A 107,500-nucleotide genomic window follows, 5' to 3' on the forward strand; every position below is an offset into this window, starting at 1 on the left:
TACCTGCCTCTAACCACCAGGCTACCTGCCTCTAACCACTAGGCTATTTAACCACAGGCTCCCTCACTAACCATAGGAACCTCCTCTAACCACTAGGCTACCTGTAACCACCAGGCCACCTGCCTTAACCACTAGGCTACCTGCCTCTAACCACCAGGCTACCTTCTAACCACTAGGCTACCTGCCTCTAACCATAGGCACCTCACTAACCACCATAGCCTCTAACCACATACCTTTTAGGCTACCTGTCAACCACTGGCTTATTAACCAGTAGGACCTGTAACCAAGGCTCCCTATTTAGGCTCCCTTTAACCCAGGCATCCCTAACCACTGGCTACCTGCCTCTAACCACTAGGCTAGACTGCCTCTAACCACTAGGCTCCCTGCCTCTAACCACTAGGCTACCTGCCTTAACCAGGTAAGGCTACCTTTACCTTTAACCACATCAGGCTCACTGAATAGAACATCCCTAAGAAATGTATTGTGGTGAACAGATGATTGTTTCTCAGGTAAAACAGTTGTGTTGCTTCCTTTCTATCTGTAATGTTGTGAACATATCTTTCTATTTATTTAACCACATCACCTCACTGAATAGAACATCCCTTTTAGAGTCAGGCCACTGACTTATTAGTGAGGTAAGGTATTTATTTAACCACATCACCTCACTGAATAGAACATCCCTTTTAGAGTCAGGCCACTGACTTATTAGTGAGGTAAGGTATTTATTTAACCACATCACCTCACTGAATAGAACATACCTTTTAGAGTCAGGCCACTGACTTATTAGTGAGGTAAGGTATTTATTTAACCACATCACCTCACTGAATAGAACATACCTTTTAGAGTCAGGCCACTGACTTATTAGTGAGGTAAGGTATTTATTTAACCACATCACCTCACTGAATAGAACATCCCTTTTAGAGTCAGGCCACTGACTTATTAGTGAGGTAAGGTATTTATTTAACCACATCACCTCACTGAATAGAACATCCCTTTTAGAGTCAGGCCACTGACTTATTAGTGAGGTAAGGTATTTATTTGGTAAGTAGAAATGTGAACTCGGACAGGATGAAGTATTGATGAAGCTCAATACTTCAATAGATAGTAACACCTTACCTGAAGGAGAAATATAGGCTTTACATTGAAAACGACTGGGATTGAGTCAGAAATTGGCACCCTATATAGTGCAGGATATTTGGCCAGAGCCCTGAGGGCCCGACTCAAAAATCTAATCAAATTGTGTTGGTCACGTACACATATCTAGCAGATGTTATTGTGGGTGTAGCGAAATGCTTGAGTTCCTAGCTCCAACAGTGCAATAATATCTAACAATTCACAATACACACAAATTTAAAGTAAAAGAATGGAGTTAAGAAAAATATAAATATTAGGACGAGCAATGTCGGAGTGGCATTAACTAGAATACAGTAAATACATATGAAATGAGTAAATCACTATGTAAACATTATTAAAGTGACTAGTGTTCCATTATTAAAGTGGCCATTGATTCCATGTCTATGTATATAGGGCAGCAGCTTCTAAGGCTCTCAATTGTGCATCTGTAAGTTTGTGTCTTAGGGGCCAAACTGAATTTCTTCAGCATCCTGAGGTTGAAGAGGTGCTGTTGCAGCCTTCTTCACCACACTGTCTGTGTGGGTGGACCATTTCAGATCGTCGGTGATGTGTACGCTGAGGAACTTGAAGCTTTTCACCTTCTCCACTGCGGTCGATGTGGATAGGGGCGTGCTCCCTCTGCCGTTTCCTGTAGTGCTCTATAAGTTATACGGTTCTATTTTGGACACACCCTGTATGCCTGATTCCCTCTGGACACACCCTGTATGCCTGATTCCGTCTGGACACACCCTGTATGACTGATTCCCTCTGGACACACCCTGTATGCCTGATTCCCTCTGAACACACCCTGTATGCCTGATTCCGTCTGGACACACCCTGTATGCCTGATTCCGTCTGGACACACCCTGTATGCCTGATTCCCTCTGAACACACCCTGTATGCCTGATTCCCTCTGGACAAACCCTGTATGCCTGATTCCCTCTGGACACACCCTGTATGCCTGATTCCCTCTGAACACACCCTGTATGCCTGATTCCCTCTGGACAAACCCTGTATGCCTGATTCCGTCTGGACACACCCTGTATGCCTGATTCCGTCTGGACACACCCTGTATGCCTGATTCCGTCTGGACACACCCTGTATGCCTGATTCCGTCTGGACACACCCTGTATGCCTGATTCCGTCTGAACACACCCTGTATGCCTGATTCCGTCTGGACACACCCTGTATGCCTGATTCCGTCTGGACACACCCTGTATGCCTGATTCCGTCTGGACACACCCTGTATGCCTGATTCCGTCTGGACACACCCTGTATGCCTGATTCCGTCTGGACACACCCTGTATGCCTGATTCCGTCTGGACACACCCTGTATGCCTGATTCCGTCTGGACACACCCTGTATGCCTGATTCCGTCTGGACACACTATGGAAGACACTAAATAAATCAAGGGACCCCAGTGAAGTGGAATATAGATTGTTTTATTTGTTCGTTTTAGATCGAATTTGAAAGAAGTCTGATTTGTTTTTATAGAATATGCAACATATAATCCATTCCATATTTACAGAAGTCATGTACACTTTGTGTTTGATAGGGTGTAATATACAAAGGTCAAATGAACAGCTATAGGCACCTCTTTGTCTGTGTCTATAGAGTATGAATAATGTGTAATTCAGAAGAATTATGTCTTATTTTGACATATTGTGTAATGTACTACTTACTACATTTTGCTGAAACTATGAAAGAGAAAATAATGGTAAACTGAAAAGTAAAAGAGAAAAACAACAATCTGAGATGCACATTCAGGATCAAACCCCAGCTTGAGATCAGGGGATCCAACGTAATCAATGGCATAGATTCTGGTGACTGTCGGTGAAGGGAAGGATAGTGAACAATACAGAATGATATTCAGTTTGGATTCCAGGCTAGTGACTAGCAGCGCAAATGAAGAGTATGTGTGGGATCCAGGGGAGACCAACTGCCACCTCTCATTGAAGCCAGGCTGTTTTTTTCCAGAAAGCAGGATCCCCCGTTAAAGCAAATGGTTGCCATATAGTAAATAGCAACCTTCAGGTCAATATTCAAAGAAAGAAAACAACAAAAACATTAGAAGACAATCATGTTCCAGATAATTGCTTCTATTACAACAGATGTATGTCCTTGAACCAACTTTTTTTATTATAAATCACACGAAGTTATATGGATAATTTAGTTGCTATGGCAGCCTGCAGTACCCGGGTCGGCTATCATTTCAACTTGAGAAACTCAATGAGAGGGGCAGCACTGAGCTAGCCTGCAACATCACTTCCTGGAGTAGCTCAAACCGTGCATGTGATGTCTACATAAATCTCCCTCATGAGATGCCATCTTAGCATGCTAAAATCGACTTGATATGATGTCATCGATGGCTTTGTGTCTAATTATGTACAGTAAATGGTTGGGTGTCTAACAAGGTTATAGTTATAGTTTTGACCTCCAAGGTGTTTTGTGATATATTGAACCAGGGTTAAGTTTACCCCCACCTCGCAGGGAAAACATTTCACTGGTACCCCTCTTGACGGCAAAAAAAAAGAAATGTTTTTAAGTACATTTTCTGCAATTCTGCACATTTTGACATGGAGCGGAGAGAAAATGTTGTGGTTTTAAAGCACATGTTCTGTAATTCTACAAATGTTGCCATGAGGCAGAGAGAAAATGCTGCAGTTTTAAAACACATTTCATGCTATTCTACTCATTTTGCAATGGGGTGGAGAGAAAATCTTGCTGTTTTAAAGCCAATTTTCTACAATTCTACACATTTTGCCAGGACTTATGAGTTCATATGATATCTGAGTGAGAGAGACTGACAAAATCAATGGGGGACCCTGGGTTGAATGTCTAGCAGATTGTTTTGTTATTGTCTGTCCCTCTTTTAGGATGAATTGTAAAGGGATGACCCTCTAGCAAGGTGCATTGTGAAAGAGGATTGGCTGAACCATGCCTGTGAGAATCTTGGGCACGTGAACGCTGACGATTTCAGAGATCATCTCTGGATAGCTGACTCTGGTGGGCAGAGACTGGGCCTGGATAAACAGATCATAGGTGAACTGGTGCAGCTTCCTTACAATCTGAGAGAAAGAAAAAGAGAGAGGGAGAGAAAGAGGGTGGGTGGGTAGAGAGCGAACAGGGGGAGAGATGTTAACTTTCAATACCACCAAAGCAGGGGGGGTTGATCAGGTCAGGGGTCAGAAGTTAGGGATAGTAGATCTATATTACCGGGTGTAGGTAGTTCAGTAGCTGTGTTAGCTGGAACTGGTGTTGTGTACAGGTTAGAGGTTAGGGGTCAGAGGTCAGGGTTAGTGTATATTACCGGGTGTAGATAGTCCAGTCTCAGTATTAGCTGGAACTGGTGTTGTGTACGGGTTAGAGGTTAGGGGTCAGAGGTCAGGGTTAGTGTATATTACCGGGTGTAGGAAGTCCAGTAGCTGTGTTAGCTGGAACAGGCGTTGGTTAGGGGTCAGAGGTCAGGGTTAGTGTATATTACCGGGTGTAGGAAGTCCAGTAGCTGTGTTAGCTGGAACAGACGTTGTGTGTGGTGTTTTTCTCCATGGTGGCTGGCCAGACGATCCAGCTCCTTGATGTAAGAGATCCTCAGCTCGTCAAAACACTTCTGATTCCTCAGACCCTCCACAGGGACTAACAGACACAAATAAACAAGAAGATATTGAACCAGATAATGATACAGTCACTTGGTGTCAGTGTGTCAGTGATGTGACTCACTGATGCTGAAGAGGAGCAGAGCCTTCATACAGAGGAACTCGTCCTGGGTGACTCTGAGCACACAGAACCTCTGGGACAGCAGACGGAACCGGACACAGTGTTCATACATACTGGACACACGCATTCTCTGACTGGGGTGGGGGGGGTAGAGAGAGACAGACAGAGAGAAAGCGAAGCAGATAGGTAAGAAGGTGAGAGGGAAAGAGAGAGAGAGAGGGTGAGAAGGTGTGAGAGAGGGTGAGGGAGATAGAGGGTGAGAAAGTGAGAAAAAGAGAGAGGGTCAGAGAGAGAGAGGGAGAGAGCGAGAGAGAGGGAGAGAGAGAAGGTGATTGAGAGAGAGAGAGAGGGTCAGAATTTGAGAGCGCCAGAAGTTGCGAGAGAGGATCAGAAGTTGAGAGAGAGAGAGAGAGAGGGTCGGAAGTTGAGAGAGACAGGGAGAGGGGGGGTTCAGAAGTTGAGAGAAAGAGAGGGCCAGAAGTTGAGAGCGAGAGAGGGTCAGAAGTTGAAAGAGGGTCGGCAGTTGAGAGAGAGGGTCAGAAGTTGAGAGCAGAGAGGGTCAGAAGTTGAGAGAAAGAGAGGGTCAGAAGTTGAGAGAGCGAGAGAGGGGGGTCAGAAGTTGAGAGAGAGGCTCAGTATAATGTTTATTGTTTATTGTTTAGGATTGTTTATTTCCCTTTTATTTATTGTCTAGAGAAAGAGAGCGATTTATCAATATTGTATTCAGCAAGACAATAGCTGTACTGACTCGTTGAAGATGAGGTCAGGAGCGAAGTAGAGCTCTCCAGCGTCTGTGTTAGTGTAAGACCTCCAGCCCAGAGCGAACACCATCAACCCCAGCCATGAAGACTGGATCACTGACATCTGGTCTTCTACATGCAGCTGTCTGAAACCTACACAGAGAACATCATCAACCCCAGCCATGAAGACTGAATCACTGACATCTGGTCTTCTACATGCAGCTGTCTGAAACCTACACAGAGAACATCATCAACCCCAGCCATGAAGACTGGATCACAGACATCTGGTCTTCTACATGCAGCTGTCTGAAACCTACACAGAGAACATCATCAACCCCAGACTGGATCACAGACATCTGGTCTTCTACATGCAGCTGTCTGAAACCTACACAGAGAACATCATCAACCCCAGACTGGATCACAGACATCTGGTCTTCTACATGCAGCTGTCTGAAACCTACACAGAGAACATCATCAACCCCAGACTGGATCACTGACATCTGGTCTTCTACATGCAGCTGTCTGAAACCTACACAGAGAACATCATCAACCCCAGCCATGAAGACTGGATCACAGACATCTGGTCTTCTACATGCAGCTGTCTGAAACCTACACAGAGAACATCATCAACCCCAGACTGGATCACAGACATCTGGTCTTCTACATGCAGCTGTCTGAAACCTACACAGAGAACATCATCAACCCCAGACTGGATCACAGACATCTGGTCTTCTACATGCAGCTGTCTGAAACCTACACAGAGAACATCATCAACCCCAGCCATGAAGACTGGATCACTGACATCTGGTTTTCTACATGCAGCTCTTTGAAACACACAGTGCAGGGAGAATAAAATACATGATGAGTAGAGCCTCCTCTGGTGGGAAGGACATAGAAAACTAGAACCGAGGCTACAGCACTGATATCAGTCATACACAGACCAGCTCTCTGTCCCCCAGCTCTCTCTATCACACCTGGGTTAGTGGGTTGGTACCATGTAGTGGTTAGGTAACAGTAAGATAGAGGGTTGGTACCATGTAGTGGCTAGGTAACAGTAAGATAGAGGGTTGGTACCATGTAGTGGTTAGGATACAGGGTTAGAGGGTTGGTAACATGTAGTGGTTAGGATACAGGGTTAGAGGGTTGGTAACATGTAGTGGTTAGGTAACAGTAAGATAGAGGGTTGGTAACATGTAGTGGTTAGGATACAGGGTTAGAGGGTTGGTAACATGTAGTGGTTAGGTAACAGTAAGATAGAGGGTTAGAGGGTTGGTACCATGTAGTGGTTAGGTAACAGTAGGATACAGGGTTAGAGGGTTGGTAACATGTAGTGGTTAGGATACAGGGTTAGAGGGTTGGTAACATGTAGTGGTTAGGTAACAGTAAGATAGAGGGTTGGTAACATGTAGTGGTTAGGATACAGGGTTAGAGGGTTGGTAACATGTAGTGGTTAGGTAACAGTAAGATAGAGGGTTAGAGGGTTGGTACCATGTAGTGGTTAGGTAACAGTAGGATACAGGGTTAGAGGGTTGGTAACATGTAGTGGTTAGGATACAGGGTTAGAGGGTTGGTAACATGTAGTGGTTAGGTAACAGTAGAATACAAGAAGAATGGTTTACCTGGCATGGCTTTAGCCCAGTTCACCACAGACACCAGTTGCCTCTCTCCCAGCTCGTTGAGGCTGGACAGTAGGGAGGTGAAACAGTCTGGCTGGGAGGTGTCATGGCCTGCGTTGACCATTCCTGGCTCGATGGAACTCAGGACGTTGAGGAGGGAGGGGCGTAGACTAGGGGAGGGGCCAAGAGTGGGAGCCTGCGAAGCACCACAGCCTGCAGAGAGGGATATGAGATGAGATGAGTTGAGGCAAGAGATATGTGACAAAATTAGACAAGTTGAGACTGAATATGTGCTGCCTTTCATCCAGGGTTGGTCGTAAATTCTGAATTAAGTTGTAACTGCTTTCTTTGTTAGGGATCATTTGAAAAAATTACATTCTGGTTAAGAAAAATATTTCACATACGGGCGGCAGGGTAGCCTAGTGGTTAGAGCGGTAACCGGAAGGTTGCAAGTTCAAACCCCCGAGCTGACAAGGTACAAATCTGTAGTTCTGCCCCTGAACAGGCAGTTAACCCACTGTTCCTAGGCCGTCATTGAAAATAAGAATTTGTTCTTAACTGACTTGCCTAGTTAAATAAAGGTAAAATAAAATATTGATCCTCACATTGAGCCTGTGGGGAAATGGTGGCTAACTGTAGTCCCCCAGTCCTCTCTCCAGTCCTCTCTCCAGTCCTCTCTCCTTCCCTCTCTCCAGTCCTCTCTCCAGGCCTCTCTCCTTCCCTCTCTCCAGTCCTCTCTCCAGGCCTCTCTCCTTCCCTCTCTCCAGGCCTCTCTCTGCCAGGTGCCTGTGTTCCCCCCTCCACTCCTCCTTTCAGTGGGCCAGCTCCCCTCAGCTTCCGGCCTGAAATGCACCACACACAGAAGTAGGACAGAGAGAAATGCCCCATTACCACTAGGAGATATGAAGGAGTCTGAGGAGTGGGGTGAAGAAAGAGAATGCTAGGTTTCCATTCACATGACATCCTTGCCTTAACCTTTCGTTGTGGCTGCTGGTCATGTGACATTCCTGGTCTGCAGCTCAAATTGACCGTAAATATCACAGTAGCCACTAGCCAGTAAGCACAAACTATTTAACAATGACAAACTTTTATTTTAAAACATTTTACACTCTTGAATAATACAACCAAACCATATTACACTCTTGAATAAGGCAAAAATTCACAAGCATGTACATGCAGACAATTAAAAGGTTGATTTTCTCATCTGTAGGCTACACTTACATTTTTGCTTCAAGAAAAAAGTGCAGAGTTGCTTTTGTAACAGCATGTCTTCATCACTAATGTTAGCCTATCAAAAATGAATGATTAATGCTCTCATTCTAATATAAAATTACAAAAGGACTACCTTACAACAAACCTGGCTTCATTTTTATCAATATCATGCAAATCAGTAGATGTGGTAAAAGCTAATTGTGACTGAAAACATGGTTACAAGTGAATTCACTGCAATACGTTTTATATGGAAGTCCATACCTGCCACCATTAAATGAAATAAACATAAACATGCCTCGTGATTTGTCAACGTGCACAATTAGTCTGTGCTTCAATCTGAACAACTGTAGCCTACAGATAACACCCACAGCTGCAGATGGGTGATTGTCATGAAACCATTTTTAAACATGTCTATAGCAAATTGAGTTGGAAAAAAAACATGATGCATCTGTAAAATCAGCTATCATTTTTGGGACTAAGTTAATGTCTAGTTTTTGGCAAAGTGTATTATTTTAAATACATTTGAAATTTATGCTTGAATTTTGCACATTTTCACCCCAGATTTTCATTGCCGAAATGAGTCCGGATTCAATTTCTCGGGTCATTTTATAAAATGTTATTTGAGAAAAACCTAACTGATTTGAATTAAACACAAAATATGTTGCTGCAGTTTGACCATAAAAATTGTATACTAGTTGAATTTTACATGAAACTATAATATTTATCACGTACAAATAGTGCCTCATTACCATAACAAATATGTGTCTCATTACCATAACAAATATGTGTCTCATTACCATAACACTTGTTAATGTTCCTGTAAAAAACGACATCTCATTACCATAACACTTGTTAAAGTTCCTATAAAAACGACATCTCATTACCATAACACTTGTTAAAGTTCCTATAAAAACGACATCTCATTACCATAACACTTGTTAAAGTTCCTATAAAAACGACATCTCATTACCATAACACTTGTTAAAGTTCCTATAAAAACGACATCTCATTACCATAACACTTGTTAATGTTCCTGTAAAAAACGACATCTCATTACCATAACACTTGTTAAAGTTCCTATAAAAACGACATCTCATTACCATAACACTTGTTAAAGTTCCTATAAAAAAACGACATCTCATTACCATAACACTTGTTAAAGTTCCTATAAAAACTCCAATCAGTTTACAAATAAAGTTATATTCACCCATGATGCATCATCTAGAGGAGTAGAAGCTAATGTATTTGTGTGTGTGCCTTCAGAATGAGGTTCTTATCCTTCTCATTACTAAAATGTAGAGGAAAAGACTGATTAAATGTTATCATAATTTTATAATTAAATGTTTTATTTTTATTTTCAGTGTTGTTTTTAACTAAGGCATTTTCATTAGGAGATAATGTAAAAAAAAATATATATTAGCAATTGATTTGTTTATTACTTTTTTGGATTGTTGCGGTAATGAGAATTTTGTGGAAATTGTGGTAAAATACATAATATCTGATTTTTAAAAACAATAATAATTATGAAATAGATAAATACAGATCCAGATAGCCTAGAGAAGCATATTGTCTCTGAGCCCATCTGGGGAAACTGGCCTAAACAATGTATTTATAGCCTAAAATTGGCCAAATTATTTGTGTTCTGACAAAATGTGACTGTGATCAAATTTGGTTTATATTCACACTTCGGGTGGCTAGGCTACCTAGGCCTTTTTAATCGAAAATGATTGGCTGAAATTAATCGATCAACACAATAGTGATGACATACAGTATGAGTATCTTTTTAATTACAGATGCAAAGCCCTAAACCATGCAATCCTGCATACAGCCAGCTCAGCCCTGTTAGTTTCTGTCCATTCTGTAACGGTTTTCTTGAGTTGAAGGAGAGGCAGACCAAAACGCAGCGTGGTTGAAGTTCATGTTTTTTAATAAGACAACTAAACATGAACATAATACAAAACAACAAACGTGGAAAACCGAAACAGCCCTATCTGGTGCAACAAACACAGAGACAGGAACAATCACCCACAAACACATAGTGAAACCCAGGCTACCTAAGTATGATTCTCAATCAGAGACAACTAATGACACCTGCCTCTGATTGAGAACCATACTAGGCCGGAACATAGAAATACCCAAATCATAGAAAAACAAACATAGACTGCCCACCCCAACTCACGCCCTGACCATACTAAATAATGACAAAACAAAGGAAATAAAGGTCAGAACGTGACAGTACCCCCCCCCCAAAGGTGCGGACTCCGGCCGCAAAACCTTAACCTATAGGGGAGGGTCTGGGTGGGCGTCTGTCCGCGGTGGCGGCTCTGGCGCAGGACCCGGACCCCACTTCACCATCGTCTTAGTCCGCCTTCTTGTCCGCTTCCGTGGCCTCCTAACCACGGTGACCCTACTAGATGACCCCACTCGACTGAGGGGCAGCTCGGGACAAAGGGGCAGCTCGGGACAGAGGGGCAGCTCGGGACAGAGGGGCGGAAGCTCTGGACAGAGGGGCGGAAGCTCTGGACAGAGGGGCGGAGGTTCTGGACAGAAGGGCGGAGGCTCTGGACAGAAGGGCGGAGGCTCTGGACAGAAGGGCAGGGGCTCTGGGCTGAGGGGCTCTGGCGCCTCTGGGCTGAGGGGCTCTGGCGGCCCCTAGCTGACTGGCGGCACTGACGGCCCCTGGCTGACTGGCGGCACTGGCGGCCCCTGGCTGACTGGCGGTACTGGCGGCCCCTGGCTGACTGGCGGCACTGGTGGCGCCTGGCTGACTGGCGGCACTGGCGGCCCCTGGCTGAGAATCCCCCTGGCTGACTGGCGGCACTGGTGGCCCCGGGCTGACTGGCGGCACTGGCGGCCCCTGGCTGACTGGCGGCCCCTTGCAGACTGGCGGCACTGGCGGCTCCTTGCAGACTGGCGGCTCCTTGCAGACTGGCGGCACTGGCGGCTCCTTGCAGACTGGCAGCACTGGCGGCACTGGGCAGACTGGCAGCACTGGCGGCGCTGGGCAGACTGACGGCACTGGCGGCGCTGGGCAGACTGGCGACTCTGATGGCGCTGGGCAGATGGGTAGCTCAGATGGCGCTGGGCAGACTGGCGACTCTTGATGGCGCTGGGCAGACGGGAAGCTCCGGCAACGCTGGAGAGGAAAGCTCTGGCAGCGCTGGACTGAGGAGCTCTGGCGCCTCTGGAATGAGGGGCTCTGGCGCCTCTGGAATGAGGGGCTCTGGCGCCTCTGGAATGAGGGGCTGGAGCTCTGGCAGCGCCGAACAGCCGGGAGACTCCGGCTGCGCTGGAGAGGAGGAAGGTTCTAGCAGCGCCGGAGAGGCGGGAGATTCCGGCAGCGCTGGACAGGCGAGGCGCACTGTAGGCCTGATGCGTGGTGCTGGCACTGGTGGTACTGGGCCGAGGACACGCCCAGGAAGCCTGGTGCGGGGAGCTGCCACCGGAGGGCTGGTGCGTGGAGGTGGTACCGGATAGACCGGACCGTGCAGGCGCACTGGAGCTATTGAGCACCGAGCCTGCCAACCTTACCCGGTTGAATGGTCCCGGTCGCCCTGCCAGTGCGGCGAGGTGGAATAGCCCGCACTGGGCTATGCAGGCGAACCGGGGAAACCGTGCGCAAGGCTGGTGCCATGTAAGCCGGCCCAAGGAGACGCACTGGAGACCAGATGCGTAGAGCCGGCTTCATGGCACTTGGCTCGATGCCCACTCTAGCCCGGCCGATACGCGGAGCTGAAATGTACCGCACCGGGCTATGCACCCGCACTGGGGACACTGTGCGCTCCACCGCATAACACGGTGCCTGCCCGGTCTCTCTCGCCCTCCGGTAAGCACAGGAAGTTGGCTCAGGTCTCCTACCTGGCTTCGCCACACCTCCTGTGTGCCCCCCTCCAATAAATTTTTGGGGGTGCCTCTCGGGTTTCCTTGCCAGCCGTGTTCCCTCATATCGCCGGCTCCTCTCTCCTGCTGCCTCTGCTCTCCTAGCTGCCTCCACCTGTTCCCATGGAAGGCGATCCTTTCCCGCCAGGATCTCCTCCCAGGTGTAGCAACCCTTGCCGTCCAATACCTCGTCCCATGTCCATTCCTCTTTGCGCCGCTGTTGCTGTTGCCCGTTACCATGCCGCTTGGTCCTGTTGTGGTGGGTGATTCTGTAACGGTTTTCTTGAGTTGAAGGAGAGGCAGACCAAAACGCAGCGTGGTTGAAGTTCATGTTTTTTAATAAGACAACTAAACATGAACATAATACAAAACAACAAACGTGGAAAACCGAAACAGCCCTATCTGGTGCAACAAACACAGAGACAGGAACAATCACCCACAAACACACAGTGAAACCCAGGCTACCTAAGTATGATTCTCAATCAGAGACAACTAATGACACCTGCCTCTGATTGAGAACCATACTAGGCCGGAACATAGAAATACCCAAATCATAGAAAAACAAACATAGACTGCCCACCCCAACTCACGCCCTGACCATACTAAATAATGACAAAACAAAGGAAATAAAGGTCAGAACGTGACACATTCGCAGTTGTTGTCTCTGCCTGTGTAAAGTGTTTTAATGTTGCCACCCTCCCTAGGGCCAGGAGTTTTTCCAGGATCTTAGAAAAAACCTTATGACCTGATATTTAAAAAAATGTTTACTGGTAATTTATGACTATGTCATACGCTAGAACTACGCTGTCACTGGGGTCAGGAGTTGGTTAAGGTTTCTACAAGCTCCATTCTGTTGATCTACATGCGTGCACGTGGGTGGAGTGGGATTTAAAAAAAAATCTGGTTAATAATAAAAATATATACCGTGCAAATATTCTTAATCTTGCCGTTGTAACCTAAAACAGTATCCCAGTTTGATATGCTGCTTGTGTATTCATTCCCCTATCAGCTAAAAATAGAAGTTAGTTGGCTACAGCAGTTTCTACCATTTCGTAATAGCCTGTAATCACTAGTTATTACAGGCTATAACCCTAACCCTAACAAAATGCAATTTTGTGTGGATTCTATTAAGGTTAAATGTTGTTTGGTTTATTGTTTGAACAGTAGTGGAGATTATATTTGCTTGTCAGTGCAAAATAGGCTTCTTTGATGCATAGCCTATACTGTTGATCAGATGAAGGAACCAAGCAACCGTCGTTGCCTACACAACACTGCCCAACCGCTACGGAAGAGATGATGCAGCGCGTTACAGTTCTCTTGTGGCACAGCTGCGGAGTCACCGAAATAACGTTTTCTCCCCCTCTCCCGCCGCACACGCCATCCCCAGTGCGTGTGCCATTGCTGTGACTTCTGTTGCACAGACACCTTCTCCAACTCTCGTTTTTGGCATAATTGAGTGGGTTAAAGGCGCTAAATGCCACCTAAACCATATAAACCCTCTGTGTCAAAACTCCCCAAAGGCAGCCTGAAAAGCAACTGAATTTATCGCTAGAATCTTTTCAGTCGCTGGAGGAGTTTTCAGTCGCTGGAAGAGTCTGAAAACTTGCTATATATAGCGAAAAAGTTGCTAAATCGGCAACACTGGTTATAAATCAAACAAAAATATCCTATTTGTATAATCTACATTTGACATGTTTTTGTGGTGGAGCTTTACATGGCTCAGTGCAGCCTGCAGTTACTGCAACAATTTCAGAATGTAACAGCATGTTACTTCAATTTAAGTTAAAAACACAATAAAACAAGTCTCAACTATTAGGAAAATGTCTGTACATTTCAGCTGTTTCAAAAACATTGTTCTGCTATTACCATTTATACTGTAGGAGTGTTGACTCAACAAGACAATTCTGTTTACACTGCCCTGCTTCAAGCCGGACAACTGTCGGGCGAGTGTCTTACAATACCTTCGGAGGTAGCGGTCGAGACACAGCAAGTACGTGAGTTTACATTTGAGTAATGTGTAGCCGATGGTATTTTTTATGAAAAGTAAAGTGTGAGTAAATTGTGAAGAGGCTCTTTCTTATTATCAATGAATGGCATTATCGGTCTGAAATGTCAATTGACATCATATGAACATACACTTTTCAATTAACTTTAGCAAAGGGAATGTCACGAGCCGAGAGGGTTCGATTCACGTTCTTGCTTCGCAGCTTAAAAGTACTGTGAATGTCACAGTAGCCACTAGCCAGGAGGCTAGGCATTACAAACTACACCGAGGGCACAAAACATTGGGGACACCTGTTCTTTCCATGACATAGAGTGACCAGGTGAATCCAGGCTGTGTTCGAATACTCATACTAACCACACTAATGGTACTATTTGTGACAATAAACAGAGCATGCCTTTTTCCGACTTTTTGAAATCCTAGTCGCTCAGCTCATGTAGCCTAGCCCATAGGGCTATATGCAGACGAAGTCCGATACAAATTCATTGCTTTATCTAATTATGACAAATGTTAAGAAAATGTTGGCCAATGTAATAGGTAATTACTTTTCGAATAAATTAATTTACGCTGGCTGACAATTTGAAAACTACGCTACTTACAAACCGCATAGCATTTAATTACAGCAGTATGTACCTGTATGTTAGCTAGCTACCTAATGTTAGTTGGCTTCTAAGGGTGTGTTCATAAATTCAATCTTGAGTGCCAGATTTCGCTCTGGGTGACCGTAAATTCAGAGCGTTGTCAGATTGTCCATTTTAAATTAGGAGCATCAGAGCGCACTGTACTCAGGAGGAGGAGTAGGGTTGATCTGAGCGTTCTGACCTCAGTTAAGAGTTACTTCCAGACACAAATGAGAGAACACCTCCCTCTGACCATTTTATTCGCCCTAGCAGAGCTGGTTAGGCTGTTTTTATGTCATCCAGAGCGTTGTTGACTGTAACTGTGCTGCAAGCAACAATTTAATTATGCTTTTTTGATGACTTTAAAAAAAAACATGTTTTATTTAACTAGGCAAGTCAGTTTAAAAACAAATTCTTATTTACAATGACGGCCTACTCCGGCCAAACCCGGACGATGCTGGCCCAGTTGTTTACTGACACCGGACATATTAAACGGATGTTTTGTTCATAAATGTGTCAGATATTCCGCGCTCTGGCACTCAGACGAGAGTGCTCTGAAATCGGAGTAGATAACCACAGTGGCTTTATAAACACAATCTATTGACTTGATTATTCAGGTAATTAGCTTAGCTAAGTGGTATAGTGGTTGTGTTCTTAATGGGCATTGTTAATGAAGTCATATGCAGTGGTGTAAAGTACTTAAGCAAAAATACTTTAAAGTACTACTTAAGTAGTTTTTTGGGAGTATCTGTACTTTACTTAACTATTTATATTTTGACAACTTTTACTTCATTACATTCCTAAAAACAATGATGTACTTTTTACTCCACACACTTTCCCTGGCACCCAAAAGTACTAGTTACATTTTGAATGCTTAGCAGGACAGAAAATGGTCCAATTTGCACAAGAGAACATCCCTGGTCATCCCTACTGCCTCTGATCTGGCGGATTCACTAAACAGAGAACATCCCTGGTCATCCCTACTGCCTCTGATCTGGCGGATTCACTAAACAGAGAACATCCCTGGTCATCCCTACTGCCTCTGATCTGGCGGATTCACTAAACAGAGAACATCCCTGGTCATCCCTACTGCCTCTGATCTGGTGGCCTCACTAAACAGAGAACATCCCTGGTCATCCCTACTGCCTCTGATCTGGCGGACTCACTAAACACAAATGCTTTGTGTTTAAATTATGTCTGAGTGTTGGAGTGTGACTCTGGCAATCCGTAATAAAAAAATATATAATAGTAATAATTGTGCCGTTTAGTTTGCTTAATATAAGGAATGATTTTATTATTCATACTTTTTACTTTTGAATCTTAAGTATATTTAAAACCAAATACTTTTAGACTTTTACTCAAGTAGTATTTTACTGGGTGACTTTCACTTTTACATGAGTCATTTTCTATTAAGGTATCTTTACTTTTACTCCAGTAGGAGATTTGAGTACTTTTTCCACCACTGGTTATAAGATGTCTAGCTAGTAATTTGTTATGCTAACAAGCTTGCAAAGAGTTGCAGAGCAACAGCATACACTTCCGGTAGACAGGCAAAGGGCTTGTTCGCTCAACTGAAAGGATACCATTAGTTTACGGTGTACTAAAATGAACTAATAGTATATAGTATGTAGTATACAATGGCAAGAAAAAGTATGTGAACCTTTTGGAATTACCTGGATTTCTACATAAGACAATAGACAAACATAGTGTGCTTAAACTAATAACACACAAATTACTGTATTTTTCTTGTCTATATTGAGTGTAGGTTGGGAAAAGCATGTGAACCCCTAGGCGAATGACTTCTCCAAAAGCTAATTTGAGTCAGGAGTCAGCTAACCTGGAGTCCAATCAATGAGACGAGATTGGAGATGTTGGTTAGAGCTGCCTTGCCCTATAAAAAACACTCACAAAATTTGAGTTGGCTAGTCACAAGAAGCATTGCCTGGTGTGAACCATGCCTCGAACAAAAGAGATCTCAGAAGACCTAAGATTAAGAATTGTTGACTTGCATAAAGCTGGAAAGGGTTACAAAAGTATCTCTAAAAGCCTTGATGTTCAGCCTTGATGTTCATTCTACACCTGCATTGCTTGCTGTTTGGGGTTTTAAGGCTGGGTTTCTGTACAGCACTTTGAGATATCAGCTGGTGTAAGAAGGGCTTTATAAATAAATTAGATTTTTGATGTTTTTTTATCAGTCCACAGTAAGACAAATTGTCTATAAATGGAGAAAGTTCAGCACTGTTGCTACTCTCCATAGGAGTGGCCATCCTGCAAAGATGAGTGCAAGAGCACAGCGCAGAATGCTCAATGAGGTTAAGACGAATCCTAGAGTGTCAGCTAAAAACTTACAGAAATCTCTGGGAACATGCCAACATCTCTGTTGACGAGTCTACGATACCTGAAACACTAAACAAGAATGGTGTTCATGGGAGGACACCATGGAAGAAGCCACTGCTGTCCAAAAAAACCCCATTGCTGCGTGTCTGAAGTTTTCAAAAGTGCACCTGGATGTTCCACAGCACTACTGGAAAAATATTCTGTGGACAGATGAAACTACAGTTGAGTTGTTTGGAAGGAACACACAACACTATGTGTGGAGAAAAAAAGGCACAGCACATGAACATCAAAACCTCATCCCAACTGTAAAGTATTGTGGAGGTAGCATCATGGTTTGGGGCTGCTTTACTGCCCCAGGGCCTGGACAGCTCGCTATCATTGACGGAAACATGAATTCCCAAGTTTATCAAGACATTTTGCAGGAGAATGTTAGGCTGTCCGCCAATTGAAACGCAACAGCTGTTGGGTGGTGCAACAGGACAAAGAGCACAGATGTAAATCAACAACAGAATGGCTTCAACAGAAGAAAACATGCCTTCTGGAGTGGCTCAGTTAGAGTCCTGACCTCAACCCAATTGAGATGCTGTGGCATGACCTCAAGAGAGCAGTTCACACCAGACATCCCAAGAATATTGCTGAACTGAAGCAGTTTTGCAAAGAGGAATGGTCCAAAATTCCTCCTGACCATTGTGTAGGTCTGATCCGCAACTACAGAAAACGTTTGGTTGAAGTTATTGCTGCCAAAGGAGGGTCAACCAGATATTAAATCCAAGGGTTCACATACTTTTTCTTGCCACTGTATCATTAAGTATGCAGTATACAGTATGTTAGTATGGGTATTTAATTACAGCTCATGTGGAAGCTATGATCACTTATTGATGTCACCTGTTAAATCCACTTCAATCCGGAAGGAGAAGGATTTTTACACCTGGAGATTTTTTTATTATGCTAATTAGATGTTCACGGGGGCACGGACATCGACTCAAGGGTTTTTAAAATCCACTTCAAATCTGTGTAGATGAAGGGGAGGAGACAGTTTAAAGAAGGTTTTCAAAGCCCTGAGACAATTGGGACATGGATTGTGTGTGTGTGCCATTCAGAGGGAGAAAGATTTAAGTGCCCTTGGACGGGTTATGGTAGTAGGTGCCTGGTACACTGGTTTGAGTGTGTCAAGAACTGCAACGCTGCTTGGTTTTTCATGCTCAACAGTTTCCTGTGTGTATCAAGAATGGTATTTCACCTGTAGAGGAAATTATTTAATTACCCATTATGTTGTTTAATTAGAGAATTGTCCATTGTTCATTTGTTAGTTTTGATACACACTTGTCTTGTGTGGGTGCGACTGCAGTGTGTGACATCCTGTTTTCTGAATCTGCAAGAACTTAGATGTGTGGAAACATGCAGGAAGGAACAGACAATTGTGGTATCTTAAATCTGCATAGAAAAACTAAATCAGCTTTTTGAACCCTTATTTAACTAGGCAATTCAGTTAAGAACAAATTCTTATTTACAATGACGGCCTACCCCGGCTCTCCTAACAAAAAGTTGATGAGTGTTGAGTGGATGTTATTGATTGCTTCATTTTTTGCAAATCTTATAATAAAGTTGTTTTGAAGAATACTGTCTCTCCTTTCGGTTAGAATTACCACAACACACCCAAAGGATATTCAGACACAATGTAATCAAAATGGAAGAAGTTTGAGAGCTGGCCACCTGGCCAAACTGAGCAATCTAGAGTTCCTCTGTGGCGATGGGAGAACCTTCCAGAAGGACAACCATCTCTGCAGCCCTACCCCAATCAGGCATTTATGGTACAGTGGCCAGACAGAAGCCACTCCTCTATAGTTTGCCAAAAGGCACCCAAAGACTCTCAGACCATGAGAAACAAGATCCTCTGGTCTGATGAAACCAAGACTGAATTCTTTGGCCTGAATGCCAAGTGTTACGTCTGGAGGAAACCTGGCACCGTCCCTACAGTGAAGCACGGTGGTGGAGGCATCATGCTGTGGGGATGTTTTTCAGCGGCAGGGACTGGGAGACGAGTCAGGATCGAGCGAAATATGAACAATGTAAAGTACAGAGAGATCCTTGATGAAAACCTGCTCCAGAGCGCTCAGGACCTCAGACTGGAGCGAAGGTTCACCTTTCAACAGGACAATGACCCTAAGCACACAGCCAAGACAACGCAGGAGTGGCTTTGGGACAAGTCTCTGAATGTCCTTGAGTGGTGTTGTGTCTTTGGCTATGCCGGATTAAATGATATGACATGCTATTCTATAAAATCCTTTCTCTGTAATTAATATTACCTGATTGAGCTAATCATGTAAATGTAATTAACTAGAAAGTCGGGGCACCACAAAATATTATTTACAGAGCTGTTATTTTCCCGAATAAATGCTTAAAGACCTAGTAATATTTTACATCAATAGCAGTCAATATTGTCAATAATTGTCACCTTATTTCAGTCTCATTTGAAAGTTGTAAATTCTTGGTTATATTCACGAACCCTGGCTAACAAGTTGAATCAGCAATACAAAATTGGGTTTCATTATTTATTTACTAAATACCTAACTAATCACACAGAATTACATATACATAGAATGAATCATACCTTGATTACAAATTATGTCAAAGGAAAACGTCCCTAGCGGAAGGAACAGATGAAAAGGGGGCTGGGTTTGAGTGAAAGAGCGGGAAGACTGAAGAACAAAGGGAGAAGCGATGTCTCTATCGGGCCGTAGGCAGCTACTCTATCGTATATACAGAATCTTATGCATTCTAAATGACCGGCCATTTGGAAAAGGAAAATGCAATAAATATTTACTCTGAGCTGCGTAGATGGAAGGCCGTGTTGCCCAACAGAGTCCTTTGAAGAGTGTCTCTGGTGGTGAACGGGAAACGTTGTAGTGTCGTCGTTGTGTGGTAGACGGAATACTCTGCCCGTCCTTTCCTAGCCCATGTTTACAGCGCCCACTGCTAACTCAACGGCTAGGAGGTATCACTTCTGTAGCGAATAAGAGTTCAAAGTTCATTCCATTCGCAACCAAAGCTCACGCTGAGGTTGGCTTCGTTCTGTAGTTATTATCTGAATCCTTCTGACATCGGATCGTCATCCTAATGTACCCGGAACAGGAGGTTACATTTTCGTCAAGGGCTTATATAGTGGATGGAGAAGGGTGTGTTTCATAGTTTATAGCCCATGTCTCTTCACAGGGGCGGGCCACTGATTGAGCAGAGCCCTAACCTTATGAAAACCCAAATCTCTCATTTGGAAGCTAAAATTACATTGAATCTTTTCACCAATAATTTTATATTTAAACATTTGAATTGCCCACAATTCCATGTGAATCTGATAACTATAATGTGTAGACTTTCCCAGATACAGTTTAGGTCGTCATGTCATCAGTCATAATGTCTCAGATGACAACCGAACATCATATTCATTAAATACCAACGCATATTTTCAACTGGTTCTATTACCGAAATATGGTTATTTTCCCTCCACTTGTTTGATGTTCCCAGACTCTCTGTTTAACAAAGGCTATTCAAGAGTCCCTATGTAGGGTCAAGAGAGAGGGAAGGGAGAAAAGTATTTATGGGGGGGTGTCATAAACCTTACCCACAGGCCAACGTCATGACAGTGGTCCAGCCAGAGCCCGGACTTGAACCCGATCGAACATCTCTGGAGAGACATGAAAATAGCTGTGCAGCAACGCTCCCCATCCAACCTGACAGAACTTGAGAGGATCTTCAGAGAAGAATGGGAGAAACTCCCCAAATACAGGTGTGCCAAGATTGTATTGTCATACCCAAGAAGACTCGAGGCTGCAATCGCTGTTAAAGGTGCTTCAACAAAGTACTGAGTAAAGGGTCTGAATACTTATGTAAATGGGTATTACCTGTTTTTGCTTTGTCATTATGTGAGTAGTTTGATGAGGGGAAAAAAACAAGAATAAGAATTTTAAAAACAAGAATCCATTTTAGAATAAGACTGTAAGCTAACAAAATGAGGAAAAAGTCATGGGGTCTGAATACTTTCCAAAGGTACTTGTATATTATTAGTATAGGCTATGTAAAGAAATATGAAATTAAGAATAGTCTGATGGGTGACAATATTAGCCTATCACTTGTGAGTGATGTATTATCACTTGAATGATGCCAGCGTGTGCAGTAATGTAATAAACAGAGCATGCCTTTTTCCCCCGACTTTTTGAAATCCTAGTCGCTCAGCTCATGCAGCCTAGCCCATAGGCCTATATGTTTTTAAATGTGGCCGCTAATCCGCTTTACAACCAGTGGCCAAAAGTTTTGAGAATGACACAAATATTAATTTTCACAAAGTCTGATGCTTCAGTTTGTATGATGGCAATTTGCATATACTCCAGAATGTTATGAAGAGTGGTCAGATGAATTGTAACAAATTGTAAAGGCCCTCTTTGCCATGAAAATGAACTGAATCCCCCAAAAACATTTCCACTGCATTTCAGCCCTGCCACAAAAGGACCAGCTGACATCATGTCAGTGATTCTCTCGTTAACACAGGTGTGAGTTTTGACGAGCACAAGGCTGGAGATCACTCTGTCATGCTGATTGAGTTCGAATAACAGACTGGAAGCTTCAAAAGGAGGGCGGTGCTTGGAATCATTGTTCTTCCTCTGTCAACCATGGTTATCTGCAAGGAAACACGTGCCATCATCATTGCTTTGCACAAAAAAAGGCTTCACAGGCAAGGATATTAATGCCAGTAAGATTGCACCTAAATCAACTATTTATCGGATCATCAAGAACTTCAAGGAAAGCGGTTCAATTTTTGTGAAGAAGGCTTCAGGGTGCCCAAGAAAGTCCAGCAACCTCCAGGACCATCTCCTAAAGTTGATTCAGCTGTGGGATCAGGGCACCTCCAGTACAGAGCTTACTCAGGAATGGCAGCAGGCAGGTGTGAGTGCATCTGCACACACAGTGAGGCAAAGACTTTTGGAGGATGTCCTGGTGTCAAGAAGGGCAGCAAAGAAGCCACGTCTCTCCAGGAAAAACATCAGGGACAGACTCATATTCTGCAAAAGGTACAGGGATTGGACTGCTGAGGACTGGGGTAAAGTCATTTTCTCTGATGAATCCCCTTACTGATTGCTTGGGGCATCCGGAAAACAGCTTGTCCGGCGAAGACAAGGTGAGCGCTACCATCAGTCCTGTGTCATGCCAACAGTAAAGCATCCTGAGACCATTCATGTGTGGGGTTGCTTCTCAGCCAAGGGAGTGGGCTCACTCACAATTCTGACTCAGAACACAGCCATGAATAAAGAACGGTACCAACACATCCTCCGAGAGCAACTTCTCCCAACCATCCAGGAACAGTTTGGTGACGAACAATGCCTTTTCCAGCATGATGGAGCACCTTGCCATAAGGCAAAAGTGATAACTAAGTGGCTCGGGGAACAAAACATCGATATTTTGGGTCCATGGCCAGGAAACTCCACAGACCTTAATCCCATTGAGAACTTGTGGTCAATCCTCAAGAGGTGAGTGGACAAACAAAACCCCACAAATTCTGACAAACTCCAAGCCTTGATTATGCAAGAATGGGCTGCCATCAGTCAGGATGTGGCCCAGAAGTTAATTGACAGCATGCCAGGGCAGATTGTAGAGGTCTTGAAAAAGAAGGGTCGACACCGCAAATATTGACTCGTTGCATCAACTTCATGTAATTGTCAATAGAAGCCTTTGACACTTATGAAATGCTTGTAATTATACTTCAGTATTCCATAGTAACATCTTACAAAACTACCTAAAGACACTGAAGCAGAAAGCTTTGTGGAAATTAATATTTATGTCATTCTCAAAACTTTTGGCCATGACTGTAGATCCTAACTGGCATACATAGGCGGCGCGTCAGTTTCAAGTTTGGGGAAGATCATTTTCACCTTAAAAACGCACCTTTATAATAAAATCATTACATGCATAATCGCATTTACGGTCACTTTTGAGAATAGTGTTTTCCTGCTAATTGATTGCATTTTGAAACATTTGCGCTTACAGCCTACTGCCGTATGTGCATTGCTGCGCTTATAATGTGAAGAAATAGCCTAATAGTTTATCAATCTTAAAAGCTAAACGTTCTGATCTGTTGCATCAGCCTCATTGCTTTTAAAAATTGAAGTTGACCGACACAATAGGTCAACTTTTGTACTATGGGGATAGTAGACTGACATAGACTAGTGCTTTTGCCGTTCGTTCCTACTCATCTTGTTGGCTGACGAAAAGTAAATGTGGACAGTTCTAAAATCTTCAATATTTTTTACATCGGAATTCGATAAGAGGGATGAGCGCAGTTGCATGCCCGACGTCTTCACTTGTAGCCTACTTCAGAGCTCAGATGCCTGAGAGAAGAACCCAATCGTGTGACAGGGATTGGCTAATAAGAATTGCGATAACTGAGAGAGTCATGTGAGTTAGAGGTGCTTTTGAGTACTGCTGCCGGGAGAAGGGAATTATAATTATTATATTCAGCCCAAGGGCACAATGGCAACTTTGGCCGCAAAATACATGTATGTTTTATGGGGCGTTACAGCCACACAAAGGGGATGCCGCCGGGAAAAAAAATCGAGGCCTGGTGAAAATATTATCAGGTTTTTATCACATTGTGATTGAGAGACTGATGGAGTGTGTGCAGCCTTCACAAGGCACAAATCAAAGCTCATGCCTTTCATGTGACATTTTTCATGTGACATTTTTCAAATCATCATTAGAGTGGCATCTTGCAGCTTTAGAATGTATTTAAAATCAAAACATACAGCCCAACGTTTGTAGAACAGGTAAAGTTTGCATAAATACCTCTAAATTAAGCATATAGGAGGACCTGTTTCTTTGTTAACCGCTCAACACAGAACAGCTGCATGTGTTCACTCCCTCAAATCGTTTGGAGAAAACATCCTTTATATATTATTCAGCTTTGTTCAATTGTATTCTTCATACTATAAAATAATATAAAATAATGCCACGGAATTCTAAGCAAATATTGTCTGCTAAATGAACTAGAGTAGCCCACAGCCATATACATAGCCAGATCATGGCCTAACACAAGGGCAACTACATTTCTTTTATATCATGTTTCTTTAGACCTGTCTAGAATAAATAATGGATTTAATGTGATAGTGTAGGCTATTTAACATAGATGTATTAAACTTTAAAAATGTAGATGTTCCATAGGTCTGCATCAGTGGCTTGTAGGCTATGCATGGAAGCCAGGAGATGCTAAACATGTTTACGTTAATTAACAGTCAATTACCGTGAGACCGGCAGTTATTTGTTTGACAGTCACTAGCTGACAAAATGTCATGACCGCCACAGCCCTATCCACATTTGTGTCAAGTTGGCTGGATGTCCCTTGGGTGGTAGAACATTCTTGATACCCAACAGGAAACTGTTGAGCAGCATTGCAGTTATTGACACAAACTGGTGCACCTGGCACCTACTACCATACCCCGTTCAAAAGTACATACAATCTGTCTCTTGCCCATTCACCCTCTGAATGACGCACATACTGTACACAATCCATGTCTCAATTGTCTCAAGCCTTAAAAAGAGATAAGGGATCATAGCTTTCACCTGGATTCATCTGGTCAGTGTATGTAATTGAAAGAGCAGGTGTTCTAAATGTTTGGACACTCAGTGTAGATCATACATATACAGGAAATTCACAAAGTATTCACACCCCTTGAATTTTTCAAATTTTGTTGAGTTACAGCCTGAATTCAAAATGTATTACATTGAGATGTTATGTCACTGGCCTACACACAATACCTCATAATTTCAAAGTGGAATTCTGTTTTTCGCAAAAATGTTACAAATTATAAAAAATATACAAACTGAAATGTCTTGAGTCAATAAATATTCAACCCCATTGTTATGGTAAACCTAAATAAGTTCAGAAGTAAACATTTGCTAAGCAAGTCACATAAGTTGCATGGACTCACTCTGTCTGCAATAATAGTGTTAATCTATGTACCCCACACATACAAATATCTGTAAAGTTCCTCAGTCAAGCAGAGAATTTCAAACACAGATTCAACCACAAAGACCACAAAGGTTTTAAAATGTCTCGCAAAGAAGGGCACCTATTGGTAAATGTGTAGAAATGTAAATTACAATTTTTTTCTAAGAGTATATCAATACACCCAGTGACTACAAATATGCAGGCGTCCTTCCTAACTCAGTTGCCGTAGAGGAAGAAAACTGCCCAGGGATTTTACCATGAAGCCAATGGTGACTTTAAAACAGTTACAGAGTTTAATGGCTGTTTTATTTATTTATTTTACCTTTATTTAACAGACTTGTACCTTGTCAGCTCAGGGGTTTTGAACTTGCAACGCTCTAACCACTAGGCTACACTGCCGCTGTGATAAGATAAAAACTGAGGATGTATCAACAACATTGTAAACTCAGAAAAAAAAGAAACGTCCTCTCACTGTCAGCTGCATTTATTTTCAGTAAACTTAACATGTGTAAATATTTGTATGAACATAACAAGATTCAACAACTGAGACATGAACTGAACAAGTTCAACAGACATGTGACGAACAGAAATGGAACAATGTGTCCCTGAACAAAGGGGGGTCAAAATCAAAAGTAACAGTCAGTATCTGGTGTGGCCACCAGCTGCATTAAGTACTGCAGTGCATCTCCTCCTCATGGACTGCACCAGATTTGCCAGTTCTTATTGTGAGATGTTACCCCACTCTTCCACCAAGGCACCTGCAAGTTCCTGGACATTTCTGGGGGGAATGGCCCTAGCCCTCACCCTCCGATCCAACAGGTCCCAGACGTGCTCAATGGGATTGAGATCCAGGCTCTTCGATGGCCGTGGCAGAACACTGACATTCCTGTCTTGCAGGAAATCACGCACAGAACGAGCAGTATGGCTGGTGGCATTGTCATGTCAGGATGAGCCTGCAGGAAGGGTACCACATGAGGGAGGATGATGTCTTCCCTGTAAAGCACAGCGTTGAGATTGCCTGGAATGACAACAAGCTCAATCTGATAATGCTGTGACACACCGCCACACACCATGACGGACCCTCCACCTCCAAATCGATCCCGCTCCAGAGTACAGGTGTAATGCTTATTCCTTCTACGATAAACACAAATCCGACCATCACCCCTGGTGAGACAAAACCTTGACTCATCAATGAAGAGCACTTTTTGCCAGTCCTGTCTGGTCCAGCGACGGTGGGTTGTGCCCATAGGCAACGTTGTTGTCGGTAATGTCTGGTGAGGACCTGCCTACAACAGGCCTACAAGCCCTCAGTCCAGCCTCTCTCAGCCTATTGCTGACAGTCTGAGCACTGTTGGAGGGATAGTGTGTTTCCATCCTGTACCTGTCCCGCAGGTGTGATGTTCGGATGTACCGATCCTGTACAGGTGTTGTTACACGTGGTCTGCCACTGCGGGGATGATCAGCTGTCAATTTAAAGTTTTCATACCAATCGGTAATCGGCCTTTTCGGACGCCGTTTATGGCCGATTACATTGCACTCCACGAGGGAACTACGTGGCAGGCTGACCACCTGTTACGTGAGTGCAGCATCAAAAAGACCTGTGGCTGCAAGGAGCCAAGGTAAGTTGCTCGCTAGCATTAAACTTATCTTATAAAAAACAATCAATCTTAACATAATCACTAGTTAACTACACATGGTTGATGATATTACTAGGTTAACTAGCTTGTCCTACGTTGCATATAATCAATGTGGTGCATGTTAATTTATCATCGAATCACAGCCTACTTCAACTTCGCCAAACGCGTGATGATTTAACAAAAGCACATTTGTGAAAAAAGCACAATCGTTGCACAAATGTACCTAACCATAAACATCAATGCCTTCCATAAAATGAATACACAGAAGTATATATTTGTAAACCTGCATATTTAGTTAAAAGAAATGTATGTTAGCAGGCAATATTAACTATAGAAATTGTCACTTCTCTTGCGTTCAGTGCAAGCAGAGTCAGGGTATATGCAGCAGTTTGGGCCGCCTGGCTCGTTGCGAACTGTGTGAAGACCATTTCTTCCTAACAAAGACCGTAATTAATTTGCAAGAATTTTACATAATTCTGACATAACATTGAAGGTTGTGCAATGTAACAGCAATATTTAGACTTAGGGTTGCCACCCGTTCGATAAAATATGGTACTGTTCCGTATTTTGCTGGAAGAAGAAATGTTTTGTTTTCGAAATGATAGTTTCCGAATTTTACCGTATTAATGACCAAAGGCTCGTATTTCTGTGTCTTTATTATATTATAATTAAGTCTATGATTTGATATTTGATAGAGCAGTCTGACTGAGCTGTGGTAGGCAGCAGCAGGCTCATAAGCATTCATTCAAACAGCACTTTACTGCATTTGCGAGCAGCTCTTAGCAATGCTTGATGCACAGCACTGTTTATAAGTCTATCAACTCCCGAGATTAAGCTGGGAATACTAAAGTGCCTATAAGAACATCCAATAGTCAAAGGTATATGAAATACAAATGGTATAGAGAGAAATAGTTGATATGTCATAATTCCTATAACAATGACAACCTAAAACCTCTTACCTGGGAATATTGAAGACTCATGTTAAAAGGAACCACCAGCTTTCATATGTTCTCATGTTCTGAGCAAGGAACTTAAATGTTAACTTTTTTACATGGCACATATTACACTTCTACAACACTGTGTTTTTGCATTAAACCAAATTGAACATGTTTCATTATTTATTTGAGACTAAATAAGGGGGCCCATAAGGGGTGTGTGCTTAGTCCTCTCCTGTACTCCCTGTTCACCCACAACTGCGTGGCCAAGCACGACTCCAACACCATCATTAAGTTTGCTGACGACACAACAGTGGTAGGCTGATCACCGACAACGATGAGACAGCCTATAGGGAGGAGGTCAGAGACCTGACAGTGTGTTGCCAGGACAACAACCTCTCCCTCAATGTGAGCTAGACAAAGGAGCTGATCATGGACTACAGGAAAACGCGGGCCGAACAGACCCTCAATAACATCGACGGGGCTGTAGCGGAGCGGGTCGAGAGTTTCAAGGTACTTGGTGTCCACATCACCAACAAACTATCATGGTCCAAACAGACCAAGACAGTCGTGAAGAGGGCACGACAACACCTTTTCCCCTTCAGGAGACCGAAAAGATTTGGCATGGGCCACAGATCCTCAAAAATTTCTACTAGCTGCGCCATCGAGAGCATCCTGACCGGTTGCATCACCACCTGGTATGGTAACTGCTCGGCATCTGACCATAAAGACCCACAGAGGGTAGTGCGTAAGGCACAGTACATCACTGGGGCCAAGCTTCCTGCCATCCAGGACCAATATATTAGGCGATTTCCGAGGAAGGCCCCCAAATTTAAAAAAAAACTCCAGTCACCCAAGTCATAGACTGTTCTCTCTGCTACCGCACTGCGAGCGATACAGGAGCGCCAAGTCTAGGTCCAAAAAGCTCCTTAACAGTATGAGAGCAAAATTGTAAGATTATGTAATAATACTGTAATTGCATCAACTGGTAGTTTTATGCAACAGAATAGAGGGTTCTTATAACTCTATCGTGTCTGTGTGAACTGAACGTGGGCCTCTAGGAGATTTAACACTGACAGGAGATTTACGATGTCTTTGGGTGATACCGCATTCCAGAGTAGGAGTTAATGTTTCTCTTCTATAAGGTACCAGGGAGAGATGGCTCGGGGCCAGACCCTGGTTTCTACACGAGAATAGTTTTTACAGTTTTTTTGTCTGCTGTGAATTATAAGTATTTTTTTATACAAATCTTATTATTTATTGTTATTTTTACTTCATTTTTTACATTTAAAAAAAAAACTTTACTTTAGTTTATTTAGTAAATATTTTTTTAAACTCTATTTCTTGAACTGCATTGTTGGTTAAGGGCTTGTAAGTAAGCATTTCAGAGTAAGGTCTACACTTGTTGTATTCGGCGCATGTGACAAATAAATTTGATTTGATTTTGAAATCTACACTGGAGTTGCTTACCAAGGAGACAGTGAATGTTCCTGAGTGGCAGAGTTGCAGTTTGACAGACTTCAATCTGCTTGAAAATCTATGTCAAGACCTGAAAATAGCTGTCTATCTATGATCAACAACCAATTTGACAGAATTTTCAAAATACCTTTGCTATGTTAAAACTGTCAAAGAAAGAGAGACAGACAGAGAAAATCCCACTATTTTACCATGCCTGCTTCTGTATACAGCTGTTGGTATAGCTGAAAGAGGGTAGGTAGGGGGTAAACAACATGGTCAATTAAATCCTAAAGACCTAGTCATGATTCCTGCTTTTTCATAGACCCTGTAACCAAAATACAGGCGTGTCTAGGCTTCCTGCCCTCCCATCTTTATCTCTGCTCCCCTCTTCACCCCTTCTTTTTCGTTATGTCTTTCACTCCCTCTCTCCATTTAACAGTCATGTATGTTATGGTAAAAGTTGTTACCTTTGAGGCTCATTCCAGACCGGAAGCATCTGCTGAGACGACAGGAAGGACAGTTCTTCCTCCTCAGCTTGTCGATGGTGCAGTCGTTACGGCTGGCGCACAGGTGATTCTGCTTACCTGGGGACACAATAACAAACAAGGCTGCTTCAGGGGAATTGGGTATCCCATTTCCTGTGTGGGTGCGCGTGCAAGGGTGTTTTTGTTTTTGTCTATCCTTGTGGGGACCAGACGCGCTCACAAGGATAGTAAAACAAGGAGTGGGGACATTTCTCCAGTCCCCACAGGGGAAAAGGCCATTTTAGGCTTAGGGGTTAGGTTTATGAGTTAGGGTTAGGGGTTAGGGAAAATAGGATTTTGAATGGGAATCAATTGTTTGTTCCCCAAGAGGATAGTAAGACAAACTTACAGTATGTGTGCGAGTGTATGTGTATGGTATGTGTGCGAGTGTATGTGTATGGTATGTGTGCGAGTGTATGTGTATGGTATGTGTGCGAGTGTATGTGTATGGTATGTGTGTGTATGTGTATGTATGTGTATGTGGTGGTATGTGTGCGAGTGTATGTGTATGGTATGTGTGTGTATGTGTATGTATGTGTGTGTGTATGTGTATGGTATGTGTGCGAGTGTATGTGTATGGTATGTGTGCGAGTGTATGTGTATGGTATGTGTGTGTGTATGTGTATGGTATGTGTGCGAGTGTATGTGTATGGTGTGTATGAGTGTATGTGTATGGTATGTGTGTGTGTATGTGTATGGTATGTGTGCGAGTGTATGTGTATGGTATGTGTGCGAGTGTATGTGTATGGTATGTGTGCGAGTGTATGTGTATGGTATGTGTGCGAGTGTATGTGTATGGTATGTGTGTGTGTATGTGTATGGTATGTGTGTGTGTATGTGTATGGTATGTGTGTGTGTATGTGTATGGTATGTGTGTCGTGTTTGATATGTGTGTGTGTGTGTGTGCGTGCATGAGTGTGTGTGGCTCACTCTCTGCGGCCCTCTTGAAGAACACCTTGCAGCTCCCACAGGTAACAGCTCCATAGTGACAGCCTGACGCCTCGTCTCCACATACCTTACACACCCTCCGGTCTGAGAAATACACCCTCACTGGCAACATATCCTCACATCTGAAACACACACGCACATCTGTAAACACACAACACACACCTAACACTCCTTCAGATCTTATATATACACCTCATAACCACACACAAACACACACACGCCTGAAAACACACAACACACCTAACGCTCGTTTAGATCTTACAGATACACCCTCACTTCTGAAAAGCACCTACCTGACTAGCTGCCTATACCTGCCTATCTGCACATACCTGCCTATTGATGATTGGGATTGAGTCATTATGATTCTTTTTCATTCATTTAGCAGCAGAAACTGTTTACCAGATATGGTGTGGAATACGGTCTCAGGTCAACTTTACACTACATTTGAGGTATGACAAGTCTGACAAATGTTACATTTTAAGTTAGCCAGCTATCCTTTTAAAGGGCGACTGGACTTTCTGGTTTGGCCGTGTTTTAGATTTGGTTAATAAAAAAATGCTAGTGGATTCAAACAAGTTGGTTTCGGGGTGTGGTTTGATGTGGGTGTTTTGTGTGTTCACAGGTGGAAAAGTTAGCCAAATAATTTAGCAAATTTGCTTCAGCCAGCTGGTGTACGACCGTGACAAAGTTGGTTTGACATTAGGTAGCATATCTACAGTGCATTTTGAAAGTTTTCAGACCCCTTCATTTTTCCCACATTTTATTACATTACAGCCTTATTCTAAAATTGATTTGATTTGTTGTTTTCTCTCATCAACCTACACACAATACCCCATAATAAGAAAGCAAAAACAGGTTTTTTATTTTTTTTGCAAATGTATAAAAAAGGGAAAAACAGAAATATCACATTAACATAAGTATTCAGACCCTTTACTCAGTAGTATTCAGACCCTTTACTCAGTAGTATTCAGACCCTTTACTCAGTAGTATTCAGACCCTTTACTCAGGACTTTGTTGAAGCACCTTTGGCAGCGATTGCAGCCTTGAGTCTTCTTGGGTATGACGCTACAAGCTTGGCACACTTGTATTTGGGACATTCAAAGACCTGTCCCGAAGCCACTCCTGCGTTTTCTTGCCTGTGTGCTTAGAGTCATTGTCCTGTTGGAAGGTGAACCTTCAGTCCCAGTCTGAGGTCCTGAGTGCTCTGGAGAAGGTTTTCATCAAAGATCTCTCTGTACTTTGCTAAGTCCATCTTTCCCTCAATTTGACTAGTCTCCCAGTCCCTGCCACTTAAAAACGTCCCCATAGAATGATGCTGTCACAATCTTGCTTCACCGTTGGGATGTTATTGGCCAGGTGATGAGTGGTGCCTGGTTTCCTCCAGACGTGACGCTTGGCATTCAGGCCAAAGAGTTCAATATTGTCTTTCATCAGATCAGAGAACCAGCGGGCTGTCATGTGCCTTTTACTGAGGAGTGGCTTCCGTCGGCCACTCTCCCATAAACACCTGATTGGTGGAGTGCTGCAGAGATGGTTGTCTTTCTGGAAGGAATCTCCACAGAAGAAATCTGGAGCTCTGTCAGAGTGACCATCGGGTTCTGGGTCACCTACCTGACCAAGTCCCTTCCTCCCTAATTGCTCAGTTTGGCCGGGTGGCCAGCTCTAGGAAGAGTCTTGGTGGTTCCAAATGACTTCCATTTAAGAATGATGGAGGCCACTGTGTTCTTGGGGACCTTTAATGCTGCAGACATTTTTTGGTACCCTTGCTCAGATCTGTGCCTGGACACAATTATGTCTCGGACCTCTACGGACAATTCCTTCGGCCTCATGGCTTGGTTTTTGCTCTGACATGCTATGTCAACTGTGGGAGCTTATTTAGACAGGTGTGTGCCTTTCCTATCATGTCCAATCAATTGAACCTGAGCTCAAATTTGAGTCTCATAGCAAAGGGTCTGAATACTTATGTAATAAGGTGTAATAAGGTATTTTTTGTAATAAATTTGCTAAAATTGATTAAAAAAACAGTCATTGCTTTTTCATTATGGGGTATGGTGTGTACATTGATGAGGAAAAATGTTGGTCAATCAATTTTAGAATAAGGCTGTAACGTAACAAAATGTGGAAAAGGTGATGTGGTCTGAATAATTTCCGAATGCACTGTCTAAATTAAATGGTCCTTGAATGTGAATTAATTCAACTTGATTAATATCCACTACTAGACATTTGACTGACCCATTACCCCACAGCCTTGGCATTAAGTGTGATATTATTATTAACAGGGGCGCAACTTACACTGGGGGCGGGGGAATGCCCCCCCCCCCATTCAGAAATAGCATTTTCGTGTTTTATAATGGAAATGTGATACTAAACGGGGCAACAGTGTGCTTTAGGACCAGTTGGACGCCACCGAGCGGTCGGGTAGGCTGTTTGGAGTGCTTATCAGACTGAAGAAAATACAAATACAGTACCATTCAAAAGTTTGGGGTCACTTAGAAATGTCTTTGAAAGAAAAGCACATTTTTTTTGTCCATTGATAACATAAAATTGATCAGAAATACAGTGTAGACATTGTTAATGTTGTAAATGACTATTGTAGCTGGAAATGGCTGATTTTTAATGGAATATCTATATAGGCGTACAGAGGCCCATTATCAGCAACCATCACTCTTGTGTTCCAATGGCACGGTGTGTTAGCTAATCCAAGTTTAGCATTTTAAAAGGCTAATTGATCATTAGAAAACCCTTTTGCAATTATGTTAGCACAGCTGAAAACTGTTGTCCTGATTAAAGAAGCAATAAAACTGTCCATCTTTAAACTAGTTCTGGAGCATCAGCATTTGTTGGTTCGATTACAGGCTCAAAATTGCCAGAAACAAAGACTTTCCTTCTGAAACTTGTCAGTCTATTCTTGTTCTGAGAAATTAAGGCTATTCCATGCAAGAAATTGCCAAGAAACTGCAAATCGCATACATCGCTGTGTACTACTCCCTTCACAGAACAGCGCAAACTGGCGCTAACCACAATAGAAAGAGGAGTGGGAGGCCCCGGGGCACAACTGAGCAAGAGGACAAGTACATTAGAGTTGCTGGTCTTCTAGGAGAGTTGCAAAGAAAAAGCCATATCTCAGACTGGCCAATAAAAATGTAATTTTAAGATGCCAATAAAAATGTAATATTAAGATGGGCAAAAGAACACAGACAATGGACAGAGGAACTCTGCCGAGAAGGCCAGCATCTCGGAGTCGCCTCTTCACTGTTGACGTTCAGTCTGGTGTTTTGCAGGTACTAAATGGTACTAAATGAAGCTACCAGTTGAGGACTTGTGAGGTGTCTGTTTCTCAAACTAGACACTCTAATGTAATAAACTTATTGTCAAAAGGCGTCGTAAGAAGTGGACCAAGGTGCGGCGTGGTGAGCTTACATATTCCTTTTATTAGATAAATGTCGCCAACAAAAACAATAAACAAGACAAAACGACCGTGAAGCTTAACAGGGCTATGATGCCTCTAACAAAGTTAACTACCCACCCTGAAAGGAGGGAGAAAGGGCAATCTAAGTATGATTCCCAATCAGAGACAACGATAGACACCTGTCCCTGATTGAGAACCATACCCAGCCAAAACATAGAAATAAAGAAACATAGAATGCCCACCCCACATCACAACCTGACCTAACCAAATAGATAAATAAAACGGCTCTCTTAAGTCAGATTGTGACACTTATCCTCTGCAGCAGAGGTAACTCTGGGTAATCCTTTCCTGTGACGGTCCTCTTGAGATCCAGTTTCATCATAGGGCTTGATGGTTTTCGCGACTGCACTTGAAGAAACTTTCAAAGTTCTTGAAATGTTCCGTATTGACTGACCATTATGTCTTATAGCAATGATGGATTGTCGTTTCTCTTTGCTTATTTGAGCTGTTCTTGCCATAATATGGACTTGGTCTTTTACCAAATAGGGCTATCTTCTGTATACCACCTAGGGTTGCAAAGGGTCGGAAACGTTCCGGTAAATTTCCAGAAATTTTCCATGGGAAGTTAAGCCCTGGAATTTGGGGAATTTTGCTTAATTTCATCAAAAAATGTTAGCTTAATAACAGTGAACCTTTTTTGTGGGATACACACAAGGCAATTCTAGGTCTTGCGGCATATTTTGGTTAACTATGCCCAATTCTCCCAATTCAATGGAATTGCAACCCTCTGCATGCACAGTGCACTCTTCCATCACATGTACAGGTGATTCTCAAGATCTTGCATACTAATGTGATGCTTTTCGAGCCTACACTGCTACACTGTCTGAGCCAAGGACTACATGCTTTCCGGTATATTTTGATTACAATACTGGGTGGGGTGAATATATTTTATACGACATACATGATTTTTTGTTAACTAGCAAATAGTAGCCTACAGCAAAGTGTATGTAAATCATTTATAACTTGTTAACAATTTATAATATTTACAAGAAACTGCCACGGGCACTATCTAATATGTGGAGACATTTCACTGCAGCTAAAGTAGAAGGAAAAGCAGTGTACATTTGCAAATACTGTGCCAAATCATATGTGAAGAACGCAACAAAGATCCAGAATCATCTGGCCAAGTGCATAAAGTTCCCTCAGCGCTCACAGCATGCAACCTGGTTCACCTCTGATGCTCACAGGCAATGTGTGTTGAAAGAGATTTTTGAATGTTCTTTGCCCAGCATACACCCCTCCAACCAGACATGCTATATCTACTAATTTGCTGGATGCAGAGTTCAAACAGAGTTCAAGTGAAGGCCAAGAAAATCATAGAGAAAACAGACTGTATTGCAATCAGGAATAATTAACTACATAATCTCCACCCCTCAACCAGTATTCTACAAGAGCACAAGCACAAGCGATAACAGACACACCAGTCTCTACATTGCAGATGAGCTGGCAGTTATCATGACCTTGGACCACAGATGGTATCTGCACTGGTGACAGACAATGCTGCGAACATGAAGGCTGCTTGTTCTAAAGTGGAGGAGTCCAACCCTCACATCACACCCATTGGCTGTGCTGCTCATGCATTGAATCTGCTCCTCAAGGACATCGTGGCACTGAAAACAATGGATACACTCTGCAAGAGAGCCAAGGAAATGGTTAGGTATGTGAATGGTCATCAAGTTATAGCAGCAATCTACCTCACCAAGTAAAGTGAGAAAGAATAAGAGCACCACATTGAAGCTGCCAAATAACACCCATTGGGAGTCTCCTGGAGGCGAAGGAGTCTCCAAGAAATGGCCATGTCAAAGTCTGCCAATATGGACAGCCGCATCAAGAGGATCCTCCTGGATAATGTATATTGGGAGAGAGTGGTAAGCAGCCTGAAACCTATAGCAGTAGCCATTGCACGGATTGAGGGAGACAATGCCATCCTGTCTGATGTTCAGACTCTGCTTGCAGATGTAAGAGAATAAATCTGTACTGCCCTGCCCACTTCACTGTTGCTCCAAGCAGAGGAAACTGCAGTTCTGAAATACATCAAAAAGCGTGAAGACTTCTGCCTGAAGCCCATACATGCCGCAGCGTACATGTTGGACTGCTAGCAGGAGCACGCTGTCTGGTGCAGCGATCCACAAGGCCTATGGTGTCATCAATACCATGTCTTGCCACCTTGGCCTGGATGAGGACAAGGTTCTTGGCAGTCTGGCGAAGTACACTTCCAAGCAAGGGCTTTGGGATGGAGATGCAATATGGCAGTTGTGCCAACATATCTCATCAGCCACCGGCGATGAGGAAGGGACTTTGTGGATTTGAGGCTCTTTCCCCTGTTGCTTCCATCATCCTCCAAATCCCACCAACATCAGCTGCCTCAGAGCGCAACTGGTCCTTGTTTGGGAACACACACACACACCAAAGCACGCAACAGGCTGACCAATACAAGGGTTGAAAAATTGGTGGCCATCCGGGCAAATTTGAGGCTTTTTGAGCCTGACCACGAGCCATCCTCAACAAAGTTGGAAAGTGACAGTGAAGATCAGGCCTCAGAGTCAGATGTTCAAGAGGTGGACATTGAGGAGGTCCAGAGCGAAGACATGGAAGCCTGAGAGGAAAACAACCAAAGCTTTAGTTTCTAGACTATAATTTTACAGATGCAGGTTGAAAACATTTTTGGAAGATGCGATGGATCATTGGGGATCATTGAATATTCCCATTCTTTTGTTGAAAATCATCCCATGTGAAGAGTCAACTCATTTAATAAAAGTTCAATTCGTAACGAAATTGTTTTTTCTTTCTATTGGACAGATTTAATCATTTTCAATTATGTCTATTTATGATAAGGTTAAAGGTTCATGTTTCTGTCTCCATATGATATCGTAAATATTTCCAATGCAAAAAACATCTACATTTAAATGGTATTAATATTAATTTGCATTTCCGTTAATTCCCCTATATTCTGGTTAATTCCCACGGAAAGTTTCCACCTCAGAATATTCCCCAAAATGTGCAACCCTAATACCACCCATACCTTGTCACAGCACAACTGATTGCCTCAAACGCATTTAAGAGTAAAGAAATTCCACAAATTAACTTTAACAAGGCACACCTGTTAATTGAAATGCATTTCAGGTGACTACCTCATGAAGCTGGTTAAGAGACTGCCAAGAGTGTGCAAAGCTGTCATCAAGGCAAAGGGTGGCTACTTTGAAGAATCTCAAATATATTTTGTTTTGTATAACACTTTTTTGGTTACTACATGATTCCATATGTGTTATTTCATAGTTTTGATTTGTTGTGTGGAATTGTTATATTACTTGTTAGATATTGCTGCACAGTCAGAACTAGAAGCACAAGCATTTCGCTACACTCACAATAACATCTGCTAAAAATGTGTAATACAATTTGATTCCAAACTTTTGACTGGTACTGTATATTATGTCCTAAAGCTGTGCCCCTGATTATTAAAGCTGCAATATGTCACTTCTGGGGCAGCCTGACCAAATTCACATAGAAATGTGAGTAATAGATCTGTCATTCTCATTGAAAGCATGTCTAAGAAGCAGTATATCTGTTCTATATGCGCTGTTTCTATACTTCCCATGCTTAAGTTTGTTTTTTTGCGTCTTTTACTTTCGGCTTGTACACCAGCTTCAAATAGCAGAAAATACAATATGTTTGCTTATGGAAAATATATTTCACAGATCTTTAAATGGAACAATGATTTTCTACATTATACTTGCTTGTTTTGGTCACATTAACTGAAATTAGGCAAACTATTAGAATTTCAGCAACCAGGAAATGGCTTAGTGATTTCTGCATAGTGCATTTTTAAGTGGTGAGTGTTGCCAAATGTCCTACTGGGCCGGCGGATTGAGACTAAATACATTACACCTGGTTAGTTGAAGGCCAGCGGATAGTTGACTGGAAGCCTATTACTCTAATACCCCTTAAATAAACAGTGGTTAGGAAGTAAACAGTTGTGTCAGGGGCAGACCCACTGGTGGGTAGTAGTCACTAGACGGCCATGCTGGAAAAGACAGCTGCAGTCTGTCCTCTCCAGCAAGGGGATATTGTAGTGAGTCTCTGAGGCAGCTGGTGAAGGGAATTAGGTCACATGTTAAAATGGATATTCACTAACATGCTTACCACACCAATCCCATCGCGTGCACGAGCGTTGCAAAATATATTTACGCACACGTTATTCAATCATTGCACCCACACTGCTCGCGCTCGTCAACGAGCGTCTGCATAGCCAGGCGCTAAAATAGAACTTGGTTCTATTTGTGACGCTTGACGTGCTTTAAGTCCCACCTCTCCCATCTCCTCATTGGTTTTTAGGAGCATATACCCATGTGTCATCTCCTCATTGGTTTTTAGGTACATATACCCACGTGGGTGATTGAAAGATGAACTGAGGTCCACACTCTCGTCCAGTTGGTGGTGGTAATGCACCTTAAAGTTGGTTGCCAACTGCCATATAAAGTCCAAAGAAGAAGAAGAAGAAGTCTGAAGTAGGATAGATTACTAGAAGGATAGTAGGATAGATTACTAGAAACTGACTGGGTTTATCCTTTTATTGTTGGATTAGTTGTCGGAGTGGAGGACCTTGTGCATTCCAGATAAAATAACAACCCAATGTTTATATCCCAGGACAAATTAGCTAGCAACAGCAAGCTAGCTAGCTATTGCCAGAAATGTTTAATTATTTTCCAAATGAGTATAGTTGGTTCAGAGTTTGTTTTGATATTTCAACTTGTGTGTCCTGATCGTGCCTGGTGTGTGGTGGACAAAATCAACATGTGCGAGATAGGGCATGTGGACACACATGTGCTTGTGGTTTGGTCAGAATGTTTTTTTTTTTTTTACCCTTATTTTACCAGGTGGCAGGACACATAGCAGGACACATGGCAGGACACATAGTGAACATGGTGCCATCCAGAAGCATCACAACACTTAACTCTACATAATACTGTCATAACAATATAACAGATGGCATTACAACTATTATTGAATTTGACAGATTATAAAAACTGTTGTTTTGTTATGATGACACAAACATAGTTAGAGAAGCTACATTGATGTTCCTCTGGCCCGCTTGGTATTATGGGAAACAAACAAACAATTTAAATAAAATGTCTTATAAAGAGTATATCTACCTCAAACTGGGGTCAGCACCCATCCATCCAGAACTATCCTTCTTGATAGCGGAATGATACACTTGGAGACCCCTTTCACCCATCATCACACTTTGGTAACTTTGCGCCTGGACATGAAACTCCTGTGGCATCCCAGAGTCATAGTCCGTATAGTTAACCCCAGGGAACGAGGTACAGGGAAAGGGGTTACGTGCTCCACGAGACATGCAATTTCCGTTGTCACAATATTTACAGAACCAAGATCCATCCGCCACGGGACAGGGTCCCTCATGCCCTGGTTCGATTTTGATGTTACGGCTGCTGGTTTGGTAATTGACTGCCGATGTGTCCGGAAAGTCCCTACCAAACACCAGGGCTGGGGGGTCTTTACGTAATGGAGAACTTAAAGGTAACAGTTCGTCAAACTGAGAGGGCACTGCGTTACCGTTATCCAGATTCACGAACATGTCCGAGTTTTTACGGAGACCTTGGGCCATCTCCAAATCGTGCGTAGGCCTTGTCACGTTCCATTCGCAGTCCCTTTCGCGCTCCAGAGTTTGTAAAAAACCCAAGTCATTTTGTCCACAAATGTCTTGATTTACTTCGAATGGTGGCCCATTTGATATAATTATCGTTTTCCTCGACATCTGGGTGGTTAATGAGGTCAAACTGGCGCCAGCTCCAAAATCCTCCGAGACGGAGAAACGGTTTCCGTAATTTGGGCCGCTGTCTGCAGAGAACGGAATGTCGCCCCGTCCATTATCCACTATCTCGTTAAACTGCGAACTCAAACCTAAAAACACAGGCACCGCGTCACTTAATTCATTGGCTGTATGTGATTTATTTGTGCCACTCTGCATTGTTGTTTTGATTCCGTCACAGACGCGCACGGTTCTAAACAAATACGTGATATCTAGGTCTCAGTTGTGCACAGTAGAACCTAAAACTCGAGGAGCTACAAAAAAAATGTCCCGTAATGTGAGAGTAGAAGCAACTACGTCAAATCCAAACGCAACCGTGTCACCGGAGACTCCTGCTATGTCGTTATGTCTGGCCACCACCTATAACCACATCGAACTACGGGATCTACATTAACAACAAGTCACTTCGACGCCTCCGCGCTTTGCTCATTCGGGTGTGACCTCCGCAGCTCAGTGAAGGGAATGGCTGGCGCGTGTCCAAGTTGAGACTTGTGTGGGGTAAAGTGCATTCTCTAACGTATTATTATTGTCTGTTTATAACACATGGTTCTAAATGTATATGGTTCTAAATCTATGTTGATCTAAATCTGTCTGTTACTTATTTGACTTGCTATTCTCACTGTAACGTATATTTAAAATATAGTTTTAATAAAGTTGAAGAGACAAGAGTGCCTCTGTTGCTGGTTCCTCTTATCTCCCAGTCAAAACACAGTGTGTGCTCTCCTCCTCCTTCAGTGTAATAACACAACAACAGTGACTTGTTAGTGTTTTTCTGACCCACAGACTCTCCGGTAATGTATTTAAAAAAAGTGATCGAAAGCTATGTTCACCGTGTTACAGTACCTTAAGATGAATGCACTAACTGTAAGTCTATCTGGATAAGAGCTGCTGCTAATTGACTCAATTTAATGTAATTGAGCTGCTCAATAGCCTACTTCCCAAAGAACATAACTGTATTTTCCCTAGGGAGGGATTTTGTCTTCCAGAATAGTAGACCTCAGATTTTATAACACTGTATAAAAAAAATAAAGATGTTGATTCAACTGAAAGCAACCAGCTGCAATATGATTGTGAGTTGGCTCAACAACATTTTTGCTCCAGCTGGTTATCTTACAATTGTATGTGGAATCAATATATATTTTATAAAACAGTCCTTACTATATGTTTTCAGTCATAACATGCCTACTGAAAAACACACACACTCCATACAAACATATGTCAGACCTGCACGCGCACACACACACACACACATAAAACAACAAACACACACACTCCGTACAAACATATGTCATATCTGCACGCGCGCACACACACACACACTCCGTACAAACATATGTCAGACCTGCACGCGCGCACGCACACACACACACACACACACACAGAGACACACACACACACAGAGACACGCACAGACACATAAAACAACAAACACACTCACATCAAGTACAATAATATATGCCTAGAGTAATACAGTAGCAAAATACACAGCACTCAACACATATTCAGTGTTGGTTAATGGTATTTATTGGAGTCATAGCAAAACACTTTGCAAAGGATGTTGTACTAATTGATACAGTTCAAGTCAGAAGTGTACATACACCTTAGCCAAATACATTTAAACTCAGTTTTTCACAATTCCTGACATTTAATCCTAGTAAAAATTCCCTGTCTTAGGTCAGTTAGGATCACCACTTTATTTTAAGAATGTGAAATGTCAGAATAATAGTAGAGATAATGATTTATTTCAGCTTTTATTTCTTTCATCACATTCCCAGTGGGTCAGAAGTTTACATACACTCAATTAGTATTTGGTAGCATTGCCTTTAAATTGTTTAACTTGGGTCAAATGTTTCGGGTAGCCTTCCACAAGCTTCCCACAATAAGTAGGGTGAATTTTGGCCCATTCCTCCTGACAGATCTGATGTAACTGAGTCAGGTTTGTAGGCCTCCTTGCTCGCACGCGCCTTTTTCAGTTCTTCCCACAAATTTTCTATTGGATTGAGTTCAAAGTTTTGCGATGGCCACTCCAATACCTTGACAATACCTCCAATACCTTAAGCCATTTTACCACAACTTTGAAAGTATGCTTGGGGTCATTGTCCATATGGAAGACCTATTTGCGACCAATCTTTAACTTCCTGACCGATGTCTTGAGATGTTGCTTCAATATATCCACATAATTTTGCTTCCTCATGAAGCCATCTATTTTGTGAAGTGCACCAGTCCCTCCTGCAGCAAAGCACCCTCACAACATGATGCTGCCACCCCCATGCTTCACATGTTCTTCAGTTTGCAAGCTGCCCCCTTTTTCCTCCAAACATAACAATGGTCATTATGGCCAAACAGTTCTATTTATGTTTCATCAGACCAGAGGACATTTCTACAAAAAGTACGATCTTTGTCCCCATGTGCAGTTGCAAACCGTAGTCTGGCTTTTTAATGATGGTTTTGGAGCAGTGGCTTCTTCCTTGCTGAGCGGCGTTTCAGGTTATGTCGATATAGGAATCATTTTACTGTGGAGGAATCGTTTTATTGTGGAAATAGATCATGTTGTACCTGTTTCCTCCAGCATCTTCACATGTTCCTTTGCTGTTGTTCTGGGATTGATTTGCACTTTTCGCACCAAAGTACGTTCCTCTCTAGGAGACAGAACGAGTCTCCTTCCTGAGTGGTATGATGGCTGCGTGGTCCCATGGTGTTTATACTTGTGTACTATTGTTTGTACAAATTAACATGGTACCGTTAGGCGTTTGGAAATTGGTCCCAAGGATGAACAAGACTTGTGGGGGTCTACAATTTTTTTCTGAGGTCTTGGCTGATTTCTTTTGGTTTTCCCATGATGTCAAGAGGCACTGAGTTTGAAGGTAGGCCTTGAAATACATCCACAGGTACACCTCCAGTTTACTCAAATTATGTCAATTAGCCTATCAGAAGCTTCTAAAGCCATGACATAATTTTCTGGAATTTTCCAAACTGCTTAAAGGCACAGTCAACTTAGTGTATGTAAACTTCCGACTTCAACTGTACCTGTGAAATAACATCCTAAGAAAATATTGCAATTAAGATCAAACCCTTCCTCTCACTAATCTATCCATACCCTTCCTCTCACTAATCTATCCATACCCTTCCTCTCACTAATCTATCCATACCCTTCCTCTCACTAATCTATCCATACCCTTCCTCTCACTAATCTGTCCATACCCTTCCTGTCACTAATCTATCCATACCCTTCCTGTCACTAATCTATCCTTACCATTCCTGTCACTAATCTATCCATACCCTTCCTCTCACTAATCTATCCATACCAATCCTGTCACTAATCTATCCATCACTAATCCAAAAATCTATGGTTTTCATACCCTTCCTGTCACTAATCTGTCCATACCCTTCCTGTGCTATATCAAGTCACTAATCTAATAATTATGGTTTTCATGCTATATCAGCTAATAATTATTTTGCATAGATTCATTTCAAGATTGCAAAAACCATGAGCAAAAGCAGCATAAATTATGATATATTATGATTAATAGTATCATCACTCACTTTGATTGTGGTACTAGTAGTAGTACAGTCTGTAGTCCACAGAATTTTACTTGACCAAACTACAAATCCCATGAAGTTGGCACTCTTTAGTCACAGGGGACAACACACTACTAGGGAGAAGCATTAATGACTTAGTAATTACACTGTACCTGCCTATATGACTCCCATTTAAATACATAGATTCAGTACCACCTCTCTCACACTCTCTCTCTCACTCTCTCTCTCTCACCCTCTCTCTCACTCTCTCTCACTCCCACACTCCCACACACGCGCACACACACACACCTTCTCTCTCATTCGCATTCTTTCTATCCTTCACATGGACTCAAACTCGTCGATGCGTTGCTTGGTGTTGCCCTGTCGTATCTGACGGAGGGTCCTGTACTTGTCCCGGCCGGCCTTAACGTTCTCCGCGTGGATCAGGTCGTTGGGAGTATTCTTACTGTCGTCTCGAGCGCTGGCCAACTCACTACTCAGGGCCTGAGGACAAACGGACAACAAGGACACAAATAAACCTGTGGAGCGTCAACATAATATACTATCCATGGGAATGAATGTGTAACGCATGTCGTCTAAGAACCATAGCTCTCATTTCAGGGCTCAGGCCTGGAGGACGTTTTTACATTTAGTCAGGACTGAACCCAACCATGCAGAATTATGGTTAGGTTAGGGCCATAGGTTATATGTTAAATAAGTTAGGGTCTGGCTTTTGTATAGTCAGTCGGTCATCCTTCTGGACCTCTGTCATGGTCATGAATTAGAGTCATGGGTTTAAGGTTAAAGGTCATGGAGTGTGGAAGAAGTGAAAAAATTATGATTGTCTATCTACAATGACAAGCCACCGGGGTCTGACAACCTGGATGGGAAATGACTGAGGATAATAGCAGACGATATTGCCACTCCTATTTGCTCTATCGTCAATCTAAGCCTACTAGAAAGTGTGTTCCATCAGGCCTGGAGGGAAGCCAAAGTCATTCCTTCACCCAAGAACAGTAAAGCCCGCCACCCGAGTGGCGCAGTGGTCTAGGGCACTTGCTATGCCACTAGAGATCCTGGTTTGAGTCCAGGCTCTGTCACAGCCGGCCGTGACCGGGAGACCCATGGAGCAGTGCACAATTGGCCCAGCGTCGTCCAGGTTAGGGGAGGGTTTGGCCGGCAGGGATGTTTTTATACCATCACGAACTAGCGACTCCTGATGGCGGGCCGGGCGCAATGCACGCTGACACGGTCGCCAGGTGTACAGTGTTTCCTCAGCTGGCTTCCGGGTTAAGCAAGCAGTGTGTCAAGACGCAGTGCGGCTTGGCTGGGTTGTGTTTTGGAGGACGCAAGGCTCTTGACCTTCGCCCCTCCCGAGTCCGTACGGGAGTTGCAGCGATGGGACAAGACTGTAACTACCACTTGGATACTACAAAATTCGGGAGAAAATGGGGCAAAAAAATAAGAATATAAATAAATAAATGAGTAGTAAAGCCCCCTTTACCTACTCAAATAGCCAACCAATCAGCCTGTTACCAACCCTTATTAAACTTCTGGGAAAAAATGGTGTTTGACCAGATACATGCTATTTTACTCTAGACAAATTGACAACAGACTTTCAGCACGCTTACAGGGAAGGACATTCAACAAGCACGGCACTTACACAAATGACTGATGATTGGCTGAGAGAAACTGATAGTAAAAAGTTTTTATAAGCTGTTTTGTTAGACTTCAGTGCGGCTTTTGACATTATCGATCATAGTCTGCTGGAAAAACGTATGTGTTATGGCTTTACACCCCTTGCTATCGTGTGGATAAAGAGACAACCTCAAACAGTCACACTCCAAACTCCACTATGTCCAAGACCAAAGAGCTGTCAAAGGACACCAGAAACAAAATTGTAGACCTGCACCAGGCTGGGAAGACTGAATCTGCAATAGGTAAGCAGCTTGGTTTGAAGAAATCAACTGTGAGAGTAATTATTAGGAAATGGAAGACATACAAGCCCACTGATAATCTCCCTCGATCTGGGGCTCCACGCAAGATCTCACCCCGTGGGGTCAAAATGATCACAAGAACAGTGAGCAAAAATCCCAGAACCACACGGGGGGACCTAGTGAATGACCTGCAGAGAGCTGGGACCAAAGTAACAAAGCCTACCATCAGCAAGGGCATTGAAGATGAAACGTGGCTGGGTCTTTCAGCATGACAATGATCCCAAACACACCGCCCGGGCAACGAAGGAGTGGCTTCGTAAGAAGCATTTCAAGGTCCTGGAGTGGCCTAGCCAGTCTCCAGATCTCAACCCCATAGAAAAGCTTTGGAGGGAGTTGAAAGTCCGTGTTGCCCAGCAACAGCCCCTAAACATCACTGCTCTAGAGGAGATCTGCATGGAGGAATGGGCCAAAATACCAGCAACAGTGTGTGGAAACCTTGTGAAGACTTACAGAAAATATTTGACCTCTGTCATTGCCAACAAAGGGTATATAACAAAGTATTGAGATAAACTTTTGTTATTGACAAAATACTTTTTTCCCACCATAATTTGCAAATAAATTCATAAAAAATCCTACAATTTGATTTTCTGGATTTTATTTTCTCATTTTATCTGTCATAGTTGAAGTGTACCTATGATGACAATTACAGGCCTCTCTCATCTTTTTAAGTGGGAGAACTTGCACAATTGGTGGCTGACTAAATACTTTTTTGCCCCACTGTATATATACGGGACACGACAAGACATGGACAAAAGACGTCTGACTGCTATGCCATCTTGGAGCAAGGATCATGATGATGTGGTTGGTGACACTTTTCTTCATGAAAATCCAATATCTTGACAACTTGACTGCTGACATGAAAAACATTTTGGGACCGTATCAACAGTGGACTAATGGGAGTTCCCCTTTAAGTTAGGTGTTTCTGACCTTGAGGTGTTTCTGTAGCCGTTCATTCTTCTGAGCCTCCGTCATGCGTCCCTCCTCGCTGCGGTCTCTGACCATGCCTGGTGATGTCAGCTCGGCGCTGGCCTCGGCGCTGCTCTCGTCGGTCTCGTCGTGGTCCCCCTGCACAGAGTCCTGGATGTGGACACGGATGACTTTAGTCTTCAAATTAACATCCACCATGATCGCCAGATGACAAACACACACATGAGGAGGGTTACGCTAGCACACACACACACACACTCAAACACACACACTCACATTTAATCACTGTGGTTAGATAGAGGGTTACACTGGCACACACACACACACTCACACTCACATTGAATCACTGTGGTTAGATGGAGGGTTACGCTAGCACACACACACACACACTCACACACTCACATTTAATCACTGTGGTTAGATGGAGGGTTACGCTGGCACACGCACACATTTATTCATTAATTCCTTCATTTATTAATTTATTCTCTCACCCTTTTCTGCCATCTCTTTGTATCGTCGTCCTTCTTCTGCTTTACGTCCTCCAGAAGGGAGATCTTAGAGGTCAGATCAGTAGCCTGGAAAAAGAACCTTAGAATAATAAATGATTCTCCTCGTGTCCGTCTGTCTGTCGGTCGGTCGGTCCGTCCATCCGTCCGTCCGTCCGTCCGTCCGTCCGTCCGTCTGTCTGTTCGTATTTATTATGGATCCCCATTAGTTGATGTTAGAGCAGCAAAATGAAGGCAGTTTATACAATTTTAAAACATAATACATTCACAGGTTTCACAACACACTGTGTGCCCTCAGGCACCTACTCCACCACCACCATATATCTACAGTACTAAATCCATGTGTATGTATAGTGCGTGTGTGTGTGTGTGTCTGTCTGTGTGGCTGTGTGGTTGTCTGTCTGTCTCTGTCTGTCTATGTATGTGTGGCTACCTGTCTGTCTTTGTGTGGTGTCTGTCTGTCTATCTATGTGTGTGTGTGTCTATGTATGTGTGTACCAGGTTCTCCTGGTTCTTCATCTGGCTCTCTGACTGCTGTAGGAGGGCTGCCTTGGTCTCTTCCGCTGCCCTGCGCTCCTTCTCCAGACGCTCTGCCTCCTCCTGGGCAAACGTCCTCTCTTTCTCCAGCTCCAGGGCCCTGCGAGTCCTCTTATCCAGCTCTACACATACACATACACACATACGCACACATGCACACACACACACACAACATAATATGAACACACACAAGCATGCATGCACATACAGCACACACACTGTCAGATGACAGAATGAGTCTGACCTTCCTGAGCTTTCTTGGTCTCTTCCTCAATCTGTTTCAGTCTGCCTATTAGCTCCATGGTTTCTCTGGCGATCTTCTCTGTCTCCTTCTCCGCATTCTCCCTCTTCTTCTTCTCGCTCTCGAGCAGAGCTCTGGAACGAGGGACACAAGGGATGAGTAAACATGTGCTAACAAACTCATCTCTCTCTCTCTCTCTCTCTCTCTTTTCTCCATGTCTCTGTCCTCACTTCTCCATCTGTCTCTTAGTCTTCTCCTCACGGGCCTGGGCTTTCATCTGCTGGACCTCGATGGTGTCTGGCTTCCTCCTCCTCATGTACAGGTCATGGTTTCCCATGCACAGCGCCAGGATACGCTTGTTGATCCGTAGACGAGGGGCGTAGAACACAAAATCCTGGAACAGACTCATTTACCACAAATGCCTCTTGAAAACATTACGTGACCTTTTTTAATACTTAACAAACGGGTCAGAGGTTGATTTATAACCAAATACACAGCAGATAAAGAAACAGAGGTGACGTACCGGGGCTTTCTTGTCCATGGGCTTTATAACAAACTTCTTGTCGTTGAAGGAAATGTTTCTGATCTCACTCCATGGGAAGCCGATCTTAGGGGTCATCCTATAAAGAAAACACTGTAGAATAGTTCACTCCAAAAGTAACGTTTATCCAATGTTTTCAGACTTCAAAAGTAGTCTAATATCATGATGAATCTATGGAGAATTCGGATCTATACTGAACAAAAATATAAATGCAACAATTTCAAAGATTTTACTGAGTTACAGTTCATATAAGGAAATCAGTCAATTAAAATAAATTAATTAGGCCCTAATCTATGGATTTCACATGCCTGGGGATACAGATATGCATCTGTTGGTCACAGATACCTTTAAAAAAAAGGGAGGGGCGTGGATCAGAAAACCAGTCAGTATGTGGTGTGACCACTCCGCCTCATGCAGCGCGACATATCTCCTTCACATAGAGTTGATCAGGCTGTTGATTGTGGCTTGTGGAATGTTGTCCTACACCACCTTCAATGGCTGTGTAAAGTTGCTCAATATTGGTGTGAAATGGAACAGGCTGTCGTACTCCTCAATCCAGAGCATTCCAAACATGCTCAATGGGTGACATGTCTGGTGAGTATGCAGGCCATGGAAGAACTGGGACATTTTCAGCTTCCAGGAATTGTGTACCGATCCTTGCGACACGGGGCCGTGCATTATCGTGCTGAAACATCAGGTGATGGCGGCAGACGAATGACAGGACAATGGGCTTCAGGATCTCATCACGGTATCTCTGTGCATTCAAATTGCCATAGATAAAATGCAATTGTGTTCGTTGTCCGTAGCTTATGCCTGCCCGTACCATAACCCCACCGCCACCATGGGGCACTGCTAAATTGACATATTAAGTTTATATTTTTGTTCAGTGTAGTTAACGGTTCCAACCTGTCAGTGTTCTGGTATATGTTGAGGCCCAGAGCGTCTACCCCCAGCCACAGCTCTGAACCCTTCTTGTTCTTGATGCTGAAGTAGTTGACTCCATACATCTCTAGATCCTGAGCTATCTTCAGATACTCCACCATGGCATCCTCCCTGGGGACAGATTGACACATAGACACACACAGACAGACACAGACACACATAGACACACATAGACACACATAGACACACACAGACACACATAGACACACATAGACACACACAGACACACACAGACACACATAGACACACACAGACACACATAGACACACACAGACACACATAGACACACACAGACACACATAGACACACACAGACACACACAGACACACACAGACACACATAGACACACATAGACACACACAGACACACATATACACACATAGACACACACAGACACACATAGACACACACAGACACACATAGACACACATAAACACACACAGACACACATAGACACACACAGACACACACAGACACACATAGACACACATAGACACACAAAGACAATCAGTGAGGAAGATGCTCTGTATGCAGCTATCATAATGCTTGGCACATTCTACATACACTGAGTGTACAAAACATGAAGGATACCTGCTCTTTCCATTACATAGACTGACCAGGTGAATCCAGGTGAAAGCTATGATCTCTAATTAATGTCACCTGAACCCTCTACAGTCTACAGACTAAACCTTGTCTATATACCGGGGGAGGGAAATGTTTTAAGAAGGTCATACCAAGGATCATTTAGATATTTTATTTTGAATTTTAAGACCCCTTGATGTATCCCAAAAAAGTATTATTATTTGATGAATATTTTAAAGTGGTCTTACTGCTATTAGCAAATGCATTGAATAACAGATTGTCCCCCAAAGAATGTAAAAGACGTTTGTTCTGAAGTGTTTGTCCTATATCTGGCGGCAGGGTAGCCTAGTGGTTAGAGCGTTGGACTAGTAACCGGAAGGTTGCGAGTTCAAAACCCCCGAGCTGACAAAGTACAAATCTGTCGTTCTGCCCCTGAACAGGCAGTTAACCCACTGTTCTTAGGCCATCATTGAAAATAAGAATTTGTTCTTAACTGACTTGCCTGGTTAAATAAAGGTAAAATAAAATAAATAAAAATATCTGAAAGATCAGGAAACATTTCTTGTTGTTTTTTTAGATTTTTATACATGTATTTCACCCCTTATTTTTGGCACTAAACATTCTCCATATATAATTCCATACGCTTTTTCAACTGGTACTGGGGGACCTTCAGACGAGTCTTGTGTGGCCTGTGGAGCAAAACAACCAACAAAAAATGTGTTTGTGAGACCTTTCCACAGAGGTGTCCTATTAGTGTGTAGCCCAAACTGTTGGGACGTTACAGACAGAAGTTGGCAGATCGGCTGTACCGATTTCAGACGAGTACCAAGACGCTTGTGGGGGTCGTAGGGCAAAACGGAGAACCACCATTGTGTTCATGAGAGTCTCATCTTCCCATAGAGTGTTTGTAGGACAAACCGTTAGGATGCTACAGACGATTTTGTGAGGTTTCTGGGATGTCTCATGGTCTTACAAACATATGCAGAAGTCCGAATGCGGTGGATTGAGACATATCCAAAGCAAACTAAAGATATCTCTGGCTTAAACTGACATATATTTCCTGGGGATTTGTTTATTATGCCAATTAGATTTCCACAGGGGTGCGGACATTGACTTTAGTTTTTTTTAAATCCACTTCAATTACGGGAGATGAAGGATTGGAGACAGGTTAAAGAAGGATGTTTAAGTCTTGAGACAACTGAGACATGGATTATGTATGTTTGCCATTCAGAGGGTGAAGGGGCAAGACAAAATATTTAAGTGCCTTTGAACGGGGTATGGCAGTAGGTGCCAGGCACATCGGTTTGGGTCAAGAAGTGCAAAGCTGCTGGGTTTTTCACACTCAACAGTTTCCCATGTGTATCAAGAATGGTCCACCACCTAAAGGACATCCAGCCAACTTGACACAACTGTAGGAAGCATTGGAATCAACATGGGCCAGCATCCCTGTGCAATGTTTTCGACACCTTATAAAGTCCATGCCCTGACGATTTGAGGCTGTTCTGAGGGAAAAAGAGGGGGGTGAAACTCAATATTAGGAAGGTGTTCTTAATGTTTTGTACATCAGTGTAAAATCAGTGCAATACAAGTAAGCCAGTGTTAACTTGGATTGTACTGTGAGTAGAGAGGACATGTGGTCTTACCTCAGCACTCCCTTGTGCTCCTCATGCCACACCTTTATCCTATTCTCCCACTGCTCCTTGTTCAGCTTGTGCTGCTCCAGAACCCTAAGGGTAGAGGAACCGAGAAGGGCCAATTAGGAGGGTAGAGAGAAGATGGTAGCCTAGTGATTAAGAGCGTTGGGCCGGTACTCAAATCCCAGAGCAGACTAGGTAACTCTCTCTGTATAAGAGTGTCTGCTAAATGAAATGGAATTGACCCCAACACTGATCTGAGTATGGAAGACAACAATCAGAGGAGCGTCCAGGGAGACTTGGAATAGATCTCTCTTCAAAATGATCACCAGTTTAGCTTCTGTTTGTGGGCTGAGGTATGTCACACAGGGGGACAGGGAGAGACGACACACCTCTGGGGAAGCAGCTTGTCCCTGCTGAGGTAACCCGGGAAGTGGTAGTCCTTCTTGTAGTCTCCATGTTTGGTCTGAACAGAGTAGGAGGCCAACAGCACAGCCGTCTCAGGAGGACAGTAGATATCATCATTCAGGATGCCTTCCTTCACCTGCAGTGACATACATTATAAACAGTGTGAGCTGTGTGTGTGTGTCTAACCTGTGTACATCTTAATATACATACAGTGCATTTCAGATCCCTTGAGTTTTTCCACATTATGCTACATTACAGACTTATTCTAAAATAGATCAAATAAAAATGTTCCTCGTCAATTTTTTGGGGCAAATTAAAAACAATTCAAATATGAAATAAATTATTTACATAAGTATTCAAACCCTTTGATGTGAGACTCGAAATTGAGCTCAGGTGCATCCTGTTACCATTTATCATCCTTAAGATGTTTTTATAACTTGATTGGAGTCCACCTGTGGTAAATTCAATTTATTGGACATGATTTGGAAAGGCACACATCTGTCTATATAAGGTCCCACAAAAACCAAGCCATGAGGTCTAAGGAATTGTCAGTAGAGCTCCGAGACAGAATTATGTCGAGGCACAGATCTGCGGAAGGTGACCAAGAAATGGATGGTCACTCATACAGAGCTCCAGAGTTCCTCTGTGGAGATGGGAGAACCTTCCAGAAGGACAACCTTCTCTGCCGTACTCCACCAAACATGACTTTATGGTATAGTGGTGTCATGACATTAGCCTCTTTGGGTATAGCAAACCCGTCCCCCTCTCCCTGCCTCCCCCTTGCCTCCTTCAACTAGGCTGCTGTGGTCAGAGGTCGTAAATTCCAGAGAAGACCCTGCCACATAGTATAGAGAGAGTACATTTTCATAGAGGACAAAGGAAAATCTTCCACCTTGAACTTGAGGTACGAACAAATTTCATGTTCCGGAGAAAGTATAAAAGATCGGTGAAGAATCCAGCTACGAACTGGTCCGTTTGTCACGACTTGGGAAGCTCATGGGAGACGGTGTGGCTGCATTACCATAACGCTGTTTATATAATAGCCCCAGATATGAGGTTTACATCTAATTGTTGTATAAGATGAATGAGTGACTATGATACTGTTTACACAATTTTACCATGTGATTTTGGACTGTTTAATGAAGGAAAACTCAAAAAGGGGATTGGAGTTAACTAAATCAGAGGACCGCCCCTGAGCCCAGTAGGGTCAGACATCCTGGGACGGCCTTTTCTGCCATTCCAAATAAAACCCCCACTCGGGTTTTCGATCAGCAGACCGAGCTTACCTCAATTACGAGATGGCTAAAGGTTGCAGACCATGTTTTTCTCCATTAGGAAGACAAAGGTTGTAGACCATTGCTGAATCTTTTAACCATACCACGTGGTTAAACTCTTAGACTATCGATACCGGCAGAATAAGAACAAGTCTTTGATATTAATTACTAGTCTGCAGCTAGGAATTCGGTATCATTGAACGCGAAGAACGACAACCGCCGAAACAACCATTCTATAACAAATCACTCTGTCACTCTGAACAATCCCCTCTAACCACAACGGGGAGAGAGACGACAATTCTACAAAAGAAATGAACTTTTCACCAGCGATCAAGACGACACACTGAGCGTAAATATATATATTGATTGCAATTGTTCCCGAATGAGTGAGCGTTCATGTGCAAAGGACTAACTTTTCAATTGTTATAATTATCACTCTGTAGTGACTTCTTAGTCGACCCCCACTTCCCCTTTGTCTAACAAGCCGCCATGCCGGTTTAGCCCACTAGGGCACATTCTCCCATCATTTCATGTAACCACATTTACCCTGTTTGTTTGTTTGTTTATGCATTTCTGTGAATTAGTTAATAATAAATAAATGATTTAAGACAATTGATGTATGGATGACTCATAGTGAAGACTGGGTTCGTGCAGATAACCAACAATTTACGACGTTTGGAATGAGACTAACGTGAGGTAAAGTAAATAATTCATTAATTCAAAGACTAATTGATCAGATAAATATCTGAAAAGTTATTTTAGGAAATGATAACTTTGTAATCTGAATATTTTTCATTGGTGCCCCGACTTCCTAGTTAATTAGTTACGTGAATAATCAGTTAATCGCGTAATAACTAATTACAGAGAATCTTTGATAAAAACTATCAGTCTTCAGTTAATGATAGTAAAGACACGACAGTGGTCAGAAGGAAGCCACTCCTCAGTAAAAGGTACATGACAGCCCACGTGGAGTTTGCCAAAAGGCACCTGAAGGACTCAGACCATGAGAAACAAGATTCTCTCCAAGTAATGCCAAGCGTCACGTCTGGAAGAAACCTGGCAACATTCCTACGGTGAAGCATGGTGGTGGCAGTATCATGCTGTGGGGATGTTCTTTAGCAGCAGGGACTGGGAGACTCGTCAGGATCAAGGGAAAGATGAATGGAACAAAGTACAGAGAGATCCTTGATGAAAACAATCAGGTCTCCTTTACCTTTGATATAGAACATTGCATTGTTGAGGAAAAGCTTGTAAGTAAACATTTCTCTGTACTGTTCACACCTGTTGTTTCCTGTGAACGTGACAAATAAACTTTGATTTGATGTATGTGTGTGTGCACGTGTGTCTGGCCAGCTCGTGTGTGTGTGTCTGTGTATGCGCATGTAGTCGTGTGTGTGTGTGTGTGTGTGTGTGTGAGACCTGCAGGAAGAAAAGTCGTTGCGTGGCCTCTTGGATCAGTTCCTCAGCTACGTCTTCAGGGTAGAACTTGGCCCGGAACTTTATCAACAGAGGGTTCTCCCTGCGTACATCCTGAGCTGTCACCTGGGAACATTACAGCATTGCAACAACATGAGTGAGTTAATAAGTGAATGAATGGGTGTGTGTGTGTGTGTGTGTGTGTGTGTGTGTGTGTGTGTGTGTGTTTGCATGCGTGTGTGTTTACTCTGTGTGTGCGTGCAGAGCTGGATGAGCAGACTCGCAGGGCCCTGGAGCTGGAGAAGGAGAGGATGTTTGCCCAGGAGGAGGCAGAGCGTCTGGAGAAGGAGAGGACGTTTGCCCAGGAGGAGGTAGAGCGTCTGGAGAAGGAGCGCAGGGCAGCGGAAGAGGCAGTCCTATATGTTGTTACTGTCTGAGGAGAGTAGTGAGAATGTACTCACCCTCTTGTTGAGTTTGAGCCAGGTAGAGAAGCCTTTGCTGTCCTGGTACTGTAGGCCAAAGAACCAGGTCTCTCTCAGCCCGATGGTCTTCACTATCTACACAACAATGAAGAAGAAGATCACTTGTTTGTCCATAGTCGAGGAAACAAAGATTTGTCTGTCTGTCTGCCTGTCTGTCTGTCCGTCCGTCCGTCCGTCCGCCTGTCCACGTACCTGGTCGAAGAGTTGTTTGCCAGTGGTGCTGGGCAGGACGGCGAACTCCAGCTCAGCGTCCATGGTGGTGACACGAACATTGATCTACCAGAGGGCGTTCACATAGACACAAACTGGAGTATGAATGGGAGGAGAGAGAACTTAATAGCCTATTAAAACACATAGATAGAGTAATGGTTAGTATAATAGGTAGTATGCTTTACAATAGGGGATAGGCATGCAGAATACACTGAACAGAAATATAAACGCAACATTCAACAATTTCAAAGATTTTACTGAGTTCAAAGTTCAAATGAGGAAATCAGTCAATTGAAATAAATTAAGTCGGTTCTAATCTATGGGTTTCACATGACTGGGAATACAGATATGCATCTGTTAGTCACAGATACCTTTTTTTTTTTAAATGGGTATTTTGTGCATTCAAATTGCCTTAGATAAAATGCAATTGTGTTTGTTGTCCTTAGCTTATGCCTGCCCATACCATAACCCCACCACCACCATGGTGCACTCTGTTCACAACATTGACATCAGCAAACCGCTCGCCCACACGACGCCATACACGTGATCTGCGGTTGTGAGAACGGTTGGACGTACTGCCAAATTCTCTTAATTTCAGGCGCCTCCAACGTTATTTAACATTCAGCTCTGGTGGACATTCCTGCAGTCAGCATGCAAATTGCACACTCCCTCAACTTGAGACTGTGGCATTGGGTTGTGTGACAAAATGTCACATTTTAGAGTGGCCTTTTATTGTTGCCAGTACAAGGTGCATCTGTGTAATTATCATGCTGTTTAATCAGCTTCTTGATATGCCACATCTGTCAGGTAGATGGATTATCTTGACAAATGAGAAATGCTCATCAACAGGGATGTAAACAAATATGTGCACAACATTTTTGAGAAATATGCTTTTTTGTGCGTCTGGAAAATGTCTGGGATCTTTTATTTCAGCTCATAAAACATGGGACCAACACTTTACATGTTGCGTTTATATTTTTGTTCAGTGTACTAAGGGGCTAAGCGAATTATATGTCTCTTACTATGATTGTAAAATTGTGTGCTAGGTTCTTAGGGACGTAGAAGACCCCCAAAATATAATATAATTATGTTTCTTACATTTTTCTGTTCAGCCTGCAGGATCATCCAATCGCAAGAGGTCGTAGGGGACTACAAGCAAAACATGAAGCCCACAAGGTATTTTTAAACGTTAAATATTATTTAGGGAGAATTCTCAGAACAAAATAGAGTTGAGAGTATTCTCAGAACAGGGGAAGGTTTATTCTAGGATTCCATGATCCACACAGAACTGTAGTGTAGGTTTCTGTTGTTGTTGTTTTGATGTCAATCATGTTAGTGAAAGTTTCCACATTGTGTGGACAGTAAAAATATCTATAATAAGTTCAAACCTATCCCAGGTAGCCCTCGCTAGGATATCCGAGGTGGTTTCTATTAACACTGAGCAAATTGGGATAAAGTTACTAAACAGCTGAGATCAGAGACGACCAGGCCAACCAGGAAGGCACATATTTAGGCCAATTATCAGATGTTTAATGTTGATCACATCGGCCTATTCTGACCAGGATACTTCAACCACAAAAAATATGAATGTTTCCACAAGTACAATGTTTATATTACTCAAAAGTGCTAAGATATAAAAGATTGAGTTTCAAAGTTGAGTGAACTCACTGTACTACAAGTGTCTCACAGAACAACGTACTGTTGTGTTGAAACACAAACTTTAAAAAACATTTGTGTCTGATGTGAGTGGTTAACAAACAAAAATGTAACTTTTAACAAACACGGTATAACTCAGGGTAGTAATACCGTAAACCTTTAAAATGGCTGGTTTCAAGTTGTAATGTCACATGCACACGTACCGTGAAATTCGATTCTTGAAAACTCAAAACCCCAACAATACAATAATAAATAACAATGTAATACTAGAAAAAGAACACAATAAATAAGAATAGGAAATGTGAAATACACAATAAAGGAAGTAAGCATATTATATACAATAAATAGTTTTCTAGACCATTATTCAGTCTCAGAGCAACAGAGACATTACTATGGGAAAAAGTTGGCCTTGTTTTACTGTCAAATGCTACATTTACACAATCTCACCCTAATCTTACACAAACAGCCACATTTGAACTTCAATCCAGATTTGATAGGATTAAGAGTATAAATGGATACTCACAGAAGACATTTGTAAATATTTTATCTCCTATATTATTACGTTCCTGAGAGTTTCTTCTTTCGGCATTAGCCTCTTCTCCACAGAGTCATATGAAAGTGCTTTCAATATTCACTGGGATTATGGTGAATTAAAACGAGCCATTGTTGTGTTCTCAGGACTAATCCAATGGCAGCCCAGGAATCTAACTCAAGGTGGATTATTGCGGTGTACTAACACTTGACCCTCACAGGACCACCGCAAAATGGCGCACAAGACGTTGAATTTACATCCACCTTTAGAATACGATACTTTCATATGAGATATATGATATAAGGCAATGTTGATAATATACTGTAGACCTAGCCTTAAACCCTAGACCACATTGCCACTAGCCAAGGAAAAAGTGATTAGTAAATACAACACTCAAGACATTCATTCCTACTTCTACATTGTTGTTGTTTTGTAAAAGACCCTCTGTCTTTTTCATTGTTCTTTTTTAATACAACATGTAATTGTTATTTTGTGAAAATAATGTTTTAAGAATTGAAACACAATAAGAAATCTACTATCAACTTTACCCTATGAGTGTAGGCAGTTGGCATCATTATCTTTAGAATTACATTGAAACAATGCAACCGTTTCCATTACAATGTTACAACAACAATGCTACGCAGCGTTTCTTAAAGTATGGGTCGCGACGTAAATGTATAATTATTTCATGAATTACTAGAATTGATTTGGTCAAGTGCAACTGCGCTCTCGGTTCAGCGCGCTATCTGCTTTGCAGCGGTTTCCGCTCAGTTTGGCAGCTGCGCGAGAGGGAGATACCCGTGTGCTTCGCGGTTTACCGGATCTTTTGTTCTCCAGTTTTGTTGGAAGATCCCTCCGCGACCCACCCGCTGCAGCGCTGTGGTTCAAGCCACTGACTTGTTGTTCTTCACCGCTGTCACAGGAAATGGACTCATGCTACCCACACGTTCTCACTGAGCTCAATCGTCATGAAACTCAAATACAGTGATTACTTTTTGTCTCTGGCATACAAACTTTGAGAAATAACGAGGAGCGCCCACAATGTTTTTTTTGTTTTGTTGTGTGTGTGGGGAAGTGGTTAGTAATGAGTCTCAAAACGAACAAATGAATAAAACGACACGTCCTGACCAAACATCCAGGCACTACTGTACATGGCGGTAAACCCAGGGAGTGATTTCAGAACCGGGCTTCAAGAAACAGTGCTTCAAAAGTGGAACAGTAATTCAACTAGCAAGGCATTGTCATTTTATAACAAGTGACGATAGGCATAAATAAGGGAGTACCATCTCATAGTAGTAGATGTGAGTTTCTCTTTCAACAATCCCCTGGCCTTTTAACGTTATACAGCTAATAGCTAACGTTAGCCAAAGCAAGCTAACTAGCCACTGATAGAGCAACCCTAAGAAACACTACAGATGAAGATTAAAAATGATCAGGCCTACTGTACATTTTACTATAGAAATTATTGTTGAAAACGAGTCTAGGTTGGAACTGTTGCTGTTACAGGAAATAATTTTTATTCTGAACTGGAATAAACTGACTGATTTGAAGCAAGATGCTTTTTGAGGCAAACACTCACACAGTTCTGGGTTGCGCATATGCAGCAGGAAGCGGTCTCCAGCCTGACTGAGAAAGCAGTAAATTGTTCTGATACAGTTTGGCACCACACACATATGCAAGTCAGGGTTCTCCTGTCTAAAGCAGCCCAGAATATACATGTTTGTTGAAAACTTCAACCAGCCATACACCTCTCATTAGGACTGTGTATGTGTGTGTTTTCTGGTCTATATCTGTGTGATATGATCAGTTTATTCCAGTTCAGAATATAAAAATATGTATTTTTAACAGCAACAGTTCCAACCTAGACTTTCTATCAACAATAATTTATACAGTAAGATGTACAGTAGGCCTGCTAATGTTTTATCTATACTGTTACTTTGGGTTGCACGATCAAAAAGTGTGTGTTCTGTTATACATCTGTGTAACGTGATCAATCCGTTTATTCAAGTTCAGAATAAAATTATTTATTGTATTTTAACAGCAACAGTTCCAATCTAGACAGGTATGTAAGAGTGTTTTTAATAGGGGAAAATAAACAAAAGATATCTATGGGTATTTCATTATTTGTTTTTGTCTATATTGCTTTTTTTTTTTGACATAAGGGCAATGATATTTACGTATAGTTGCATATTTTCCTACGCTTGGGTCCCAGGAAAACACAGAATTTCTTATTTGGGTCCCAGGCTGAAAAAGTTTAAGAACCCCTGATGTAACGGGTTTTATCAGATAGTTTCAGTGGCAGACGGACACTATGTAACAGTTTCCAGCCAGGGTCACTGCAGTACAGGACACGTAGACACTGGCTTTCCTAGCGCATGCGTGGTGCTTCATAGCGCATGTCACGGCTGAAGGTATTGTGTTTTTATTAGCTAGCTGGCAGACCACCCTGTCCTTCCATTAAGATCTAATTTATCAGGGCCTAAAGTCTAAATCATGGGGGACGAACAAGAGATAATGTGCAAACTAGAAAACATTATGGAAATACGGTAAAGATTTTTTTTCTTCTTCAAAAAGAAACCACATCTGGTAAATCAGGTAGCTGGATGGCTCAGGAAAAGAGCAGCGAGAAGCTAATATTAGCGTCTTGGCTTTGTTATTGAGCTAGGGAGCTAGCTATATGTGGCGACATAGCCTTGATCAAGGTTAGCCAGCAGTGGTGACCGTTCTATTGTTCTTGAAAGAACTGCAGATAAACTCTCGCTTTTGTTTTGCACATTACAACATTGCTTGCTAGTTATGTATTATGCATAACCAATCCAGCTGTTTGCATCAACAAAAATCCAGATGCGAAGTGCTTTGCCAGATTATCGGCTAGTTGGCTACTTAGCTAGCTTTCTGTCATTAGCCAGGTAACGTTAGCTAATAATTGGCTAACCATGGTTGGTGGTCCGGTTCCCCCAATGTCTGAGTTCATTCAGGCGGAACCAGTTGCAAATTTGCACATTGTTGAATAGATGTGACGCTGATTAGCTTGGCATCAGTAGAAAAAAAGATGTCTAGACAAGAATTGCTCCAGTTGTAACAATGGCATGTCGTGCACGAATATGTCGGTTATGCATGCATTATATTACTTATGCTCCTTGTTTCACAAACCCATCTATTGAAACAGCAACACAATAATACACTATGATGTCTCGGGTTCTGGTCTTTCTTTACAAAAAAAACATTTTTATCTGAAGAGGCTAACCTGGTTAAATAAAGGAGAAACAATAAGATGCCTTAGGGCAATTGGTTTCTGAAGCATGATTGAGTGATGTGAAGTTGAACTGACAGAATGTTGTCTTTGTGCCTTCTGCCCTGTAATCAAATTAATACTTGCAATTGTAAATAGTGCAGTGGTAGGTAACTACCTAATGCTGTAGAATTGGTAACTGGATCATTGGTAAGTAGCCCAGTGGTATGTAACTACTGAGTGGTGCAGCAGTCCAAGGCACTGCATCTCAGTGCTAGAGGCGTTACTAAAGACTGGTTCGATTCCAGGCTGTATCACAACCGGACGTGATTGAGAGTCCCATGTTACATTGGTAACTAGGGGTGTACAGTGATAACTAAGTAGTAATGTATTGGTTAAATTGTGTTTTCTATCATTTCAGGAATAAGACGGTACAGATGCAGAAGATCAAGTCTCGTCTGAAGTCAGAGTTTGAGTCCCTAGAGTCTGAGGAGAAACATCTGAAGGAATACAAACAGGAGATGGACCTCCTAATGCAGGAGAAGATGGCCCATGTAGAGGAGCTACGACTCATACATGCTGATATCAATGTGGTGGGTAGAGTAGAGGTCGACTGAATATGATTTTTCAACTCCAACACCGATTATTGGAGGACCAAAAAAAGCCAATATCGATTAATCGGCCAATTTTTATTTATTTGTAATAATGACAATTACAACAATACTGAATGAACACTTATTTTAACTTAATATAATACATCAATAAAAATCAATTTAGCCTCAAATAAATAGTGAAACATGTTCAATTTGGTTTAAATAATGCAAAAACAAAGTGTTATAGAAGTAAAAGTGCAATATGTGCCATGTAAGAAAGCTAACGTTTGAGTTCCTTGCTCAGAACATATGAAAGTTGGTGGTTCCTTTTAACATGAGACTTCAATATTCCAAGGTAAGAGGTTTTAGGTTGTAGTTAATATATTTATAGGATTATTTCTCTCTATACCATTTGTATTTCATATACTTTTGACTATTGGATGTTCTTAAAGGCACTATAGTATTGCCAGTGTAACAGTATAGCTTCCGTCCCTCTTCTCGCCCCTACCTGCGCTCGAACCAGGAACACATCGACAACAGCCACCCTCGAAGCAGCGTTTCCCATGCAGAGCAAGGGGAACAACCACTCCAAGTCTCAGAGCGAGTGACGTTTGAAACACTATTAGCGCGCACCCCACTAACTAGCTAGCCATTTCACATCGGTTACACCAGCCATTAGGCTGATAGGCTTGAAGTCATAAACAGCGCTGTGCTTGCGAAGAGCTGCTGGCAAAACGCACGAAAGTGCTGTTTGAATGAATGCTTATGAGCCTGCTGCTGCCTACCATCGCTCAGTCAGACTGCTCTATCAAATCATAGACTTAATTATAACATAATAGCACACACAAATACGAGCCTTTGGTCATTAATATGTTCGAATCCAGAAACTATCATTTCAAAAACAAAACATTTATTATTTCAGTGAAATACGGAACCGTTTGGTATTTTATCTAACGGGTGGCATCCTTAAGTCTAAATATCCTTGTTACATTTCACAACCTTCAATGTTATGTCATAATTACGTAAAAATCTGGCAAATTAGTTCGCAATGAGCCAGGCTGCCCAAACTGTTGCATATACCCTGACTCTGCGTGCAATGAACGCAAGAGAAATGACACTATTTCACCTGGTTAATATTGCCTGCTAACCTGGATTTCTTTTAGCTAAATATGCAGGTTTAAAAATATATACTTGTGTATTGATTTTAAGAAAGCCATTGGTGTTTATGGTTAGGTACAGTCATCCAACGATTGTGCTTTTTTCGCAAAATGCGCTTTTGTTAAATCATTCCCCAGCGTTGCATCGATTATATGCAACGCAGGACACGCTAGATAAACTAGTAATATCATCAACCATGTGTAGTTATAACTAGTGATTATGATTGATTTGATTGTTTTTTTATAAGATAAAGTTTAATGCTAGCTAGCAACTTACCTTGGCTTACTGCATTCGCATAAGAGGCAGTCTCCCCGTGGAGTGCAACGAGAGGCAGGTGGTTATAGCGTTGGACTAGTTAACTGGTAATGTTGCAAGATTCGATCCCCCGAGCTGACAATGGGAAAATCTGTCGTTCTGCCCCTGAACGAGGTAGTTAACCCACCATTCCTAGGCCGTCAATGAAAATAAGGTGTTCTTAACTGACTTGCCTAGTTAAATAAAAGGTATAATTATTTTTTATTTTTTTAAATCGCCGCCCAAAAATACCAATTTCAGATTGTTATGAAAACTTGAAATGGGCCCCAATTAATCGGCCATTCCGATGAATCGGTCGACCTCTAGTAGAGAGAGCAATAAAGAGTGTGTGTGTGTGAGACAGAAGCCACTATTCGACTTCTGAATGCACAAAAAGATTTTAAAAAGTAACGCATTATTTTTTTGTTGTTTGAAAAACAGACGTTTTAGGCTTTTAGTTATAGTGAAACCTAAATTCTGGTGTGTTCATTTTGACAGTTACAAAACATTAAGAACACTTTCTAATATTGAGTTGCACCCCCTTGCCCTAAGAACAGCCTACATTTGTCACGGCATGGACATAAGGTGTTGAAAGCATTACACAGGGATGCTGGCCATCTTGATGCCGATGCATCCCACAGTTGTGTCAAGTTGGCTGGATGTCCTTTGGGTGGTGAACCATTCTTTATACACACGTGAAACTGTAGAGCGTGAAAAACCCAACAGCGTTGCAGTTCTTGACACAAACCGGTGCGCCTGGCACCTACTACCATACCCCGTTCAAAGACACAAATCTTTTGTCTTGCCCATTCAGCCGCTGAATGGCAAACATACACAATTCATATCTCAATTGTCTCAAAGCGTAAACATCCTTCTTTAACCTGTTTCCTCCCCTTGAAGTGGATTTGACAAGTGAGATCAATAATAGCTTTCAACTGGTTTCACCTGGTCAGTCTACATCATGGAAAGAGCAGGTGTTCATAATGTTTTGTAATTTGGTCTTTTAGTAGTACATCTAGCTCTTTTTGCCCCAGTGGTTAAACTCTACCATTGAAATTGTGATGTAGAGGCACCTGGAGAAGGTTCCTATACGTCACCTCAAGGGAGGGGTTTGGTATGAAATACACTCCCTTCTAGATGTGCTGGGTGGTACCACCTTCTGGTTTCGTATAGAAACAAGCACCTTATTTGGCAGTGGAGTGTACCAATATATAGTGGAGTGTACCAATATATATATATATAGTGGAGTGTACCTATATATATATATATATATATATATATATATATAGTGGAGTGTACCAATATATATATATATATATATAGTGGAGTGTACCAATATATTTTGCTTGATGCTTCCTTGACTAGACTACTGACGTTATACAAAATTCAAAAGGCAGCAAGGCACACATTCTACATTTTGGTTTACCGTTTCACCCACATCTATGTCAAATCAAATGTTATTAGTCACATGTGCCAAATACAAACAGGTGTAGACCTTACAGTGAAATGCTGAATACAACAGGTGTAGTAGACCTTACGGTGAAATGCTGAATACAACAGGTGTAGTAGACCTTACGGTGAAATGCTGAATACAACAGGTGTAGTAGACCTTACGGTGAAATGCTGAATACAACAGGTGTAGTAGACCTTACGGTGAAATGCTGAATACAACAGGTGTAGTAGACCTTACAGTGAAATGCTGAATACAACAGGTGTAGTAGACCTTACGGTGAAATGCTGAATACAACAGGTGTAGTAGACCTTACAGTGAAATGCTTACTGACAAGCCCCTAACCAACAATTCAGTTTAAAAAATATGAATAAGAAATAAAAGGAACAAGTAATTAAAGAGCAGCAGTAAAATAACAATAGCGAGACTATATCCATTGTAACAAGAACTAGAGGACAATGGTGGTCATAGCAACTTCCTACAACTGATTAGTGGTGCAGTCTGTGGGTTCTAATCCCACGAGGCAGAGATATAGATATATTTATAATATTCATCCCGTGCCCACACACACCTAATTTCAACTATTTATTATGCACCCAATGGGGAATTCAAATTTACACTGCAAGTGGTACTAGATGTCAGGAACTCTGCACCTCAACACTGTCAGATAACTGTCCAGAGCTGTTTGTCCACCCACAACTTCTCACCTGGATGCATTTTTTAAAGGTGAAGGGGTTGAGAGTTACCCTTTAATAGTTTATGTATTTCTGTCCTCCTACTCCCCAGATGGAGAGCACTATAAAGCAGTCAGAGAACGACCTGAACAAGCTGCTGGAGACGACGCGGAGGCTCCATGATGAGTACAAACCCCTGAAGGAACATGTCGACGCCCTCAGGATGACCCTGGGCCTTCACAGACTGCCCAACCTCAACGAAGAGGAGGAGAAACTCTCTCTGGAGTCAGTACACATACTATACACACACACTTTCACACACACATCAACTGTTCTCTTTGCTATCTTCTATCTCTGTTGCCATAGTTACTTTGAGAAGCAGAAGGCTGAGTGGCAGAAGGAGCCTCATGAGCCCACCATCCCAGAATCCCTTGCAGCAGCGGCTGCCGCGGCCCAACAGCTCCAGGTCTCCCGGAAACAAGATGCCCGCCAGACCGCCACCTTCAGACAACAGCCTCCTCCCATGAAGGTACACAGTACACACCCTCCTATGAAGGTACACACATACACACCTCTCCCCTGTCTGTGTACCAACACAATAATGACACTGTACTGACGTCTGTGTGTCTATATAGTAATAACACACTAACATCTCTGTCCTCTCTCCAGGCCTGTCTGTCATGCCACCAGCAGATCCATCGTAACGCTCCTATCTGTCCACTGTGCAAGGCCAAGAGTCGCTCCCGCAACCCCAAGAAACCTAAGAGGAAGCCTGACGAGTAGACACACACACACACACACACACTCCTACTACCACCTCATATTGCTGAATTTCACATCTGGAATTCAGTAAAACATGTCGTCATACCCTTTCCCCATGCCATGGAACCTACATTTAGTGTAATCGTCATTAAGGGTTTTCTTTTTAACAGTGCTTGAGTGTTGAAATGTAATTGTTAACCTAAAGGTTTAATAGACCATAACCATGTTATATGCAATAATACACCATACTATACTGTAGCTGTACCCATGTTGTGATTGGTTCTGGCATTAAATGTGAAACGTACTGCATTTACTTGTTCCTCTGTATTTAACATGTTTACATTGCATGAACACTCTCCATGGCTGAACTATAATGACTGTGTTGTAACTGTTTGTGATATTGGACTGTATAACCCAGGAAGTTGTTCTAATGTTTACTGAAGGCATAATGGACGGTCAAGGACTGAGAGAACCACGATGCTCATTTGCTTTTAACAGTGTTGTATGTGAAACTTGAATACAAGAATACAAAAATAAAATGTATTTTGTACTGCAGTTGGAATTGTATTTTCTTTTATACTTTAGGATGAATCTCATAATACATATGATCAATGACACGCAATGAAAGTCAGAGGCTGGGTCACACAGGGCTCTGATCAGAAGTAGTGCAGTATGTAGGAAATATTTCAGATATGTCCACACGGTGATAGTGCCAGTACGAAGGCACCTTAAGCTCAGTTCTTGTACTGCTGTCAGGTTAACATTCTGGGCCTTCAAGGTAACCCCTTCATTGACATTGCGTTGGCAGAGTACATCCAGATTCCTGTTCTGTCTCCAAGGTAACCCCAAGTTGCTATGTCTTCCTCTGGGCTGCATTTGTTCCCAGATCCTGCTGGGGGCATCAGAGGGCTTGGGGAGGCTCCTCAGCAACTCACCCAACAAACATACTGGGAAAACCTCATTTGCATTCTCCTGGTGTCCTCTTTCCCTGTCTCCTCAAAACCCATTGGATGAGAAAGCTACAGGCACCACCTCTCTGACCTCCTCCAATGGGGTTAGAGGAGGCGGCGAGAGGAGTATGCAATTGAGATTCTCCCACTGCGTCCTACAACACATGAGAACACTGATTAATATTCTGTTCTCATAAGACTTGTTGTTCTCGGGACTCGGTTACAGAGGTGTGTGTGTGTTGTACCCTGTTACAGAGGTGTGTGTGTGTTGTACCCTGTTACAGAGGTGTGTGTGTGTTGTACCCTGTTACAGAGGTGTGTGTGTGTTGTACCCTGTTACAGAGGTGTGTGTGTGTTGTACCCTGTTACAGAGGTGTGTGTGTGTTGTACCCTGTTACAGAGGTTGTGTGTGTTGTACCCTGTTACAGATGTGTGTGGTACCCTGTGTGTGTTGTACCCTGTTGCAGAGGTATGTGTGTGTTGTACCCTGTTGCAGAGGTGTGTGTGTGTTGTACCCTGTTACAGAGGTGTGTTGTACCCTGTTACAGAGGTGTGTGTTGTGTTTATCCCCCAGTATGTTAGTGTCTAGTTGAGAGTCTTCCTCCTGTGTGTTGTACCCTGTTGCAGAGGTATGCTCCATGTGTGTTGTACCCTGTTGCAGAGGTGCAGCTGTGTGTGTTGTACCCTGTTATAGAGAGTGTGTGTGTAGTTTATCCCCCAGTATGTTAGTGTCTAGTTGAGTAGTCTTCCTCCCAGTCTGATGAAGGTGTTTAGGGACAAAGCTGCCTGCTGCTGCACACACACTCCACACTCTGATGGATCATGCAGCTCCATGTCCATGGCCTGTTAATTCCCAGTCAGCTTCACACTGTAGGGGGACCACACACAGGGCACACACACAGTCACAGGGCACACACAGTGTGTCAGTAAATGGTCACAGCCAGTAGGGACATGCAGCTCAAAAGATAGACAGTTATGTGAAGAGAAATATTATTTTACCCATCTCATCTCCTCTGTGAATGTCTGGAGCTTCAGGGCAGAGATGAGCAGGGAGACCAGCTGGGTCCCAGTCTGTGAGCTGTAGGGGACCAGCTGGGTCCCAGTCTGGAGCTTCAGGGCAGAGATGAGCTGTAGGGGGGACCAGCTGGGTCCCAGTCTGGAGCTTCAGGGCAGAGATGAGCTGTAGGGAGACCAGGTCCCAGACAGGGCAGCTGGGTCCCAGTCTGGAGCTTCAGGGCAGAGATGAGCTGTAGGGAGACCAGCTGGGTCCCAGTCTGGGTCCCAGTCTGAGCTTCAGGGCAGAGATGAGCTGTAGGGAGACCAGGTCCCAGGACAGGGCAGCTGACCAGGTCCCAGTCTGGGCAGCAGGGCAGAGATGAGCTGTCAGGGCAGAGATGGGAGACCAGCTGGGTCCCAGTCTGGAGCTTCAGGGCAGAGATGAGCTGTAGGGAGACCAGCTGGGTCCCAGTCTGGAGCTTCAGGGCAGAGATGAGCTGTAGGGAGACCAGCTGGGTCCCAGTCTGGGCAGCAGGGCAGAGATGAGCTGTAGGGAGACCAGCTATGGGGACAGGGCAGCTGGGTCCCAGTCTGGAGCTTCAGGGCAGAGATGAGCTGTAGGGGGACCAGCTGGGACCAGCTAGGGGGACCAGGGTCCCAGTCTGGAGCCAGGGCAGAGATCTAGGGGACCAGCTGGGTCCCAGTCTGGAGCTTCAGGGCAGAGATGAGCTGTAGGGGGACCAGCTGGGTCCCAGTCTGGAGCTTCAGGGCAGAGATGAGCTGTAGGGAGACCAGCTGGGTCCCAGTCTGGGCAGCAGGGCAGAGATGAGCTGTAGGGAGACTGGGTCCCAGTCTGGGTCCCAGTCTGGTCCCAGTCTGGAGCTTCAGGGCAGAGATGAGCTGTAGGGGGACCAGCTGGGTCCCAGTCTGGAGCTTCAGGGCAGAGATGAGCTGTAGGGAGACCAGCTATGTCCCAGTCTGGGCAGCAGGGTTGGTCCTTTCTTTGCTCTTAACAAGGTCCTCACTGCCTCTGCAGCCTACCCCTCTGCAGCCCTTGCTCCTGTCTCTCTCTCTGTCCTTTAGGGCTGGGTGCTTCCCCTCTCCTTTCTTGGTTGTTCTCTGTGTACTTGTATGACCATCCTCCTCCACGTCTCACTCTGCAACCCCTGCCTCCCCCCTCCCTTGGAAGGCTGCTCTTTCCCCCTCTCCTCCTCCCTCCCTCTCCCTCGGAAGGCTGCTCTTTCCCCCTCCTTCTACCTCCCCCACCCTCGGAAGGCTGCTCTTTCCCCCTCTCCTCCTACCCCCCTCCCTCAGAAGGCTGCTCTTTCCCCCTCTCCTTCTACCTCCCCCACCCTCAGAAGGGCTCTTCCCCCTCTCCTCCCTGCCCCCCTCCCTCAGAGGGCTGCTCTTTCCCCTCCCTCGGAGGGCTGCTCTCCCTCCTCCCCCTCCCTCGGAGGGCTGCTCTTTCCCCCTTTCCTCCGGCCTCCCCTCCCTCAGAGGGCTGCTCTTTCTCCCTCTCCTCCTCCTCCCTCGGAGGGCTGCTTTCCCCCCTCTCCTCCCCCTCCCTCGGAGGGCTGCTCTTTCCCCCTCTCCTCCTGCTTCCCCCTCCCTCGGAGGACTGCTCTTCCCCCCTCTCCTCCTGCCTCTCTCTCCATCCCCTCTCCTGCAGTTTCTGCGTTCAGCTGATTGTTGACCTGTGTTATCATTCTCCAGAAGTAGATCTCCAGTGCCTTGCTATTAAAAAAAAGGGCCCTTTTCATGCTGCGGGAAATACCACTTCCAGTCTAAGGAACAACTTCCTCCAACATGGCGCCGCATGTTTATGAGGTCGCCGATAACTTTTTAGTAAAAAAACAAAAAAAGAAGATATTTTTATTTTATTAAAAAAATGGGTGCACAGCCTGAATGGACTAAACTTACCCTTATATGAGGAATAAGGTATTGCGATAGAGTACTGAAAATAGCGTTTTGAAACAGGCCCCAAATCGCTAAGTCCCCCTGCCAGGAAAAATACCAATAACAATTATATCTGACCCCAAAAAATCTGTACCATGTCAGACCTGCTGAAATGGGAAAAAAAACAGTACACAGTTTGGACATAAGAGAATCAAATGTAGCAGTTGTTCAAGTCTTATACACATGGCCAGCCCACTACAAGAGCACATCATGACCCACCTAGAGAACAAAACAATGATGCCAGAGAATCACTGCAAAGGAGAAATTATATTCGAAGCAAGACAATGGGCCACACACTTTTCAAATCAGACACTTACACATACCAAAAACAAACATTTTCCATAACCAGGCAAACAAAAAAAACAAGGCATTCAGAAAGGATGTAAACAACAAAGTCAATGGCTGGTGTTCCAGAAGAGTGCCAGTCAGTCATCAATGGAATCTGTATTTGCGTGCGGGTTTGATGCTGACGTAAGTTTTCTTCACCTCCTCCGTCTCCTCTTTCTTCACCAGTTGGTACCGCTCCCCTTTTGTGGTCACCACCTGGTTGCTGTGGTAACGCACCAGTTTCTTAGGGGCATCTTTAGGTGCAACAGGCCTGTGTGTTTTCTTATCCTCCTCCCTGTCCACTAGCATGTACTTCTCCAGGATGCTCTCTTTCATCTTCTGCTCTGCCTGAGGGGAACCCATCTTCCCATGGTTTACGTTTAGAGGTGTGTGGCTGAGCTGGATGTCTCCTTCGATGATGAGGCGGACAGCCTCCTCCATGTCACCTTTAGCAATGGACAACGCACTCCTGGCCTCTGATAGTCTGCACTTGGGGAACATCTCCAGAAGGAGCGGCTCCTGGGCCTCCCACTCAGGGAATGGCACCTTGGCGGTGGCCCCCTCAGTCTGTGTAGTAAGGCAGTGCATCTCCCTCACAGGAGGCCCAGTGGAGGTAGCGCTGACTGTCAGTGGGACCTCCATTCTAGCCTTTGGCACACTATTTTCTGAACTCCGGGCTGTGGCTAGTTTTGAAGCCAGGCTGAACATCATATCACAAACGTTAACACTGTCAATTTCAGCAAAGCCAGGAATGTAGGCCTCCAGCATTTCTACAAAGACCTCCACGTCAAAGTTCTCCTCCACGCTCTCCTGAGATCCCAGATCCTCCAGGACTCCAGTGATGTAGGGAAGCAACACATCATCCAGGGAACTCAGGTCTGCTTCGGGAATGCATGTCTGAATGAACTCCTGCAGGGTATCGTGGATTATCTTGTGAAGGTCCATAATGGGCCCAAAACCTGTTAACAAAAAACAATACCAAATTCAGATTTGAATCAAACGTGACGACGGAAATAAACGGGATTGCGAATTATGCTGCCTTTAACCAAACTATACGCTATCACGAATGCATTACGAATTGATGATAGATAGCTAGCTAGAAGTAAACAAAACGAATAAACCAAATGAATCGTACCGGCCACCGCTGACTGTGAAGCAGACAAAAAATGGCTAACGTAAGTTTTCAAAGGTGGACCAAACCGAACTAATATCAAAGAAAAGTGGCCACTATGATATATTATTTTCAGGATTTTCTGATCTATTGACGGACAACAATCACGTAATCAGAAGAGATGACGAGAATCGGGTTAACTATCTATAGTAGCTAAACGGGCTTCAAAGCCGTACTGCTGCAGAACAAAAAGCTAGCAAGCCGAAACGAATATCGTTGTAGTAAAGTGCAACAAAAACTACGACGTGCAAATACAAATCTAACCTTAAACGTGCAAGAAATAAAAAATGGTGTTCCAACTGTGTATCTACAAACTGTGTGAATAATTAGACAGCTAAGAGATTATAAAGACTGCTAGCAACTCAATTGTTTACACACGAATAACCACAACAGAAGCATTTATTTCTAGCGAGTTCAGCGCTGTCAACAGTGACTCCTTACCGCCACCTATCGTACTGGAGTGGGATTAGATCATGAAAAGGATCTAAAAAGAAAAAATAACGATACTTTAAACTACACTTTCATTTGTTCGCTTATATGTCGCATTACTCCATTATTTGTAAAAAAAAAAATGTATAACCCGCACGTGTATTTTCCTACGACACTGACTTTCTGATTACTTTATTCAGGAAAGGAATATTAAGACTGAAGTAGTTGCCTCAACTAGCTATCTTCAAATGAATGCACTTATTGCAGAGCGTCTGCTAAATTACAAAAATGTAAATGTATCCTATGCCTGTCTGTCATGCCACCAACAGATCCATCATAACGCTCCTATCTGTCCGTTGTGTAACGCCAAGAGTCTCTCCCACAAGAAACCCAAGATGAAGCCTGACAAGAGTACACACACACTCTCCTACGACCACCTCATTTTGATACATTTAAATCGCTGGAATTCAGTAATACATGTCTTTATAACCTTCTCCATGACATGGAACCTACATTTAGTATCATCTTCATTATCCTATGTGTTTTCTTTTTAAATCAGTGCTTGAGTATTCAAATGTAATTGTTAACCTTACAGTGCATTCATAAAGTATTCAGACCCCTTGACTTTTTCCAGATTTTGTTAAATTATAGCATCATTCTAAAATTGATTAAATTGTTTTTCCCCCTCATCAATCTATACAAAATATCCCATAATGACAAAGCAAAAAAGTTTTTGAAAAATGTTTGCTAATTTTAAAGAAAATATGTAAATGTGATATTTCAGTTTTTCCACGTATTCAGACCCTTTACTCAGTACTTTGTTGAAGCACCTTTGGCAGCGATTACAGCCTCGATTCTTCTTGGGTATGACGCTACAAGCTTGGAACACCTGTATTTGGGGAGTTTCTCCCAATCTTCTCTGCAGATCCTCTCAAGCTCTGTCAGGTTGGATGGGGAACGTCGCTGCACAGCTATTTTCAGTCCGGGTTTTGGCAGAGCAATTGCCCCGAAGCCAATCCCTCATTGTCTTGGCTGTGTGCTTAGGGTCGTTGTTCTGTTGGAAGGTGAACCTTCGTCCCAGTCTGAGGTCCTGAGCGCTCTGGAGCAGGTTTTCATCAAAGATCTCTCTGTACTTTGCTCCATTCATCTTTTCCTTGATCCTGACTAGTCTCCCAGTCCCTGCTGCTGAAAAACATCCCCACAGCATGATACTGCCACCACCATGATTCACCATAGGGATGGTGCCAGGTTTCCAACGGTGACAAAAGCGTGTAAATCTTGGTGGGGCAAAAAAAATAAGTGGAATGCATGCCAGAAAAGCCCATACACAACAACACTAAACAATACATGAACTGCACTATAACGGTGACCACAAACACAACAGCAGTCCCAACATCTTACCACTGCTACACCTGGTTATCAGTGGAGGCTTGTCTGGCATCGAAACAGTTCATTCAGCCTCATTTACTGCCTTTTAAAAAAACATAACTGATATGGCTGCCTTGCTTAAACAAATGTGGTTTCTAACGGCAATTGAGACGTACAAACTATGGCAGAAGGGGACGACAAGCGGATAAGAGGCAATCAGCAATTTCGATTAAGACAATGAGCGAGCTAGGACAGACGTAATGTCAGTCAATATAACTATTTGTTTAGCACTTTTGAAATGTACAGCAACAGAATTCAGAAGATGGGCCGTTCTTATAGTGTTCTCTCTGTACACCAAGTCAGAACAGTAGGATGAATAAAGGGGTCATAGAAGCAGACAAGAAAAGCTCCTAAAATATTTGATTTTTACATTTCTCCAAAACAGTTTATAGGCTACAGACAGAACAGTAGGCGAAATTAAGAGGGGTAAATTATTAGGGTGAGGCACATGGGATACTTACATCTTACCCAAGTGCAGACTATATGAGGCCAGGAGAGCCTTGTCCACACAGCCACTGTCACTGATTCCTTCCAAACCACTCGTTGAATTTGCGATTTCCAACTTATTGTTAATGTCCAATGGCCGATGAGCACCGATACGTTTTATCTATAATTTCTCTTCATTATTTCTCTTCCTATGACAAGGATGAAATTGGATTTGCCAGTAGATTGTCGTCTTGATTCATGATGATGACTGCTTGTCTAGCTTGCTAGCTAAAATTGTGAAAGTATGATGTTGACATGATCAGTCCAATCAAAGCTACTGTACATATAACGTGATTTGAAGTCATTTTATCTGTGGCCAATGACCTTGAGCCTTCATGGATGGGCACTTCTATGGCAGCAGCTGAAGGGCTAGAATTTTCAATGTACCGAGTCAATGTGCGGGGGTACAGGTTAGTTGAGGTAATTTGTACATGTAGGTAGGGGTAAAGTGACTATGCATAGATAATAAACAGCGAGTTTACAAGCAACATAAATTAGGAAAAAGTTGAGGTCTGTATTCGCTAAAAGTTTTTATTCAAAGTATGAATTTCGGCACCCTATGGAAGGACCGCGGATGTACAGGACAAACATAGGGACAGGTAGGCGTTTTTAACAAGTATCAACTGATGGTGACTCAATGTTGTTGCTCGCATATCATGCAACCAGTTATCAAAACTCAACTCTGCCTCGATATAAGCGAACGGAGTTGAGCGTTCTTCAGCTAATGTTGCTATTGGCTCTAACATTAGAAATGTGAAACGTACTGCATTTACTTGTTCCTCTGTATTTAACATGTTTACATTGCATGAACACTCTCCATGGCTGAACTATAATGACTGTGTTGTAACTGTTTGTGATATTGGACTGTATAACCCAGGAAGTTGTTCTAATGTTTACTGAAGGCATAATGGACGGTCAAGGACTGAGAGAACCACGATGCTCATTTGCTTTTAACAGTGTTGTATGTGAAACTTGAATACAAGAATACAAAAATAAAATGTATTTTGTACTGCAGTTGGAATTGTATTTTCTTTTATAAGATGAATCTCATTATAATACACATGATCAATGACACTCAGTGAAAATCACAGGCTGCAATCCACTTCCACGTAGGGCTGACTCGACGCAAAACTAGTTCACTACATAGGGAAAAGGGTGCCATTTCTGCTGTGCTCAGTCACATGGCCAGCATGAGGGTGCACTTAGCTCAGTTCTTGTACTGTCATCAGGGTAACCCCAGACTGACGTTCTCTTGTCTGAGTACATCCAGATTCCTGTTCTGTCTCCAAGGTAACCCCAAGTTGCTGTCTTCCTCTGGCCTGCAGTTGTTCCCAGATCCCACTGGGGGCGTCAGAGGGCTTGGGGAGGCCCCTTAGCAACTCTCCCAACAGACACACCGCGTCCTACAACACATGAGAACACAGGTTACTTCACCCACTACACTACACACCATATTTTTTTCTGGGACAGTTGGTAGTTTAGACGGCCATTTTGGCACAGAAACCTAAAATAATAACAGACCAAAGCAGGGAATGTATTGACAAGACAGAAGCAGAAAGGAACACCACAATTGAATATCCTGTACTCTATGTGCAGTCCGTCTTCCTGTGCTGTACCCTGTTGTAGAGGTGTGTTGTACCCTGTTGTAGAGGTGTGTTGTACCCTGTTGTAGAGGTGTGTTGTACCCTGTTGTAGAGGTGTGTTGTACCCTGTTGTAGAGGTGTGTTGTACTGTACCCTGTTGTACTGTACCCTGTTGTAGTGTGTGTGTTGTACCCTGTTGTAGAGGTGTGTTGTGTTGTACCCTGTTGTAGAGGTGTGTTGTACCCTGTTGTAGAGGTGTGTTGTACCCTGTTGTAGAGGTGTGTTGTACCCTGCTGTAGAGGTGTGTTGTACCCTGCTGTAGAGGTGGTGTGTTGTATACCCCTGTTGTAGAGGTGTGTTGTATCCTGTTGTAGAGGTGTGTTGTACCCCTGTAGAGGTGTGTTGTATCCTGCTGTAGAGGTGTGTTGTACCCTGTTGTAGAGGTGTGTTGTACTGTACCCTGTTGTAGGGTGTGTTGTGCCCTTAGAGGTGTGTTGTACCCTGTTGTAGAGGTGTGTTGTATCCTGCTGTAGAGGTGTGTGTTGTACCCTGTTGTAGAGGTGTGTTGTACTGTACCCTGTTGTAGAGGTGTGTTGTACCCTGTTGTAGAGGTGTGTTGTACTGTACCCTGTTGTAGAGGTGTGTTGTACCCTGTTGTAGAGGTGTGTTGTACCCTGTTGTAGAGGTGTGTTGTACTGTACCCTGTTGTAGAGGTGTGTTGTGCCCTGTTGTAGAGGTGTGTTGTATCCTGTTGTAGAGGTGTGTTGTACTGTACCCTGTTGTAGAGGTGTGTTGTACTGTACCCTGTTGTAGAGGTGTGTTGTACCCTGTTGTAGAGGTGTGTTGTACTGTACCCTGTTGTAGAGGTGTGTTGTACTGTACCCTGTTGTAGAGGTGTGTTGTACTGTACCCTGTTGTAGAGGTGTGTTGTATCCTGTTGTAGAGGTGTGTTGTACCCTGTTGTAGAGGTGTGTTGTACCCTGTTGTAGAGGTGTGTTGTACCCTGTTGTAGAGGTGTGTTGTACCCTGTTGTAGAGGTGTGTTGTACCCTGTTGTAGAGGTGTGTTGTACTGTACCCTGTTGTAGAGGTGTGTTGTACCCTGTTGTAGAGGTGCCGGCACTTCCGGCGCCGACAGAGATGGCCGCCTCGCTTCGCGTTCCTAGGAAACTATGCAGTTTTTTGTTTTTTTACGTGTTATTTCTTACACTAGTACCCCAGGTCATCTTAGGTTTCTTTACATACAGCCGACAAGAACTACTGAATATAAGATCAGCGTCAACTCACCATCAATACGACCAAGAATATGTTTTTCGCGACGCGGATCCTGTATTCTGCCTTACAACCAGTGTAACCGAGTGGATCACATGCAGCGACCAAAAAAAAAACGACTCAGAAAAAGAGGGAAACGAAGCGGTCTTCTGGTCAGACTCCGGAGACGGGCACATCGTGCACCACTCCCTAGCATTCTTCTTGCCAATGTCCAGTCTCTTGACAACAAGGTTGATGAAATCCGAGCAAGGGTAGCATTCCAGAGGGACATCAGAGACTGTAACGTTCTCTGCTTCACGGAAACATGGCTAACTGGAGAGACGCAATCCGAAGCGGTGCAGCCAGCGGGTTTCTCCACGCATCGCGCCGACAGAAACAAACATCTTTCTGGTAAGAAGAGGGGCGGGGGCGTATGTCTTATGGCCAACGTGACATGGTGTGATGAAAGAAACATACAGGAACTCAAATCCTTCTGTTCACCTGATTTAGAATTCCTCACAATCAAATGTAGACCGCATTATCTACCAAGAGAATTCTCTTCGATTATAATCACAGCCGTATATATCCCCCCAAGCAGACACATCGATGGCTCTGAACGAACTTTATTTAACTCTCTGCAAACTGGAAACGATTTATCCGGAGGCTGCATTCATTGTAGCTGGGGATTTTAACAAGGCTAATCTGAAAACAAGACTCCCTAAATTTTATCAGCATATCGATTGCGCAACCAGGGGTGGAAAGACCCTGGATCATTGTTACTCTAACTTCCGCGACGCATATAAGGCCCTGCCCCGCCCCCTTTCGGGAAAGCTGACCACGACTCCATTTTGTTGATCCCTGCCTACAGACAGAAACTAAAACAAGAAGCTCCCACGCTGAGGTCTGTCCAACGCTGGTCCGACCAAGCTGACTCCACACTCCAAGACTGCTTCCATCACGTGGACTGGGAGATGTTTCGTATTGCGTCAGACAACAACATTGACGAATACGCTGATACGGTGTGCGAGTTCATTAGAACGTGCGTTGAAGATGTCGTTCCCATAGCAACGATTAAAACATTTCCTAACCAGAAACCGTGGATTGATGGCAGCATTCGTGTGAAACTGAAGGCACGAACCACTGCTTTTAATCAGGGCAAGGTGTCTGGTAACATGGCTGAATACAAACAGTGCAGCTATTCCCTCCGCAAGGCTATCAAACAAGCTAAGCGCCAGTACAGAGACAAAGTAGAATCTCAATTCAACGGCTCAGACACAAGAGGTATGTGGCAGGGTCTACAATCAATCACGGACTACAGGAAGAAACCCAGCCCAGTCACGGACCAGGATGTCTTGCTCCCAGGCAGACTAAATAACTTTTTGCCCGCTTTGAGGACAATACAGTGCCACTGACACGGCCTGCAACGGAAACATGCAGTCTCTCCTTCACTGCAGCCGAAGTGAGTAAGACATTTAAACGTGTTAACCCTCGCAAGGCTGCAGGCCCAGACGGCATCCCCAGCCGCGCCCTCAGAGCATGCGCAGACCAGCTGGCCGGTGTGTTTACGGACATATTCAATCAATCCCTATACCAGTCTGCTGTTCCCACATGCTTCAAGAGGGCCACCATTGTTCCTGTTCCCAAGAAAGCTAAGGTAACTGAGCTAAACGACTACCGCCCGTAGCACTCACATCCGTCATCATGAAGTGCTTTGAGAGACTAGTCAAGGACCATATCACCTCCACCCTACCTGACACCCTTGACCCACTCCAATTTGCTTACCGCCCAAATAGGTCCACAGACGATGCAATCTCAACCACACTGCACACTGCCCTAACCCATCTGGACAAGAGGAATACCTATGTGAGAATGCTGTTCATCGACTACAGCTCGGCATTCAACACCATAGTACCCTCCAAGCTCGTCATCAAGCTCGAGACCCTGGGTCTCGACCCCGCCCTGTGCAACTGGGTTCTGGACTTCCTGACGGGCCGCCCCCAGGTGGTGAGGGTAGGCAACAACATCTCCTCCCCGCTGATCCTCAACACTGGGGCCCCACAAGGGTGCGTTCTGAGCCCTCTCCTGTACTCCCTGTTCACCCACGACTGCGTGGCCATGCACGCCTCCAACTCAATCATCAAGTTTGCGGACGACACAACAGTGGTAGGCTTGATTACCAACAACGACGAGACGGCCTACAGGGAGGAGGTGAGGGCCCTCGGAGTGTGGTGTCAGGAAAATAACCTCACACTCAACGTCAACAAAACTAAGGAGATGATTGTGGACTTCAGGAAACAGCAGAGGGAACACCCCCATCCACATCGATGGAACAGTAGTGGAGAGGGTAGCAAGTTTTAAGTTCCTCGGCATACACATCACAGACAAACTGAATTGGTCCACTCACACAGACAGCATCGTGAGGAAGGCGCAGCAGCGCCTCTTCAACCTCAGGAGGCTGAAGAAATTCGGCTTGTCACCAAAAGCACTCACAAACTTCTACAGATGCACAATCGAGAGCATCCTGGCGGGCTGTATCACCGCCTGGTATGGCAACTGCACCGCCCTCAACCGTAAGGCTCTCCAGAGGGTAGTGAGGTCTGCACAACGCATCACCGGGGGCAAACTACCTGCCCTCCAGGACACCTACACCACCCGATGCTACAGGAAGGCCATAAAGATCATCAAGGACATCAACCACCCGAGCCACTGCCTGTTCACCCCGCTGCCATCCAGAAGGCGAGGTCAGTACAGGTGCATCAAAGCTGGGACCGAGAGACTGAAAAACAGCTTCTATCTCAAGGCCATCAGACTGTTAAACAACCACCACTAACATTGAGTGGCTACTGCCAACACACTGTCAATGACACTGACTCTACTCCAGCCACTTTAATCATGGGAAATTATGTAAATATATCACTAGCCACTTTAAACAATGCTACCTTATATAATGTTACTTACCCTACATTGTTCATCTCATATGCATACGTTGATACTGTACTCTATATCATCGACTGCATCCTTATGTAATACATGTATCACTAGCCACTTTAACTATGCCACTTGGTTTACATACTTATCTCATATGTATATACTGTACTCGATATCATCTACTGTATCTTGCCTATGCTGCTCTGTACCATCACTCATTCATATATCCTTATGTACATATTCTTTATCCCCTTACACTGTGTATGACAGTAGTTTTTTTTTGGAATTGTTAGTTAGATTACTTGCTCGTTATTACTGCATTGTCGGGACTAGAAGCACAAGCATTTCGCTACACTCGCATTAACATCTGCTAACCATGTGTATGTGACAAATAAAATTTGATTTGAAATTTGATTTGATTTGATTTAGAGGTGTGTTGTACCCTGCTGTAGAGGTGTGTTGTATCCTGTTGTAGAGGTGTGTTGTACCCTGTTGTAGAGGTGTGTTGTACCCTGTTGTAGAGGTGTGTTGTACCCTGTTGTAGAGGTGTGTTGTACCCTGTTGTAGAGGTGTGTTGTACCCTGTTGTAGAGGTGTGTTGTACCCTGTTGTAGAGGTGTGTTGTACCCTGTTGTAGAGGTGTGTTGTACCCTGTTGTAGAGGTGTGTTGTACTGTACCCTGTTGTAGTGGTGTGTTGTACTGTACCCTGTTGTAGTGGTGTGTTGTACCCTGTTGTAGAGGTGTGTTGTGTTGTACCCTGTTGTAGAGGTGTGTTGTACCCTGTTGTAGAGGTGTGTTGTACCCTGTTGTAGAGGTGTGTTGTACCCTGTTGTAGAGGTGTGTTGTACCCTGTTGTAGAGGTGTGTTGTACCCTGTTGTAGAGGTGTGTTGTACCCTGCTGTAGAGGTGTGTTGTACCCTGTTGTAGAGGTGTGTTGTATCCTGCTGTAGAGGTGTGTTGTACCCTGTTGTAGAGGTGTGTTGTACCCTGTTGTAGAGGTGTGTTGTACTGTACCCTGTTGTAGAGGTGTGTTGTACTGTACCCTGTTGTAGAGGTGTGTTGTACTGTACCCTGTTGTAGAGGTGTGTTGTACTGTACCCTGTTGTAGAGGTGTGTTGTACTGTACCCTGTTGTAGAGGTGTGTTGTACTGTACCCTGTTGTAGAGGTGTGTTGTACCCTGTTGTAGAGGTGTGTTGTACCCTGTTGTAGAGGTGTGTTGTACCCTGTTGTAGAGGTGTGTTGTACCCTGTTGTAGAGGTGTGTTGTATCCTGTTGTAGAGGTGTGTTGTACTGTACCCTGTTGTAGAGGTGTGTTGTATCCTGTTGTAGAGGTGTGTTGTACTGTACCCTGTTGTAGTGGTGTGTTGTACCCTGTTGTAGAGGTGTGTTGTGTTGTACCCTGTTGTAGAGGTGTGTTGTACTGTACCCTGTTGTAGAGGTGTGTTGTATCCTGTTGTAGAGGTGTGTTGTACCCTGTTGTAGAGGTGTGTTGTACCCTGTTGTAGAGGTGTGTTGTGCCCTGTTGTAGAGGTGTGTTGTACTGTCCTGTTGTAGAGGTGTGTTGTATCCTGTTGTAGAGGTGTGTTGTATCCTGTTGTAGAGGTGTGTTGTATCCTGTTGTAGAGGTGTGTGTGTTGTACCCTGTTGTAGAGGTGTGTTGTATCCTGTTGTAGAGGTGTGTTGTACTGTACCCTGTTGTAGAGGTGTGTTGTATCCTGTTGTAGAGGTGTGTTGTACTGTAATCTGTTGTAGAGGTGTGTTGTATCCTGTTGTAGAGGTGTGTTGTACTGTACCCTGTTGTAGAGGTGTGTTGTACCCTGTTGTAGAGGTGTGTTGTATCCTGTTGTAGAGGTGTGTTGTACCCTGTTGTAGAGGTGTGTTGTACCCTGTTGTAGAGGTGTGTTGTATCCTGCTGTAGAGGTGTGTTGTACCCTGTTGTAGAGGTGTGTTGTACCCTGTTGTAGAGGTTTGTTGTACTGTACCCTGTTGTAGAGGTGTGTTGTACTGTACCCTGTTGTAGAGGTGTGTTGTACCCTGTTGTAGAGGTGTGTTGTACTGTACCCTGTTGTAGAGGTGTGTTGTACCCTGTTGCAGAGGTGTGTTGTACCCTGTTGCAGAGGTATGTGTGTGTTGTACCCTGTTGCAGAGGTGTGTGTTGTAACCTGTTGCAGAGGTGTGTGTGTGTTGTACCCTGTTATAGAGGTGTGTGTGTAGTTTATCCTCCAGTATGTTAGTGTCTAGTTGAGTAGTCTTCCTCCTGATGAAGGTGTTTAGGGACAAAGCTGCCTGCTGCTGCACACACACTCCACACACTGATGGGTCATGTAGCTCCGTGTCCATGGCCTGTTAATTCACACACAAATACACACACACAGAGAGATACGGCTGAGATACAATGAGACTAAACCAGGGTAGACCCACCAGAACTGATAGACAGTTACTATGCCCAGATAAAGTGTCTGTCTCACCCGTCTCATCTCCTCTGTGAAAGTCTTCATCTTCAGGGCAGAAATTAGCTGTATAGGGACAGGCTCTCCTGCAAGGTCCTCACACTCCCTCTGTCTCCTCACAGTCTTTTCCTTCTGCCTCTCACTCGCTGCTGTAGTTTCTGTGTTCTGTTTTCTGTGTATTTGTATGATCATCCTCCTCCACACCTCACTCTGCAACCCCTTCCTCCCCCTCACTCGGAGAGCTGTTCTCTCCCCCTCTTCCCCCCTCTCCTCCTGCCTCTCTCTCCACCCCCTCTCCCCTGCAGTTTCTGGGTTTAGTTGATTGTTGACCTGTGTTATCATTCTCCTGCAGTAGTTCTCCAGTGCCTCGTTCTCCTCCATACCTAGGGCCAAGAAAAAGCTATTTTCACGCCGCCAGAAATGCCACTTCAATGTCTAGGGAACACAACTTCCGCCAACATGGCGACGCATTTGTTTATGATGTTGCCAACGTAACTTCGACTTTCAAAGGTTGAACAAACCGACCTAATATCAAACACTGTGGCCACTATGTGATATTATTTTCGTGATTTTCTGATCAACTGACGGACAACTGAATCACGTAACGAGAGGAGTTGACGAAAGTTGGATTGATGCTACCTAAACTAGCTAGCTTTACGGCTGCCAGCAGACCATAACATCTAGCCTCAACGAATATAGTAAAGTGCACACAACTACAACGTACACGTAACATTAAAAACCTAACTTTGTTGGCGCAATTATGTATCCCCAAACGTTGTGATGAATTAGCTAGCTATTATATAAAATGTAAAACGCGTTAGATAGCTAGTTACACACCCAAAACTACAACAGAGCAAATATTTTCTTCTTGCGAGCGCAGTGCTGCTAACAACGAGTATTTACCGCCACCTAGCGTACTGGAGGGGGGTAGATGAAGAGGGTCCGAAAAAGAAGAAGTTCATATTCAGAAAGACTTTTGGCTACCCTTGTTATCTGCCTGCTTATATATTTTTATGTGACAACATTTTATGTAAATCATGATGCTTTATGATATTATATCATGGTATACTTTATTACCTGCATACATTTTATTGTAGAAACGTATGTTATAGGCAGGCATAATTAAACTACAAAAGCAGGCCTACTTTGAGAAATTGGCTACATTTTCAGTTTAGTTATAAGGACAAAGTAATCTAAGCTATAAGCAAACAATGGTTACATCAAATAATTTCCCTTCCCTGTGTTTTTGAGAGGCGGAAACAGACTTCACTTCCCAAAATGCCTGGAATGTGTAGATCATCTTGGAAAGGAATGTAAGATGACCATGACCACCATACTTCTACAAATGCAGAGGCCTTCTTGATCATGGTTCTGCAGGCAGGGCAGGGCAGGGCTGTGTGAACAGCTGATAGTCTACAACAGCCTCTCTGACAGTCAGACAGCTGCGCACAGACTATAAGATGGTTGCCAGTCACAGTGCAAACTAAAGAAATGGAGGTGATGACAGGCCTGTTACACGTAGACACAATACAGCACAAATCATTTATCTTAAAGGATTTCACTACACACTTACACTCTTTAAAAAAAAGAAACCTAAAGGGTTAAAGTTACTTTTGGTGATTATGGCAAGCTAAAATGAAAATGGACTGAAGTAAGCCTATCTGATTTCAGATCACACATCATTGAATGACATGTTTGCTGGTAGAGTAGTCTAGTTGTGTATTTCTACTACTGACCATCAGAACTAGAAGTGCTGCCTTATCATGTGATCTTTACTCAGGACACAGTGAAACACCAGGGAGTACCAAGGCCCCTGCCCACCAACCAAACTCACAGCCTGAGTGTCAGTGTCACTAGTCTATCACCCATCTAATTATAACCCCCCACAGTTCTCCAAGAATGGAAGTTTAGATAGGTCCATCTGTGGGACTAAAAATAGCCCCCAAGCAGCACCCAGCCAGCTAGACCCCCTCGCTGCTCTGCTGTGTTAGACAGCAACACATATGCACACCCGCGCACACATACACGCACACACACACACACGCACGCACGCACGCACGCACGCACACACACACACACACACACACACACACACACACACACACACACACACAGCTCTCAGACCCCAGTCCCTGTGTGGATACAGCAACACATTCCTCTAGGAGTCTCCTCTTCCTCCACGTGACCAACGGACCATGGAGTTATAAGAGAGTGGTAAGTGTTTACTACCAACGTCCTGATTAACATTGTTGGCAGAAAAATCCCTGGTTGGTGACCCTGTAGGTGAGGTAAGTGGAAAGCATTGTTAACCACCATTTGCTGTGTGGCTCTGGGTCTTTGGATCATGGTAGCTATAGAAGGAGTTAAATGGGGAATGGGATTCTGTCTGGGTTGGAAGTTTTTAACAATCCCCAAATCTGTTGCTTTTTGATCGTATTTTCCATGATCATACTTAGAAATATTTAATTTTCATTTCCCCATTATGCCCTCTCTGCAAAGTTGTGCAAACCCATATGGTGAGGATGTGGATTTTACTAATTTAACTCTTGCATAGTAATGTCTATTCCAAGAAGTGCTCATCCTACTTGGCTTCCAATAACACATTTACAGATGTCTGATAGTAAATTAACTGAATTGTATATATTATTCTGTGAACTGGTCTCTATGTAGTGTGTGTGAGAGATGCATGTAACACAAACATTCCCAGCACTTAAGTGGCTTATCTATTCCTGTCTATTATATATTCCCTGTCTCTATCTATTCCCTGTCTCTATATATTCCCTGTCTCTATCTATTCCCTGTCTCTATATATTCCCTGTCTCTATCTATTCCCTGTCTCTATATATTTCCATCTCTATCTATTCCCTGTCTCTATCTATTCCCTGTCTCTATCTATTTCCATCTCTATCTATTCCCTGTCTCTATCTATTCCTGTCTATTATATATTCCCTGTCTCTATCGATTCCCTGTCTCTATTGATTCCCTGTCTCTATCTATTCCCTGTCTATTATATATTCCCCGTCTCTATATATTCCCCGTCTCTATCTATTCCTGTCTCTACCTATTCCCTGTCTCTATCTATTCCCTGTCTCTACCTATTCCTGTCTATTATATATTCCCTGTCTCTATCTATTCCCTGTCTCTACCTATTCCTGTCTATTATATATTCCCTGTCTTTTATCTATTCCCTGACTCTATCTATTCCCTGTCTCTATTTATTCCCTATCTATATCTATTCCGGTCTCTATCTATTCCCTGTCTCTGTCTATTCCTATCTATATCTATTCACTGTCTATCTATTCCTGTCTCTAGCTATTCCTTGTCTCTATCCATTCTGGTCTCTGTCTATTCCTATCTATATCTATTCACTGTCTATCTATTCCCGTTCTATCTATTCCTGTCTCTACCTATTCCCTGTCTCTACCTATTCCCTGTCTCTATCTATTCCCTGTCTCTACCTATTCCTGTCTATTATATATTCCCTGTCTCTATCTATTCCCTGTCTCTACCTATTCCTGTCTATTATATATTCCCTGTCTCTATATATTCCCTGTCTCTACTTATTCCTGTCTATTATATATTCCCTGTCTCTATCTATTCCCTGTCTCTACCTATTTCTGTCTATTATATATTCCCTGTCTCTATCTATTCCCTGTCTCTACCTATTCCTGTCTATTATATATTCCCTGTCTCTATCTATTCCTGTTTCTATCTATTCCCTGTCTCCACCTATTCCTGTCTATTATATATTCCCTGTCTCTATCTATTCCCTGTCTCTATTTATTCCCTGTCGCTATCTATTACTGTCCTAAAGCACAGATGAGTCCTGGTTGGTACAAACCCAAACAGTTTAGCTATGCCTGTGTGTTTGTATTCTCCCTGTCTTTGTCTGATTCCAATTTTCTCTCAGAGGATCTATAAAGGTTATTCATTAACTGAACTGTATCCCCCCTTCTCTCTCTCTTTCTCTCTCCTCAGATGGGGGGAGTTGTAACTGTTACAGCTATAGTAACAGTATGGTCCTAGACAGTATCAACACAGCCACCAACCCTCTCAAGATGAGTCTAATGGACGTCTCCAAGATCTTCTCTCTGCTTCAGCCCAAGGAAGAGGATGAGGAGGACAATGAGCATGGCCAGGTACAGCCAATGAGCTTGCAGTGCTTTGTAACTTAGCAACCTATCACTGAGACAGCATCAGTAGACTTGCACAGCATTAGAGGGTGTGACTTCCAAGTCTACATGGGTGTGACCTAACCAGGGTCGTATTCATAAGGACATCATTTACAAATGACAAGCTTATTTTATTGAACAAGTTCAGATAGTACCTCCCTGCTTCAGTTTGTTTTGTTTTGAGTGTAGTGAATACCACCCAGCAGTGCAGCCCAATAACACTGGGTGTATGGTAAGTGGAGGTATAATACTGCTCTGTTCCCCAGGCTCTGAACCAGGCAGTGAGCAGTGATGACGTGGTGGTGTTAGCTGAGCTGTTGTCCCAGGAGAGCTACAGAAAGTCTATCAACAGCAGAAGCGGCTGGGGGATCCCTGTTACCCCACTACGGACTGCCGCAGCACACGGACACCTGAGGTGTCTGGAACTCCTGCTGGAGCACGGAGCGGAGGTGAGATATACCGATAGAAGACTTTGGACTAGCTTCTCGTACCCAGACGCCTACTCCTGACATGGACTAAAAAATCCTGGTTTAATTTATTCTGCACTTTTAGAGTTAAGGTTGATTCAAACAACAGTCATTTACTCTATGTTACTGTATAAGCATGTTGTGACAGCTGCTGATGTAAAAATGGCTTTAGAAATAAATGTGATTTAACCTATTGATTCATTATTGTTTGGTGATTGATTGGTTTTGCAGGTGGACAGTCTAGATGTGAAGGCCCAGACCCCTCTGTTTACAGCGGTCAGTGGTAAACATCTGGACTGTGTTGTGGTCTTACTGAAGGCTGGAGCCGACCCCAACGGCAGCCCGTACAACAACTGTTCCCCGGTGCTGACCGCCGCCCGCGAGGGAGACGTGGAGGTCCTCAGGGAGCTGCTTCAGTTCGGAGCCGAGGTCGACGTCTGGCCCAAAGTCCCTGAGTGGGCCTCCAACGCCACAGCCTGCAGGGGACCCCTGTACATATCCGCTGTATATGGACACCTGGACTGTTTTAAGCTGCTGCTGCTCCACGGGGCTAATCCTAACTATAACTGTAAGTCAGAGAAGATGCTGGCCAGGATCAAGCAGCCCAAGACGGTGCTGGAGATGTGTCTGAGGTATGGCTGTAAAGTGGAATACATACAGCTGCTCATAGACTTTGGGGCAGACGTGTATCTGCCCACGCTGATTATTGACAAGACCACCAAGCAGAACGAAGCGGTGGCTCTGCTGCTCAAGGAGAGAGGTGAGAACATCACACACACTTGTTTTACTTTTCTATCATATTTGTGAAACAGTTGTTTCATATTTGTTAAAGAGTTATTATACCTTTGTTACATTTGTTGCACATAAGTTATACATTTGTTACATATTTGACTGTCACATATTCAGTCTGTTCTGTAACTCTAATTGATTGATGGTTGTTAATGATGAGAACATTGGAGACATTCTCATATTTCATTGAATTAACTAGAACCTCCCCTGAATTAACTAGAACCTCCCCTGAATTAACTAGAACCTCCCCTGAATTAACTAGAACCTCCCCTGAATTAACTAGAACCTCCCCTGAATTAACTAGAACCTCCCCTGAATTAACTAGAACCTCCCCTGAATTAACTAGAACCTCCCCTGTGTTTTATTTCCAGTTTGTCCCAATACTCTGATGTCACAGACACGGCTTGCGATTCGGAGACACCTCCCCGTGGTTAATAAAATGACGTCCATAGAGCGCTTGGACATTCCCCAGATACTGAGGAACTACCTGAAACATCTCACATGACCTCTATCTCCTGACCTCTGAACTCTGCATGAAGATGATGTCACAAATGGATACGCTATATGGCTGTGTCTCAATAGTCTACAGTGGATTCCTCTGCTTCATCTCCACTGTTCTGAAAACACATGTTAGGTGAAACAATATGGAGGATGTTTTCTGCAAAACTTTCAAAAAAAGTGCAACAATTTCATACCATCCTCTTCTGTCTCTACTGAGTGCATCATGGGCTGCAAAGTCCAGTTTATTCTGTTTCTGTTGTAGGTGTGAACAATAATTATGCCACGTTTGCCTTTGAATAGCTGTAGAGGTTGAATTAGAATAAACATGTTTATTTAACTTATTCTCTGTGATTGAATTCAGCAAGTGTTTGGTAAATATAATCATTGGAAATTGGTTGAAGAAACTATGGTGAAGACAATACCCTCTCTTCTTGGACAGTTATATAAGTGCACAGAGCTTCAGGAGAAACCTTTAGTAAGTGTAAAACTACGAGTAACCACTAGGTGTCACACTACCACTGTAGATATATTCTCCATCTATGAAATCACTTCTCACCTTTGGCAAGTAATCTTTGGTCAAGCTAAAAACAATGTCATTTGTGGAATCTTGCTGGCATTAGGAGTGTCCTTGCTGATAGCTCAGCGACACAGTATGGTGTAGTGCATCAAACCAGGTTCAAACCCAGTCAGTCACTGGAGCAGCAAACAAACAGGGAAACAAGACATTGCCTTATTTGAACAGAAGGATTAGTAAACAGACAGGATATTACATCACATTACAGGATAAGGATATCCTGTCGAACGTCCACATTGACCTTAGAACACAGTTCAGTATATAGAGGTTTTAATTTCAACAGAAGTACAGTTATATCAATGTGGTTCAGTTTTTACAGAGAAATACAACATAATAATTCCCAGTGCTCTTTGATTACATCAAAACATATACATAGACTTCTCCACGATCCCCATTCACAGTTTCAGGATTTGAATAGGCATTACTTAGTTTCAGGGTTGTTTTTTTCCATTTCTACAACAAATCAAAACAAACCTAATCGAAGGCCAGAGAGAAAATATATGTTCCTGCTATTTGTACTGTACAAACATGGTGATGACATTTCAGACTGACAGATAAAATAGAAGTCATACCAGAGTCCCACCCCCTCCCCCCCCATTCTAGATGGCAATGTGAATGTACAGTGAACAGCCTAGTAGCTCCAACTAAACTTGTTACTTGTCTTGTTACCTGTTTCAGTGTCCATACATTAGTACCCTGATTGTTCTGAAACCACATACTACTGTATAACCAACTAGAGAAAAGCAACAAGGATTTGTAATGATGACTGTGTGTACGTCCCAAATGGTACCCTATTCCCTGTTTAGTGCACTACATTTGACGAGGGCCCATGGGGACTATATAGGGAATAGGATGCCATTTGGGACGAAACCAGTGCATCATATGTATCATGGCTGCTACAGATTTCTCCTTCCTTCCAGCCCTAAATATAGACTCACCCGGCCAACAACAGACACCCGGCCAACAACAGAATCAAGGGCTTATTCTGTCAATGACTAAAACAACAACATTAATATCAACATAATACACCATATTACATTTCATAAATATGTGTGATAATATTGGAAGGAAAATAAATAGTGTGTCTCCAAAATGCACCTCAAAGAATCCATAACTGTGTTGAGTAGAGCTGCTGCCATGAATAGACGGAGTACATGAATGTATTCAGGACCATGGTTACATATAGCTCCTCCTACCAGGTTTCTGATTGGTTCAGCATAAATACATGCGAACACCATGAACAGTAGATAAATCTCCTATGTGGTGTGCCGATGCCATAGAAAATGACCCATTTACCTTGAATCTGTTCTGTAGGAGTGGTAGGATATTCTATCAATAGTCAGTGTGTGGCAGAGAAATAACTGATGAAATGAACACATGATTTATCAAAGTATAAACTAGAGTCCAGTGTTATGTTAATGTCTTAACCACCAATCAATTCATTATTGATTGATAGCAAACCACAATCAAGTGTTATAATAATATTATTATGACATGTCTGTGGATTCATATTCTCTACTGTTGTCTGCCATGAATACATATAATCCCTTGAGAGAGGGAAACAGAATATTATGGCCTAGAGAAATCATCATATCATTACATGGAATGAAACAGTGGAAGGTTGTAAAATAATGGCAAACATGTTGGTTGTTAAAAGAGAAAACAAAATCTTCAAAGAGTTAATCTCATGTGTCATGCAGAACTCTGAATGCCATAAAACATCATGATATGATAATGATCTACCTGGTACCGAGGATAGAACTGGGTCTCTGGTACTGAGGATAGAACTGGGTCTCTGGTACCGAGGATAGAACTGGGTCTCTGGTACTGAGGATAGAACTGGGTCTCTGGTACTGAGGAGGATGAGGATAGAACTGGGTCTCTGGTACTGAGGGATAGAACTGGGTCTCTGGTACTGAGGATAGAACTGGGTCTCTGGTACTGAGGATAGAACTGGGTCTCTGGTACCGAGGCTAGAACTGGGTCTCTGGTACTGAGGATAGAACTGGGTCTCTGGTACTGAGGATAGAACTGGGTCTCTGGTACTGAGACTAGAACTGGGTCTCTGGTACTGAGGCTAGAACTGGGTCTCTGGTACTGAGGATAGAACTGGGTCTCTGGTACTGAGGATAGAACTGGGTCTCTGGTACCGAGGATAGAACTGGGTCTCTGGTACTGAGGATAGAACTGGGTCTCTGGTACTGAGGATAGAACTGGGTCTCTGGTCTCTGAGTACTGAGGATAGAACTGGGTCTCTGGTACTGAGGATAGAACTGGGTCTCTGGTACTGAGGATAGAACTGGGTCTCTGGTACTGAGGATAGAACTGGGAACTGGGTCTCTGGTACTGAGGATAGAACTGGGTCTCTGGTACTGAGGATAGAACTGGGTCTCTGGTACTGAGGATAGAACTGGGTCTCTGGTACTGAGGATAGAACTGGGTCTCTGGTACTGAGGATAGAACTGGGTCTCTGGTACTGAGGATAGAACTGGGTCTCTGGTACTGAGGATAGAACTGGGTCTCTGGTACTGAGGATAGAACTGGGTCTCTGGTACTGAGGATAGAACTGGGTCTCTGGTACTGAGGATAGAACTGGGTCTCTGGTACTAGAAGGATAGAACTGGGTCTCTGGTACTGAGGATAGAACTGGGTCTCTGGTACTAGGGTCTCTGGTACTGAGGATAGAACTGGGTCTCTGGTACTAGAGGCTAGAACTGGGTCTCTGGTACTGAACTGGGTCTCTGGCTAGAACTGAGGGCTAGAACTGGGTCTCTGGTACTGAGGATAGAACTGGGCCTCAAATGGTACTGAGGATAGAACTGGGTCTCTGGTCCCTTTACAGTGCCCTACTGGGTCTCTGGTTTGACTGGGTCTCTGGTACTGAGGATAGAAGTCTGGTACTGAGGGAAGCTCTGGTCCAAAGTAGTGCATTATACTGAGGATAGAACTGGGCCTCAAATGGTACCTTCTTCCCTTTACAGTGCCCTACTTTTGAACAGGAGTCTTGGAGCTCTGGTCCAAAGTAGTGCATTATATTGGGGATTATGTTGTCATTTGAGATTCAAACTAGAACTGAAGCAACACTGTTGGCAGTCTCCAACGGAAAATAATAATATTGTAATATAATATATGATCTGTTGTTTATACAGTATGCACATGTAGCTAGCTGCTAGTCACAGGTAGTATGCCTGTTCTGTCTGTTTCCTCACCATTTTATGTCAGTTAGCTTCTCTAAAATGTGGAAGTTGAACTGGAAAATGAAAAAGTAATGTAAATTAACCAAATACTGACTAACTAACTATATAATCATCTCCCACCATTCTGTCCTTCTGTCAAACCCCCTACGTCTTTCATTAATACACTGAGGAGATCAATAGGAAAATCTAAATCTAAAAATCTAAATGAACTGATTTAATCTACATTTAATTTAACCTCTACGGGATCGATTGAGCTAACGCAGGCTAATGTGATTAGCATGAGGTTGTAAGTAACAAGAACATTTCCCAGGACATAGACAAATCTGATATTGGCAGAAAGCTTAAATTCTTGTTAATCTTACTTCACTGTCCAATTTACAGTAGCTATTACAGTGAAATAATACCTTGCTATTCTTTGAGGAGAGTGGACAGTTATGAACTTGAAAATGTATCAATAAACCAATTAGGCACATTTGGGCAGACTCGATACAACATTTTGAACAGAAATGCAATGGTTCATTGGTTCAATCTAAAACTTTGCACATACACTGCTGCCATCTAGTGGCCAAAATCAAAATCATACCAAACCTGGAATAATACATTATGGCCTTTCTCTTGCATTTCAAATAGGATGAAAAAAAGCATGTTTTTTTCTTTGAATGATCTTTTACCACATCCAATGTGTTATATTGTCCTACATTCATTTCACATTTCCACAAACTTCAAAGTGTTTCCTTTCAAATGGTATCAAGAATATGCATCTCCTTGCTTCAGGTCCTGAGCTACAGGCAGTTAGATTTGGGTATGTCATTTTAGGCGAAAATGTAGGTTTTAGATAGTCTTAGGATTCGTCAGGCAAAAAGAGTGAAATGTCCCTGATATTCAATAGATGCTCTGGTACTACATTAATATTTTGGGGGTTTGTTAGGGGGTAAATGCACCAGTCAAGCACAACAACTTACGCTCACATGGAAACAGTCTGACCTATCCTGGAATACACACTGCATATGTGAGCAGAGGTTGTTGTGCTTTACTGGTGTATTTAGAGATATTTAGAAGGATATTCTGAGTGATATTTAGAGTGATATTCAGTTTGGCTCCCAGGCTCCTGCCCTTCATGTTTCTGTCTGTCTGGTTTCTCTAACACTGGGAATCCCCACTCGCAGCCACAGAGCATCCCAAATGGCACCCTATTCCTTATATAGTGCACTGCTTTTGGCCAGAGACCTATAGGGAATTGGTTTGCCATTTGGGACGGCCCAGAAAGACGAAAAGTCTTACACTGGAGTGGGAAAGAGAATACATGCCTGAATCATCGTTGCTGCATGAATAGATCCAGTAATCACTAGTGGGACGCTGGAAGGCACTGTTAGGGTATCTCTGTTAGATATCATCTCTGTTAGGGTATCTCTGTTAGATAGCATCTCTGTTAGATATCATCTCTGTTAGGGTATCTCTGTTAGATAGCATCTCTGTTAGATAGCATCTTTGTTACGGCATCTCTGTTAGATCTCATCTCTGTTAGGGTATCTCTGTTAGATCTCAACTCTGTTAGGGTATCTCTGTTAGATAGCATCTTTGTTAGATAGCACCTCATCTCTGTTAGATAGCATCTCTGTTAGATAGCATCTTTGTTACGGCATCTCTGTTAGATCTCATCTCTGTTAGGGTATCTCTGTTAGATAGCATCTTTGTTACGGCATCTCTGTTAGATCTAATCTTTGTTACGGCATCTCTGTTAGATCTCAACTCGTTAGGGTATCTCTGTTAGATAGCATCTCTGTTAGATAGCATCTCTGTTTGGGTATCTCTGTTAGATAGCCTCTCTGTTAGGGTATCTCTATTAGATAGCATGTCTGTTAGGGTATCTCTGTTAGATAGCATCTCTGTTAGATAGCATCTCTGTTAGATAGCATCTCTGTTAGGGCATCACTGTCAGGGCATCTCTGTTAGATTGCATCTCTGTTAGATAGCATCTCTGTTAGGGCATCTCTGTTAGATAGCATCTCTGTTAGGGCACAGTTAGTGTGTGTCCCAAATGGCACCCTATTCCCTACTTTTGAACATGGGCACTGGTCAAAAGTATTGCACTGTATATGGTATAGGGTGCCATTTGGGATGCATATTTGTTAGGGCACAGTTAGATCAGAGATAGACTCCTGCAGGCTTTTCTTCCAGCCCTGCTCTAACACACCTGATTCAAGATAATCACGGTCTTGGGGACCAGCTGGTTAGTAGAGTCTGGTGTGTACGTGCAGAGTTGGAATAAAATCAAACAGGAGGGTATCTCTCCAGGAGGAGGGTATCTCTCCAATAGGAGGGTAACTTTCCAGGAGGAGGGTATCTCTCCAGGAGGAAAGTATCTCTCCAGGAGGAGGGAATCTCTCCAGGTTGAGGGTATCTCTCCAGGAGGAGGGTATCTTTCCATGAGAAGGGTATCTCTCCAGGAGGACAGTATCTCTCCAGGTATCTTTTGAGGGTATCTCTCCAGGAGGAGGGTATCTCTCCAGGAGGAAGGAGGAAGGTATCTTTCCAGGAGGAGGGTATCTCTCCAGGAGGAAGGTATCTCTCCAGGAGGAAAGTATCTCTCCAGGTGGAGGGTATCTCTCCAGGAGGAGGGTATCTTTCCAGAAGGAGGGTATCTCTCCAGGAGGAAGGTATCTCTCCAGGAGGAAAGTATTTCTCCAGGAGGAAGGTATCTCTCCAGGAGGAGGGTGACTTTCCAGGAGGAGGGTATCTCTCCAGGTGGAGGGTATCTTTCCAGGAGGAGGGTATCTCTCCAGGTGGAGGGTATCTTTCCAGGAGGAGGGTATCTCTCCAGGAGGAGGGTATCTCTCCAGGTGGAGGGTATCTTTCCAGGAGGAGGGTATCTCTCCAGGAGGAAAGTATCTCTCCAGGAGGAGGGTATCTCTCCAGGTGGAGGGTATCTCTCCAGGAGGAGGGTATCTCTCCAGGAGGAGGGTATCTCTCCAGGTGGAGGGTATCTCTCCAGGAGGAGGGTATCTTTCCAGGAGGAGGGTATCTCTCCAGGAGGAGGGTAACTTTCCAGGAGGAGGGTAACTTTCCAGGAGGAGGGTATCTCTCCAGGTGGAAGGTATCTTTCCAGGATGAGGGTATCTCTCCAGGTGGAGGGTATCTTTCCAGGAGGAGGGTTGGCCACCCTGATCTAAAGCAATCATTCTAGGAACACTTTCTGGAGATACCAGGAATCAAATCATCCTTTTATCACTTTTGTTTTACTGAAATAAAAAAACATAAATTACACACCATACAAATAAAATCTAAATGATTTCTTCTTCAATAATTAATTTATATAGGGCCTATGAGAAGGCAAACAAATGACATAAAACTATATAATAATTGTTTTATATCACATTGTCGTGAGTATTGTAGATACAATGATATATCACATTGCACAAGTTGGCATACTGTATTTGATTTCCATCAACTGGTATCATCTGATAAAAAATCTGTTTCTGAATTTGTGTCTAAGTATGAACATCGCTTCCATTAATATGACAGAGTTGATCATTAATATGACAGAGTTGATCATTAATATGACAGATTTGATTAACTTAAATTCAAACTTTGAAACAGGAAAACAAAGACCTATAAACAGAGATATTCAGTGGATATTTCTCTCTAGTTTACAACGTTCTCACCCTTAAAAAACATTGAACTTTTAGGAGAAGCTCTTCTACAGAGCAACTTTCAGTCGTGAGAGGATACATTTTCATACTGGTCCACCAAGGGAATCGAAACCACAACCCTGGCATTACATGCACCATGCTCTACCAACTGATCCACATCAGAACTTGAAATGAAACCCGACACCAGTTGGTATCAGTGGAGGCTGCTGAGGGGAGGACGGCTCATAATAATGTCTGGAACGGCATCAATGGAATGGTATCAAACACATGGAAACCATGGAAACCACGTCTTTGATGTGTTTGATACCATTCCATTGACGCCGTTCCAGACATTATTATGAGCCGTCCTCCCCTCAGCAGCCTCCGCTGGTTAACACCATCTCCAATAGTGTAGTATTCTTACTTATGTCTAAAACAAGGGAACACACACAACTGTATGGTTGGCTCTGCTTCCTCAACATATGCAGAATTTAAAAAAACGAGAAAAAACCTATTTGCTTCATTGTGAATGTTAATTATATGGGACAGCTGAACAAAATGAAAAAAATAAAATGATCTGTCATATCATTTTGTCATTTTGTCATTTCTGTCATGGAATTAGATGATATGTGTCAGTCCGATCAGACAGACAGGTGAGACAGACAGGCATTCCATCTGTCTACAGCTCAGTACTCAGATATTTTACCTGTCTACAGCTCAGTACTCAGATATTCTACCTGTCTATAGCTCAGTACTCAGACAGACAGACATTCTACCTGTCTACAGCTCAGTACTCAGACAGACAGACATTCTACCCGTCTACAGCTCAGTACTCAGACAGACAGACATTCTACCTGTCTACAGCTCAGTACTCAGACAGACAGACATTCTACCCGTCTACAGCTCAGTACTCAAACAGACAGACATTCTACCTGTCTACAGCTCAGTACTCAGACAGACAGACATTCTACCTGTCTATAGCTCAGTACTCAGACAGATAGACATTCTACCTGTCTACAGCTCAGTACTCAGACATTCTACCTGTCTATAGCTCAGTACTCAGGCAGACAGGTGAGACAGACAGACATTCTACTGGTCTACATCTTAGTACTCAGACAGACAGGAACATGAAACCCTTTGTGACCCAACAGCCAGCCTCTGTGGATGGACGCAATGATTATACCCTGTCAACAGTGTTTGGTGCGTAGTAGATCATGTAAATGTTGTATTCATGTTACGGCTATTGATTATTTCCCTGACCTGCCGTAATATCATGGATAATGGCAGACATCCAATTAGATGTCTAACCTCATTAAACAAAAACAGAGTCAGATAGAAGGGAGGGAACAGAAAGAGGGAGACAACTAAGATAGAGGGAAAAGAGAGAGATAAGACAGATATAGAGGGGAATGGGGATTGAGAAGAGAGAAAGAGAGAGGGAGGGAGGGAGAGAGACAGATGGTAAAGAGAGAGAAAGAAAGGGAATAGAGAAAAACAGAAAGGACAGAGAGAGAAATAGACAGAATGAATAGAGAGTGAGAGAGATAGACAGAGGGTAAAGAGAAGAGAGAGATAGACAGAGGGTAAAGAGAAGAGAGAGAGAGAGATAGACAGCGGGTAAAGAGAAGAGAGAGAGAGAGAGAGAGACAGAGGGTAAAGAGAAGAGAGAGAGAGAGAGAGAGAGAGGGTAAAGAGTAAAGAGAGAGAGAGCGAGAGAGATAGACAGAGGGTAAAGAGAAGAGAGAGAGATAGACAGAGGGTAAAGAGAAGAGAGAGAGAGAGATAGACAGAGGGTCAAGAGAAGAGAGAGAGAGAGATAGACAGAGGGTAAAGAGAAGAGAGAGAGAGATGGACAGAGGGTAAAGAGAAGAGAGAGAGAGAGAGAGAGAGAGAGAGAGAGATATGGTCTGACCAGTCTTTAATGGGACAGTCGTCAGTGATGCTGACGACAGAACTTCTGAGAAACATTAGAACCGGCCAACAGCTCTCCTGTCAGTCAAAGTGGCACCCCACCTACCAAACAATATAGGGAATAGGATGCCATTTCAGCCTCATCGTTGCAGTGCACACTCACAACAACATAATCCTCACAGACACACACATCAACACAACGCCTGTCATCTACACAATCATACTGTACTGTAGGTAGGTGGACTCACTAGTTCTGGTAAAGAAACATTAAATATGCTTACTTCAAATATGGAAAAGAGGCAGAGCCTGAAAAAAACAAAATAAAAGCTATCTCCATGAATCCAGGACATTCAGATGGCGATGGTGGGGTTGAGGGCTGTAGTAGTAGATTCCTGTACAGTACAGTTCAGTATGGAACAGGAGTGTCTACTGAAGGAGAGAAGCATTGGAACTCAGAACCAAGAACAGTTAGAATGAAGTGAAGAAGTTAGAATCCATAGTTCTCCAGTCTCCTGGGTGACAACTCACAAACTCAGTCTCCACAATGAAACTCACAAATAAACATCATTGGTCCTTCTTCCAGTAGTTCTTTTTTTTGTCTTCAATTATTTTTCACAGGACAACGATGTAATCTTCCAAATATTTTAGTTTGAGTGTTTCTCAGAAAAAAATAGATGGTCCTTGGAAAGAGTCTGTTTCTCTATTTCTTAAAAGGTGTTAATCTAGTAAAATTGTTGTGCCAGAAAGGAGCCTGGCCTCGTTTGGATTGACTCAATTCAAAAACCTCTGCATGTGCCAAGTCCTTTGCTAGGTCATACTGTCCCAGGGGTAGGGGATCCTGGGGAGGGGGGTAGGAGGGGGGCACGCACCTGTTCACACCTTGAAGGCAGGTGCAGAGTAGGGGGTGGGAAGGAGGAAGAAGAGTAGGGGGCAGGAAGGAGGGAACAGAGTAGAGGGCAGGAAGGAGGGAACAGAGTAGGGGGCAGGAAGGAGGGAACAGAGTAGGGGGCATGAAGGAGGGAACAGAGTAGGGGGCAGGAAGGAGGGAACAGAGTAGGGGGGTGGGAAGGAGGAAGAAGAGTAGGGGGCAGGAAGGAGGGAACAGAGTAGGGGGCAGGAAGGAGGGAACAGAGTAGTAGGGGGCATGAAGGAGGGAACAGAGTAGAGGGCAGGAAGGAGGGAACAGAGTAGGGGGCAGGAAGGAGGGAACAGAGTAGGGGGCAGGAAGGAGGGAACAGAGTAGGGGGCAGGAAGGAGGGAACAGAGTATGGGGCAGGAAGGAGGGAACAGAGTAGGGGGCAGGAAGGAGGGAACAGAGTAGGGGGCAGGAAGGAGGGAACAGAGTATGGGGCAGGAAGGAGGGAACAGAGGGGGCAGGAAGGAGGAACAGAGTAGGGGGCATGAAGGGGGCAGGAAGGAGGGAACAGAGTAGGGGGCAGGAAGGAGGGAACAGAGTAGGGGGCAGGAAGGAGGGAACAGAGTATGGGGCAGGAAGGAGGGAACAGAGTAGGGGGCAGGAAGGAGGGAACAGAGTAGGGGGCAGGAAGGAGGGAACAGAGTAGGGGGCAGGAAGGAGGGAACAGAGTATGGGGCAGGAAGGAGGGAACAGAGTAGGGGAAGAGGCAAAGAGTAGAATCAAGGGGGTGAAGAAGTGGATAACCAGAGAAACATGGTCAGTATTGGATCAGAAACAGAACATTGTACACAACATCTAGTCATGCTTTCACAACAAACAAGCAACTACAACTATGCACTACGTTGTTCAGCTCTGTGTTACTGTTGTAGCATGTAATATTATGATCATATGATGATGCTTGAGGATGGAAAATACACATCTCTGCTCTAGTAATGACACAAGGGAGAACTAGAGATGCTATTCAAACAATCCTTGAATCAGGCAAACACGAGGACCCGGGGAAATAACATTCTTCCAGCACATATATGAAATCAGGCGCTTCCATTGACGAAGGAGAGTGTTATTCTGTCTTTGCTGATTAAGTGTTTGATTGAATAGCACCCTAAGACTACGCAAAGTAAGAGCAATCAACATAGATTTATAAGAATAGAAAGCTGCTGGACTACGATCTATGAGCATTACAACAACTACTCCACAGCCAATATGAAACTGTGAATAATCAATATTTGATGATGGAAAGTTTTAAAGTTGCCATGGCATCTTGAAAAACACAGTGTCCTTCTTCGTATTTTTAACTGATTATAGACACGGTTTCTCTATGGAGATCTTGGAGAGCCTTGAGAGTAAAATAGAACATACTAGATCAACATGCTCTAATGCCATTGGTAATTATAGTAGTAGTAGATTTCTTATCAGTTGCCATGGCAGCTTGTTGCATTATCTCTACAGTAAACAAAACTCTAATGAATGATATACCTTTATCATTTTCAAACCATGTCCATAAAACAAGGCCCTCTTTCTCAAGATGATATCTAACAATGAATCTGAAAATTCAAGAGCAGTACTTCACCTTGTGCCAACCGTGTAACACACACACAGTTACTGTCAAACCACGATGTAATACACATACAGTTACTGTCAAACCACGATGTAATACACACACAGATACTGTCAAACCACGATGTAATACACACACAGTTACTGTCAAAACACGATGTAACACACACACAGTTACTGTCAATCCACGATGTAATACACACACAGTTACTGTCAAACCACCATGTAATACACACACAGGACAGTACAGTACTGTGGCACACCAAACCAAACACAGAACAACACAGTTCTGACACACATCTAGGGCTCTATTTTAACAAGCCTAACCCAGTGGTAAATCTCAGAGATGGCAGTAGCGCTATAGGTCAAAATATTTGTACTATTTTCACAGCCAGAATTATGAGTGCAGTAGCTGGCGCTGGTGTGAAAGGGCAGGGTTTTGACGAATAAACAACCTGTAGGTGTGACTAGGGCCTGGCCACTCACTGGCCAATCCATGTGTTCCATGGCTTAGTCTACTGCATGCATTTGTCTCGAGTTCTGGAAGTTATTGACAATCTTTAAGTTCGGCTGGGGACATGGCATATTTTCCTCCTGGTCCATAATATATTGATACTACTACAGTTTACAGTATATTGATACAACGTTTATAGTATATTGATACCACTACAGCTTATAGTATATTGATACCACTACAGTTTATAGTATATGGATTCTACAGTTTATAGTACATTGATACTACTACAGTTTATAGTATATGGATTCTACAGTTTATAGTATATTGATAATAGTCGAGTTTATAGTATATTGATACTACTGCAGTTCATGTTGATACTACTACAGTTTATAGTATATTGATACTACTACAGTTTATAGTATATGGATTCTACAGTTTATAGTATATTGATACTACTACAGTTTATAGTATATGGATTCTACAGTTTATAGTATATTGATACTACTACAGTTTATAGTATATTGATACTACTACAGTTCATGTTGATACTACTACAGTTTATAGTATATGGATTCTACAGTTTATAGTATATTGATACTACTACAGTTTATAGTATATGGATTCTACAGTTTATAGTATATTGATACTACTACAGTTTATAGTATATTGATACTACTACAGTTCATGTTGATACTACTACAGTTTATAGTATATTGATACTACAGTTCATGTTTATAGTATACAGTTTATAGTATATGGATTCTACAGTTTATAGTATATTGATACTACTACAGTTTATAGTATATGGATTCTACAGTTTATAGTATATTGATACTACTACAGTTTATAGTATATTGATACTACTACAGTTCATGTTGATACTACTACAGTTTATAGTATATTGATACTACTGCAGTTTATAGTATATTGATACTACTACAGTTTATAGTATATTGATACTACTGCAGTTTATAGTATATTGATACTACTACAGTTTATAGTATGTTGATACTACTACAGTTTATAGTATGTTGATACTACTACAGTTTATAGTATATTGATACTACTACAGTTTATAGTATGTTGATACTACTACAGTTTATAGTATGTTGATACTACTACAGTTTATAGTATGTTGATACTACTACAGTTTATAGCATATTGATACTACAGTTTATTAAATAGCATAGGCTACATACAATAACTTAATAGCAACAGTAAAGTAAAAACATCCAGTGTTTGCTCAATAGCCACACTTGGGAGTGTTGGCAGTCAAAATGGTTGTAATTGGCTTCACCAAGCCTAGCCAACAAGCGCATCGCAATTCTCCTGAAATAAAACATTTTAGGTTCCTGTAAATTGTATTGTATGTGTGAGACAGGTTCTCAATAAGCCAGATATAGCCTAGGACTACCGCCGATGCTGCATTATAGGACTGAACATTTGAAATAAGTTTGGAGGCGAGCGTCTCTGGTCACCTGAGGAGATGGGCTCTTTGAAGATGGGAATGGATACTTGAACAAGTGAAAGGTCGCAAGCAGGTAGGCATGTGTGTGTCTGTTTTTGGATGTGCAGTATATTTTCAATTCAAGGTACTCTGACGAATAGAACATTTAAACACCTTTTATGGATCGGCTGCGTTGCAAGGCCAGGATAAAAAAGACAAGACGTATTGCTGTAGAACCAGCCTTAGTACCCTAGGCCCAGGGTAAGGGTAGCACTATGTAGGGCCTGATATGAAATGGAAAACAAGAATAAATTTAAAAAACAGCAACAATATTTATAAATAGGGTGGGGTCAGAAGCATGATGTCGTAAAGCGCATCGCTCGTTCCATGGCACAGTGTGCACAGGTAGGTCTAAATGTCTTTACGCATAACACTGGCACATCTATACAAAATACTAGGATACTGTCGATTGTATCGTTGCCTATGTGCGAGGCAGATCCTCAAAATAATCTGCCGTTGGTAAAGCATTTATAGGAGGACTGAGGACTATAGGAGGACTGAATAGTTGGTTATCAAACGAGGGGCTCTCTTTGAGACTGGGGATGGATAACCTACTGAACAAGCTGAATGAAATATGCAGGTATGTCAATTGAAAAAGCATGAGGGCAAAAATCTCCAAAATATTTCACGTCACTCTCAGTAGACCATTTAAAAGCCCTGTATCCAGAGGCTACTTGGCTAATGGCCAGGATAAATGCAATGCTTATAAACCAGGCTTAATTAAGCGGAGGGGAGGCTACACTTGATTTCTTATCAAATTAAATAAAATGGGGAGGGGACCAAATGGGGAGGGGACCAAATGGGGAGGGGACCAAATGTTTTTACGCTTCTAAATACGGTACAAATCTCTCTTCCAAAGACAATTTCATTCCAATAGAGCCCCTAGACTGAGGAATGGGCCATCTTAACAGAAACAACATTCACAGAGAGACCACACACATCTGTTATGATGAGTCTAACGGAACAAAACACACATCACATCAACAACGGAAAACAACACACATCCAACTGGCATTCTTTACACCTTCTGCATTTTCACTTCATGAAAACTATGATTTAATATTCACCATGCATAAAACCCTCTGTCTTTTCATCGGTGTTTAGCAGTCATTTGATTCACAAGTCTCTGCTGGAAAACTGTGTGATTAGATTTGACACTTTTTGAACGGTTGTAAATCGATTTGTAAACAGAAAGCCGAAGATCAGGTCACAACATGGTGAGAGGCATAGGTAAAAGTGTGATGTGCCGTGTGTATTTACAGTAAAAGTGTGATGTGCCGTGTGTATTTACAGTAAAAGTGTGATGTGCCGTGTGTATTTACAGTAAAAGTGTGATGTGCCGTGTGTATTTACAGTAAAAGTGTGATGTGCGGTGTGTATTTACAGTAAAAGTGTGATGTGCAGTGTGTATTTACAGTAAAAGTGTGATGTGCAGTGTGTATTTACAGTAAAAGTGTGATGTGCAGTGTGTATTTACAGTAAAAGTGTGATGTGCCGTGTGTATTTACAGTAAAAGTGTGATGTGCCGTGTGTATTTACAGTAAAAGTGTGATGTGCAGTGTGTATTTACAGTAAAAGTGTGATGTGCAGTGTGTATAATTTACAGTAAAAGTGTGATGTGCAGTGTGTATTTACAGTAAAAGTGTGATGTGCAGTGTGTATTTACAGTAAAAGTGTGATGTGCAGTGTGTATTTACAGTTACAGTAAAAGTGTGATGTGCAGTGTGTATTTACAGTAAAAGTGTGATGTGCAGTGTGTATTTACAGTAAAAGTGTGATGTACAGTGTGTATTTACAGTAACAGTGTGATGTGCAGTGTGTATTTACAGTAAAAGTGTGATGTGCAGTGTGTATTTACAGTAAAAGTGTGATGTGCAGTGTGTATTTACAGTAAAAGAGTGATGTGTGGTGTATATTTACGGTAAAAGAGTGATGTGCGGTGTGTATTTACAGTAAAAGAGTGATGTGCGGTGTGTATTTACAGTAAAAGAGTGATGTGCGGTGTGTATTTACGGTAAAAGAGTGATGTGCGGTGTATATTTACGGTAAAAGAGTGATGTGCGGTGTGTATTTACAGTAAAATAGTGATGTGTGGTGTGTATTTACAGTAAAAGAGTGATGTGCGGTGTGTATTTACGGTAAAAGAGTGATGTGCGGTGTGTTTGTACGGAGTGTGTGTGTGTGCGCGAGAGGCGCAGGTAAAAGTGTGTGTGAGGCTTGTTAAGTAAACAGCGATGAGAAGACAGAGTGTCAGAGAGAAGAGAGAGAGAGAAAGGTAAATCACCTGGTGTCTTCGTGATGTCTCACCTTTCTGTTTAGATACCTTCCTCACAGTCAGGGCTGCCTGACGCTTCTGGTACTCTGAGATCTCAAACCCTGAAACACACAGGCTCTATGTTAACCTTGAGTTAATGCAGAGTGTACACCATGACTGCAAGCCTACTGTCTGAACACAAATAGAATACAATAGACCCTCTTTGTTTAATGTAAAATTAACATTTGACATCATCTCAAGTAGGTGAAAAATGTGTGACTGAGAACCATCAAGAAGGTGAGTGTGAGTATAAGTGGTGTGTGTGTGTTTATGTGTGTTTGTGTGTATGTGTATGTGTGTGTGAGTATAAGTGGTGTGTGTGTGTGCGTGTGGTGTGTCTGTGCATGAGTATACGTGGTGGGTGTGTGTGTGTTTGTGTGTGTGTGTGTGTGTGAGTATAAGTGGTGTGTGTGAGTGTGTGTGTGTGTTTGTGTGTGTGTGTGTGTGAGAGTGTCTGTAAGTGTTTAAGAATGTGTGTGTGTGTGTGTGTGTGTCTGTAAGTGTGTAAGAATGTGTGTGTGTGTCTAACCGATTTTCTCATCCTCCTGCACCATCTTCCTCTCCTCGTGGAAAGCCCGGAGCCATCGTATCTTCTCCTCCTGTTTCTTGGACAGGAAGATGTGGAGCTCCTCGCTGTCTTTGTTGTGCAATTTGAATGCGTTCTTCACGCTCACGTTGAAGTCTTCGTCACGACCATCGATGGCGTCCCGCACGTCATAGCGGTCCATGTCGATACGGCCCTTATAGTACAGGATGTCCCTACGAATCAGGTCCTAGAGAGAGAGGTGTTGTTAGGCCTTTATAGTACAGGATGTCCCTACGAATCAGGTCCTAGAGGAGAGAGAGGTTGTTAGGCCTTTATAGTACAGGATGTCCCTACGAATCAGATCCTAGAGGAGAGAGAGGTTGTTAGGCCTTTATAGTACAGGATGTCCCTACGAATCAGATCCTAGAGAGAGAGGTGTTGTTAGGCCTTTATAGTACAGGATGTCCCTACGAATCAGATCCTAGAGAGAGAGGTGTTGTTAGGCCCTTATAGTACAGGATGTCCCTACAAATCAGATCCTAGAGAGAGAGGTGTTGTTAGGCCCTTATAGTACAGGATGTCCCTACGAATCAGGTCCTAGAGGAGAGAGAGGTTGTTAGGCCCTTATAGTACAGGATGTCCCTACGAATCAGGTCCTAGAGAGAGAGGTGTTGTTAGGCCTTTATAGTACAGGATGTCCCTACGAATCAGGTCCTAGAGGAGAGAGAGGTTGTTAGGCCCTTATAGTACAGGATGTCCCTACGAATCAGGTCCTAGAGAGAGAGGTGTTGTTAGGCCCTTATAGTACAGGATGTCCCTACGAATCAGATCCTAGAGGAGAGAGAGGTTGTTAGGCCCTTATAGTACAGGATGTCCCTACGAATCAGATCCTAGAGAGAGAGGTGTTGTTAGGCCCTTATAGTACAGGATGTCCCTACGAATCAGGTCCTAGAGGAGAGAGAGGTTATTAGGCCCTTATAGTACAGGATGTCCCTACGAATCAGGTCCTAGAGGAGAGAGAGGTGTTGTTAGGCCCTTATAGTACAGGATGTCCCTACGAATCAGGTCCTAGAGGAGAGAGAGGTTGTTAGGCCCTTATAGTACAGGATGTCCCTACGAATCAGGTCCTAGAGGAGAGAGAGGTGTTGTTAGGCCCTTATAGTACAGGATGTCCCTACGAATCAGGTCCTAGAGAGAGAGGTGTTGTTATGCCCTTATAGTACAGGATGTCCCTACGAATCAGATCCTAGAGAGAGAGGTGTTGTTAGGCCCTTATAGTACAGGATGTCCCTATGAATCAGGTCCTAGAGGAGAGAGAGGTTGTTAGGCCCTTATAGTACAGGATGTCCCTACGAATCAGGTCCTAGAGAGAGAGGTTGTTAGGCCCTTATAGTACAGGATGTCCCTACGAATCAGGTCCTAGAGAGAGAGGTTGTTAGGCCCTTATAGTACAGGATGTCCCTACGAATCAGGTTCTAGAGGAGAGAGAGGTTGTTAGGCCCTTATAGTACAGGATGTCCCTACGAATCAGATCCTAGAGGAGAGAGAGGGAAGTGGTGTCAGTTTGTGTGTGTGTGTGTGTGTGTGTTGTGTCTCTGATTGGTTTTATCCTGCAGACGTTTCCCCATATTATCCTCTTATGCAACCCTCTCCATCTGCCACAAAAACACACAACTCCTTAAACTCTCAACAACAAAGCTCTATCCTCTCATTTCTTTCTTTCTTTCTTTCTTTCTTTCTTTCTTTCTTTCTTTCTTTCTTTCTTTCTTTATTTCTCTTTGTCTCTCTCTCGCCCTATCTCACCACCCTCTCTCTCTTCTCTGTCCTCAACAACAAATCTCTATCCTCTCTTCTCAATAACAAAAACAAAGCCCTGGTTTAAAGCTAGCTCACAAACCTCAAGCTAAACCATTAAGCAACAGAGATATGCATAGCTGTGAATTATAGACTTCTTCTACCAGTGGTCATTCAACACAATGAGACGGAGACGGGAACAATACTGCCCTTATTATAGAGGATGAGAGGAGGAAGGAAGAGAGAGAGAGAGAGGAACATGCCAGAAACACACCCTGAGGGCAGCCATTGCACATGTTGTGTTGTACATCGTGAATAAGAAACTCAAGAACAAAGATGAGGGATTCATAATTAAGCATGTTCCGCAGACATCCCCGAGCAGTGTGTGTGTGTGTGTGTGTGTGTGTGTGTATGTGTGTGTGTAGGATGGCCAAGCCATGTTAGGACACAGGCCATCATTCCTTGCACTGTAGATCCTACCAGAACTGGTTTGGAACAGGACAGAGAGGAGAGGTTTCATACCTTCTATATATACCTGAACTGGTTTGGAACAGGACAGAGAGAGGGGAGGTTTCAGGACAGAGAGGGGAGGTTTCATACCTTCTACATATACCTGAACTGGTTTGGAACAGGACAGAGAGGGGAGGTTTCATACCTTCTACATATACCTGAACTGGTTTGGAACAGGACAGAGAGGGGAGGTTTCATACCTTCTACATATACCTGAACTGGTTTGGAGCAGGACAGAGAGGGGAGGTTTCATACCTTCTACATATACCTGAACTGGTTTGGACCAGGACAGAGAGAGGGGAGGTTTCAGGACAGAGAGGGGAGGTTTCAGGACAGAGAGGGGAGGTTTCAGGACAGAGAGGGGAGGTTTCAGGACAGAGAGGGGAGACTTCAGGACAGAGAGGGGAGGTTTCAGGACAGAGATGGGAGGTTTCAGGACAGAGAGGGGAGGTTTCAGGACAGAGAGGGGAGGTTTCAGGACAGAGAGGGGAGGTTTCATACCTTCTTACAGAGGACCAGCTGGTGATCAAAGAGGAAGAAGACCCGTTGCTGACTGCGTCCATAAGGCTGGTAGATCCAAGACATTTCTCCTGTATAGATCAACTCCGAGCTCCGGTCCAGGATGTCATCACCCTGGGGACCATAATAATACATGTCTTTATTTAGCACTATTCAAGGACCTAAAGACGCTTGTTTTAAACACACACACACACACTCCGTTGAGGGATAGTTCGTTCAGAGTGGTGCACAGTACGTACCTCCCAGTCCAGAACGGAGGCCTGCCATTGGGCGATCTTGTCAATGTTCTCCAGCCTCCTCTTCCTCTCGTTGATCTGCTGAGTGACGTTACGCATCACCGCCAGCGCTGCCGCCACGTAGCGATAGTCACTATGGAGACAGAACACACATTACAGCAACCATGTAGCAATAGTCACTATTGAGACAGAACACACATTACAGCAACCATGTAGCAATAGTCACTATGGTGACAGAACACACATTACAGCAACCATGTAGCAATAGTCACTATGGTGACAGAACACACATTACAGCAACCATGTAGCAATAGTCACTATGGAGACAGAACACACATTACAGCAACCATGTAGCAATAGTCACTATGGAGAC

At 43.2% G+C, this 107,500-nt stretch overlaps 7 protein-coding genes and 1 long non-coding RNA gene across 19 annotated transcripts in view; 3 read left to right on the forward strand and 5 right to left on the reverse strand.

Moving 5' to 3' along the window:
- Positions 1–2,539: 2,539 nt before the first annotated feature.
- LOC112238718 (androgen receptor-like) lies at positions 2,540–40,464 on the reverse strand. 3 transcript variants are annotated; one of them, XM_042303342.1, is made up of 9 exons: positions 39,351–40,461; positions 30,714–30,853; positions 29,727–29,843; positions 7,792–8,028; positions 7,190–7,399; positions 5,579–5,723; positions 4,834–4,964; positions 4,598–4,749; positions 2,540–4,181 (listed from the first exon to the last, which is right to left on the reverse strand). In XM_042303342.1, exons 1-9 carry the CDS (start codon positions 40,187–40,189, stop codon positions 4,014–4,016), a joined length of 2,139 nt encoding a protein of 712 aa, XP_042159276.1. In that variant the 5' UTR covers positions 40,190–40,461; the 3' UTR covers positions 2,540–4,013. The 3 variants fall into 3 exon arrangements, with proteins under 3 accessions (XP_042159276.1, XP_042159279.1, XP_042159277.1); XM_042303345.1 differs by lacking the exon at positions 30,714–30,853 and having other exon boundaries at positions 39,351–39,479; XM_042303343.1 differs by lacking the exons at positions 2,540–4,181; positions 4,598–4,749; positions 4,834–4,964; positions 5,579–5,723 and adding an exon at positions 5,751–6,099 and having other exon boundaries at positions 39,351–40,464.
- LOC121840385 lies at positions 6,665–7,125 on the forward strand. The gene is made up of 3 exons (XR_006079591.1): positions 6,665–6,734; positions 6,813–6,946; positions 7,025–7,125. It is a non-coding gene; the product is annotated as an uncharacterized LOC121840385 (long non-coding RNA).
- A 2,986-nt stretch (positions 40,465–43,450) lies between the features above and the next one.
- LOC112232760 (moesin-like) lies at positions 43,451–59,071 on the reverse strand. Of its 5 annotated transcripts, none has more exons than XM_042303348.1 (15): positions 59,014–59,071; positions 56,345–56,395; positions 55,229–55,312; positions 55,016–55,111; positions 54,558–54,680; positions 51,849–52,000; positions 51,466–51,549; positions 49,205–49,351; positions 48,281–48,377; positions 47,988–48,151; positions 47,761–47,891; positions 47,478–47,638; positions 46,965–47,048; positions 46,474–46,623; positions 43,451–44,053 (listed from the first exon to the last, which is right to left on the reverse strand). In XM_042303348.1, exons 2-15 carry the CDS (start codon positions 56,369–56,371, stop codon positions 43,889–43,891), a joined length of 1,665 nt encoding a protein of 554 aa, XP_042159282.1. In that variant the 5' UTR covers positions 56,372–56,395; positions 59,014–59,071; the 3' UTR covers positions 43,451–43,888. The 5 variants fall into 5 exon arrangements, with proteins under 5 accessions (XP_042159282.1, XP_042159280.1, XP_042159281.1 ...); XM_042303346.1 differs by lacking the exon at positions 59,014–59,071 and adding an exon at positions 57,983–58,242; XM_042303347.1 differs by lacking the exon at positions 59,014–59,071 and adding an exon at positions 57,426–57,953.
- On the forward strand, positions 54,587–66,152 carry LOC112238716 (zinc finger C4H2 domain-containing protein). 5 transcript variants are annotated; one of them, XM_024407251.2, is made up of 5 exons: positions 54,587–54,711; positions 56,359–56,422; positions 61,088–61,259; positions 64,948–65,391; positions 65,505–66,152. In XM_024407251.2, exons 1-5 carry the CDS (start codon positions 54,708–54,710, stop codon positions 65,616–65,618), a joined length of 798 nt encoding a protein of 265 aa, XP_024263019.2. In that variant the 5' UTR covers positions 54,587–54,707; the 3' UTR covers positions 65,619–66,152. The 5 variants fall into 5 exon arrangements, with proteins under 5 accessions (XP_024263019.2, XP_024263021.1, XP_024263020.1 ...); XM_024407255.2 differs by lacking the exons at positions 54,587–54,711; positions 56,359–56,422 and adding an exon at positions 59,808–59,980 and having other exon boundaries at positions 64,948–65,120; positions 65,202–65,391; XM_024407256.2 differs by lacking the exons at positions 54,587–54,711; positions 56,359–56,422 and adding an exon at positions 59,810–59,980 and having other exon boundaries at positions 64,948–65,120; positions 65,202–65,364.
- A 3,253-nt stretch (positions 66,153–69,405) lies between these two features.
- cuedc2 (CUE domain containing 2) lies at positions 69,406–72,102 on the reverse strand. The gene is made up of 2 exons (XM_024400516.2): positions 70,962–72,102; positions 69,406–70,785 (listed from the first exon to the last, which is right to left on the reverse strand). The coding sequence occupies exon 2, from the start codon at positions 70,769–70,771 to the stop codon at positions 69,932–69,934; it is 840 nt and encodes a 279-aa protein (XP_024256284.1). The 5' UTR covers positions 70,772–70,785; positions 70,962–72,102; the 3' UTR covers positions 69,406–69,931.
- Positions 72,103–73,857: 1,755 nt separating this feature from the next.
- LOC112233418 lies at positions 73,858–82,426 on the reverse strand. Of its 2 annotated transcripts, XM_024401077.2 has the most exons (3): positions 81,570–82,412; positions 81,292–81,444; positions 73,858–74,743 (listed from the first exon to the last, which is right to left on the reverse strand). In XM_024401077.2, exons 1-3 carry the CDS (start codon positions 81,930–81,932, stop codon positions 74,543–74,545), a joined length of 717 nt encoding a protein of 238 aa, XP_024256845.1. In that variant the 5' UTR covers positions 81,933–82,412; the 3' UTR covers positions 73,858–74,542. The 2 variants fall into 2 exon arrangements, with proteins under 2 accessions (XP_024256845.1, XP_024256921.1); XM_024401153.2 differs by lacking the exon at positions 81,292–81,444 and having other exon boundaries at positions 81,570–82,426.
- Positions 82,427–83,681: 1,255 nt separating this feature from the next.
- LOC112233005 (ankyrin repeat and SOCS box protein 12) lies at positions 83,682–89,338 on the forward strand. Its single transcript, XM_042303352.1, has 5 exons — positions 83,682–83,765; positions 85,530–85,690; positions 85,990–86,172; positions 86,422–86,950; positions 87,351–89,338. The coding sequence occupies exons 2-5, from the start codon at positions 85,568–85,570 to the stop codon at positions 87,482–87,484; spliced, it is 969 nt and encodes a 322-aa protein (XP_042159286.1). The 5' UTR covers positions 83,682–83,765; positions 85,530–85,567; the 3' UTR covers positions 87,485–89,338.
- A 7,323-nt stretch (positions 89,339–96,661) lies between these two features.
- The window catches only part of LOC112233604, an 83,754-nt gene continuing 72,915 nt past the window's right edge, over positions 96,662–107,500 (reverse strand). The window contains 5 exon segments of the mRNA XM_042303353.1: positions 96,662–97,670; positions 103,536–103,604; positions 104,072–104,315; positions 106,874–107,005; positions 107,131–107,260. Coding sequence (XP_042159287.1) covers positions 97,492–97,670; positions 103,536–103,604; positions 104,072–104,315; positions 106,874–107,005; positions 107,131–107,260 — 754 coding nt within the window. The 3' untranslated portion in view covers positions 96,662–97,491.

Source organism: Oncorhynchus tshawytscha, linkage group LG21 (genome assembly GCF_018296145.1).
Source record: "Oncorhynchus tshawytscha isolate Ot180627B linkage group LG21, Otsh_v2.0, whole genome shotgun sequence".
NCBI classification, from domain to species: domain Eukaryota; kingdom Metazoa; phylum Chordata; class Actinopteri; order Salmoniformes; family Salmonidae; genus Oncorhynchus; species Oncorhynchus tshawytscha.

Excerpts from the sequence above, each read along its gene's own strand:
- cuedc2 (XM_024400516.2), bottom strand. The coding sequence starts at position 70,771 with ATGGACCTTCACAAGATAATCCACGATACCCTGCAGGAGTTCATTCAG.
- LOC112233005 (XM_042303352.1), top strand. The coding sequence starts at position 85,568 with ATGGTCCTAGACAGTATCAACACAGCCACCAACCCTCTCAAGATGAGT. Across the intron at positions 85,691-85,989 it reads AGGACAATGAGCATGGCCAG|GCTCTGAACCAGGCAGTGAG; the intron begins GTACAGCCAATG and ends TCTGTTCCCCAG. Across the intron at positions 86,173-86,421 it reads TGCTGGAGCACGGAGCGGAG|GTGGACAGTCTAGATGTGAA; the intron begins GTGAGATATACC and ends TTGGTTTTGCAG.
- LOC112232760 (XM_042303346.1), bottom strand. The coding sequence starts at position 58,009 with ATGATGCCAACTGCCTACACTCATAGG. Across the intron at positions 56,396-57,982 it reads CAACTGCCTACACTCATAGG|TCCCCTACGACCTCTTGCGA; the intron begins GTAAAGTTGATA and ends TTTTGCTTGTAG. Across the intron at positions 54,681-55,015 it reads GGCTCAAACTCAACAAGAGG|GTGACAGCTCAGGATGTACG; the intron begins GTGAGTACATTC and ends TAATGTTCCCAG.
- LOC112238718 (XM_042303342.1), bottom strand. The coding sequence starts at position 40,189 with ATGCAGAGTGGCACAAATAAATCACATACAGCCAATGAATTAAGTGAC. Across the intron at positions 8,029-29,726 it reads GTCTGGAATGAGCCTCAAAG|GCCGGAAGCTGAGGGGAGCT; the intron begins GTAACAACTTTT and ends GGTGCATTTCAG. Across the intron at positions 4,965-5,578 it reads CCTGACCTCATCTTCAACGA|TCAGAGAATGCGTGTGTCCA; the intron begins GTCAGTACAGCT and ends CCCCCACCCCAG.
- LOC112238716 (XM_024407251.2), top strand. Across the intron at positions 56,423-61,087 it reads CAAAACATGAAGCCCACAAG|GAATAAGACGGTACAGATGC; the intron begins GTATTTTTAAAC and ends CTATCATTTCAG. Across the intron at positions 65,392-65,504 it reads GTACACACCCTCCTATGAAG|GCCTGTCTGTCATGCCACCA; the intron begins GTACACACATAC and ends TCCTCTCTCCAG.
- LOC112233418 (XM_024401077.2), bottom strand. The coding sequence starts at position 81,932 with ATGGAGGAGAACGAGGCACTGGAGAACTACTGCAGGAGAATGATAACA. Across the intron at positions 81,445-81,569 it reads TCACAGAGGAGATGAGACGG|GCCATGGACACGGAGCTACA; the intron begins GTGAGACAGACA and ends GTGAATTAACAG. Across the intron at positions 74,744-81,291 it reads ACACACACCTCTATAACAGG|GACGCGGTGTGTCTGTTGGG; the intron begins GTACAACACACA and ends CATGTGTTGTAG.